This window comes from Rasamsonia emersonii, assembly GCF_000968595.1.
Source record: "Rasamsonia emersonii CBS 393.64 chromosome Unknown ctg1118621759993, whole genome shotgun sequence".
NCBI classification, from domain to species: Eukaryota; Fungi; Ascomycota; class Eurotiomycetes; order Eurotiales; family Trichocomaceae; genus Rasamsonia; species Rasamsonia emersonii.
In genome coordinates, this window is record NW_013563294.1 from 1 (window position 1) to 134,555 (window position 134,555).

The 134,555-nt window shown below is 50.7% G+C and overlaps 44 protein-coding genes across 44 annotated transcripts in view; 23 read left to right on the plus strand and 21 right to left on the minus strand.

The window, feature by feature from the left end:
* T310_1554 (uncharacterized protein) lies at positions 1-2,511 on the minus strand (the record flags this gene model as incomplete). Its single annotated transcript, XM_013475527.1, has 2 exons — positions 1-1,404; positions 1,485-2,511. Coding segments are annotated over 2 exons (2,431 nt in total), but the record flags the coding sequence as incomplete, so codon positions are not given.
* A 645-nt stretch (positions 2,512-3,156) lies between these two features.
* Positions 3,157-5,615, minus strand: T310_1555 (uncharacterized protein; the record flags this gene model as incomplete). The annotated part of the gene is made up of 5 exons (XM_013475528.1): positions 3,157-3,515; positions 3,629-3,787; positions 4,101-4,749; positions 5,341-5,388; positions 5,583-5,615. 5 exons carry the CDS (start codon positions 5,613-5,615, stop codon positions 3,157-3,159), a joined length of 1,248 nt encoding a protein of 415 aa, XP_013330982.1.
* Positions 5,616-5,870: 255 nt separating this feature from the next.
* T310_1556 (uncharacterized protein) lies at positions 5,871-6,627 on the plus strand (the record flags this gene model as incomplete). The annotated part of the gene is made up of 4 exons (XM_013475529.1): positions 5,871-6,053; positions 6,130-6,307; positions 6,421-6,456; positions 6,569-6,627. 4 exons carry the CDS (start codon positions 5,871-5,873, stop codon positions 6,625-6,627), a joined length of 456 nt encoding a protein of 151 aa, XP_013330983.1.
* Positions 6,628-8,913: 2,286 nt separating this feature from the next.
* On the minus strand, positions 8,914-10,710 carry T310_1557 (Hexose transporter; the record flags this gene model as incomplete). The annotated part of the gene is made up of 4 exons (XM_013475530.1): positions 8,914-9,662; positions 9,710-10,095; positions 10,157-10,357; positions 10,409-10,710. The coding sequence occupies 4 exons, from the start codon at positions 10,708-10,710 to the stop codon at positions 8,914-8,916; spliced, it is 1,638 nt and encodes a 545-aa protein (XP_013330984.1).
* A 2,096-nt stretch (positions 10,711-12,806) lies between these two features.
* On the minus strand, positions 12,807-13,651 carry T310_1558 (GAF domain nucleotide-binding protein; the record flags this gene model as incomplete). Its single annotated transcript, XM_013475531.1, has 5 exons — positions 12,807-12,917; positions 12,966-13,353; positions 13,423-13,427; positions 13,491-13,595; positions 13,649-13,651. The coding sequence occupies 5 exons, from the start codon at positions 13,649-13,651 to the stop codon at positions 12,807-12,809; spliced, it is 612 nt and encodes a 203-aa protein (XP_013330985.1).
* Positions 13,652-15,186: 1,535 nt separating this feature from the next.
* Positions 15,187-17,275, minus strand: T310_1559 (NAD(+) kinase; the record flags this gene model as incomplete). The annotated part of the gene is made up of 2 exons (XM_013475532.1): positions 15,187-15,686; positions 15,778-17,275. 2 exons carry the CDS (start codon positions 17,273-17,275, stop codon positions 15,187-15,189), a joined length of 1,998 nt encoding a protein of 665 aa, XP_013330986.1.
* Positions 17,276-18,762: 1,487 nt separating this feature from the next.
* On the minus strand, positions 18,763-20,478 carry T310_1560 (Uncharacterized protein; the record flags this gene model as incomplete). Its single annotated transcript, XM_013475533.1, has 4 exons — positions 18,763-19,176; positions 19,250-19,737; positions 19,906-20,080; positions 20,455-20,478. The coding sequence occupies 4 exons, from the start codon at positions 20,476-20,478 to the stop codon at positions 18,763-18,765; spliced, it is 1,101 nt and encodes a 366-aa protein (XP_013330987.1).
* Positions 20,479-22,069: 1,591 nt separating this feature from the next.
* T310_1561 (FAD-binding protein DIMINUTO) lies at positions 22,070-23,548 on the plus strand (the record flags this gene model as incomplete). The annotated part of the gene is made up of 2 exons (XM_013475534.1): positions 22,070-23,309; positions 23,424-23,548. The coding sequence occupies 2 exons, from the start codon at positions 22,070-22,072 to the stop codon at positions 23,546-23,548; spliced, it is 1,365 nt and encodes a 454-aa protein (XP_013330988.1).
* A 210-nt stretch (positions 23,549-23,758) lies between these two features.
* On the minus strand, positions 23,759-24,669 carry T310_1562 (Uncharacterized protein; the record flags this gene model as incomplete). The annotated part of the gene is made up of 2 exons (XM_013475535.1): positions 23,759-24,519; positions 24,609-24,669. The coding sequence occupies 2 exons, from the start codon at positions 24,667-24,669 to the stop codon at positions 23,759-23,761; spliced, it is 822 nt and encodes a 273-aa protein (XP_013330989.1).
* Positions 24,670-25,704: 1,035 nt separating this feature from the next.
* On the minus strand, positions 25,705-28,854 carry T310_1563 (HLH transcription factor; the record flags this gene model as incomplete). Its single annotated transcript, XM_013475536.1, has 1 exon — positions 25,705-28,854. One exon carries the CDS (start codon positions 28,852-28,854, stop codon positions 25,705-25,707), a length of 3,150 nt encoding a protein of 1,049 aa, XP_013330990.1.
* Positions 28,855-30,559: 1,705 nt separating this feature from the next.
* T310_1564 (uncharacterized protein) lies at positions 30,560-31,546 on the plus strand (the record flags this gene model as incomplete). Its single annotated transcript, XM_013475537.1, has 2 exons — positions 30,560-30,678; positions 30,727-31,546. The coding sequence occupies 2 exons, from the start codon at positions 30,560-30,562 to the stop codon at positions 31,544-31,546; spliced, it is 939 nt and encodes a 312-aa protein (XP_013330991.1).
* A 613-nt stretch (positions 31,547-32,159) lies between these two features.
* On the plus strand, positions 32,160-33,030 carry T310_1565 (Short chain dehydrogenase/oxidoreductase; the record flags this gene model as incomplete). Its single annotated transcript, XM_013475538.1, has 2 exons — positions 32,160-32,649; positions 32,711-33,030. The coding sequence occupies 2 exons, from the start codon at positions 32,160-32,162 to the stop codon at positions 33,028-33,030; spliced, it is 810 nt and encodes a 269-aa protein (XP_013330992.1).
* A 664-nt stretch (positions 33,031-33,694) lies between these two features.
* Positions 33,695-34,448, plus strand: T310_1566 (uncharacterized protein; the record flags this gene model as incomplete). Its single annotated transcript, XM_013475539.1, has 3 exons — positions 33,695-34,075; positions 34,161-34,263; positions 34,390-34,448. The coding sequence occupies 3 exons, from the start codon at positions 33,695-33,697 to the stop codon at positions 34,446-34,448; spliced, it is 543 nt and encodes a 180-aa protein (XP_013330993.1).
* Positions 34,449-35,166: 718 nt separating this feature from the next.
* On the plus strand, positions 35,167-38,564 carry T310_1567 (uncharacterized protein; the record flags this gene model as incomplete). The annotated part of the gene is made up of 10 exons (XM_013475540.1): positions 35,167-35,177; positions 35,237-35,270; positions 35,349-35,466; positions 35,532-35,806; positions 36,148-36,191; positions 36,357-36,708; positions 36,847-37,791; positions 38,273-38,276; positions 38,408-38,433; positions 38,541-38,564. 10 exons carry the CDS (start codon positions 35,167-35,169, stop codon positions 38,562-38,564), a joined length of 1,833 nt encoding a protein of 610 aa, XP_013330994.1.
* A 3,082-nt stretch (positions 38,565-41,646) lies between these two features.
* T310_1568 (uncharacterized protein) lies at positions 41,647-42,011 on the plus strand (the record flags this gene model as incomplete). Its single annotated transcript, XM_013475541.1, has 2 exons — positions 41,647-41,679; positions 41,748-42,011. The coding sequence occupies 2 exons, from the start codon at positions 41,647-41,649 to the stop codon at positions 42,009-42,011; spliced, it is 297 nt and encodes a 98-aa protein (XP_013330995.1).
* Positions 42,012-42,163: 152 nt separating this feature from the next.
* Positions 42,164-43,233, minus strand: T310_1569 (uncharacterized protein; the record flags this gene model as incomplete). Its single annotated transcript, XM_013475542.1, has 7 exons — positions 42,164-42,196; positions 42,239-42,284; positions 42,414-42,481; positions 42,523-42,581; positions 42,708-42,774; positions 43,066-43,152; positions 43,183-43,233. The coding sequence occupies 7 exons, from the start codon at positions 43,231-43,233 to the stop codon at positions 42,164-42,166; spliced, it is 411 nt and encodes a 136-aa protein (XP_013330996.1).
* Positions 43,234-44,250: 1,017 nt separating this feature from the next.
* T310_1570 (Exo-polygalacturonase) lies at positions 44,251-45,862 on the plus strand (the record flags this gene model as incomplete). The annotated part of the gene is made up of 4 exons (XM_013475543.1): positions 44,251-44,656; positions 44,718-44,993; positions 45,065-45,423; positions 45,479-45,862. 4 exons carry the CDS (start codon positions 44,251-44,253, stop codon positions 45,860-45,862), a joined length of 1,425 nt encoding a protein of 474 aa, XP_013330997.1.
* A 973-nt stretch (positions 45,863-46,835) lies between these two features.
* T310_1571 (uncharacterized protein) lies at positions 46,836-47,764 on the plus strand (the record flags this gene model as incomplete). The annotated part of the gene is made up of 3 exons (XM_013475544.1): positions 46,836-47,258; positions 47,325-47,410; positions 47,686-47,764. The coding sequence occupies 3 exons, from the start codon at positions 46,836-46,838 to the stop codon at positions 47,762-47,764; spliced, it is 588 nt and encodes a 195-aa protein (XP_013330998.1).
* Positions 47,765-49,401: 1,637 nt separating this feature from the next.
* Positions 49,402-50,839, plus strand: T310_1572 (Endo-1,4-beta-xylanase; the record flags this gene model as incomplete). The annotated part of the gene is made up of 5 exons (XM_013475545.1): positions 49,402-49,457; positions 49,504-49,660; positions 49,716-49,848; positions 49,909-50,022; positions 50,073-50,839. The coding sequence occupies 5 exons, from the start codon at positions 49,402-49,404 to the stop codon at positions 50,837-50,839; spliced, it is 1,227 nt and encodes a 408-aa protein (XP_013330999.1).
* A 746-nt stretch (positions 50,840-51,585) lies between these two features.
* T310_1573 (uncharacterized protein) lies at positions 51,586-54,447 on the minus strand (the record flags this gene model as incomplete). The annotated part of the gene is made up of 4 exons (XM_013475546.1): positions 51,586-52,049; positions 52,108-53,498; positions 53,549-53,929; positions 53,963-54,447. The coding sequence occupies 4 exons, from the start codon at positions 54,445-54,447 to the stop codon at positions 51,586-51,588; spliced, it is 2,721 nt and encodes a 906-aa protein (XP_013331000.1).
* Positions 54,448-54,825: 378 nt separating this feature from the next.
* On the plus strand, positions 54,826-57,071 carry T310_1574 (uncharacterized protein; the record flags this gene model as incomplete). The annotated part of the gene is made up of 7 exons (XM_013475547.1): positions 54,826-54,884; positions 54,986-55,092; positions 55,130-55,511; positions 55,560-55,650; positions 55,695-55,997; positions 56,061-56,102; positions 56,304-57,071. The coding sequence occupies 7 exons, from the start codon at positions 54,826-54,828 to the stop codon at positions 57,069-57,071; spliced, it is 1,752 nt and encodes a 583-aa protein (XP_013331001.1).
* Positions 57,072-57,860: 789 nt separating this feature from the next.
* Positions 57,861-59,413, plus strand: T310_1575 (Immune-responsive protein; the record flags this gene model as incomplete). Its single annotated transcript, XM_013475548.1, has 2 exons — positions 57,861-58,133; positions 58,199-59,413. The coding sequence occupies 2 exons, from the start codon at positions 57,861-57,863 to the stop codon at positions 59,411-59,413; spliced, it is 1,488 nt and encodes a 495-aa protein (XP_013331002.1).
* Positions 59,414-59,782: 369 nt separating this feature from the next.
* On the minus strand, positions 59,783-60,809 carry T310_1576 (Uncharacterized protein; the record flags this gene model as incomplete). Its single annotated transcript, XM_013475549.1, has 3 exons — positions 59,783-59,856; positions 60,070-60,533; positions 60,616-60,809. The coding sequence occupies 3 exons, from the start codon at positions 60,807-60,809 to the stop codon at positions 59,783-59,785; spliced, it is 732 nt and encodes a 243-aa protein (XP_013331003.1).
* A 1,350-nt stretch (positions 60,810-62,159) lies between these two features.
* T310_1577 (Peroxiredoxin) lies at positions 62,160-62,897 on the plus strand (the record flags this gene model as incomplete). Its single annotated transcript, XM_013475550.1, has 5 exons — positions 62,160-62,209; positions 62,277-62,389; positions 62,447-62,610; positions 62,668-62,814; positions 62,862-62,897. 5 exons carry the CDS (start codon positions 62,160-62,162, stop codon positions 62,895-62,897), a joined length of 510 nt encoding a protein of 169 aa, XP_013331004.1.
* Positions 62,898-63,546: 649 nt separating this feature from the next.
* T310_1578 (uncharacterized protein) lies at positions 63,547-65,833 on the plus strand (the record flags this gene model as incomplete). Its single annotated transcript, XM_013475551.1, has 3 exons — positions 63,547-63,837; positions 63,892-64,539; positions 64,592-65,833. The coding sequence occupies 3 exons, from the start codon at positions 63,547-63,549 to the stop codon at positions 65,831-65,833; spliced, it is 2,181 nt and encodes a 726-aa protein (XP_013331005.1).
* A 449-nt stretch (positions 65,834-66,282) lies between these two features.
* T310_1579 (uncharacterized protein) lies at positions 66,283-67,530 on the minus strand (the record flags this gene model as incomplete). Its single annotated transcript, XM_013475552.1, has 3 exons — positions 66,283-66,722; positions 66,789-67,379; positions 67,440-67,530. The coding sequence occupies 3 exons, from the start codon at positions 67,528-67,530 to the stop codon at positions 66,283-66,285; spliced, it is 1,122 nt and encodes a 373-aa protein (XP_013331006.1).
* Positions 67,531-68,404: 874 nt separating this feature from the next.
* Positions 68,405-73,164, minus strand: T310_1580 (Dual-specificity kinase; the record flags this gene model as incomplete). The annotated part of the gene is made up of 5 exons (XM_013475553.1): positions 68,405-68,494; positions 68,604-69,698; positions 69,745-72,766; positions 72,849-73,038; positions 73,110-73,164. The coding sequence occupies 5 exons, from the start codon at positions 73,162-73,164 to the stop codon at positions 68,405-68,407; spliced, it is 4,452 nt and encodes a 1,483-aa protein (XP_013331007.1).
* A 1,885-nt stretch (positions 73,165-75,049) lies between these two features.
* T310_1581 (Integral peroxisomal membrane peroxin) lies at positions 75,050-76,905 on the plus strand (the record flags this gene model as incomplete). The annotated part of the gene is made up of 4 exons (XM_013475554.1): positions 75,050-75,267; positions 75,317-75,457; positions 75,506-76,784; positions 76,870-76,905. 4 exons carry the CDS (start codon positions 75,050-75,052, stop codon positions 76,903-76,905), a joined length of 1,674 nt encoding a protein of 557 aa, XP_013331008.1.
* A 465-nt stretch (positions 76,906-77,370) lies between these two features.
* T310_1582 (uncharacterized protein) lies at positions 77,371-79,143 on the minus strand (the record flags this gene model as incomplete). The annotated part of the gene is made up of 7 exons (XM_013475555.1): positions 77,371-77,394; positions 77,565-77,581; positions 77,796-78,213; positions 78,360-78,670; positions 78,792-78,862; positions 78,905-79,065; positions 79,099-79,143. 7 exons carry the CDS (start codon positions 79,141-79,143, stop codon positions 77,371-77,373), a joined length of 1,047 nt encoding a protein of 348 aa, XP_013331009.1.
* A 460-nt stretch (positions 79,144-79,603) lies between these two features.
* T310_1583 (60S ribosomal subunit biogenesis protein Nop16) lies at positions 79,604-80,400 on the minus strand (the record flags this gene model as incomplete). The annotated part of the gene is made up of 2 exons (XM_013475556.1): positions 79,604-80,216; positions 80,273-80,400. 2 exons carry the CDS (start codon positions 80,398-80,400, stop codon positions 79,604-79,606), a joined length of 741 nt encoding a protein of 246 aa, XP_013331010.1.
* A 282-nt stretch (positions 80,401-80,682) lies between these two features.
* T310_1584 (ZIP Zinc transporter) lies at positions 80,683-82,127 on the plus strand (the record flags this gene model as incomplete). The annotated part of the gene is made up of 4 exons (XM_013475557.1): positions 80,683-80,847; positions 80,921-81,071; positions 81,118-82,054; positions 82,112-82,127. 4 exons carry the CDS (start codon positions 80,683-80,685, stop codon positions 82,125-82,127), a joined length of 1,269 nt encoding a protein of 422 aa, XP_013331011.1.
* A 5,457-nt stretch (positions 82,128-87,584) lies between these two features.
* Positions 87,585-89,344, plus strand: T310_1585 (uncharacterized protein; the record flags this gene model as incomplete). The annotated part of the gene is made up of 3 exons (XM_013475558.1): positions 87,585-87,656; positions 87,739-87,892; positions 88,266-89,344. The coding sequence occupies 3 exons, from the start codon at positions 87,585-87,587 to the stop codon at positions 89,342-89,344; spliced, it is 1,305 nt and encodes a 434-aa protein (XP_013331012.1).
* Positions 89,345-90,341: 997 nt separating this feature from the next.
* On the plus strand, positions 90,342-91,733 carry T310_1586 (Mitochondrial carrier protein; the record flags this gene model as incomplete). The annotated part of the gene is made up of 5 exons (XM_013475559.1): positions 90,342-90,489; positions 90,592-90,601; positions 90,746-90,901; positions 90,971-91,244; positions 91,314-91,733. 5 exons carry the CDS (start codon positions 90,342-90,344, stop codon positions 91,731-91,733), a joined length of 1,008 nt encoding a protein of 335 aa, XP_013331013.1.
* A 752-nt stretch (positions 91,734-92,485) lies between these two features.
* Positions 92,486-93,690, plus strand: T310_1587 (Alpha-1,6 mannosyltransferase subunit (Mnn9); the record flags this gene model as incomplete). The annotated part of the gene is made up of 2 exons (XM_013475560.1): positions 92,486-93,555; positions 93,591-93,690. The coding sequence occupies 2 exons, from the start codon at positions 92,486-92,488 to the stop codon at positions 93,688-93,690; spliced, it is 1,170 nt and encodes a 389-aa protein (XP_013331014.1).
* A 5,800-nt stretch (positions 93,691-99,490) lies between these two features.
* T310_1588 (uncharacterized protein) lies at positions 99,491-100,946 on the minus strand (the record flags this gene model as incomplete). The annotated part of the gene is made up of 6 exons (XM_013475561.1): positions 99,491-99,851; positions 99,924-99,954; positions 100,005-100,072; positions 100,140-100,257; positions 100,318-100,690; positions 100,773-100,946. The coding sequence occupies 6 exons, from the start codon at positions 100,944-100,946 to the stop codon at positions 99,491-99,493; spliced, it is 1,125 nt and encodes a 374-aa protein (XP_013331015.1).
* A 1,895-nt stretch (positions 100,947-102,841) lies between these two features.
* On the plus strand, positions 102,842-104,598 carry T310_1589 (O-methyltransferase; the record flags this gene model as incomplete). The annotated part of the gene is made up of 6 exons (XM_013475562.1): positions 102,842-103,087; positions 103,148-103,274; positions 103,330-103,453; positions 103,509-103,963; positions 104,032-104,331; positions 104,462-104,598. The coding sequence occupies 6 exons, from the start codon at positions 102,842-102,844 to the stop codon at positions 104,596-104,598; spliced, it is 1,389 nt and encodes a 462-aa protein (XP_013331016.1).
* A 5,124-nt stretch (positions 104,599-109,722) lies between these two features.
* Positions 109,723-111,539, minus strand: T310_1590 (Cytochrome P450; the record flags this gene model as incomplete). The annotated part of the gene is made up of 6 exons (XM_013475563.1): positions 109,723-110,159; positions 110,221-110,811; positions 110,863-110,931; positions 110,988-111,090; positions 111,136-111,252; positions 111,312-111,539. 6 exons carry the CDS (start codon positions 111,537-111,539, stop codon positions 109,723-109,725), a joined length of 1,545 nt encoding a protein of 514 aa, XP_013331017.1.
* Positions 111,540-113,137: 1,598 nt separating this feature from the next.
* On the minus strand, positions 113,138-114,507 carry T310_1591 (uncharacterized protein; the record flags this gene model as incomplete). Its single annotated transcript, XM_013475564.1, has 4 exons — positions 113,138-113,945; positions 114,001-114,028; positions 114,086-114,369; positions 114,425-114,507. 4 exons carry the CDS (start codon positions 114,505-114,507, stop codon positions 113,138-113,140), a joined length of 1,203 nt encoding a protein of 400 aa, XP_013331018.1.
* Positions 114,508-116,571: 2,064 nt separating this feature from the next.
* Positions 116,572-118,966, minus strand: T310_1592 (Cyclohexanone monooxygenase; the record flags this gene model as incomplete). The annotated part of the gene is made up of 10 exons (XM_013475565.1): positions 116,572-116,653; positions 116,773-116,996; positions 117,059-117,128; positions 117,185-117,430; positions 117,489-117,625; positions 117,690-117,940; positions 118,048-118,324; positions 118,387-118,624; positions 118,704-118,738; positions 118,802-118,966. The coding sequence occupies 10 exons, from the start codon at positions 118,964-118,966 to the stop codon at positions 116,572-116,574; spliced, it is 1,725 nt and encodes a 574-aa protein (XP_013331019.1).
* Positions 118,967-119,685: 719 nt separating this feature from the next.
* On the minus strand, positions 119,686-121,357 carry T310_1593 (Trichothecene efflux pump; the record flags this gene model as incomplete). Its single annotated transcript, XM_013475566.1, has 2 exons — positions 119,686-120,596; positions 120,748-121,357. The coding sequence occupies 2 exons, from the start codon at positions 121,355-121,357 to the stop codon at positions 119,686-119,688; spliced, it is 1,521 nt and encodes a 506-aa protein (XP_013331020.1).
* Positions 121,358-122,009: 652 nt separating this feature from the next.
* On the plus strand, positions 122,010-122,915 carry T310_1594 (uncharacterized protein; the record flags this gene model as incomplete). The annotated part of the gene is made up of 4 exons (XM_013475567.1): positions 122,010-122,097; positions 122,131-122,291; positions 122,358-122,544; positions 122,608-122,915. 4 exons carry the CDS (start codon positions 122,010-122,012, stop codon positions 122,913-122,915), a joined length of 744 nt encoding a protein of 247 aa, XP_013331021.1.
* Positions 122,916-123,822: 907 nt separating this feature from the next.
* T310_1595 (uncharacterized protein) lies at positions 123,823-125,237 on the minus strand (the record flags this gene model as incomplete). Its single annotated transcript, XM_013475568.1, has 3 exons — positions 123,823-124,444; positions 124,506-124,865; positions 125,080-125,237. 3 exons carry the CDS (start codon positions 125,235-125,237, stop codon positions 123,823-123,825), a joined length of 1,140 nt encoding a protein of 379 aa, XP_013331022.1.
* Positions 125,238-128,607: 3,370 nt separating this feature from the next.
* T310_1596 (uncharacterized protein) lies at positions 128,608-132,290 on the plus strand (the record flags this gene model as incomplete). Its single annotated transcript, XM_013475569.1, has 6 exons — positions 128,608-128,919; positions 128,959-129,244; positions 129,305-129,447; positions 129,499-131,985; positions 132,101-132,136; positions 132,267-132,290. 6 exons carry the CDS (start codon positions 128,608-128,610, stop codon positions 132,288-132,290), a joined length of 3,288 nt encoding a protein of 1,095 aa, XP_013331023.1.
* Positions 132,291-133,654: 1,364 nt separating this feature from the next.
* The window catches only part of T310_1597 (uncharacterized protein), a gene marked incomplete at both ends in the record, with an annotated part of 1,620 nt that continues 719 nt past the window's right edge, over positions 133,655-134,555 (plus strand). Inside the window, 5 exons of the mRNA XM_013475570.1 lie at positions 133,655-133,684; positions 133,746-133,850; positions 133,905-134,233; positions 134,293-134,369; positions 134,418-134,538. Coding sequence (XP_013331024.1) covers positions 133,655-133,684; positions 133,746-133,850; positions 133,905-134,233; positions 134,293-134,369; positions 134,418-134,538 — 662 coding nt within the window. The remainder of the gene's footprint in view (positions 133,685-133,745; positions 133,851-133,904; positions 134,234-134,292; positions 134,370-134,417; positions 134,539-134,555) is intronic.

Below are 134,555 nucleotides of genomic sequence, written 5' to 3' on the forward strand. Positions count from 1 at the left end.
GTTCTTCGGCCTCGTTCCATCGCCCTTGATTCCGGTATGTGGATGCCAGATTCCCCATGCTGGTCAATGTCTCCGGATGCTCCACTCCAAGCATTTGCTTGGTAGCTTCTGCTGCCTCAGTAAGGGGCAATTCTGCCTCAAAATACCTTCCATCACGTAATAGACACCCGCCATATCTAGTAAGAAGCCTATGATCAATTGCAATCTGCACCCGATTGAGTGAAAGTGTGAATTTGACATGCGGGAAGTAAGTTCTCCAGATATCTCGATTTTCATATTCTGGGGTTGGAAATATTTCTGCGAATCGGGAAATAACTTTCTTGTAGTATCTCTTGAAGTTCTGCGTTTTTTTCAACCAATTTCGCGTTGCTATGTGAACCAGTCGGTGCATATCAAAGCTATTGTCCTCTCGCCGGGAGAGAAAAGAGTAAGAAATCAGACACGCAATAGCTTCAAGCCGCTGTTTGGTCGACGGAGCAGGAGGGAGAAATGCTTGAGGAATAGCCTTTGGTTCAGTGCACGATATAAGAGAGAGATAATCTGCGGCCAAAGGGTTCTGCGTTAGGATCTGTTCAAATGACACTATCCAAGTTGTCACAACAGGATTCTTCTGATCTTGGTATCTCCAGTCGTCTTCAAAGTCTTCTGAAAGTGTCTCCACAAGGCTTTCCTCGGTATCGTTCAAAAGTGACAGATAGTCAACTATGGTAATGTAGTTCATGTTCATGTATGCGCCAGCTTGTACGATGGCAAGAGGGATAAAGCATAATTGCTCTAGAAGCTGCTCTGTGCTCTTGTTGTCACCAAGGATCTCTTCCTGACCAAGTGTTTTCCGCAACAAATGCATGGATGTGTCAATGTCCATCTTGACTACCTCAATAACTGAATGATGAGCGAACTTCCTTGCAATCTGTTGATTCCGTGTTGTTAAAAGCGCACAACCGCGGCTGCTACTTGGTACGTAGTCTGCCAGGCGATGAGAACAACCAGTCTCTGATTTCTTAAACCAGGCATCGATATTGTCGGCATTATCGAAAATCATAAACCATTGACCAGCATTTTGATCATTTAGGTGATCCATGACCAACTTCTTGACATCTGTGTTTTTGTCCTCCATACCTGGCAGTGCCAACCTTTGTCCAATCTTTTGGTATGATCGCTCAAAGCTCTCTGGACTAGTAGAAGTCACCCAAAAGATAGAGCATGTCGGATACTTGTCTCTGACCCGATATGCAAGCTCAAGTGCGATTGAAGTTTTGCCCATTCCACCAAGTGCAAAGAGAGCCATCTTTGAAAAGCGCCCATCGACAAATAGGCCCTCTTCTAGCTGAGCAAGTTGTGATTCGCGACCGACGAAGTGTTCATTGCGCTGAAATGGAACCAACCAGTACACTGGATTCTTAACTAGACCAATGTCAGTATGAAAATGATGCTGCATCTCAGCTATTTCATACAAAACATGATTTAATAAAAAGCTCACTTACGGTCCTGAGTGGTTGCTGGCCAAAACTCTAGAAATGCTTTGGCACAAGATGCAGCAGTTGCAGCTGCATAGTCCTGCCATATCTTATTCTTATGGCTGTCCGCATAGTCACACACGCCTTTGATGATGACGCAAGGCAAGTTGTCCCAAACCCCAGCCCCTTCCATCTCAAATCCAATAACCTTCTCCGTTTTAGCCAGTGCATCGCGGTGTTCGCCAGATTTCATCACCGTGTCAGCTGATGCAATGGAGCCAAAGTGGACAAGTGGGTTTGGGCTATCTGCACTCAACCGGCTTCGTTGTATCAGCCCTCCCATGCATCTAAGCTTGCTGCAATCATTTTCCAATGCCTCATCACAAACAGGGTCACGACTGGACTGGCAGTCAGCACAAATGCATGCAGCAACTGGAACTTGATGGTAGTGCTTATGGCGATAAGACGCTTCAAACAATCGATCCTGTGTGGCGCCTGGATATCGCCATTTGCCATCCAGATGCTTCTGAAGATCCTGGAGGCATTTCAAAAGCTCTTCTTGAAGTTGATTGTGCATCCTGCGAGTCTTCAGACCAGAGAGAAAAGTTCTGATATCTCGGTTTGGTCGGCCAAGAGTCTCCTTGATGCCACTCTTCCGCTGGAATCCATCTGGGTATTGCCTGCCGAAATCATATTCAATGACACTGTCACTGATAATAACATCCCCCAGAATTATCTCGATATTTTCCGATGGAAACGGTACCCCCCCGCAGATTCCGACCACCAGTGCAAGGTTGATTCCGATAAAGCTGACTCGTAGGCTTGAGGCAGCACTGGCAGCACTTCCTTTTCCCATTCCTGGCAAGCAAGCAAGGACTATACTGTGTCGACCGATTCTTCCCGTCCTGTACCAGTTCCCATCTCCTCGTTGTTTGCCATACGTATGGTCAAACTCATCATAGTGCTCGTCAAATAAAGCCTCAACAGCATCGAACTCCAGAGGCAAGGCACAAATGATCGCTATTTCGAATTCGTTGCGAGATTGGGGGCGCATTTTCGGGTGATCTTCCTCTGTGTTCTGCTCAGTAGAGGATCAAAATTAGCTGATGATTCAAAGCTGGGATAGCCTCAAGACTCTCCACTGTGAAATAGTCCTCACCGTATCAAATGACTGTCACCATGATGTTGATGCCGTGGATCGCTCGTTGTAGGAGGCTGAGATGAAGTTGAGGTCGGCATGATGGTGAGAGCTGAGCCTCAGCTGCAGCCTGATGCTTCACGTAGCCTTGCCTGTCAGGACAGTGCGGGGTTGATGGGCTGGATGATCTAACCATAGCAATTCTCGGATTCGAAGCAAGCACGTGACTAACCATGGGATCATGAATGTAAAATTGTACAGAATGGACAGTTAATAAAGGGCCATTGAATAGGGGGGATTAAATTAAGAGAGATGTTTAAACTTTATTTGATGCTCTAACTATCCAAAACAGATCAAATAGTTGCAGGAAATCAAACAAATTCTTCATGCCTAATGTTAAAATTGCTACAGACCCATATGTATAAGCAGCAAAGTCTAACTATTCCAACCCAAAAATGCGGGACGGCATTAAAATTGCAATACAGAACAGTAATCCTCTAAACCTAGAGATTTTATTTCAACCTCAGCGTCTTCCAGTTCAGTACGCTGTGGCCTTTTGGCTCAAGTAGCTGGAGATGACAGGATTTGTCGATTCGAGCGGTGTGGAATTTGATCAGCCACTTTGGCCTTTTTTTCCTCACGTTTCTTTTCTGCCTCAAGGATAGCCTCGTCGCTGAGAATCTTTGCATCACCAACCACGGTAGATCGAGCTAATTGTCGACGTTTCTTTTCGTTGTTCTGCTGATGCAACTGTTCATTCTGATCTAAGAGAAGGGCAGATGCAGCAAATGCCTTTTCAGCAGCATTAGCTAATTTCTCAAGATATATTTTGCCGGGACCTCCAGACGAGTCTCGGGCCTGGTCAATTTCTGCCGCAGAAGAGCTAGCTCTTGAGATGTGGTTGGTGTTCGTATCATTTCCTTGACTAATAGAGCGCTATTTCCTTCAATGTAAATAGCTGGAGGGCGATTTTCCGTTGGAGGCATCTGAATCTCTCTCAGGACGCGATCTGGATCGAATGGGAATAGCCCACTCCTCGACCAGGCAGCCTCGATAATTTGTTTCTTCATGACCTTCCCTCGCGCCTCTGCATAGAGCTGGGTGAAGTGGCATTTCCCAACTATGTTGGCACCACCACGGTACAACTTCTCGACTTGCTCGCGGTACGCAGCCTTTAACGGCCCAAATACTCCTACATCATGGTTGGAGCTTGTCGGATGTATGGGAGGGTAAGCGGCAGAGAATGATATTGTTCTCAAAACAGAATCTCATCAACTCCAGCGATTAATGGGTGCCAAACCCGTCGTTGATCAGAATCCGTGGCTTGCGATTTGCTCGATCTCTGGTCAGAGGATCAAAAACGTGTTGGATCCAGTATAGGCTGATTTTTGTATCGGTATATCCCGTTTTAGAACAGGCAAAGTGCCATCCCGGAGTGGGATAAGTGGTCCATGTGCTTCGATGCGTGGCAGCAGGCCGGATGATCAGTGGGGGAAGAGACCTACCATCGGCAGAGATACATTCGATCGCTGTAACTAGAGTGCGCTTTACCCCTGCTTTCCGGTGCGGCTGGGGCTTGTCGCTGCTTACGAGAACCTTCAGTGTGCTTAGAACACTCAAAAGGACGCCTGTCTCATCCATATTGTACACATTCTCAGGAAGAATGTCCGGGTTCCTCAGCTGCTCTCCGATCAGCTTAAACCAGTCCTCCACCTTATGATAGATATGATGGTCATGTCGATTTGAATCGAGCGCCTTGCTTCTTATTGCCTTGATCTCTGGGTGACGCTTATGGAAGGCCTGCGGCCAATTCTTGCCTGGAGGTCGAACATCTTCACCATTTGCAAGGGTCTGACCGATTGAGGAACGCTGGCATCGCTGACGCGCAATCACATGTGCGAGAGGGCGGACATATTTGATCGGTAATGGATATCCATTCTTACACGCCCGCAGTAGATAGTCCACAAGAGCCTTTTCCTCCTGTGGTGTGAGGTACTGCTGACTCGCTGCTTTGGCTTTCCGAGATCGCCGAGCGTGGGCACGGTGCCACAAGGTGGATTGCGGGACGCCACTAGAGGCTGATAGAGCTGCATACGATTTGTTGGTCGAAGCATCGCTTATTCCGGCCGGCGCAGCTGTAGCTGGGTTAGCGATCTGCAGAAGAGACATTACTCTTGTCACTTAGCATCTATCTTAACATAGAAGAACAGATCATGCTCTTGAGGATGAGAACAATTCCTTGGGCTTCCTGCAATCACGTGATAAAACTTCCATGATTCCACCGCGTTCTACTACTAGACCAAAGATCGTTAGAAAAGTTTCATGAAACAAAACATCACTTCTGATATAATCTGGGCTTGTATGAGACGGTATTGCCTAGCCCGCAGAAGTACTTTTCAGACCCTTTGGATTTACGAATTTTTCTTCTCTACAGGGCTGAACTTTGTGGAGTGGCTCAAAGACATTAGATAAGGATTAATAAGCCATTTAAATGGTGCCATATCAATTTCTGTGTATTTAACTGACGTTGAAAGCGACGCTAATGACATAGTGTTAAAAGTTGGACAATTGAGCTCTCGCATTGACCAGAGGTAAATATCAGGTAGAAACCCGTATATTTGGTAATAGATTTTGAGGTGAAATTTGAGATAAGAAACTCGCTGTACTCTGAGAATGGCAAGCTATAGTTAGAAGTACCTGGTCAGGTTTTCGTTACAGCGGGACTTTCGGCACACCGGGACGCACGTTAGATGCTGTTAATAGCTTATTAATATAGGTAATGGGGTTCAAGAACTTTAGATATATCAGTTTTTTTTTTGTGAAGGCAGAGGCTGGAGAGGTTGTTGATGAACATGTAAGCTAGCTAGCTACCTGCAAGGGAAAAAAATGGTAGCTACGCTGCTGAGTGATAAAGATCGCCTCCTTCCACTCGCTCTTCTACCCCCGTTCTCCGGAGTCCGGAGCTCTGGAAAGAGTACTGTACATACCTCTGTCCAACAGGACAGGAGCCTTGGAGGCATGGCTTCGAGGAAATAGAAAAGGTCCTGAAGCGGGTTACATATGATGAAGTGATTATCCCCTCTTCCTCCTTGTTCCTAAAGGGTTAATTGGACTAAGTCAATGACTTTACAGGGAAAACCCTACACAACCGCATCATGCTTGGCTCCTACGACAGAGCAATGAACTGGTACCGCGCGCTAATATTAATAGCGGGGAATCTGAACGAGCAGCAGCAGTAGCTCGAGCCAAGACTAAAACTCCACCAGCCCATCCTCATGCTAACAGAGAAGCAACAACAACAACAACAACAACAACAACAACAACAACAACAACAACAACAACAACAACAACAACAACAACAACAAAATGCGATAAGCATACCTGGCTTTGCGGAGCAGATCCGGCAGGTTGCTGCTGACCTGGTGATCGTGAAAGAAGTCAGCACAACAGGGCACTGGGTATGTACAGTACAGCTAGAAACGAGAAAGAGGAGGTCAATGCTATTCTGGAGGAGCTCATCCTGCATCCGTCAAGGTCAAGGACAGTGTTCCTAACCAAACATGGTTTAATTACAGAGTAGTTAGACGCACAACATTTCTTTTATTTAAAGTGAGATCTATTATTACCTATTCTGAGGCTGAGTACGGAGTACTACTAAGTATGAGCAATAATGACTCATCACGGAGAATTGTGATTGGTTGGTTGCTCGTTGGTAAGTCGGTTTGGTTAGCCTAAAACGGTGCCCGCTTTTTTCAGCTGAGATGTATTGTACTGGTACGTTGTAATACGCTTACTACGTACTGTACGGAGTACCTATGTACATAGGTAAGTTACCTAGGTTGGCAGTACTCCGTATTAGTTGTAGGTACTGTTTGGTAAGAGTGTGATTATGCTTACTGCTACTGCTACGACATTATTATTGTGTTATTATTATTGTCAAGACAAGAATAAATAAATAAATATGCGTTGCAAGCATACACAAAATCAAGGCTAATAGCTAATATCGTAATAATGTCTCAGTCAATGGTTTAAAAAAAAGGAAAGAGACAAATCAACGATATATATACATATATATAGATGAAAATAAGTATCACTCATCATTGCTCATTATTCGTCATTTTGTCATTTCGTCATTTTTCAGGAGATCAGGCGAAAATAAAAGAAGTGTGTGTTAATACCTAGTTCTAGTCTTGTAAGCGTTGCCTTTAATATATTATCTATATCTTAGTTGTTTATTTATTGTCATTTATTCTTATTATTATCTCGATTACGAATGACTGCGACCTTTCTCTCTTTTTTATTTATTGTCTTCATTTCGCTGAACAAAATAAATATAACTGTACTAACGCAAGCATATTAAAAACAACAACATAACATTATACTCCGATCATCCCTTCCTCCCCTCCAACATCTTCCTCAACGCCGTCACCTCACCCTCCCACTTGGCAATCTGCAGTCGCAGCTCGTCCCGCTCCTTGGTCACCGCCGCCAGCTGCGCCTCGAGAGCGGCGACGTGGTCCTGCTTCCGCTGGCGGAACCGTCGCGCTGCCAGCGTGTTGCGTCGTCGCTTTTCCAGGATCCGCTCTTCTTCTGAGTCTAGGGCGCTGCTGTTGCTGTGGCTGGAGTCGATGGCCGCAGGTCGCTTTTTGGTATTGCGCTTTGTTGAAGATGGAGCAGTGACCGAGTCAGAAGAAGAGGATGTGGATGCGGAAGATGGGGTCTGCTTGGCTGGGAGGATTGGGCGATCCCGAGAAGATTGCTGAACGTGGGTGTTTGTCGACATGTTGAGGACATTCGATGAAGATGAAACATGATCAATATTAATATCGACCAGAGACATCTCATCAAGTGGAGACGCTGACTGGCTGAATCCTGCTGCAGTCGGTGGCTGAAGCATGATGTTCTCAGCGAGGACATCAACGCTGTCCGCCATCGATGGCAAGACAGGATTCAAATCGGCAGAGGGATTCTCCGGGAACGAAGAAACGTTCTCCTGGTCGAACGACAGGTTCTCTTCAACAGGCGCAATGGTCGAAAGATTCGGCGAGAAAAAGTCGTTGGTCGACGCGGCGTTCCAGAACAGATCTGGGAAATCAAACGCGCCAGCAGACAGCAACTGCGAGGATGATTCCGATGGTGTAGGACAAGAACAGGGTGCATGGACATGTACTTGACGATCTGCACATGTTGACGACGGCGGATGCAGACCGTCAGCTAGTTGACAGTAGGACGATGACGACGACGAAGAAGAATCCTGCTCAAACTGAGCGAATTGAAGAAGATCGTTATAGTTAAACGGCTGTTCCAGAGAGGAGCTGCCTGCTGCTGCTGTCTCGGCAGAGTAGAGTGAAGGCCATGGCTGCGCAGACGAAGCTGGTGAAGCCGCTGACCAGGAAGATTGAATAGTGGAAGACGCTTAGAAAAGCCCCAGTGGCGGATGAGCAGGACAGAGTCCTGCGCTGCGAAGCGGTCGATATGCGCGGAGAAGAGAAGCTGACGTCGTTGGATGAGAGAGAGAAGTTGAGTTTGCGGCGTTGGGTTGGCTCAATAAATAGGGTGAGTTAGCTGAGTTTGATTACGAGGGGAGCAGTAGATACCGTATTACCGTGTTTTGGCGGTGCAGATCTCGTAATAAACATCTGCGTTACGGTATTGACTAGACAAACTGCACCCTATAACACAGCCATAGGAACTAAATCCCGCGATCCCAAAAAAATTCCCAATGGGTAAAAAAAATGCAATTATTCCAATCCGAAACCACGCTCTTAGTAAGTAGGTAGTGTCCTGGACTGGACTGGACTGGACTGACTGGACTGGACTCGATCGGTCTCCATCCAGAGCAGTCCATCCATGCACACAGGTCGGGGTACGGATTTGGAATAGTCTACTCCGTTCTAGGTACTGTCTACATTAGGTAACGAAAAAGCAATCCATTGGAGTGATTAACACACGGCTGCTCGCACGAGATTTGGTCTATATAGTAGTCTCTTGTTGGTAGGTTTAGTTCGATTGCTGCTTTCGTTATGGGTTGCTGGGATATGAATTTTTAAATGCCTGCCACCAAATAAGGGCATGTGGGTACAGGTCAAATACGGAGTAGAATCGACCATAACGACTAGATCTAGTTCATGTGGTGCATACGAGTACAGCTGAATTTTCTCGACTGTCAAGTCCATTGTCATAACTATATATCCATTCATATGTACTGTACTGTACAGACTTGACAAATTATTAAAACCGCTCATGCAACATCCACATACATAGCACATCTCACTCGTCACATAACCAACTTATGTGCATCCATGCGCAGCATGGATGTTACACATTCGTAGAGGCATCCTTGACCTCCTCCGTGTGCTCCACATGAGCGGAGAGCCCACGCTTGGGCTCGACGTTGCCGTGCTCCATCTGGACGGTCTTCTCCGTCGAGACGGTCGTCTTCCACGCCGGCGTGCCGATGTACTTGATGCCGTTGGGGTCCTCGAACATGGCCTCCGTCTCTTCCAGCGTCTTGCCCGCCGTCTCCGGGAAGAGGAAGAAGGTGTGGACGAACATGGCCGTGTTGAAGACGCCGAAGATCAGGTACGTCTTCCACCGGATGTTGGAGAAGGACACGGGCGTGAACAGGCCCAGCGCCGTGTTGAAGGCCCAGTTGCCTGACGTCGCCAGCGCGACACCCTTGCCGCGCAGCCGCAGAGGGAACAGCTCAGGCGGGTAGATCCATGACGCTGGACCCCAGGTTGGCGCATACGACGCCACGAACAGATACGTGCAGGCGATCAGGCCCTTGGCTGCGGCGCCGCTCACCGACATGGACTCTTCCTTGACGTGGTCGATTCCGCCCGGCACGACCACGCCGTGCGCCGCCATGATACCGGCGTTGGCGTACATGAAGGTCATCATCAACGCAGCACCAACCAGCATGGTGGGGCGACGACCCCAACGGTCAATCCAGATCAGCGCTGGCAGGGTCATGAACACGTTGATAATGTACTGGATCGAGGAGGCAAGGAGGTTGGCATTGCCCGAGTAGCCGGCCATACCGAACACGTACGTGATGTAGTACACTAGACGAGTCAGTAAGAACTGCAGCAAAAGGAAAGAAATCACATACTCATCACGTTCATGCCGGTCAGCTGGGACCAGATCTGCGTGAACAAACCAATGAGGGTGCGGTTGAGCATGTTGGGCTTGAACAGGTCCAGGTAGGTGACGTTCTTGTGACGGCGCTCAAACTCGCACATCTCCTTGATGTCCTCCAGTTCGACAGCGACGAAGGGGTGGTTGAAGTCACCCTTGGCGTGGACGATGGCCAGCACGCGGTGGCAGTCCTCCCAGCGGTCCTTGCGGGCCAGCCAACGCGGCGACTCGGGCAGGAACGTCATGGCGATGAACAGGAAGACGGCTGGGATCATCTGCAGACCCCACGGGATACGCCAGGCAGCGGTGCTGTAGTCGTTGGAGTACTGGCCTCCAATGAACGAGCATCCGTAGGAAATGCTGACCAGTGTCAGCCTGGCATCACTCTCAGAGTACTCTCAGTGTCAAGGGGGATACATACTAGTACATGATCAGAATACCCCAGGTAATCGCCCACTGCTGGATGCCGACGAAACGACCACGCTTCGACGGCGGGGAGATCTCCGAGATGTAGACGGGCACCTGGGCGGATTCGACACCGACAGCGAGACCGTTGATGATACGACCGACGATAAGCATGCCGATGTTCTGCGCGGCGCAGATCAGAGTCGACCCAACCATCCTGTTTCGATCAGTATAATGCGATTTCCAGGAAAACCAGTCTGAGACATACCAGACAATACAGCCGATCATGATGGAGGTCTTCCGACCCACGCGGTCAGACAAAGGACCGGAAATCAAGGCGCCCAGCCATGAACCAGCCGCCATGGACGCGGTAATACCACCCTGCACCAGATCACGGGGGCCACTGCAGTTGGGGTCGTCATCGAACGGGGGACCATGCGGTCCCTGGTTGAAGTAGCATTTGTAGGAATTCTCGCCCAGCTGGGCGGACACAGACGAGATATCAAAGCCAAAGAGCGCACCGCCGACGACGGCAGTGGCCGCGATCACGTAGATATTCCCGACGACCATGGTGACTTGAATCCCGCCTGAGAGGCAGAGAAAGGTGAGGACGGGGTGGGAATAAGAAAAGAAAAAACTGAAGAGAGGGGGAGAAAAAAAAAACTCCTCAGAGGTCAACCGGTCGGAGGGAAAGACAGAGCGGAGGGGAAGAACAGGAACAGGAGGGCGGTTAAATACATAAGGAAGAATCCGAATAAAGTCGCCGATCCTACCTCGTTCTGAGTTGGTGCTGGCGCATGCGACGTCGTATTAGTGCATAATGGCAAGCATTGGAGGCATCGGGCATTCGGGCCCCATGGGACAAAAAATCCCGTGGGACAACTCGCGTACCTTTTCCCCCCAGAATCCCCGCAAAAAGGAAGCGCGCTGGACACGGCAAATTGCAAACAGCGAACGCAGCGCCGGCGGCCCACACCCATGTGGTCCCGTGCATGGATGCGGCCAACAGCAAGCATCCAGGCCCATCCATGGGCGTTGAGTCGGACGCGTTAGCATAAAAGCGCGGTCGATGGAGCAGCAGAGGAGCTCCAGCTGCACATGGCAAACGGCCGTGATTGGAAAGGCGGGCTCCCACTGGCTGACGCAAGTGGCTCGCTGGCCGAAGCCGGCGAAGCTTCGACGGACTGTGATTGCTGGAGGAATTCCTCAGCCTGCCCGCTGCGGCTAGCGTCCTAGACAAAGAGGGTGTGGGGCGGCTGCAACGCTGCGGGCGGCCGGCTTATCAGCGCCGCCGCTGCGTGCGGTTGTTGGGCTGCCGCACTCGCGATTGGGTGGCGCAGCGGTGGATCTACAGGGAAGCGGCAGAGGCTCTCGCCTATCACGCCCGCCAGTCGGAATGCGAGCTCGCCGCGGTTGGCGGGCAGCCAGTCAAAGCTTGTTGCGCACGCTCTAGATCTCGCGGCATGCCGACTTTCCGGCCAGGATGGACCAGGATGACCCTGACGCTGCCTTGACCTTGTCTGGTCATGTGGGATCAATTGGCCGTCGACAACTGCGGGGTGCCTCCTACGAGTCAGAGTGTTGCCTCTGGGGTAGAATACGGGGAAGCTAGTGTTGCGGAGAGAGCAGAATGCGAATGCGAATGCAACCTCGCAGCCTGAAATGGTCTGTCTGTATCTCGGCCTGGAGATGAGGTCGTTAGTGTCAGCGACTACGTACTCTCTAAGCGTCGTATCATCTTCCCCTCGCCACTGGCCTTGCCGACTGAGACTACCAGCGAGGGATCCTTGCCAACCTGTGCAGACTGAGACCCATCGTCCACCTGATCCTGCCGTGCTGGCGAGTTCCAGATCCTTCTGTCACTACTGCCCGTCTCCGCAGTGACAGTCAGATTTCAGGCAAGATGCTCCGGTAGGTAATCGCCCGATCGAAACGGTTGATCTCGATCGAGTCACGTTCGGATGGACCACGTGGTATTCCGATCCGACCAGTGGACGTCTGGCCATGATCTATCTAGGGCTCGGAACGCAGCGCCCGGGGTCAGTCACATGAACCAGATCTAACATCACTAATAGCAGAAAGACAAACAAAATCAAATCGGGCACTTAATAGAACTTCTCAGCGGAATATTCACTCTCTGCGTTGGTGGGCTGGGTTTTACACATCTCCACCAGTGACCACCCTTCCAGTCAACCAGAGAGCAGTTTCTCGACCTAGCTTGGCTGTCACTAGGCCATGCCCCAAATTCTATGGATAGGAACAATCACAACGGGCATGATGTCACGTAAATAGTAGACGTGTTTGATAGTACTATACTATCATTTATGTCATGCCAATTCCAATATTAGAACTACTAGTGGAGCAACACTGAGAAAGAGTGCAGGAGAATCATAGAGAAAGGCAGTGCTATTGCAGCGACAATCTTCATATAAACAGATTCCGTCACGCTATATATATATCCCACTTATACACCAACCTCCACAAATGCACCCCAGCTCAATGGTATCCGTTCTATCCACACAATTTATCCATCAACACGCATGTACTGACAACATCAATCGTTAAATTTTAAAAGTCAGGTCATCAGATGCATCAAACCGGAACTCGTTACACATGCCCGGGCTGAGTGTGCAGCTGTAAAGATGTTGTGCGTCTTGTTCGTCCGCTCACCAATCGCAGCTCTCCGCTAGCAGAGCAGCCAGCTCCTCGAGATACTTTTTATCAACGTCGTCGAAACCAGATGGCTCGGTGCAGTCGATGTCGATGATGGCGACGGTCTGTACAGGTGTGAGAATCATTCAACCAATGAAAGCTGTTTCACACACCTCTCCCCCAAAAAGAATCGGCACCACAATCTCACTCCGACTGTCCGCGTCGCAGGCAATATGCCCCGGAAACTCTAACACGTCCGGCACGACAACCGTCTCCTTCTTCAGCGCCGCCGTGCCGCAGACTCCCCTTCCGAACCGGATCTCCTGGCAGGCTGGTTTCCCCTGGAACGGACCCAGCAGCAGCTTGTAGTCTTCCGGGGACGCGTAGGTCGTTGCGATGGTCGTCGTGGTGAGGCCCTGCGTGGAGGTCGAGCGGGCTGGGGATGCCAGGACGGGGAATCGGTCGTCGCGGACGTAGAAGCCGGCCCAGTTGACGGACGAGGAGGGCTGGGGGAGCGCGTGGAATGCGTACCAGAGGAGAGAGGCGACGTTGGCGAGGTTACTGCAGGCAGTCAGTTGCTGTTGTCGTCGCGAAGTAGAATATACTGTTGAGGACGACTGCACTTCTTACCTAACCTGTCAACACACCCCATCAGCATAAAATCATTTACAATGCCGTGTAGAAAACGAAATACCTACCCAATTGCGCTGTCCCTCCAGCAACCCCCGCGCCTGCTCAAGCAGGAGCTGATAAACCTGCTCTTTGGACGACCCCGCAGGGAAGAAGGAAGAATCGGCGTGGGGCTGCATGATCAGTTTTGAAACGATTCATAAAAACTTGACGCATTGCAACTCACCATGTTGGCACAAACAAATAACAGTCCTAGAGAGAAGAAAAGAAAAAAAAAGCACAATGACGAAGAGAGAAGCTGGTTCTCAAGAGTAAAGTAAACTCTATTAATTAATTGATTGATCGGTGTAGGTAGGTATCGAATAATACCTCATGCTCCGTAATTTTACGGAGGACTTGACTATGGGTAATACTCCCGCTAATAGCGCGATGACAGCACCACCATCATAGTTATCGTCATCACTATACACACCCACTTGACGAATAACTAAATGAATAAATAAATATTTCTGGTCGGAATTGCAACGAAGTTATACGAAAAGTCCCCTGCTAAGTCTAGCAAAATGCCAACAACACAGTGCTCCTGTGTACTTAGTAAGTAATTGATAGCGCCGGCTCGGCTCCGTGACCCGTCACCATTATTAATTGCCGATAAACTGCCGAAGAATAAATAATGATGGCGGGGATCAATCAATCAATCAAAAGAAACAAAAAATAATTAATAATTACGTGCCTGGGTAAAGTTTTTTTTTATCTCAGTTAAAAAAAAGGCAATAATCATGACCAGCAACTATGTTTGTATATACTGTACACTACAGAACAGAATGTTTGTGAAGTCTTTATTTTTTTTTGCCCTGAATGGTCTACCTAGGTACTCTGCAGAGTGTCTCAAATCCGGTGGTAACGGTACATGCGCAAAGACCATTGACAGCGACCTCGCTCACATCCGGGAATACGGTCCATCCGTGATCTGCAGGATGGTACCTATGTACTTACTGTATAGAAGCTCTGATCAAAAACTATTTTTGTCATGGACATCGATCGTATGCCTACGCAGTACTAGGTACTTTTGCAATGCAACGTACATAGATCTCCGCAATACACTACTAAAGTTTACTCCGTACAAAGACAAAAAAAATATCAGGAAGAAGAGATGCTAGAATGATAGATGGCACCATGCATGCTGGCTCTAAACAAGACAAGCCAGCTTCTCAGATCCAATCAATTCTGTTCAGTCCAGTCCAGGCCTTGGATACAGCCTCTGTCTGTATATAATCTCGTGTCTATCTGTATATCTAAAGTAAGTATAAGTATAAGCAGTGGTATCGTAGTAGGTGACTGTAGTAGGTCAGTAATGACGTGTCGTGTCCCCAATGACATGACATGACCTCCTCAAAAACAAAATCAAATAAATCAGCTTGCGCCAATATTCAACAATATGTTGGAACATAAATAAACAACGCCTTGTCCTGTCTTGGCTAGGACATGGAACGGAACGGTGCATCAAGATTCAAGACCGAAGGATAAATAAATAAATAGACCACCAAAGAAGGCCATGAAGGAATTAAAACCAGATCACAAGAATTGTAAAAGAAAAAGTCTCTGTGTGTAAACATCATGAAACCTGATGATGGTCTCCAGATCCAGTCGTATGCAAATATAGACCAGAAGTGTGCCAGACTGCCAGTGCATCCGTCAAGGTGCAGAAGGTGCAGACATAGGTGCAGACATGTGCAGACATATCATAGGTGCGATGGTGCGATGCTACATGTTCAGCAGGCTCATTTGGCGTCTCATCGGACTGCCTGCATCGCCGTCCTCACTCGGTCCAAAGCCGCTATCGGTGCCCGTGGCCGGAGTGTCAAAGTCAATGTCGAACTCGGTCTCCTCCTCTTCGTCGGGAGGAGCGCCCTCGACATTCCCACTCCAACTTTTTTGCGTCGCACCCCGCGTGTTCCACCGCAGGGCCCGGCGGACACTCTCGAACCACTCCCCTCCGCCAGAGACGACGGTTGGGAAAGGATACTGACTAGCCTCCACGGTGACGTAGTCGCCTTGGCGGAGCTCCACCCGCCCTTTGCCGTCAAACGAGCAATAGGCGCTCGAGCGAGATGAGAGGGGCACCGCAATACGAAGCAGCATCGTGTCGGAGAGGACCATGGGACGGAAGGAAAGGGTGTGAGGACAGATCGGAGTGAGAAGGATTCCGGGAATCGAAGGATGAATGAGAGAGCCACCAGCGGAGAGGGAATAAGCAGTTGAGCCTGAAGAAATGTTAGAACCTCATAAAAATAAGGGAAAAAAAGAAAAAAAAAGAAAAAAAGAAAAGAAAAGAAAGGTAGGAAAGGCAATTACCTGTAGGGGTGGAGAAGATGCACCCGTCCGCTTGGACGACAGTCAACAGTTCATTATCTCCGTACAGCTCGAGATTCGACACATACGGCGAAGGCCCGCGGTCAATGACCAGCTCGTTCAGCACCTCAAACTGCTCGCACTCTTCGACATCACCCGGCGCGGCGCCCTTGCTCCGATCAGCACGGTACACCGTGCAGGTGAATCGCATACGCAGGTTGACGCGCATCCCCACATCGCCCATCACGTTGTTCAAATGTTCCTTGTACTTTGCAAACTCGAAGTTGGTCAGGAAGCCGAGACTGCCGAGGGAAAAGGACAGAATCGGCGGCACGATGCGTTGGAAGAGCCAGGAGGTATAGAGGACCGTGCCGTCCCCACCCAAGGTGATCACCAGATCGAATATCTCGGGCGATGTCCAACAGAGGTCGGGCGTCCAGTACCTGAGCATGGTCTCGAATCGAGGCTCTTTGGCCAGCAGACCTGCCGCGTCGAATCGCTTCGAGTTGCGCAGCTTGGCGTCCACATACACGTTCACGCCGAGATCACTGCCATACCGGGGCGTACTGAGCAGCCATTCGGCCAGCTCGCGGGTCAGGTAGACCAGGTTGTTGTCCCGCGCCTTGGTGACGATCATGACATTCTTCACGGCGCGCTTGATGGGCCGGCGCTGGAGCTGCTTCGAAACCTCTCTCACCCCGGTCGCGGTCTGCACGAGACGGGAATGCGACAGCCATTCGTCGTCTGCAATCTCTTCGAGGACCTTTTGGATGTTGACCGCGTCGTCAAAGCGCTGGTGGAAAAAACAAGGGGACTTCAGAGCAAAGCGAGCTGTCGATGGTGTCTTGTCCGTGTATCCCGACAACTGCAGGTTGGACAAGGCCGCAGACAGTCGCTGGGAGGAAGAATTGCTGTATGTGCCGTCCTTCTCGATCTCATCACCAGAGTTATTATTATTAGACTGGTTGTTACTGTTGAGCAGCCCCGTCAAAGAAGCCGCCAGCGGCATGGACGGGGCATTGGACATGGGCGGTCGCGACGCAAGGGCCTTCATGATGGTTTGGCGCGGAACAGAATCGGTCGACAGCGTGTTCTGGCGGTGTTTGCGAAACGACTTGGGAGAGCGCAGTTGCAAGAAAGGCGACGTGGGAGCGGATTCCACCGCGTCGCTGGGACGTTCCTCGTCGGCCGGAGGATGCGTGTCGCCAGCCGGCTGCTCCTCTGCGGCCGGATCGCTCACATGAATCTCGTGTTCCGTCTGCGATGGATCGATGTTGCGGGCATAATCTCGAAGCAGCGAGCCACCGACGTCGGAAGCGGAGGACGGGGCCCGCGACGACAGCAACGACCCGATTCTGTCGCCTGCGTTCTGGCCCGAGAGCAGTCCCAGCGAAGGCCGACGAGCAGATCCAGGGCGACTGTCCTGAGGACCCGCGGTAGGCGATGGCGACAGGATGGGATGGGTAAAGGTCGATGGCATGTCGTCGTCGGCGGGGGGCATCGCGGTCCTTATACCAGCGTTGGAGGGCGGATCCGGAGTTAAGTCACGTCAGAGTCAGCAGTCGGCCAGCGTCAATGCCAACCCCCCCCTAAACTCCAGACCAGCTGACAAAAAGCTCGGCGATGATGATTAATGTGGGGGATCTTGCACGTCCCGCAGCGATAGCGTCGCTGCAGGGGCGTCGATTCCTTCGCACGGGGCGGACAAAATAATGATGACGAGCAGTCCAGAGCTCCGGGCCCGGAGATAATTGGAGCGCAGCGCGAGTCTAAGATGTCAGCGCAGACTTCCGGCTGGCGGGGCTTCGTCGGATCCGATAGCAGACGCAGCTGCAGAGCTTAATAATAACAGTCAGAAAGTTCCAGGCGATGACACCGTTGGGGAAAACGGATCTGGCGGGGATATTTCCGAAGAGAGATCCAGCCCAGGAACCAATGGTGCCGGACGAGGGAAGGCCTTCGAAATCCCCAGAAGGCGAAGTAACTCTGAAGAAGAATGACGAAAGGCAAACAGAACGAGTGGAGCTGGTGGCCTGCACCGACAGAAAGGATCAAAGAGAAGAATTAGGAAAGTTATTGTTATAATCATGATCCAAGATGGAAGAAAATCTGCGAAATACTGGTGTTCTGGAGAGAGCTGTTTCCCCATTTTATTTGTCAGACAAGATCAGATGTCAGACAGCTAGCAAATCTAGGAGCATTCTCTCTGCTCTCGCTGATACGGACCTCAGTTTCAGCCTTCTGACTGGAATGTCAGAGCCGGCATCTGAGGCAGGCTAGCAGCTCCCCCGTGCTTGGCGGCAGTCCGCTGCACTGATCTCGTCTCACCTTCCTTCGAGACTGCATAGCTATAGCTGCCATACTAATGGATGCAATAAGAAAGATTATGCAGATTACACCCCTCGTGACGATGGTTTAGTCGCACGGCTACCTATTGACGCAGCGACTAATAGTATCGACAACAACTAAGAACAAAAGGAAATCCGGAAACAATCAGCGCTTAATAGATTCATTCGATACAGATTAATCATGTGCTGTCTGCGGCCCGATCCGTGGTTTGAAACTCGGAGTGAGCTGGCGTACAACTCATCAGCCTAGATGTCTCGTCTGTGCGGTCCCGGCTATCTCTCCGAGAGCGCGCGGATGATACCGGTCAACACGCCCTACCCCTAGTTTGCCCTCATGTTGTCTTCTTTGCGTGCGTTCAATGCCTGGCCCCGTTGCGAGTGTCGAAGCCAAGCTTGTTTTGCCCCAGCAGCATATCTTCAATGGCACTTGAGCGGACAGACATTCAGCTCAGGGGCCAATAGTGATCGTGCCTATCTGAGCTCAGGGCTCAGAAACGCCGGAGTCGACAAAGTAAAGGCAGCCTGACTGGAACAGAATGCCGAGAAATGACCCGCCTCCATGCCATAAAGAACGTGAGGCGGCGATGGTAGAATATCGTAGCTCCGTTGAGACGCAAGAAATCCCCCAACTACCGCTAGATCAAGCGGCGTCAATCGTCCATGCATAATCCTTGTAGATCTTATCTTCGACGGTCTCCCTCAAGAAGCTCTCCACGCTCTGGCCGTCAGCACCCTCGGCCATCTGGACATCCCCGTCGCCCGTCACGGTCTTCATTCCGCGACAGATGGCATATGCGCGCTCATGCACCCTGTCCCACATGTCAAAATCGAAACTGCCTTCGCTCTCATTCAACAGCAGGTGCCCCTTGGACGAAAAGGCCAGGACGTGGACAGATTCCGCCGCCTTGGCGTCGCTGACGGACGGGTCTCGAATGATTTCGCCGGAGGGGGTGACGGCCAATGCGGTCGCCGCGAAGGTCATGGACATGGGAATTGCCGCAGAATGAAGCGTCAGGAGAGCTGTATGAAGCAGGGACGGTAAAATGGGTAGATACTGCCAAAAGACAAGCCAAGAATCAGCTGCTATGGTTCGAAGACATTGATCGCCAACGACAGCAAAGACTTACCGACTCCCCCCGGCGAATCTTCCCATCATTCCCACCTCCCAAAACCACCAGTGTCAACACGATGCCCCGTCTCGGGAACCCTTTCTCCCTCCCCAGGATCACCCGGCCTAACACCCCCTTCAAGATGCCCTCCACGTATCTCTCGCCGACCGCGCCAGGCGCCGTTCCCGGCTTGACCAGGACCTCGAGGGTAGCCTCCTCCGGTTTCTGCGCATCGCGACGACCAGGCAATTCGACGGGCCCATTGACAGAACCTAGGATCCGGAACCCCGTGGCAGGGCAACTGTAAGACGCGGAGCCGTCGGCGCGACGAAGAGGAGAGATGGTAGCCGTTGGTCCTGTCATTGACGTGACGCGACGGATTCTGGAATGACGGGATGGGCAGTCAAGAAATATCAAGACACGACTGGCCTTGATACTGATTCTGGTTTGGCGATCGAAGCAGCTGCAGGCGTCGAGCTCTGTGCTGAGAGCTGCTGGCAGTGTGTCTGTCACTCGTCAGTTTTTTCTCCGTTGGAGCAGCAAGGCCCTTTGGCGGGCCGCGCGTTGTGATTGGCGGACCAGGAGTTTGTACCAGCTGGGTAATGATGACAGGGCTTTGTTTCCCTTCTCTATTATTTTCCAGTTCTGGGTTGTAAACAATTATATCTACACACCTGTCAACGCCTCCAAATGCTGTAGAGAGATGTCGGTGGTGACGACTATGTTCGTCGATGTTGAGGGATTGCGCTCGTATCCACCGTTGCAGTTCTCTTCGAGATGGCACTGTCGATCTCGCGCATATTGGAGATTACACAAAAATTGTTCTTGGATGGGAGTCTCAGTAAGATACTGGGTTGTGTAAGTACTATAAAATCTTAAACATCCCTTTGGGATAAATTTTCAGGATTCAGATGGTAATCATGTAACGTGATCGTTCAGCACGGCACAGCATGCATGATATATAAATATATAAATTTCTGTGGAACACCACAAGAGTAGAATTTCTTAACTGTTTCTACCCCATCAATCGAGAAAAGTTTCCAATCTTGGGGTTGAATGATTGCCCAGTTCCGACAGATCAATAGTACTAATTGATGGGGTTTTTACTATCATTAATAACCTAGTGAAGTATGCTGTGCCTTACACGGGGAAAATTTGTGCTCGCCTTTGGTGGTAGCGGGGACAAAGAACTCAACCCACATAAAATTTTAATCTGATCTCACCTGGTAGCACATGGATGAGAACATTATTAGAGGATGAGAACATTAGTAGATTATTCTTGACCTCATTTAACAAAAAGGAAACCATCAAGAACCATCCCCAACCTGCGCTCTTGTTACTTTAAGCCAGAATTTAAAGAAAAATATGCTATTATTTAAGAAAACTAAGGTCATTTGACAGATGTTTCTTCGTGGAGCAAAAAGAAAAGAAATGAAAGAAATTCGGCCCGAACCGCGATTCGAACGCGGGACCTCTCGCATTCGAGACACTAAACCGTCCGTTACGAGGGAAGTTTGCATAGCCCAAAGCGAGAATCATACCACTAGACCATCCGGGCGGTCATGTTAAACGCCGGTATATCGCCAATTATTACCCAACAAAAGGAAACTATCCTCAACACATCGTTATATACTCTAACAAGGTACTTGATAAGTACTGATGGATCAACTGTACAGGGCTGCTATCTATAAGCAACTGCTTCCAATATGTGTGAGGTAACAGCCTCAAAAGATTTGAAACCCTCTTTCTTCTGGAAGTACACATCTAAAAGAAGGGGATTTCTCTATCTTAGACGAATGGAGGCCTTTCTTGCTATTGATTTATAAGAGCTGATTAGTCTTGTTTCTGGGCACAGCACGCCATGAGAGACTTCGTCTTGATAATTATAGTAGTACTATAACAATCAAAATTCCTACGTTTGAGAGAATCAAATCCTTTGAAAAAAGAGAGATGGTTAGTTAGTACACTGAAAATATGGTTCGCAGATCCTCGTCGTCGCAGCTTTACGCGAACTTCACAATCACAACATGTGCGTTCGGCAGTGACAGAAGCCTTGTTGGAATATAATCAAGAAGTGGTCCAGAGCAGTAATCTGAGAGTTGTAATTAGAGTTACCAGGAATCACCTGTTCGCACATGACTAGAATACTAGAATCGAAGCAGAACTTGTCAAGAAGCAGAGCGCTTGTCATCATGAGAGCAAATACCTTAATGCCACGCTAGGTGAGCTACCTCCTAGCTAATTATTGGCCTCCATAATCTCACTGTCTAGAGCATTATTATTTCCTATAGTTATTTCCTATAGAAGTGCAGCTGTCGGATCGCTACCCTAAACCCAATCCGGCCCGCGATCGGCGCGCCGGGAACGCGGTAATTGCTTACCCACAAAGCCGGCATGCCGCGGTCTGCCTAGGATCTGACCTCGTTAATTCCTTTTTTCGGGCCCAGGAATTGTTAAGAATGCCTAGGAGAGGTACCTGCCAAGGTTAGTACCTACTCCCTGCCTAGGTACCTACTGCTGGCGGCTTCCCTTTCGGGCTTAGATCTCATAGATCAATCCTCCGATACATCTTCCTCACCCTCCTGTACCGTCATTCTCTTTCTGCCAGCATTCTAGCCATTCTCAAGGATAATGGACCTCCATAAAAAGGCCGTCGCACGGATCGCGGCTACTGTCCGCCAGTTCTACGAGCGCAAAGAGCCCTACCGGATCTTCCATGGCTCGACCAACAGCACGCGACCTTTCCGCCGGGATCGCGTGGTCGATATCAGTAAGCTCGCAAATGTTCTGAGCGTCAACACCAAGACACGCACGGCCCTCGTCGAGCCCAATGTGCCGATGGATCGCCTGGTCGAATCGACTCTGAAGTATGGTCTGGTGCCCCCGGTGGTCATGGAATTCCCCGGCATCACGGCTGGCGGAGGCTACGCGGGGACCTCCGGGGAGAGCAGCTCGTTCAAGCATGGCTTCTTCGACAAAACGATCAATTCTGTCGAGATGGTGCTCGCCAATGGCGACACTGTCACGGCATCCTCGACAGAGAACTCCGATCTCTTTCACGGCGCTGCCGGTGCGGTGGGAAGTCTGGGGATCACCACCTTGATCGAGCTCCAACTGATCGAGGCCAAAAAATACGTGAAAGTGACATACCATCCACGAAGAAGCGTAGCGGAGACGATCGAGTCTCTTCGCGACGAGATATCCGACTTTTCGAATGATTATGTCGACGGCATTCTTTACTCCAAGGACCACGGCGTCGTCGTCACTGGTGAAATGACGGACGACAAGCCGGAGACGGCTGCCGTGCAGACGTTCAGCCATCCCTTCGATCCGTGGTTTTACCTGCACGTGAAGGATAAGACCCTTTCAAGATCCTCACCTGCCGTGACCGAGTACATCCCCCTGGCAGAGTATCTTTTTCGCTATGACCGCGGTGGCTTCTGGGTCGGCGCCTCCGCCTTCGAGTACTTCAAATTCCCCTTCAATCGGTATACGCGGTGGTTCCTTGACGACTTCCTGCACACGCGCATGCTGTACAAAGCGCTCCATGCGAGCGGTGAGTCCAGTCGCTACGTGGTCCAGGATCTGGCACTGCCCTTCTCGACAGCCGAAGCCTTCATTGACTACACCGCTGAAAAGTTCGGCATCTGGCCGCTGTGGCTCTGCCCGCTGCGACAATCGCCTCAGCCGACGTTGCATCCCCACACAGGGGAAGTGGAGGCCGACGGCCAGACGCCAAAGCCGATGCTCAACATCGGGGTCTGGGGCTTCGGTCCCGCGGACCCGGACGCTTTCGTGGCTGCGAACCGCGACCTGGAGCGTCGGCTGCGGGAGCTGGGCGGGATGAAATGGCTGTACGCGCACACCTACTACACGGAGCAGGAGTTCTGGGAGATGTACGACCGCGAGTGGTACGATAACCTGCGGCAAAAGTACTCCGCGTCGACGCTCCCCAGCGTGTATGAGAAAGTGAAGGTGGACGTCGAGAAGAATCGCCGCGAGAGGGAGTCTTGGGGCGGGTGGTTGAGGTCGCGGTGGCCTTTGGGCGGGCTGTGGGGGATCTGGAAGGCGATCGAGAGTAAGGAGTATATGATCCATCGGAACTCGACGTGGAAGTGGAAGGCGTAACAAAAGTGTGCGGCTGTGCCGTCTAAATTGTAGTACGTGAAAAGCATTACTCTGTACAGTACAGGTAGAAATATAGATATAGACATAGACCTTGAGTGTACTAATAGAGCGGCTATAATAGATAGACACAGATTTATTCTGAACAATGCGAAATTCTTTCTGTCTAGTGTAAGGGACCTAGGATTGTGAATTGAGTGGCATGTCATTTTTGATTCTTCTCAACATGTCATCATTAGTATAGTAGTAGTAGTCGTAGTAGACCCTATGGAACTCTAATCTCATCAGAACATTTCGAAACAGACATCAACCAAGTCAATCAACATGTGATACGTCTAGAACGAAAAAAAAGAAAGAAACAAGAAATACAATCTAGCCAATACACGTATTCGTGTCTCCTGCTCAAGAAGAACCATTCTGACTCGCAGCATCAGCGGCAGTCGTCGCCGCCCATCGAATCAAACTAGCAATAGTCGAGCTAACAGCCTCCTTCCGCGGAATCTCATGGCCACCGCCGTGGTCATACACTCTCCGAACCTGCGGATCGCACAGGTTGGCCAGCTGCAATCCCGCAAAATACCGCGGATCCTTGGACCCGTAGACGTGGACGGTCGGGATAGTGATCTGGTACGGCCCCGTCACGAGACGGGCGAGCTCGTCGGGCGAGAGTTTCGTCTGGTCTTTGACGTCTTTCCACCGCTGCGATCCCTCGGCCAGGATGGCGGACGCGGAGGCCCGCTCCTGCAGCGCTTTCCGCGAGGCAAGGTCTAGCTCCCACGCCTCGCGCGAGACGGTGAAGCCTAGCTCTTGCTCCAGGACCTTGAGCGAGGGACCGCCGCAGATGAAGATGGCGAATTTGAATGGTGGGGGCGTCTTCTGCTGTCGCTGATGATGCAGCAGCACGCTCGACCCCAGCACGCAGCCCTGCGAGAACATCATCACGCCGTCGTACGGCCCCCGGCTAGCAACCAGCTCGTCGAGCCAGGCCCGTGCCGCAGCGATGTTCTCGACAGTGTCCTCCTTCCAGAAGCAGTAGTAGGGAGGCCCGTAGAAGAGCTCGATGCCCGCGGCCGGAGTCGATGGGTGCGGCGCGTTGACGAAATCAAAGTCGATGTCGTCGTCGCCTGCGCTACTACTCGCCTTGAGGGCCATTCGGACGGAGACTATACAGATATTAATTAGCCGGGTTCTTTCGGAGAATGACATGCCTGTTCATATGCATTTGGATCGAGGATTGACTCTCTTTTCTTACCAGTCTGAGATTTGAAAATCTCGCCGCTTGTGCCGAATCCGTGCAGGCAGAGGATCCTCATTTTGACGATGGCATGTGCGTGCAATGCAGTGCGTTCAGTTGGATGTGACTTGGATGAAGTCTGACAACTACGAAGGAGAAGAGGAGTAAATATAAAACAAAGGTAGATGATTGGATGATTGCAAATCGCAATTAACAGATACCAAACAGACTACACACAGGAAGAGAAGCGTTCTCTAATAATAATAACAAGTTGTTGTCTGTTTAAAAAGAAAAGGATAACAAAAACAACCCAGTCTAGAAGTAAGCAGAATGAGAAGCAGAAGAAGAAGAGTTACGTTACACTCACTCCCCGACGGCCCCCAGACGGAACCGATTGGCTGGACTGGGCTGGGCTGGGCTGAGAATGCCCCTCGCATCTGTGTCAAATGAATACAATACTTATCTAGGCGGCGTGCATTAGAGCCAAGCGGTGGATTTAAACCAGTTCATCTTGACTAGTTAAGCAGGTCTGCAGAGCTGCAAGGAGGTGGGACATATCTTTGCTTTCCAAGGGAATTAATTACTATACCCACCATGGTATGTGATTGCTGCCTACCTATCTTATCCATGAGAGGAGGGGCCGAAAAAGGCGGGGTATTTATTTTTATTTCTAAAAAAAAAGCCTTTCGGGTTCCGAAGGAACGGACGGAAGGGAATAAACCACGGATAATGTTAATAATCGATTAAATTATCTGATCCAAGTATGTACAGTACGTTCCTAGTTACCAAAACAACCTTATCTAGGCCACTCTCGCAGTCGAATGAATTGACGCCCAGTCGATAAGTTATATTCAATTCAATCCAGCTCAATTCATTCGTCCTCGCAAGTTCATTCGCCCTAAAATTACTACCTATCTACCTGAAGCAAATAAAGAAAAAACAATTTCCCAAACCTGAGAAAAAAAAATACCTCTGAGCAGGAGAGAGACACACACTCCAACATAACGTAAAGAGAGGGAAGAGGATGAGTCCCTGGAGTAGTGTTACAATCCACATAACGTCATACAGGCATGAATTCAGTGAATTCAATGAAGCAGCAGGACTAGAAAGACTACTATGTCAACGGCGTCATGATGCTCTGTCGGTGATCGTCGCCATAGCTCCCGCTGCCGCTCCCGCTCCCATAGCCGGTATCGTTGCTTTCTAAGCTGTGCCGGCGATGGCCCTTCGAATCCTCACCCTCGACGGCCGTCTGCTCTCGCCCGGTGGTGTGCTGCTTGCGATGCTTCCGCTCCGCTTTCATGATCTTCCGGAGACTGGAGCGGACTGATTGCGTATGGTCGGCAACGTCGATCCCGACGTCCTTACACACCGCAATGCACTCCGCTTCCACAATGTCGACGAGGCTGTTCGTGAATCCGTAGAAGGCGGGATTGTACGCGTGACGGGCCCAGTACATCAGATCCTCCGCCACGCGGCCGTACTGCGGTGTTGGCTCCGTAATACTGTCGGAACGAGTGCGCTTGTGGGTTGCGCCAGGCTTGCGATCTCGCTCGTCGTCCGCCCAAGACCCCGTCGATGCAGGGGATGGACCGCCTGACGACGAGGGCGGCGACGATGACTCGGACGATGAAGACGCAGAGAGGAGATCGCCATAGGTCGTGACGACATGCAGCAGATGGTAGACAGCGGTAAACCCAACCAGAGTCAGCTCGACGGGGTCCAAAGGAAGCTGGTTGAACCAGGCAATGGCTTTGCGAACGGTCAAGTACGACGGCAGAGAAGTGTCGTTGGTCGCTCGCGCTTTGAGGATAGCGGCAATCATCGCGCAACGGACGGCGATCGCGATTTCCTCACGCACGGAAACCGGGATTGATGAGTCGAGAAAATTCGAGGCTTGGGTCTGCTTATCTTTCTTGGATGGCAACGCAGCAAGGACCGCCCCAATATTCTGGATCCTGTCCTCTTCGAAGAAGACTGCTTTCATGGCTAGCGCCCGTGTGTATGCAGCAGATGGCCGGGGCGCCACATTCAGCGCAAGCTCGAGCTTCTCCCGCAGTAGACCCCGAGACTTCTCGGTTGAAGGGCTGTCGTGCCCAGCCTCGAAGGACCGCAGCAGTGCACGCTGTAACACGTGACTGGACCACCATGCCGCGAGAGAATCCAAAGACGATCGAATCGCCGGATCCTCGACGACCACATCGAGAAGCGCTTCATCGTCGTCGGTTGCTTCTTGGGTGGGTCGATTCCAAGTCAGATTGGCGGCACGTTGGATGACCGAATCAATCATGACCTCGTCACATTCCCGCTCCACCAGAGCAGCAAGATGGCTGGGCAGAGAGTCTGGGTGGTCCTTCGGCAACGATCGATTCATCTTCCTTGCAAGGCCCCACTGGTATCTAGCCAACAACCGGGCGATATCGTTAGCAACCCTAAAGATGAACGAGCCCGGCTCGCCGAGTCTCCAGAGCAAGATGCGACAATGGAGAGCTTTAAGCATCATCCTCTCCGGGCTGCGTGGCAGAGTGCCCGCGGCGAAAATCGTAAGGACCAGCCGGGACTTGCTCACTTCAGCATCTCCTCCCGCCAGCTGAGCGTCGATGGCAATGTCCCAAGTCTTGACCCGACCTTTCTCGTCTTCTTCGGTGATCCCAGTTATCCAGGAGTACAGTTTCCATCCCAAGAGACACCCCAGGGTGTACTCAATCCACCGGCTGGTGACTGCGAACCATTCGAGGAAGAATCGGTGACGTGGGACACCCACTCGTTGAATACTCGTCAGCCACGCCTGTCTCCTGAATGCGGATGGCGTCATCGCAGTTGCAGAATCAGAAGCTGTTTTCGGCGGACTGCGTTGGAAGCCAGGTCGCGAGTTGAACAAGTAGAGGAAGACCACAAAGGCACAGCCAACGACAAGAACCGCAGTCAGAAGAAAGTTGGAGATAGCTCGAACGTGCCATGAATTCCATGGACCCATATTCATGTTCGCATGCCAGGCCCTGATGTAAGGCAAAACCTTGTCATTCAAAAAGCTGAACGGGACTGCCAGCAGCCCCTTGTCAGTCGATTCCGTCTTCTTTTGAGTGCTGATACTTTCGACGACCATCAATCCGGCAAGAGTACCGAGCATAAATTTGTTGGTCAATCCCATGCGCGGACGTCCACCTCCATCGCCTTCTGATACTCTCTTTGATTTACGATCATCTTGGATATAAGACTTTGCAAAAGGGCTGTCCGTCGCTGCGGAGGCCCGCATCTGCTTGATATAGTCGGGTACTTTGAGTAATCCCTCCGGAGGATGAAGCGAGCTGGCCGGTTTCTGAGTCGGTGACGGTTCTTCCGCATGAGAGAACACGCTTGGAGGAGAGCCTATACTGGAATCTATAGTCCCCGTGTAGCTGCCAGGGGAGGATGCCGAGCCGGAGGATGCCGTGGCGCTCTGGTCTATTAATTTGTCCAATTGCCGCAGCCTCTCCTTCAACGCCCTGTTCTCTTCTTCAAGACGCTTATTCCGCAATTCCAAGTGGTGGATGTACTTAGTGGCCTTGGAGAGAATGGACGCCTTGTTGAGCTTGTTAGCCGGAATTGCGCCATCGGGATCGTCATCACCAGGAGAGCTTCCATTCCCTTGCTTCGACATGGCTCGCAAGCTGGGAACACTGTCCCTGAGTTCGGCGATCTTCTCATTCAGGTTAGCTCGATATCGCTTCTCGATGACATTGTGGGATCGCTTCTTTGCCGGCAACTTCGATTCCGGCGGCGAGTCATCTTCCGCACCGGCAGAACCGTCATCGTCGCTGGTCGTCTTCCTTTTTCGGGTTGACGAACTGTTGGACTGAGGCGACAGGCTGGTCGATGGGTTCTTCAAATCCCATCCTTTCCAGTATGAGGATGACGACGAGGCGACGTGTCTCCCGCCCTGGACGGATGAGCCCCAGTCACGAGTTGGATCCGTGAGAGAACCAGGCGGCGAGACATCGGCTGAAAAATCCATGTTCTCGACGTTGACTGGAGACTGCGTGGTATTGACTGATACAGGGTCCAGGACCAGCCCGGAGTTTGAAGGATCGTTGGCATGATTTGACTTGGTCTGAGAAGTTATGTCATCCCAGTCCCACCGCATCCACTGAGACCAGTCATACTCGACCTCATTTCCAGAGCCGGTGGTCAATGAAGGTTCATCCGATCGGGACTCATGCGTCCCGGATCCTCCTACTGGGGAGGACGACGGTCCGAGACCGCCATCTACGGGAGCAGCACTCATCCGGTTGTGATCAGAGAATGTGAGCAGGGCGTTTGAAAGTCGGGAATATCTCTAAAACAGTAAAATCAGATAATTGATCCGATTCTGGACGTTAGACCAACGGAAAGGATGCCGATGGGATGGGTTCAGGTTGGCGGGGACCCAGATCGAAAGATGTCCTTATGCTGGACTATGACGACAATAGCGGAGATTCAGCAGAGTCCACAGAGTTCAAATGGGCTGAGGTGCAGTGAAATAAACAAGGAATCTCCAGATCAAAAGGCGAGATGCAGAACCATTAAAGGTCCAGGCACTTTGGTGTCTCTGAGCTGTTCTGATTGATTGATATTGATTGATAGTAGGGTTTGAAACGAGGGTGGAACGAAGAGACGCTTAATCCTAAGGGCCTTCAGAGGTCTTGGAGCATCTTCAGAGGGTTTCAGTAAGAATCTGCAGGTGTCGAATCATCAAATCAGTGGGTTAGATGGCCGTTGAGCCCATGCTGCAGGCATTGTATTTTTCCCCAGCGAAGGTTGATGTAAGCGGTCTAGGTCCCTAGGTCGCGAGACGGGCGCGCCTCGGAAACACGCGACGGGTTCCTAGATTGACCAATGAAATTGACAGCGTGCCTCAATGTTGATTCATAATCCTCCTACTGCAGAAGTCTGAAAACCGGGGGCGTGCAGGAACAGGGAAAAAAGGCCTTGAAAGAAGCTTGTTCTGTACAGTACTTTCGGTACGTCGATTGGGAAAATCGTATGATCGCGGGTGGTCTCCCTTCCGACTCCCCGGGACACCGCCTGCCTGCGCACCCCACCGTTTTCGTAATACGGCGGATTCCCCGCAGAGGATAGGCTTTTTGATAGGGCATCGCACCGCCACGTTCTGTCACAATACCGTACCATACACGCCGCCAGCAGACGGCACGTGCGGCAGCGAGCAGCAAGGGCGAGATCACGGGTTGACTCATGTGATCGGCCACTGATGCGGCCGAGTTATCCCCGCGCTGCATAAAAAGACGGCATCCATTATTGAATCTTTCCCATGCCTTTGCATCGCTGCGATGCCTGGTGTGGAGTTCATCCGTGCTGAGGCTCCTGTCACTTGCGAAGAAAAGATCTCGAGATTACCATGGATTAGTAGTGTTTCCCAAAATAAATACAGCTACTCCATACTGGCTCACCCAATTGGGTACCCGTACGGAGTAGAAGAGATCAGATGGATCAAGCGTGGAGACCCGACGTTGCTGCCAACTGCCAGAGAGCACATAAAACCAACAACCATTCTACAGCACCGTCCGACAAGGCGAACAGTAGTTCGTCATCGACCAGGGTAATCCTTCCAGAAATATCGCAAGTGCCTTCTCTGAATGATGATTGGTCAAACCCCGTCCAAGCTTACAAAGCACGAGCGGGGGATGCAGGGATGTGCAGCCAACGCGAGTCGTAGCCTCGAGCTTGGGGCACAAATCCATCGATTGGGACCCGAGCAGAGGGATGGGAATCATTAGTTCTCTGATCTGCGTGGCAGAGTAGAGATTCCCATCCGCACGAGATCGTCTCGATCGAGCAAGACGTCTAGACAGGTTGTGAGCTTCATGCCTTGATCCGGACTCCAGCAACACTAGTGTGCGACTGTCAAAAAAAAAAAGGTCCCAACAAGATCTATCAGCGCTTTGAGACCGCCGTCAGTGAAGATTAATATCCTATCCAACTGAATACTCACAATGGCAGAGGACCCAATCGCCGCCCCAGAACCCGCGATCGAAGTGGACGACGACGTTGACTCGGCGTATGGCGACGAAACGTCCACATACACTACATCGTTGGCCTCGAGCGTGCGGAGGTATGAGTGGAAGCATGGGCGTCGCTATCACAGCTATCAATCTGGCAGCTATCACTTCCCCAACGATGAGCCCGAACAGGACCGGCTCGACATGATCCACCACGTCTTCTGCCGACTGCTCAATGACCGACTGTTCCTGGCTCCCATCAACCCGGACGACGGGCTGCGGATCCTCGACATCGGGACGGGCACGGGCATCTGGCCTATCCAGATGGGCGATCAGTATCCGCGAGCAAGCTTGATCGTGGGCAACGATCTCAGCCCGATCCAACCGGAGTGGGTGCCCCCGAATGTCAAGTTCATCGTCGACGACGTGGAACAGGACTGGCTGGAACAGCAGCCCTATGACTATATCCACTGTCGGTACATGGCGGGCTCGATCCGCGACTGGCCCCGACTGGTGCGGCAGTGCTACGACCACCTGAAGCCGGGCGGGTGGATCGAGTTCCAGGAGTCGGCTAACACGCTCTACTCGGAGGACGGCTCGCTCACGCCAGACAACAAGATGGTCCAGATGATGAACGGTCTCATGGAGGCCTGCGACCGAATCGGCCGCACCATGGACCCGGCCCCGTCAATCAAAGGCTGGGTCGAGGACGCCGGGTTCACCAAAGTGGAACAGCGCAGGTTCAAGCTGCCCATCGGTCCCTGGCCCAAGGACCCGCGACTGAAGGAGATTGGAACCCTCATGGCCATCAATTTTATCGAGGGGGTGGAGGCCTTCACGCTGTCGCTGTTCACGGAGGTTCTGGGATGGTCGAAGGAGGAAGTTGACGTCCTGAACGCCGGGGTGCGGGCGGACGCGCAGCGGAGAGACGTCCATCCTATGTTTGATTTTCTGGTCATTACCGCGCAGAAGCCAGAATAGTTGCAAGGGCGACAGGCAAAGCTTTTGACAGGTGAATTGTATGCTGCAACATCGGTGTTGAATATTTAAATTATACTATATCTGTGCTAATACTACCTAATTACAAGTATTCCACCATAATGGACGTATAGTACAGTACAGTACGTGTCCTTTCCACACAATCAGTATCAGAAGGGGATCTGTGGACCCTATCCGGATTAGTATACCGTAGGACTGCGACATAAACCAGCTCAGCTAATGGTGGTCCGTTCATTGTTTGAGAGCTTGAGGCACCGAAGTACGTAGTACGAAAACTCCATGCATCTTCCCGGGATCGGGATCCTTGGGACCCGAGAACGCGATTAGCGCAGCCCAGCAACCGGATGTCAAGGCCCCAGGGATCCGAACCGACTTTGCCAGCGCTATACTAGAGAACTTATGAGTCGTGACACGCAGAGACTGTGGGGTAATAGGAGTCGTCCCCGCTAAATTAATTAGTCTACATGGCTAGTTGGTATCTCTTCGGGTGTATATATATACGGTGCCCGTCATAGGCAGTCCTCACTTCACTATGGTCCGTCATTTTTCATATCTCAAGATTCCATTATTTTCATTTCAGTGACTGATCTCCAAAATGACAGCATCTGAGAAGTCACTATCCGGTCAGACAGTTCTCGTCACCGGCGCAGGCGGCGGGCTCGGGAGAGTGATAGCGACCAAGTTCCTCGAAGCCGGAGCCAACGTGGTCATCTGCGACATCCACGAAGAGCGTCTGAAGGAGGCCTCTGCCGAGCTGTCCCGGTCCGCCAAGGGGGGCGGCACTCTCAGGGCGGTCGCTGCAGACATCACGTCCGAGGAATCGATCCGGCATCTCTTCGGCGAAATAATAGCCAGGGAGTTTAATAACCGGCTGGATGTCCTGGTCAACAATGCCGGTATCATGGATCGCTTCGATCCTGTCGGCGATTTGGATCGTGCGCTGTGGGATAAGGTGATTGCTGTCAATCTGACTGCTCCGTATCTCCTGAGCAAAGAAGCTGTGCGTATCATGCTCGCGCAGCCGGAGCCCAAAGGGTCAATCCTCAATATTTCCTCCTTGTCCGGTCACTCTGGCGCGATGGCTGGTATGTAGCTGTCTTTTTTTCCCTTAGAATAGACGGTTTATTCTGACCTTTTTGCGAATAGGAGCCGCATACACCGCCAGCAAGCATGGTCTAGTAGGTCTCACGAAAAACACAGCTGCCTTCTACGGCAGCAAGGGCATCCGCTGCAACGCCCTGATGCTGGGTGGCATGAATACCAATATCGCGGACTCGATGCGCGCTGGCGTCAACACGGAAGGCTTCCAGCTGAATGAGCGGTTGCGGGGGGGCGTCGGCATGCAGATGGTGGATTTGAGTGACGTGGCTGAGCTGGCTTTGTATGTCTGTACGGCGGAATCGGCCAAGATTATCAATGGGGCGATCATCCCGGGTGATCATGGCTGGACTGGAATAACGGGATGAAATCTGCCAAGAAAGAAAGCCTTGCAAATTGGCTATCTCATATAATTTATGGTACCATGTATGTGATCGGATCGTATATATCGAATGATTTGTCCAGGATAGACACTGTACAGACGAATATTTATTGAGATCCATCCTCATATCTGTACCTAGTGTATTATGTCTCGGCCGAACCGGACCAACAATTTCTGCCGAGGTAAATTCGACAATATCGCTGATAGCCAGACCTAGGCAGTAGTTGGTAAGAATACGTGATTCCTGCTTACCAATCTGCATTTCCCCTTTGGGAAATACGCGAAAGCGGGGGAGTGTCGGCCGAAACACTGATTTGTCATCTTCCTAGGAGAGACCATTTCATGGAAAGAAGATTATGTAGCTGTCTGGATTAATGATGATTATATGCTCTGATTGCAAAGAGACTTGTTAGCTGCGGCAATTTCAGTCTTTTCGAATTTGTCCTCCTTCTGTGTCACATGTCAAGAGTTTCTAGTGTAGAATCTATGTACAGTACAGTATTGTATAAGATGGGAAATATTTCCTCGACACGCTCAAGTCCGATTTTCTTCAACTCGCAAATCATAGATCACTACATTCTACCTGTCCTCTCGGAGCTATAATATAAGAGCTATCAGAAAATCTTCGTAATCTTCGTCAGACTGCGAACATGCCTCTCTACGACGTCGAACACGTTACCCCATTGACAGAGACCCAACAAGAGCAGCTGGCCATCGCACTGACAGATCTCCACGTCCAGCGATTCCACACCCCGCGCTTCTTCGTCAATGTCCGCTACACCGACGTCAGCCACCAGGTGGTGTTCCGCGGCGGGATTCGACGCAAATACAACCGCATCATCGTGCGGACTCGAGCGGGCAGCAATCGATCCGTCGAGACCTACAACGACCACTGCAGGGATATCGTCCGCGTGTGGGAGCGTATTATCGTCGGAGATGACGACGACAAAGACCCCGAACGGGGACTGAGGACGGTGTGGGTGATGGGGGCTCTGACGACGGGTTTGGAGGCAGGGATTGCGAGGCCAAAGGTTAGTCACGTTACTGAATAAGTGACTGTATCGCACATTGGTTTGTATAACGCTAACCATCCTCCTTTGTCTATGTATGTACTAGACCGGAGAAGAGCAAGAATGGTTGCAGCTTCACATTCCTGAATTTCGCAAATTGGCAGAAGCTGGAGACGAGGATTTTATTGAGCTGATAAAGGAAGTGGATGGTCGTTGAGGTCGTCTACTAGGTAGTCTTCCACATTCCTAGTTGGTTAGGGGAATGGCATCACACACCCGATATATATATATCCATGGAGTATATCATGGAAATACAGTATATAAATAATATATAGATACTATGCCGTCGAATCTCTACACAAAACTAAAAGCACAACGATCTCAGTATGGCTGAGTTTGTAACTGCCAAAAGGAACAAGAAAAAAAATTCGTAATAATAAAAAAAAACGTTCCACTGTGCGACGACAGCAGACTTTTCACAAGCAAAAAAGATGTCCTAGCATGTCTCGGTTTCGATCCGAGGACCTCCGGGTTATGAGCCCGGCGCTCCCCCACTGAGCTAACATGCTTTTTCGGACGGAAGGCAGTCTCTGTGAAGCGATATATAAAGTAAAGATGATGATATTTGGAATTTTTTTAATCCTTCCTGTGGGTTCGATATGAATCATATTTGCAGGCAATCCGCGTGGTTGATTGGCCTAGCGATCCGGAGCCTCAACGGGATCCCCGCTAGGCCGGGCTGGGCAAAGCCTAAGCTCGGTAGCGTATCCGGTCACGCTGCGCCTCCTGGCAGTCGACGAGGCCTTTGGGATGGCACCAGGGGAGCCAACGGCTGTTAAGGGGGCTGGAAATCACGGGAACAACAGTAGATTCTGCAGATATCAATCCTGTCATCCATTCTGGGCTTTGCGAGAATTGTCGGATTTTTTTCTGTCCCGGTTGCCCGGCGTGGGGCGCGAACCCCTCGTCCTAGTAGAACTAATATAATACTTGCGTACTGTAACCTGTCTAAATAATCCACCCGCGCCGCCCGCTCATTTTTTGACCTCCACTGGACATCTCCCACAAACACCACTTTTTCGCTAGCCGATTCTACGCTCCTGGAATACACGATGGCGATTCAGTGAGTGATGCACTGTCGAACTACCGCTCCCTGGCCTGGTCTGACAATGCTTCTCGCAGCTATCTGATCCTGTTGTCGAGGCAGGGCAAAGTGGTATGTCGCCTCGTGGCCCACCCCCCAACCTGACTGGCATTTGGGCTTCTTATGCTCACGCAAAAACCCCCTGCACAGCGCCTTGCCAAGTGGTTTACCACTCTGTCGCCCAAGGAGAAAGCCAAGATTGTCAAGGATGTCTCGCAACTCGTCCTCTCGCGACGCACACGCATGTGCAACTTTCTCGAATACAAAGGTTCGACGCCTGCTAAGAAAGATAAGCCATTACTCTGGGCTGACTGGCTTCGTTTCTTTCTGCAGATCAGAAGATCGTCTACCGTCGCTACGCCTCCCTCTTCTTCATTGCGGGCTGTTCTGCTACCGACAACGAGCTGATCACCCTAGAGATCGTGCACCGCTACGTCGAGCAGATGGACAAATACTACGGCAACGTGTGCGAGTTGGACATCATCTTCAACTTCCAGAAAGCCTACTTCATCCTGGACGAACTGCTGCTCGCGGGGGAGATGCAGGAGAGCAGCAAGAAGAATGTGTTGAGGTGCATCAGCCAGCAGGACAGCCTGGAAGACATCGAGGTGAGTGACCTGTTCTCGCGGCCTACGACCGACTTCGCACCCCCGAGACCTTCCCCTCCGTCCTCGTTGAAGACCCGGCTGTGTCCCGTCGGTCCTGTCCTCCACCCTTCATCATCGTCATGCCTGGAATCGCTCGATTCCCCCGTCTCGACATTGAGCTAATCGATGTCGTTGCTCAGGTGGAGGAAGACACTGTGACGAAGATCATGTAAAGACATAGGCAGCAGGTCTGCATCTGGGTCTTGTTCTTGCGGTTTCGAGCGCGATCTGCTGGCTTTCGGCGTACATAGGTGTCATGATACTAGGGCTTTCACTAATGGAGATCACTTTGGTTGCTTCAGGATTCGGATCAGTTCCTCACCAACTTGAAAGCTAGCGGACTGGAGTGAGTGCAGACGCAGCGTGCCCTCTGCCAACCCTCGCAGTCGTCCTGACTGCAGCCATCGCCTCGCCCTCGGCTTGCCTCCGCATTCGTCCATGTGAAGTAGGCGCGTGATATCACTGGCCGAGATAGGGGTATCACGTGACGGCACCGTCCCCTCGGCCCAAGGCGCAACCTCACCTCCACCCGGCGTCGTGTCACTGTGGCTGATGCCGCATCACCTCATCGCCTGCTGTCACTTCCATCCGTCTCTCCTTCCCTCTCCATCTCCCATTCACCCCCTTTCTCCCTCCTTCACTCGGATTCTGTGACATGGCCCCGTGCATCGCGATTGCTTCCTGCTAGACGTCCGTCGTCTGGCCCCGTCGATCGCATAAGCTTGTCCTTGCAGCCAGCCGGGAACACCTTATCGCCGGTCGTCGCGCTCAACGCAGGTTATCGGATCGCACCTGACAAACGACGATTACCGCATCATCCAGGTGCACAGTTGCTAGCGGGGCCTCCGAGTATCCGTGACGAGGTTGTTTGACTCACTTTACTCGGTTTCTCCTCGGTTTCTTGCTGGCGCGGCACCAGCGCATCACTGCAGGATGAAGGTATGACACGTTCACCCTAAGCCTGATTGAAACCGTGAAACTGACGTGACGTCAAATCGCAGTACCTTCCTCTTCCAGAAATCGAAGAGGTGTCGAGCGCCCTCAACTTCGACACTGCCGACTGTCATGTCGTGGGAGGATGTGACCTTTATATCACCAAGGCCGCGTCGGACGATCGGAAGCTCTACAACCGCATTGAGCAGTCGTTGGAATCGCAGTACGAGTCGCTCCTCCGTCTGTCGGCATCGCTCTCCCCTCCGAACGCGTCGGATGCCGCGATTTCGCTCAACCTGTCGCGATCCAGCCCTTTCGGCCCTCTCAGCGAGCATTCGAGTCGCCGGACGTTTGCCTACCTGATCGCGACACTGAACGCGAGCCATCCGGACTACGACTTTAGCCATGTGCTGCGACCTACGGATTTCCGCCGCGAGCGGAACTTGAAGAAAGTGATGAATACCATCGACATGACGCTTTACAATCTTCGCCCACATCTGCGCAGCGACGGCACGCCTCCGTCTCCGCACTCGTACGCTGGGTCCTACAGCCCTGGTTGTTCTACCGTATGGGGACCTCGGATGTGGAGGCTTATTGACGAGCAGATGTCTCTGAACGACTGCGCCATCTTCTCATACTCGCCGGAAGAGGGCGTGCATGACGATGATGACGGGGCGATCTGGAGTCTGAATTATTTCTTCTTCAACAAGACGCGGAAGCGCGTCTGCTATATATATCTGCGCGGCATTCCGATCCTGAGCCACGCGGATCCGGACGGATTCGATGGGCTGGCGACGCCGGTTGGGAAGAGGACTTTCGACGACGACTACCTCATCCCGGACGTGAGCGCCAAGAAGCGGGCTCGGTATTGGCTCGGAGATCGCCCGGGACTCGAGGACGAGGACGAGGGAGTCGCCGGGCCGTCCAAGTCGCGCGCTGCGGTTGATGAAGACAGCCGGACCCGGAAGGGCACGGTTCGCGCGATGAGCGAGGAGATTGCGGAGACGATGGAGGTATAACGAGGGTATAGCTTGCAACAAGCACTGACTTTTGTTCGATCTCTGTTTCGTTCTTTTTCACACCTGGTGAGAGCAGTGGTCTCTGGACTGGACTGGACTGGACTGGACATTATGATGATGGTTCTGCTATATTCGGGTTATGAGATTTTTTTTTCATATTCTTATTTGACATGCATTACTCCGTATTCAGAATGGATCGATCGGTGATGCGTTAACGGTAGTGGGAGGACGGTTGGGTGGCGTTGTTGACTGCTTTTTTCCTTTTCATTCTTGTGTATTTTATTTTATCCTGCTGACGTGGGTGATGTTTATATTTTTTATTTTTTTTTCTGTCGCCGTCTGTTTCTCTCTCTTTTCTTTTTCCTGCAGTGTAATTAGTTAGGGGGACCATTGGGGGTTTATTCGTAATGAGATGATCTGCTACATTACATTACATTACATTCTCTGCTGTACTAATTAATACTTACTTACCTAGGTAGGTAGGTAATAGGCAATGCACATTGGACCAAGTTTAGTTTAGGTAATTAATACCTTACCTACCTACTTTAGGTACCTTACCTACTGCAGACAGACAAAACACATCCCGTGATAAATAAATAATACTACCTAGGGGGGGAGGTGAGGGAGGGAGGTGAGGTGAGCCAAGCTGGGGCAGCATAGGTAACGTCACACAATTCCGTATATGTATGTACTGTATTGTACTGTATGCGTAGAAGGCAACTAACTAACTGATTGTGTGATAGATAGATAGATGGGATTATAGATAGATAGGATTAAGGAAATGTTTTATTTGTTTATCAAGTCCACATTTAGGTATATACCTTCAAGTTATCATTATTATCATTTAAAGCCCCAAAGTCCAAGCACTACTGTGTTTGGACTAATAATTAATTAGCTTAGCGATGGTATATGGTATGCTATATGGTATGGCCACTCGAACATGCATGTCTCATTTCTTTCTTTCTTTCTTTCTTTCAGTAATGCCGACTCGATCGAACCTTTACTTAAGTTTAATTGATGATCATTCTCAGCATATCGTATATTACTCTCCGATTCCAAAAAGAAATGACGAAACTGAAACTGTGTCTGGAGGGTGCAGTCTTTATGCAGTCACTTGTGTGTATATACAACATTCATCTAAAAACAGGGGGGTATCAAGCTGCTAATTTATGTACAGTACAGTACAGTATATGTATAGTCTCCGTCTAACCACTGAGCCAACACATGATAATAATCATATAATACCGATTTGTCCCTTGAATCGATCGTTTCATCTGCTGATGCACTTCGAAAGATTCTTATCAGATAGATTCCGCAGGAGAAATCATTGGTGGTTTTGCTCAACTCGGCAGTTCTTGTGGGGCTTCCGGTGTTGTCTATCATCCGTCTTGGCGTCTCCACTCTTGTGTCATTGCAGCGAACTTCATGTCTTCAGACATGATGATGACAGTCAATCGCGAGAATTGTTCGAACTTCCGCAAAGCCATTTTTTTTCTCGGTTTGCGGGCAGAGGAACGTTACTCCTATGGCTTCTGTAGTCAGCAAGAGTGAGTCTAATACCTCAGAGAATGGACTGACCGTCACCGAGCTTTTCAGTGACTAATTTCCTGAACCGCCAAACTTCGAACATTTTGTGGACATTCTGGTTGCAGTTGTTTTTGCCGATTGCTGTCACAGCTTTGCTTCTCGCTCGGAGGGGTGCTCGAGGTATTTCAGGTCGATGATAGCACCAGTGGGATTGGACTTTTGTCATGTTTGTCTGGAGCATCTGAAGCAGTGTCACCAGAACTTATCCATGCTAGACCAGTCACGGGGCGTTGAGGATTGTCAAACCGGCTCTGAGGATCCCATTGACTTTGCTCTCATATCCAACATTCCATGCCCTCTGCTGAGGTGTGAACCGAATGATTGCTTTTGAAGGAAGAGTCTTATATCTCAGGGGCATGAGAGATATTGAGGTCGAAAGAGGCAATCGGACTTGGTGTTTAGTGGCAGCAAGAAGCTTGAATCTGAGAGGATTCCAGAAAGATGTTCTCGTCCCTGGTTGTTCTAGTCTCCTGAAAGAATAATTCTGGAACTGTCAGAGGGCCCTAAGACCTGGAACTCCCCCGCGATGGACAGCAGACGCTTATCCTAGATAGCGAAGACGCGAACGAGAGGATGAGGTCACATCTTTTGAAGTCCCGACGCATTTGTTCGTCTCGGTGATCACGGACTTGGTACTGACTAGAGACATAGAGCGTCCGAGGCTTTGTGGTGAGTCATACACGGTGGATGCATACAGCGCTGATGCAGGTATCCTCGAGCGGTGCCATGGGACGCGGCGCGACTAACACCGATCAATCCTGGTAACGGAGCCTTGTGCCATCTTGTCAACATCATGGATGACCTGAGCATGACCGATAGAAAACAAACTCAACCGAAAAATCACCCATTTTCTCTCTTTTTAACCCTATCCTCCCACCCCCTGGCTCGCAGTTCTGAGCCAGGAATTTTTTTTTTGTTTTCTTTTTTTTTTCATTTTTTTAATTTTTTCTAATTTTTTTTGTTTTTTTTTTGTTTAATCTTTCGCCCATTTTTATGAGCCTGAGGGGAAAAAAGAAAAAAAAAGCAAAAAACAAAAGCAAAAACAAGGAAAAAAAAAGAGTGGAGTGGGTAAAGGAGGGAGAGGACTTACAAGGCGACGATCTCTTCGGCGAGACAGAAGACGACAAAAGCCAGAAACAGGCCGCTACGCCTCCTGAGACTGCCCTTTGTCTCTGACATGAGATCAGAACACAGCCGGAGCCAGACCGCTACGCCTTCTGGAACCGCCTGTGCGCTGGAGCCGAGAGAAGCAGCCGCATGCCCTCACCAACCAGAAGCCAAGGGAATTTCACCACCACTTCGGAAGCCAGGACTTTGCCCTGGACTCCCTCCTTGACTCCCTCTCATGCCCCCTACGCGGACATTTGTGGGAGGCGATCTCCAGCTTCAGGGCATCCTCCAGAGACTGCACCTCACGGTGCAGCTCTGAACGGATCCCATCCGCCTTTTGAGAAATTTGAGAAAGCTCCTCGCGAATGGAGCCAATCTGGGCCCGTCTGTCAATCTCCCCACGATTTTTTCACCAGCGCAAGGGCGACCGTTGCACCATTGGCTGCTCTGAGTGAGGAGCGAGATGCCAATGCCCGAGAAAGGAAAGCGTACATTTTTTCGATATTGATATAGTGATACAAGTATAAGATATGCAATGTGAAAATTGTACGCGGTGCGGAGAAGGAAAAGAGAGAAAAGGAAATTCGACGGGGACGCTCCGTTCTTTTGTCAAACATCTCTGGGAGGTCAGTCTCGCTGAAGTTGGAAGGCACGAGTTGCATGTCCTTGGAGAGGGAGCAGCTCCTTCCTGAAGAAGGTTGCCGTGCTCGCCTGGGAAACCTGCCACCGCAGGGTAATCGGCGTTTCTGCAGGGAAGCATTTGGAAAGCTTGCTAACGGAGGACTGATATTTGCTAATATACGAGGTTGCAAATCACCTCTCTGATGTATGTACTTCAGAAACACACCCTAATACGTACACCGGAGAGAGAGCGGGACAAGTAACGCTACACCTCCATGCGCTTGACCTCGAGAATTTGGAATTTTGACTGTAGAATAAATTTGCGGATCGATATGCAGGTACCTAAGTTTAGTACTTGTACTTTTATGAGAAATTGGCAGCAGCCTGTAGTGCCCCACGGATCTACACTATTACTCGCAGAATTTCTGTTTCCCGTTTTTGCCTGGAAATCTCGCTCTCTATATATTTCCACTCTTATTAGTTTTTTCTCTTCTTTCCCTCCATCTACACAATAATATACCCTTATATGATATGATTTACAAACGGCTTTCCGCTCAGTACAAGGTAAGTAACAACTAAACTTCTCATTCTAGTAGTGGGAAAACAATAATAACACCTTTATTATTCATTAGGGAATGGCAAACCGCTCCTGGAAATTAATCGCCATGTTCCTGCCCCATATTATTGGCGAGCTCAAAGGTCTCAGTTACAGTGTCAATTTACTCCAGTGGCTCTCTATCACCGGAGTTGTGGTCAATACGATCAGTTCATACCAAGATCGAGCAATCCTCGATCAAATTGAGCATGATCTCAAGGAAATCAAATCCAAGAGAAGACTACTAGATGCAGAACTGGAAGTCTGCCAAGGGCACAGCACAGGTAGCAAAAGAACTTGATTTGATGGGGTATATGAGTATCGTTTGTATGTAAATAGGACCTCGCTCAATCAACCTTTAGCTAGTAGATAAAGCTTAAAAACTTTTTAAGCGAATGCATGACATTCATTTTTTTTGGCCTTTTTCTGCAGAAACGCGAAGATACCCTCTCTTTATCCTCTGTGTTCAACGCTATGTAGTAGTTGCTAAATTGGTTAGTTAATGTAATCTACCAGAAAGTAATGTACCGAAATAAGAAAGGGACGGGAATAAGAAAGGAAAAGTAAAAGGCGCCTGACCAATAATATTATATTATAGTACCATAGTCATCTCATAAACTTAACCATAATGATAGAGGATTAGGGAGCAATGGCGATAGACCTTGATGGTGACTGACAGTAAGATGGGTAATTTGTGACTTACCACGCTGAGAAAAAGTGCGTACTAATTAAACTGGAAAGACGAGCTTCAAACATTGGATAGCTAGCTACCTAGGTAGGCAGGCAGCAGCGCCATTTAGGTATTTACATACATACCTAGGATAAGGCGGATGGATGGATACATGAGGTAGACGACACGACATCGATGACTCTGCACATACGTATGTATGGATGCCTATCACCCGACCAAGCAAAGGGTATTTATTGCCCTTCTTCTCACTCATCGTTTCTCTTCCTTTCTTTCAAACTGATTTATGAACAATTAAAAAAAACCTACCTATTATTTCAAACACAATGTCACATCCATCCCAGCATTTGCGTTTTATCTTGACAAATGACCAAAACTTCATAGATTAAGCGTCTAGTTACGGGTGGTATATATAATGCCTTTCCATCGTTTTTCGGACTGTCCTTATCAAAAAAGGAAAGAGAAAGAGAGAACTCCCACGCACATGATATATTATTCTTGGTACTGATAATATGTTATGGGGATGTTACTTTTTCTTTTCTTTCTTCTCTCAGTAGGGGATAGTTAGGGACATGTCTCACTCATGGTGGATACATTCCTTTTTAAGGGTTTTTTGTTTATACTTTGCAGTATTTAGATATTGAAAGTATACTTCGCTTATACATACGAGTGCCTCTCCGTGCCTAGACTTGGGCTCGAACAAAGACAGACAAGTACTAAAAGAGTTGTGCTGCAAATATTCGAGAGTGTAAACCTGCAATGACATATATGCTGACCTACCTACCCAAGACAATAGTAATACGCAAATATCCGGAATCAATAACAAACAGATCATCGTCATGAAGCTTCCAGAGAACTCCCAATATGACCTTAGCTAGATATAGGTGATAAAAGGCTTCCCATCGCCCAATCTAATTCTGATCCCTTCATCAACTCTACTGTGTCTAGATTACCAGAAATTCAATGGCTGTCTGCTTCTCAAATAGAATTTCTCACACGCTCACGAATTCTTTCTACAATTTGCGTATTACGACGCTTGTCCAAAACGGGTTGTCAAAGTCCTACTCACACTCCCCTATCTTCAGCAGACTTCCACCACCTTCATCATTTCGGGCAGAATCTCGGCCAGACTGACTAACACGGTAGTTATCGATAATGCCTGATGTCATTGGCATTCTCTCAACATCTAGGTTAAACCGGCATCAGAAAGTAGCTATTGCGGCCGTAGTGTTATTTGACCGCCTCTTGCCAAGCAATTAGGCAATGGAGTTTGCAGTATACTGTGTTGTCAACGGAGGAAGTCCGGGAGGAGTTCGTTCCCCGGATTCTAGCAAATCGCAGGGAAACTAGCTGTGGATCTCGGGGATCTCTCCACCATAGTGTTTTGTTTAGCCTAAATAATATTATGAATTGTTTCCCAGAAAGCTATAAGGTAGAATTTATCTCCGCTGAGGGGGATGATCACTGCGTTATCTGGTTGCCCAAGTAGGTACTATTATACTATTATGTAAGGGTTTATGGTTCTCAACCCCACAAATGGCATCGGTCTTTCCTCCGTAGCTTGTAGCTCCCCCGCTTCCAACTTCCTGCATTTGTCAATGGCATTCCGATTGACGCTGATAGAAACGGTGATGATCTCCACAGAACGGACGGCATGGCTCCGATTGATCCCAGGAATCTGGTTATCTGGGGGTGCATCGTGGAGGTTCCCCAGACTGATCGTCCGTGGGGGTACATCTGATGCTTGAAAAAAAGGACTATATATAAGAGGAAGGGAATGAAGAAGACGTCGGAAAGGATTCAGCTTCCTTGACGCCGTCATAAGTTGTACGGTATTGAGGTAGCAGCCACAATGCTACTGAAATCCAGCCTTCTCCTCCTCCTGGGGGCTGCCTCGACGGCCGTAGGCTATGTCGTCAACAACGGCACCTCATGCTATGTGTATCCTGAATCATTGACCCATTTCGGCCAGCCGGTCGACGACACGCCCTCGATCCTACGCGCCTTTGAGCTGTGCGGCACCAATGGCTCCGTCATCCTGACCGACAACACCTTCCACATCGACCAGGTCATGAACACGACCAATCTGCTGAATTGCGATGTGGAGCTGCACGGCGAGATGGTCTGGAGCACGAACGTGCCGTATTGGCTGAGCCACAGCTACTCGGTGGTTTATGCGAACCTGTCCACCGCGTGGTTGTTTGGTGGGACCAATGTCACCTTCCGGGGGTTTGGGAAGGGCAGGTTTAATGGAAACGGTATATACATTCCTTTCTCTATCGAAAGAGCTTCAAAGAGCTTTAAACTCATCGTGAACAGGCCAGGTGTGGTACGATGAAAACCGCAACAACAGCAATCAGCCCGGACGACCGATCTCCATCACCATCTTTAATGCGACCAATCTGTATATGGACGGTCTCACATGGACGCAAGCCCAGTTCTGGCATACCTTCGTTTCACATTCTCAAAACGTTACCATGTCAAATATCTTCATGAAGTCCGTCAGCAATGACCACTGGTTCACGGTCAACACCGATGGGTCGGACACCTGGAACTCGAGGGATGTCTTCTTTTACAACTGGACTGTCCAGGGAGGTAAGTAAACCCGTCTGTCAGATTCTTTCATTTTGCTGTATTGATCAGGAATAATTAACTGACTATACCAGGCGACGACTGCATCGCCATCAAAGGCAACAGCACCAACATCGTAGCAAAGAACATCACCTGCTACAACACGCATGGCATGCCAATTGGCTCTGTGGGCCAGCTGCCAGGGTTCCCAGACTATGTGAAAGACATTGTCTTCGAGGATGTCCATCTTATTAACTCGACTAATGGTGCATGGATCAAGACGTGGCAGGGAGAGAACCGGGCCGTGACGAACAACGGTGATGCCGGCGGCGGTGGCGGCGGATGGGTCAAGAATGTCACCTTCCGGAACTTCAGGATCGAGAACGTTGGGCAGCCGATCAGTATTACGCAGTGTGTTTATGGGAATGATCCCGAGATCTGTGATACCAGTCAGGTATGCATTGTACTGATGACTCTATCTTCCATCCATACTAAGCGAATTGCAACAGTTCCAAGTCTCCGACATAACCTGGCAAAACATCACCGGAACCTCTCACTTCGACATCACATCTTCCCTCCACTGCTCTGCGCTGGTGCCCTGCCCGGGGCTGAAATTCATCGACGTCGACATCCAGACCGTCAACGCGTCCAAGGGTCTCCCGAGTCTGCCGTCGCTGAACCTGTGCGCCAACGTGATCGGCTCGCCGAACGAGACGGGCATCCCCTGCGACGGATTCGCGCCCAATAACTTCCCCAATGTCATCTACCGGAACTGGCCGGAGCTGGCGAACAACACGATCGTAAGCGTAACGGTCCCGCCCGCGCAGAGGGATAACTGTCTCCATCCGGGGCCGGATCCGGCGGCGAGTGGTTGCGCTGTTTCGGGAGAGTAGGTAGGAGCAGGTAGAAGAGTTGGTTATGATGATGACTGTGATGAAGATGATGAATGTGGTCTCATTATGATATTGAATCTCTCCCGAATCATACCCTAGGATGTATGGATAGGTGATGATCAGAAATGATCTTAGATTTATAAACTTCAGTGAGAAGAGATTTCTTTTTACATTGAATCTATTTTCAATGTTGATTCCCCCCTCCTCCTCTATAGCTGAATGATTGGCTTTATCAACTGTTTTTAAACTGATTTTCAAAAGAAAGAAAGAAGGAGAAGAAGAAATCCTATGTAATTAATCAGCTGTTAGACATAATTATAAAAGTGACAAAGTCTGGTCATGAGGAGAAAAGGAACCCCTTCCTCTCCATCTAGGTATGCTAAGACTTCCAAATTAAGCAATAAGTACCTAAGTAGTTAACCCTACTTCTTTATCACTCAAATTCTTATTCACCTCCCCATATTCACTATTCTCAGCATTCGTGTTCTTTTTTTTGCAGCTTGCCTATATCTATGTCTATGATTCTAGTTAGTTAGGTAGCAGATATTAGATCATAGGGGGGTTATACTGGCTCAGTAGTATTTACCGGATTCTTGCTACTTAAGGAAAATCTCCCCAGCCTGCTCATATAAATATCTAACTAAACTAACTCGTCCTCCATCCTTAAGAAAGTAATGTACAGTACATATATGAGGACAGAACTGCAACCGTATTCTTGTTTGTACAGCAGGCTCCCAATTTTTAATTTTGCCTCCAAGCACTTGAAACGCTTCATGGCCTGATCGATGACTGCAAAAAAGAAGGTTGAGAAAAGGAGAGTCTTCGGTTCGATTCAATTTTCGTTGAAGAAACACGAGCTGGAGAGTTGCCTGACAAAGCTGGAAAGAGTGAAGAACCTGGTAGCACTGGCGTCTATGTATGTGGCTTGCTCCTGCCTTTCGATCTTCCTTTTCAAAGCACGCCCATCATTAACATGCTCACCAGTGTCGCTCAATCGCAAGAAATCTTCTCTCTGAAGACTCGACTCGATAAATTCAAAGACCAGCTTCAATCATCGGCACCGTCGTCATGCCAGCAGGTTGTTGTGTGTCCGTCGCCGGAAGATTCATCTGGCCATCCCACGGCGGTGAGCTTGAAGCATGGCTCTCGAAAAAAGCAAACTCGCAAAGTTCGACTTAAGCTGCCCCCTTTCCTGGGCGGGAAAGTGTGGGAAGTATACAGCGACAGGGTGCTGACTGAATGGACATTTCGATTGAGAAGTTACAATGTCATCCCCGAACTCTCCTTGATCTTTATATATGCCTGGAATGGTGACCTTGCAGGAATCAAGCGGCTTCTCCAAGAGAGGCGGGCTTCTGTCTTTGACTGCGCCCCTAATGGGTGGACGGCTTTTCATGTGAGTAAGATGGCGTCTTCGAGAGGTGTTGAGGAAGAAATAACGTCGTTATTGACATGACTCTAGTATGCTGCCGGGTTCGGTCGGAAAGAAATATGCCGCTTCTTACTTGATGCTGGTGCAGACCCGTATGCTAGAGATGAACGAGGCTTGTATGTACCCGTTTTCTTCCTAGGGCATGGATGACGACTAAGGCTATTCTAGAACGCCACTGGAGGTGTCATACACTGAGGATGTAGTTTGGCGAACATGTTTTCGAAGATCAACGGGAATAACTTATCGAAGACGAGGGGTGTTAATTCTTCAAAGACCAACGGAGTTTTACAAAAAATAAACTTGCCTTAATGGCTAAAGACTCTTAAAAAAATTACTTCTAATAACAAAGACCTGTCTAATTTTAATTTAGACATTTTAAATAATGAATCAGACAACCAGAAGAAAAGAAAAACTCTAAGCAGTCTCAGATAACAAGCCACATTACTCCTTTAAGCAGTAGGAGAGAATAAAACAGATAATGTTCAAAAAAAAATACAATTGACGCAACAGAAGTTCTTATTAACAGCAACTCCGCCGTGAAGCGGAAAATGCAACTCGCTTGACAAACTAGGAACTCAGGATGGGATTGGACAAGAGGTCTTTAACAAACTCGACTGTACCAAGACTTCAACTCAGAAGATCGATATCTAATAGAATTAAGAATTCCATTCCATTCTATTCTCTATATATAAAGGGACCTGGAAAAAAAAGAAAGAAAAAAAAAGAGAGAAAAGAAAACAAAGCCAATAACAGAATTCTCTAATCCAATCCTAACAAGAAAGTCATAAATAAGGGAAGGACTCTCTACCAAACTCAACTGTACCCAAGATCAAGACTCCTGTTTAAACAGAAGGAGATCGATCCTGAATACCAATAGAATGGAGATAGAATGGAGAAAGTAATTCCATTTTGTTCCATTCATTCTCTACAAATAAAAAATTTATCTTATATATAAGGGCGACGTTCCGCGAGCACGCACCTACTTATATATCCGCGGTCACCTAGTCCGTATTTTAGCCAACCTAGTTATTTTATTAATTTTAGATTGGTTACGTTGATCGATCGATTAGTCCATACTTGATTGATTGACTGTGCAGTGCAGTAGCTAAGCTTATTTTATTTTCTTCTTCCTGCTAATTCAACCGGATATTATCAATGAATAGACCTTATTTAGCCGGTATTTCTTAAGTTAAGTAGTACTCCGTACACTGTATCAGTACGGAGATCATGATCATAGCCGAAATGTCGGCATATGCAGTCTGGACTCTAATTATGCGGGGTAAAAAGTAAAGTACGGGGTATACGGGGTATACCCGTTAGTTCGTTAACCTAGCTAAAAATGCAACCATGGTGCAACCCTGGCTGATTTCCATAACCCAGTCCAGTCCAGTGCAGTCCAGTCCATCTCGTCCAGTCCAGTAATGCGGAGTTCTCCGTGTGGAGTTGTCAAACAAACTGGGGCACAAAAGAAAAACCTAGCTTATCCAGTGAACCCCTAGTAGTATGAATGATAGCTGCCAGGTTGACAGGAGTTAAGTACTTTCCTCTCCGAGTCTCTGACTAGTCACTAGTCAAGACTCTTTTTTAGGTAGTGCCTGTTCAAGTCTTCAAGATTAGATTAATTAATTTAATTAGTCACTAATTACTACGGAGTACTCCGTACTACTGTCAGACCATGGACGAAGCAGGATTGGTCCGCGACTCGAAACAAGCTCTTACAAGGCTTACAGCTTGTCGGAATGTCGGCTTTTTTTGTGAGCTAATACATACGAACTAATACATACGGAGTACCGTTCCTGATGTTTGTTTTATTGCTTTTGCTTTTTTTTTGTCTTTGTGATTGCTATTCATGTGCATGTGCTCTGTGCTCTGATAGATAGAAACCTCGTACAGCTTCTGTCTATCCATCAATTCAGCCTAAATGGATTAACGGATTGCATTGATTGAGTGAGTGCAGCGGACGAAAGGAAAGGAACAATTGCATCAATTGCATCGAGATAGCTGTTATATATGCCTGATCTCCATCTCCCGTCTATCTACAATCCTGAAACGAACGGGACGAGGATCTTTGCAAACACAAGAGTTGCCTGATTCAGATCGATTGAAGATGGTTCGCCTCAGTCCAGTCTTGCTCGCCTCCATCGCAGGCTCTGGCCTGCCTCTGTACGTACTCACGTCTACATCTGACGAGCCCTACTGATGAATGCAGAGCCCAAGCAGCAGGCCTCAACACAGCCGCCAAAGCCATCGGCCTGAAATACTTTGGCACAGCGACCGACAACCCCGAGCTGAGCGACACCGCGTACGAGACGCAGCTCAACAACACGCAGGATTTCGGGCAGTTGACGCCGGCGAATTCGATGAAGGTGTGTCTGAACTATTTACCTCCTGGGGGGGGTTTCCTGCTGATGGTTCTTGCAGTGGGATGCCACCGAGCCCGAGCAGAATGTCTTCACGTTTAGCGCCGGCGATCAGATTGCCAACTTGGCCAAGGCGAATGGCCAGATGTTGCGGTGTCATAATCTTGTTTGGTACAATCAGTTGCCGTCGTGGGGTATGATATTTGCATTCCTGTTGTGATGATTGTTCGTGCTGATCTGTGTTTTTATGACAGTCACCAGTGGCTCCTGGACCAACGAGACGCTGCTTGCTGCCATGAAGAATCACATCACCAACGTCGTTACCCATTACAAGGGCCAGTGCTACGCATGGGATGTCGTTAATGAGGGTACGTCTGCATTGTCAGTATTCACAGCGAATGTGAACTAATTGCGACAGCCCTCAACGACGACGGCACCTACCGCAGCAACGTCTTCTACCAGTACATCGGTGAGGCGTACATCCCCATCGCCTTCGCGACGGCCGCCGCCGCCGACCCCAACGCCAAGCTGTACTACAACGACTACAACATCGAGTACCCGGGGGCCAAGGCGACGGCGGCGCAGAACCTGGTCAAGCTGGTGCAGTCGTACGGCGCGCGCATCGACGGCGTCGGCCTGCAGTCGCACTTCATCGTGGGCGAGACGCCCAGCACCAGCTCCCAGCAGCAGAACATGGCCGCCTTCACGGCGCTGGGCGTCGAGGTCGCCATCACCGAGCTCGACATCCGCATGCAGCTGCCCGAGACGGAAGCCCTGCTGACGCAGCAGGCCACCGACTACCAGAGCACCGTGCAGGCCTGCGCCAACACCAAGGGCTGCGTCGGCATCACCGTCTGGGACTGGACCGACAAGTACTCGTGGGTGCCCAGCACCTTCTCGGGCTATGGCGACGCCTGTCCCTGGGACGCCAACTACCAGAAGAAGCCCGCGTACGAAGGCATCCTCACTGGGCTTGGACAGACGGTCACCAGCACCACCTACATCATCTCGCCGACGACGTCTGTCGGAACGGGCACGACGACCTCGAGCGGCGGAAGCGGCGGCACGACTGGCGTGGCCCAGCATTGGGAGCAGTGCGGTGGACTGGGCTGGACTGGTCCGACGGTTTGCGCAAGTGGCTACACTTGCACTGTCATCAATGAGTATTACTCGCAGTGTCTGTAATCCTGTCAGTGGAGGAAAAACAGGGGAGTGAAATTGCATCAAATGTACATACACATTCAAAAAAAAAAAGGGGCGTTGTATCCGCGAAAATGCTAAATCCAATTGCATGATTTTATCAATTCCTGCGACATGGGTATTGCTTCATGGATTCCAGATAAGCGACAAATACACAGCCGACAATAAAAACTGAAAACAATCGAAAGAACAAAAAGTGGGCTCTGTCGAATCGATAAAACACCAGCCATGCTCACGCTATGTGCATACAGTACAGTACAGCAAGCACCCAACAAGGAAAAAAAATGACATGCAAGAAGAGCGCCAGAACTCCACGAGGACCATGAAATCCATCCATGGACTCTAATCTAACGGTCCAACGGTCCTCGACAATACAGGTGGCAGCAGGCACATACATACTAATAATGATCACAGCGTCTGAGACCGTCAGTCTTGCCTGCTGATCCGGTTGTCTTCCGTCCTCGATCAGATTTGTTCTGCGGCCATGTTGTGTCGCATCTCCTGGATATCCGCAGCAGAAGTGCAGCGTGCTACCGTCTACGCATTGACTTGACCGTATAGGCAGGTAGCTATAAAGCGGAGGCTGCGAGCTCTCCCTTAACGGAGGCTAAAAAAGGGGAAACTATCGGGACGGAATCCACTAAACCAACGACCCGCCGGCGATCCGTGCGCCATGACTTTCAGGCGGTCGGGATATTCTCATTCAGGCAGTATACTCCGTACTCTGTAGCTCACGGTACGATGCTACTAGACGGCGTCGCTGTGAACATTCTCGCATCGGTCGAAGGACCGAACCCCCACGACCACATCTCCGAACCCAACGCGGTATACGACTCGAGCTGGGAGCCCAAAGCCATAGTGAGATCCTCCGTGTTGTCCCAGAAAGCGAAAAAGTCCCGTGACGCCTGTGCATCGTATCCCGTATCAGGGGGAACCGATTCGCCGGCCGACACAGATGAGCCGTGACTCTCTGCTTCGGCGGGCCCCGTTGTTTTCCGGCCATTTGCGGGCAACGTCTTGTCCACAAGATCCAGAAGCTGTCGCAGAAAGATATAAGCCCTCTGTGCGCAGGCGAGGTTGGCAGAATATTGCCGGATCATGAACATCGCCTGTTCTAGATGAGACAAAGCTTCCTTGTCGTCTCGATACTCGGGGTCGACAACGTGAGAAGCAATGATCAGGATTGCGTTAAACACTAGGTTATTGTAAGATTAGCATGGCTCGTCAGATCAAGGAGAGCTGGGGGGAATTACAATAGTAGAGATTGAACCAACTCGGGCCCACGGCTTTCTTGGTTCGATCGTGTCGGTGGCCCACCAGCCGGATGGTTTCCTCCGCAGTACGGACACAGATATGTCGACTGCTTTGTAGCATGTTTGTCCTCAGACCGTCCGATGATCTGGTAGTGCGTCTCCCTTGAGACAAAGAGCTCAGGGTCGACACGAGGGATTGTCGGTGGATGAGGATTCGGACCATGTTTGCTCGCAGTGCCAGGATCAAGGCCTTGTCGTCCTTGATCGTTTCCTGGTCGTAGATCCGGAAATCGGGCGGGACCTGGGCGTACCAAGCCTCGAAAGCCTCATCCAACTGCAGGATCCTCTCCAAAGGGGGATCCACGAGAGACGAAGCTTCCTCCATGAGCTTGTATAGTTTTGCTACTTGGAGCGAAAACGACACGACCGACGGCGTCCGGTCCGACGGATACAGAAGCCGGTTGGGTTGGATGCAGTCGTCATCCAGATCTTCGGGAAGCGGCGTCGTGAAGGTAACTGATGATGTAGCTGCCGGCCGTCCGAAGATGGTGCTGAGGAGCTGATCGGTGACATAACAGGCATACCAGACCCGTTTCCGCACCTCCTTTGTCACATAATCTAGGCCGTCCGGAGGCGGACGATGGAGCTCGAGACCATGGGCAATGCGGATGGCGAGTCCCAGAACGGTCCAACATTCGTCGGGATAGTTCGAGCTCAGGAGATAGCGCGCGCCCAGTAACAGGATCTGGACCTTCTCCAGGGTCCAATCGTAAAGGATGGTCGGACCCACGAGGGCCATGGCTCTGTCGTAGAGTTTCCTGGTCTGCGAAATGGGAGTCTCCGCCGGAAAACGTCGATGGGCAGAAGCGATGGCACAGATCATGTTGATGATGGCCAACGTGGAGGTGTGCTCTGGTCGCTTGGACGGCTCGCAGGTCAAGGCGGCTTCAAACTTGGCAAAGATGGACGGAACATGAAAGATGGGAGACAGGACATAGTGGAAATCAAAATACAGCTGGATCAGGTCGCGGACATCCGGAGGCAGCGTGTAGAGGTCGGGGTCGTTCGTCTGTCCGGGCTGTTCTCTGGGGGACGAAAACGACTGCGCCTGCAGGCGGTCGCAGCCACCGGGATTCATGGCATTGAGGATCAGCTGGGTGAAGGAGACGCCCGAATCGCCTCCGAGAAAGATCTGCGGGCTTGCGGCAATGATGGAGGGTTTCTTTCGCTGAGGCCGCGGAGGAGGCTGGCTGACGGAGGGAGCCTGTCTCGGGGTCGTCGACGACGCATCCGTGCTCTCAGAGGCAACAGAAGCCCGGTGGACAGCAGCATTCTGATCTCGAAACCTCTCCTCGTACTGCTTCAACTTGTACTCGAGTGAGCGGATATAACTAAGGCACGGTCAACCCTGAGAATCGCCAGAGGAAGTAGCCGCTCTTACTCCTGTGCACTCGCCGTCAGCCCGGCCAGCGACTTGTCCGTGACGTTCCTGGGCACGATATGGTCGCATTTCGTCTTGCGCAGGCGGCAATTGGCGCAAGCGATGGGCACTCGACGCCGCCGTTTGGGACGGTTTGGCGTGGCGTTGTCGGACGCCGGGGCACGTGGCTGGCTAGCCGAGTCGGGCGGCGACTGCTCTGGATTGCTGTTGTTCTCCATCAGCAGAGGCCGCGAGAAGAGACGACGGGAGCAGTGTGAGTGTCTGCATCGAGGAGTCTGCCAGGAGAGGAACTGCAGCGTCAGTCGTGCTCTGGGAGCCTCGACTCCCGCGAGGAGTTGGATCGCGGCAATTAGAGTTCGGGGGTTGTCTCCACGCCCCGCCCTGCCTTAGCACCGTCGCCGTCTGTCGCCTCACCCATCTCGATGCAGCATGATTTTGATTTGGGCGTGCTGGCGACGATGGCCTGGCTCATCGTCCAGACGCGACGTGCTGGGCCAGCTGGCGTCGTGCACGGGGGATTGCTGTCCTCTCCTGAGCAGGGCGTGGGCTGTCTCCACCAGAGCCCCCGATCGCCGCTGCTGGCTGCTGGCGGAACAGGATCGACTGGCGGCTGAGCACAGATCGCTGGTCTCGAACTCGAAGAACGGCAAAGTCGTTGAACTTTGAAGCAGGAAGAAAAGCACAGAAGAAGCAGAGAGGAAGATCGCGTTGTTTACCGCTCGTCGCGTTGGGCGGTGAGCCAGCCCCGTGACTTCCCGAACGGGCAACTGGTCCTCGACTGCAGCAGCATAGCAGAGAGCATCGCAACATCGCCTTCGAAGGATGGATTGAGAAGAGGACGAACGGAGAAAAGAACCAGATGACCACGAAAGAAACCCTTCCGTCTCCCCAGATTCCATCGCAGCGACTGTCACTCGTCCACTGCCCTCTCGGCCCACGTCTTAACCATTCACAGCGAGCCTCGTTGAGTGGTTTATCCGCAGACCTTGCGAGTGCTCGTCCTCCGTATGTCATCCTGCAGCATCCTTCCTGCCATGTCAGCGAGTCGGTGGGGCAGTCAGTCCGGGGAAGATGGACGACGTGTCTTGTCCGGCGCCGGCGCGTTGGAATCATCCTCCACATCCGATCCGGCGCTAACAGCAGCAAGATCTGGCCGATCTGCTCCGTCTGACACTGTTTGCGGGCATTGAGGAATCATTACAAAGACTGGGTCATAGAAAGCTCGCAAGACATTGCTGAGCTGCTCATGAGGCGACACGCGCAGGCACTGGACGGCCATGGCCTTGCTGGCCAGAAGCGGAGACGGACGGCCTGCAAACAATGCCGGCAAGCCAAGGTAATCGATCGCCATTCCTTCTCATACGCAAGCACATCAAAATTTGCTGAAGCATTCATTTAATGCATGGCCCATTAAGGTCTACTAATGAAGAATACTAGTTACGATGCGAAACATCCACCAATGGTGTTATCCCCTGTTCAAGATGCCGCCGCATGGGGGAAGAATGCCAGATCGACAGCGCGTACAAGAGGGTCAACAAGAGAGCGTAGGTTCTTGTCTACTAAGGCCATGAACTTCGTTAGTGACATCGGCTATCAGAAAAATCGAAGAGCTGGAGAAACAGGTGCAACAGCTCCGGTCTTCGGTCGAGTTGGCCAGGCCAACCCAACTCGTATCGCCGGGACCAACCCACGAGTCTGTGTCCGTGGCGGGATCGTTTTCAGTCCCGAATTCCCAGCCGTACTGTCCTAGCCCTCTCGCAAGTCAGGCTCCTGTGGTTTCCTCGTCAGAGACTCCTCGGATGGAAAATCGCGGGGTTGACGAGCTGGCTCTCCCACCGCATTTCTCAGAACTATCATTCAGCAATACACGAGCGTCATTGCCACAGGCCAGCTTTGCAGGTTCTTCCAAGTCACTGGATCATGTCACTCTCAGCCAGAACCAGATTGATACCATGTTCCAAATGTAGAATCCGCGGATCGAATAAGGAAGCCCGACGCTGACACGGCGCAGATTCTTTCGACACTACCATCCCTATGTCCCTCTTCTCGATCCAGATATCTCCCCAGATGAGTACTATGGTCGCTCACCGCTCTTATTCTGGGTCATTATCTATATATCGTCTCGTCGATATGACGACGAACCAAGCCTGCTCGTAAGCATCGCCTCCCCCGTGCGGAAGCTCTTGTGGAAAACGATCTCGAATCCTCCCCATTCCTGCTGCATCGTCCAAGCGATCCTTCTCTTGTGCATGTGGCCGTTTCCAGCCTCGTCGATGTGGGCGGATGCGACATCAATCTTGGTCACGGTTGTCCAGACCATGGCCATTCGACTGGGACTGCATCGACCCGAATTGATCCAGGACTTTTCCCGGACCAAGAGGCGATTGAGCCAGACGGAAATATTGGAAGCCGTCAAAACCTGGTCCGTGTGCTCTATTGCGGGACAGAGGTGAGCAAGGATCGCGGGCGGGTAGGATTTAGGTCTGATCTCGACCTAGTAGTTCCTTTACAGATGAGCACCGTTCGTCGTGTCCCTTCGACTGGACTATCGATCGTGTGTGTGATGCGCACAGTCCCTACGCGATGCCACACACATTGAAGCATCAGGTTCTCATACAACGATTTTCCGCTCGCGTCAGCAGTTTCATGGCTGAACATCGATATTCGCCAACCGGGCTGCCGCCTCCTGGGGAAAGCACGTCCTTGCTGGCATTGTTGGAACAGGAATTCATCGACCTAAGTAATGAGATAGCAGACAAACTTTCTGGTTTGGTCTTTCTTCCAGTCGCGTCGTATCCGTTCCACTAATCGTCGTTACACAGCGGAAACCAAGATCCTACTGGACGGGGCTGGCCTTCAACTGTACGTTTTCCACTTCCTTGAGACGGGGTCCGAGGTTCGCCGGAAGGGTCTGCTCCGAGCCTACAATACTGCCTTGGCATTGATCTCCAAAGTTCGGGAGGCGGACGCGACATCAAACCTGATGATCTATGCGCCTGCTTCGTATTATCGACTGACGACACTCGCGGCCACGGTCATTCTCAAAATTCTCCATTCCAGTTATTCCAGGTATGTCGATCCAGAGAGCGGGAAACGCATGTTCAATGCAGCCATTTCACTGGTCCGCCGCGCATCGGTGGAAGACAACGATCTCCCGGGGAGATCCTCGAAGATCCTGGCCCAGCTGTGGAGTGTGCAAAGCCAGAGCAATCAACGAAAGGAAGAGCCGAGCTTGAGATTGAAGACCAGACTGGGTGCCAGCCTGTTTCATGATTCTCTGTGGACTTGGAGAGAGAAATGCGGGGGTCAAGGCAGTGGCCCGCAAACCTCTACCGGTATGGTGGTCCAGTCAGCAGAACCGACGCAGTCCGAAGCTCCCCGGGAGGATGTTTTTGGAGGCCAAGTCGTTGGGGAAAGCAACGAGGCCGACGTTGACGGTCTGAATGTAGACGGGCTCTTCGACGTCGGGATGTTCTCGCTGTTTCCTTTCGACCTCGACAGCGATCCGGCAGGCTCTGTATAGGCCGCCTGCGTGAGTTTGGAATTACTTTGACAAGAACAGTATTAAGCATGCTCTCCACACGTCGGGCTCGTACTTTATCACCTTGTCTGGGCAAGGTTACTATGTACATACATCCGGCTGCTGTTTCGGGTCGATCAACAGTACAGACTTCTGTACAGCACAGTACTGTACTGTACCATGATGCTGGCAAAGCTCCATTTACGTCAGAAGTGACCACGATAATGTTGCACGGAACGCAGTCTCGTATTCAATCGGACATCTTCTTAAATGCTGTATAAGAAGCCGGCCGCGGCCCGAAATACGCCGTTGGCAGACACACAGCCGACGAAAAACAATACCATCAACCACTCCAAGCACATCAAGCATAATTTCTCCAGGCAATAGCTGAACAGACGTATCTCCACGGGAAGAATGGAGGGTGTGAAAAGAAAAGCGGCGTGCTCCGCCGGCGAGTGCTCAGCTCCCTCCGCTCCGTTTGTATCGGGCCGTTTGCGGCCTGTTTTGCCGAGAAGTCAGTCAGATCGGCCAAGTCGGGAATAAGGTCTACACGTAAGTGGAAGAGCTGGCGATACCAAATCCATCCCTAGTCAAAGATGGCAGAAGTAATATACCTACTCCGTATGAGCGTGACTGTGTCGGGCCGAAGAGATGCCGGCAATCCATCTATCCTGAGGACTACTGCGATGTATATATGCATATAAGAATGGGCGGAGAGGGATTCTTGCATTCACCAAAGTCTATCCTGCTGCGCACAAGCTAATCTGACCTACAGTGTACTGAACATACATTATGATGGCACCAAGATCTGCACAACCCAGTCATGCTGCTGCTGCTGCTGCTGATGCCGCATCTCAAGGCGTCACAAAAACCCTAAGCCACTGGATCCATTCCGTCACGCTGGACGACGTCCCCGAAGACGTACGCACTCGCGCAAAATACCTCATTCTCGACGGTCTGGGCTGTGCAATCGTTGGCGCCCATCTCCCCTGGACGGAGACGGCCGCGCGGGCGATCTTCGACTTGGAGCCGCAGGGGAACTGCTGGGTTTGGGGGTGGCAGAGGGTAGGATAGTCTACCTAAATGATAGCAGGATCACGGCTGATGAAGTTTTCTTTTATTCTATTTAGAAACTGGGTCCTTTGGCTGCGGCCCTGCTGAACAGTACCTCCGTCCAGGCGTTTGAGCTGGATGACTACCACTCCGAAGCGCCCGTACACTCTAATTCCATTCTTCTCCCTGCCCTGTTTGCGGCTGCGCGGCAGACGAATAAGACGACGACATGCGACGGCGCGTCTTTCCTGCTCGCTACGATCGTGGGCTATGAAACCGGACCGCGAGTCGGGCTGGCCCTGCACGGCGGACACATGCTCTCGCGGGGGTGGCATTCCGGCGTCGTCTTCGGCCACGCCGCTGCGGCTGCGGCGGTCAGCAAGCTGCTGAATCTGACCGAGGGCGCCATCGAGGACGCGCTGGGGATCGCCTGCACGCAGGCCTGCGGGCTCATGTCCGCGCAGTTCGGCAGCGACGTGAAGCGCATGCAGCACGGGTTCGCCGCGCGCAACGGGCTCTTCGCGGCGCTGATGGCGCGGGCGAACTACGGCGGGATCAAGCGGGTTTTTGAAGAACCGTACGGCGGGTTCCTGGCCGTCTTCGGACAGGGATCGGGCATGAATCCGCCGTATCGAACGGATGAGGTGGCCAAGCAGCTAGGCGAGAAGTGGCAGCTGCAGACGATCCGGGTCAAGCCGTATGCGTCGATGGCGGGCACGCACTGCACGATCGACTGCGTCCGCGAGCTGCAGAGGAAGCATCCCGAGCAGATGCGGCAGGTGGAACGCATCCGCGGCATCAAGATCGAGATGTCCGAGGCGGCCTTCAAGCATGGAGGCTGGAAGCCCCGGCGCCCGCTGACCGCAACCGGCGCGCAGATGAGCGCGGCGTACGTTGCGGCCGTCCAGCTGGTCGACGGCCAGGTGCTGCCGTCGGAATTCCGTCCCAGCTTGCTGGACAGGGATAGCCTGTGGTCGCTGATCGACAAGACGGAATGCGTCCACGCGGAGGAGATGGACCCGGGCTATGCGCAGCGGGTGACAATCACGTTTGAGCAGCAGCAGGAGCAGCAGCAGGGAACACTGACACAAACGCTGCAAGCACCAAAGGGCGTGAGTCCGGCGCTGACCAACGAGGAGATCCTCGACAAGTGGCGGCGGTTCACGGAAGGACTGATTGAGGACAGGAGGAGAGACGAGATTGAGGCTCTGGTGCTGAACCTGGAAAAGCTGGACGATGTCAGTGTGCTGGAGGACTTGCTGGCTGGGGAGACGTTGAATCCAATTGCCTAGTCTAGTAGTGACCTGAGATGTATGTATGTACATACATACTATGCAGGATGCACCAGCAGAGTTTCTTGCGTCTAATTATTAACCTGTCTTAACGCTGGCCTTTCATTCGACGAGAAGCAAAGATGAGAAAATCTACCCGTATGTGGTATTAATTGTTTTATTTATAGCTGTGATCTAGAGAAACCATATTATATACGGTTATAATAGCGTTATCTAGTCGCTCAACATTTAATTGTTTAATGTATTGAGCAGAGAAATAGTTAGCCATTCTATATGATATTGCTGAATACATATACAACTCAAGCACTCTCCGTCTGGTGCGTATCGTCTAGCTAAACAGAATGAATTATTCTATCCTACGGCAAAAATCTATACAAATAGATAAATGTATGGAATTTTCTTGGGAAATAGGATTGGATAGACAGCTGTGCAGGCTGTTTTAACTATTTCTCCAGTAAAGATAGGATCTAGCATAGGATTTTAGTTTTGTAAGTGCCAGACTGACACTGTGTAGATCAAGAGGTTAGTGTATATATTACTTCATTTCATCCTAAGGATAATCGTACAGTACCACGCTTTCACGTCTTACTATATACATACACTATGCAATCAACACCCAGACCCATCATCTCCCTCAGCCCTCGATTTACACCAACCCCGAAGAAACCGACAAAATTTCTCATTCTCCTCCAGCAACGCCATAACAGCAGGGTCTATCCCCATCTCGTCCGCGATCGCAGGATCGGCCCCATGATCCAGCAACCACTGCGCCTCCTCGATCTCGCCCAAAATGGCCGCCATATGCGGCGTCCCGCCGTGATGGAGCAGCGGGTGATAGCCGTACTTGTTGACGTCGGCTCCGCGCCGGACCAGATGGTCCATCATGGCGATCCGATCGCTGCTGCTCCGCATGAGCGCGCGGTGCAGCACCAGGCTGTTCTCCAGCTTGGCGCCCTGGGCGAGCAGCATGTCGACGATGGCGGTGCTGGCGCATTGCGCTGCGGCTTCGAGGGCTCCGCCTGAGTTGGGCACGGGGGGGTCAGGGCCTGCTAGGTTGGGGTCTGCGCCTTGGGAAAGAAACCATTGGAGAAGGGACTCGTCGTCTTTGGTCACGACGGATCTGACAGAATTAATTAACATCTATCTGGACGAGTAGATACTCCGGCAGTCAGTCAAGTATACGTATGTATGTACGTACATACATCAGCGGAACAAGCCCCCAGCTCAGCGGATCATTAACGCCAAACCCATAGTCCATCAAGACCTGAAAAGCTGCAGGCGATCGAGTCCGAAAGACGGTGGGCTCGTCAATGACAGCCCCATGCTCCAGAAGACAGCGCATCGTCTCGACATGGTCCGCTTCGGCAGCGGCCATCAGGCCGTGTGAGCGAGCCATCGCTGCGGTCGCGATGGGCGATCTGCGCCTGGACACAAGCGAGATCGCCCTGGCGACAGGCGTCCAGGAATGGCTGCAGGGTTGGATCGTGGCGGTTGGAGAGCGCGACGGCGGTTGCTACTGGCATGGAGAAGAGTTGCCAATTTCCGCTGAGGAAAAGAGAGGATGAAGAGGATAGGTCTGAGAAGCGTCAGAATACTCATAGATTGAGAATGCCCCACCTCTGGGAGTTATTCAGTGATGATCGTCATGATCGTCGTGTTTTACTCCGTAGGTATTGTATCGTATCCGAGATTGGGGGCCAGATTTGCAAGATGACAGGCAGCAGAAAGAAGTGACATTTCGAGATAATGCTATTTACTTAAGTAGACGACGCTTTTTCCACTAACATAATTTTCCTATCTGGGTTATGAGCAGGAGGTCAATACAATACGTACTCTAAAGGATCTCCCCACCGGCTAATTAGTTCGCTTTGGGAAAGGAAACCAATTACCTAGGTGGCCTTGAAAGCATTACGGAGTAGGTTACTAGTATTAATTGTAATTGTGCATTTTCCTGTTTGAATGGCTATATATAGTCAGTCAGATTTTGAGCAGAAGTCGCTGTAGAAAAATTAAAGTCCTATATGGAGATATGTCGCCGGAATAGATGCCACTTGAAAGACTGCAATTGAGCGTCATCAAGCCACTGAGGTTGGTGGTGCTGCTGTCCAGCAGGGCTAGCTGCCAACGCACATTTTTTATTTCTGTAGATCCTTGCTTCTCATACTCCCTTGTGTAAGGTTTATTATTAGGACTTGGTGGTATAAAAATTAATCCTTTATTTACCATCAATACGGAGTATATTTTTATTCTGGAAAAATTATGCTGGGATTACTAGGAGTTACTAGTTGAACTCAGGTAGAAAAAAAATATACACCTTTATTATCTTATCAAGATTTATGTATTTACTGGAAAGGAATGTATGAAGACTGTCTATATTTAAATATAAATGCCAAATACTGAAATGCCATTATTTTAGGGTAATTAATGCGGTATGTATCTATACACGAGGGTTCCTAGTCAACGTAGAATTCTAGAATTCTAAACTGAATCAATTACTGATAGGAAATAGCTTAATCGTATCTTACTCCGTATGCAATATTCGATTTTATTGTTTTATTAGATCATCCACTCTAAAATGACGAACCGTGGGACGCGAGCCACGGCGGGTGGTTCCGATCGGCGTCCCCCGCATCCCCGCCATCGTGCAACAATCAATCAATCAGTCAACAATTCCACTTCAATCCCTTTCTCATTCATTCATCTTCATTTTCAACCAGTTGAATTCGTACTGCTGACCGTCTGCAAAATGCCTGCCCTCAAGCCTGGCGACAGCTTTCCCAGCGATGTCGTGTTCCAGTGAGTATACATCCACACACATACGGAGTACTGTTGTACACAAATATGGTACTTGCTGACCTTACAGGTACATCCCCTACACGGAGGAAAAAGGCGACATCACCTCTTGCGGCATTCCGGTCAACTACAACGCCTCGCAGGAGTGGGCGGACAAGAAGGTGGTGCTGTTTTCCGTGCCGGGTGAGCAACCTAGCAGACCATATGTATAGTACTGTCCTGACTGATTTTTTTTTGCAGGCGCCTTCACACCCACCTGCTCCGTGAACCACCTGCCCGGTTACATCCGGAATCTCCCAAAACTGAAGGAAAAAGGCGTCGACATAGTCGCCGTGCTGGCCTTCAACGATGCCTATGTGATGAGCGCTTGGGGGAAGGCGAACAACGTGCGTGACGACTCGATTGTATGTCGACACCACAAATTATAGTATATTGTATATTGCATATGCTGATGGCTGCAGCTGTTCCTTTCCGACCCCGACGCCAAGTTCTCCAAGAGTATTGGCTGGGCGGACGAGAAGACGGGCCGGACGGGTCGTTATGCGCTTGTCATTGACCATGGCAAGGTCACCTATGCGCAGATTGAGACGGAGAGGGGTGTTGTTAAGGTGAGTTGACTTGCTTTTTTGCAGTGTCTGTGCTGAGACGTGTGCAGGGTTCTGGCGCTGAGGCGGTGCTTGCGTCGCTGTGAATGATATTCAGGTATGGAAGGAGAGGGACTATCCATCACCTACAGCTCTGGAGACATGCTAGAATAGAGTATGTACAGTACATACCTAGGTAATATCAACGGTATTATTTACATACAAGAACTCGAATCGAGCCAATCAGCTGATCAAAAGACACATCTTGTTAAATAAGACTACGCTCTGCTGAGTTTCTACAAAGGTATGTAAGACCTCAGGCCATGTCTTACCTAGTAAAGTAATCAGAAGTTATTCCATTAGTCAAATACAATTTCAATTGCTATTCGTCCTGCAGGCAGCTTGGTACATGTGGCAGTCGTGATTGGAGGACTGGTCGAGAATGAAAAGCATTCAACGCTTAGAACCATCCAATGGCTGCAAAAACGATATAGAAACGTGGAAGCAAATCCTAGCATCATTACTGTGTCTAGTTATTGTAATTGCCTCACTTCAGGCACCGCACAGCTAATAATAGCAGGCTCACCGCTGCATGTCATATCGCCAGCTTTCCCGGTTCGGATAGGAGCTGCTCCAGCACACAGCTGGCAATATGTAGCCCCCTCCAGCTCCGGCGAGAAGAGCGAAGATGGACTCCTCCCGTCAAGAGAAGAAGTCGATTGACCGCGATCGAGGGCATCGCCAACGACGTCCAGGATGGACTTTGTCGAGTATTGCAGCCAACTGACGGCCCTGCTGACGGGTGGTCCGTGCACATCGCGCAAGCTGGCCCTTCCGCTGCCTCCGCGCGACGTCCAGCAGCAGCAGCTCAACAGCAGCTTCAGGCCCATCGATGTCTGGAGGATCCATGCCTCGCGCTCTCCGATTCTGGCATCCCTGATCATTAATCAGCTGCCCTTCGCGTCTCCTGCTTCAGACAGCCTTTCTGCCATGGCCGACGAGGAGGAGCGGCTGAAGGCGGAGAAGCTCGCCGCCGCCAAAAAGAGGGTGAGCATGCTGTACACCTGCGTTTCGTGAGCGGAATTACTGACGGCCAGACAGGTTGCGCAGCTGCAGAAGCAGAAAGCGAAGAAAGCGGCCAAGAAAGCCGCTGCTGATGCGGAAGCCAGCAAGGATGACTCCAGCACCGCCGAACCAGCAACCCCAGCAACCCCCAAGGAGCCAGATGAGAAACCGGACAGCGAGCCCGTAGGCCAGCAAGAGGAGAAGCCAGCTGAGCCGGAAAAGCGAGAGGAGGAGACGGCCACCGAACCCATGCCGCAGGCGCCGACGTCCCCCGGCCCCGACGCGACACCCGGCGACGTGAAGGAGCTCCCCTCGCGGGGCGCGCATGCCCGCCAACCGTCCCTGTCCGCCCAATCCAAGATGCGATCGTCCTCGTTCCGGCAATCGTCCATCTCGCAGGGTGCGCCGGCAGCATCCTCGCTCGGAAGCTTGAAGTCTCCGCCGCTGCCTCCCTTGTCGCCTGACGGGGAGCACGTCCACGAGGTCTTCCGGAAACAGGCGGCACGGCTGGAAGAGCTCGAGAAGGAAAATAAGCGGCTGGAGAAGGAGCTCGAAGAGGCCAATGCCCGGAGGCTGAAATCCGAAGAACAGCTCGAGGACCTCCGAGAGGCCAGCGTGGAGGTGGTGGAACTCAAGGATCGGCTGGAGAAGGCGGAGAAGCAGGTCGCAGAGATTGAGAAACTGGTACGTACAATCTATAATGGCAACTGGACTACATGCTAATTGATTGATGCAGAAAGCCGAAATCACCTCCCTGCAACGACAAAACTCCCTGCTACAGTCCAAGAGCCATCGCAATACGGCCAGTGTCTCCGCTGGCAGCGCCGAATCACCGCCGTCCGACCTCGCGCAGCAGCTCGAGTCCAAGTCTGCCACCATCGAGGCGATGGAGATCGAGATCTCGAATCTACGAGCGCAGGTCCAGTCCCACGCGAATTCGAGCGCTGGGTATCAGAACCGGATAAGCGCTCTCGAGGAAAAGCTTGCGCAGAGCGAGAGCAATCTGGAAAAGACGCAACGCGAGCTCGCGGACGCGAAGCAGTCGCTGTCGCGCGCGGCGGAGAAGGCGATCAAAGAAGGGGTGGACAAGACGTCTACCGAGACGCTGATCAAAAACCTGCGGAGGGAAATCGAGGAACTGCAGGAGGCCAAATCCGCGGCCGAGAAGAAGATCGACACGCTGGACAAGAAGCTCCAGGCCCTGGGCAACCTGCACAAGGAGTCGGAGAGTCGACACCAGGCGCGGCTACGCGAACACGAGAAGCTGGAGAAGGAGGTCGTCGTTCTGAAGAAGAAGCTGACCAGCGTCGAGAACGAGAACCTCCGGCTCAAGGAGGAGCGGGATCGAGCCCGGAAACTCAACGAGGCCGTGGGCGGCGACGACGCGGAACTCGCGGAGCTGGAAGAGGAAGAGCGCGCGCGTCTGGAGCGGCGGATCCGCGAGCTGGAGGGGGAGATCTTCGACCTGCGTCGGGGCGTGTGGAAAGAGAAGAGGAAAGAACTGGAGGGCGAAGAGGTCGGCGAACCGCGCGAGTCGGCGACCAGCCCTGGCAACACCTTCGACGAGGTAGACTTGATCGGGGGCGCTCCAAGCCACTCGCGACGGCGCAGTGCGGCTGGCGGTCGAGCCCAGCAACAGCAGCAGCAGCAGCAACACTCATCCTTCGCGACAGTCCTCTCAAGCGGCCTGGCCGCCTTCACAGGGTCAGGTAACAGGGACCGTCGCCCATCGCAACACCCGCCCGCGACACGAGGCAGCCTCGAGCTACTCTCAGAGGAGAACGGCGACGACGACGACTTCGACGAGGAGGCGTTTGCGCGTGCACAGGCCGAGGAGGAGGCGCGCAAGCGGGTCGAATGGGTGCGCGAGGTGAAGCGGAAACTGCGCGAGTGGAAGGGCTGGCGGCTGGATCTGGTGGACAGCCGGGCTGGTGCGGAGGGGGCAGGTGTAGGGATGGGTGAGATTTTTGAGGTTTGACTTTGCTTGTTGTGTACTAATAGTACGGAGTATTTCGTATTGTCGTATTGTTTTGTTGGGATTGGGATGATGGTAATAGGTATAATGGATTGGTTTACTCGGCGTATTTGTTATGGCAGGCTAATTCTATCGACGATGATGCATGTTAACTCGATAAACACTAATTAATAAACCGAATGACATGCCCAAAAGACACCTCTGACTCCGTATACATGATGTGCATAGAGACATACAGAACTTGCACACCAGACCAGACCAGACCAGAAAGCAAAAATATAACACAATGCCAACAGGATGCTCGCATTTAACATTTCACTTCCCTCATTTATTTCATTTATTTTATTTATTGATCTACTCATCCTCCAACCCCTCCCTCCCATTCAACACCCCCTCAGACTTCCTCGCCCTCCTCCCTCGTCTTCGACTCAGCACTTCACCCGCCCACCCACTCAACTGAAACAGCCAGCCACCCGTGACAAGCACGCCGGAGACAACATTAACAAGACGCACCAGCAGGGCCAAAAAACTGCCCCTTTCCTCGCTGACGAGCAGCAGGATGGGCTCGATATTATACTTGAAGAAGATCCCGGGGACATTGTAGGGATTCTCAGGGATGGCGTGCGATTGGCTCGTGGCGGAGTACTGGTTTGTGAAGATTGTGTTTTTGGGTTTTTCGTTAGGCGGAGGGCGTTTGTTGTTGTGTATTTGTCGGACATGATGATTGCTGGGTTAGTGCCTTTGGAGTAGATGGTTGGCACGATGTTGAGGAAGTACTGGTATTTGTAGTAGTGCGTGTCTGTTGTCGCGATGGTTTTGTCCAGTGGGTTCATGAGGGATGGGTAGTGTGGTCCGAAGGAGAGTTCGGTGATCATGTGCGAGAAGTTGAATGCTAAATAAATCAAGTCAGTTGTCAGTAGACTAGTTCAAGATGGTGCTTTTTTTTTAGGTGACTGACTCTTATGATCCAGATGAGCCCCCATATCCTGGTATCCGTGTCCTCTTGCCGTGACGTGAAAGTCACCCTGCACCTTGTTCCCCTCCAGACTGCCATAGATACGACACGAGTCGACAACGTCGCCTCTTCGCAGGGCCGGCCCCTTGGGGAACTTCCTGCGCGGATTGCGGCGCACCTCGCCCAGGACGTGGCGCACATGCACGTCCTCCTCCTGGGCCAGCAGCCTCCGGGTATCCTCCTCGTTGAGCGTCTGGTACTCGTGGACTCCCGCGGCGATCTCGCGGTTGACCTTGTCCATCCACAGCTGCCAGCTGGTGGGCTCGCGGTGCAGCATCTCGCCGGCCAGGATGCGGTCGCCCGCGGCGTCCTGGACGTTGACGCGCACGTCGTCACAGGGCATGCGCACCACCATGTCCAGATTCATCTGCAACTCGTGCGACACGCCCTTCTCGACACTGAAGTGCTGCGTCTCGGTGCCGCGGAACCACGCCCGCAGTTCGGAGATGGTCAGCATCGTGCAGATGACGAGCAGGGCGACTGTCCATTGTCCGCCGCGCCGGCTGGGCGAGGTGTAGCTGGGTTTTGTCTTGGCTGGAAAATAACACCAGTGTTAGCGATGCTCAATCGCATGGATACGGAGAGTAATCGTACGAAACGCATCAAACGTCTTCAACCCCGCCGCAATACTCCTCTTCTCCCCAAAGGCATCCTCGTCGAGGCCGTGGGCTGCATACCCGTTCATTGCGACAGCTAGCTATCACGATCACTGCGCGCCGGTCGTCATGAAGGAGGCATAAATCAATTGCGAAGAAAAAAGTAAACTGGTGGAACGGACGAAAGCAGCAATTGAAAAGAGCGACTGAAAAGTGACACGAACGAGAGAGAGAATAAGAATAGCAGCAGCGATAAGTTCGAAGTTCGATGTGGAGACGCTGGTGGAGAGGCCAGGTATCCCGAACGGATCGCCCAGCCTCGGCAGGGGCAGTTAGCCTAAACTATGAACAAGGATATTTACAAGCCAGTAGATTGCAGGTATTCAAGGTTACAAAATACTAATCAGTCAAAAATACAAAAAAAAAAAGAAAAGAAAAAAACAAAATAAAGATAAAGAACGGTAGATAGCTGAATAATAAAGTCTACTCCTATCCTCCTACTCGACTAGAAAAACTTAGTATGAGCGAATTCGTCCTCTTGATGCTGTGCTATCTCATTAGATGATCTCACTATGTATATTTATTTATATGGTCACTAAATCCTGCGAATCCTCCACAGCTCCCAGCACAGGAAACGAGCGAGCCATCCTGTCCTTTCCAAAAACCACCTGCTCAAACGAAGCAATGCGCATCCCGCTGGGACCGTTATTACACTGTGTCAGCAACACGTACAGTACATACATACAAACAACACACGCGGGGGCCAAAATACATCACACACAAAGATACAGTACAAGACGCAGATCCAGACAACCCCCAAGTCAGTCATAACGTCAATGCAAAACACAAGCAGGAAAAGAAAAAATCATTCATCCTCAAGGCACACATGCAAGTGGTCAGCGAGGGGTATATGATGACGACTTCCCCTTCAACCATGTTCGGCTTGATTCAATGCATTTTCACTCAACATGCAAAGAAAAACACCAGCATTCCCACCCCGTCTATGCGGCGTAACGATTGTAGAGAAGAAGAAAAAGAAACGAAAAAGATCGACTATTAAAATAATATAACAATAAAGTAAGATTTATACACCAACATCCTATCTCGTCTTCTATCCTCGAGTCAGCACAAGATCGGACGACACCACGGCCATCTCACTTACCAAGCTCGTCGCTGCCGCGGCCGCCGCGAGGTCGGGCTTTCCGCTCACGCTCCTCCCGGCGACTCTCGGCAACCCGGAATTCGAATAAGAGCCGCTGTTGGATACCCGCTTACCAGCCGCGGGCTGCAAGCCGTTCACGGTCGAATGGCGCCGAGGCGCCGACGCTTTCACGGGAGAGCCACCTGAGGCATCTCGGTTCTTGACAGCGCCGTTCTTGTTGTTATTATTATTGTTATTACTCGTGCCGGGAGGGTCAGGGAGCGGCCGCGGCACTGAAGGACCGGTCCCCTGTTGCAACCGTTTCATCGGGGTACTAGGATTAGCGCTGGACCGTGGCCGATTCGGGGGCTTGACCCCGGTGATGAATTCATGGTTCAATGCATCGTTGGGGTTCATTCGACGCGCCGGGTCCCACCGAAGGCAGCGAGCGACGAAGTCGATGAATGCCTCATCATCGCATTTGAGGACCTGCCGGAGATCTTTCGAGCTAGGCCGGCGTCGGCGGCCCTTCGAAGACACGGTCACCCGCGGCTTGCCCGTGGAGTCGAAGAACAGCTTCCGTCGGGTACTCTTCTCGATCAGGTGCTTCTCCGGAGGACCAAAGACCTCCATGATACAGGCGAGTTGCTCCTGCTCGTTCTCGCCGGGGAAGATTGGATATCCCGTATACAGCTCGGCCAAGATACAGCCCAGACTCCACATGTCGATCGGCATCCCATACGACATGCCCAGGATCACCTCGGGAGATCGGTAGAATCGACTCTGAATGTATGTGTAGACCTTCTCATGCTCGAAGCAGCTCGATCCAAAGTCGATCACCCTGATCTCCGAGCGCATCGGGTGGACAAGAAGGATGTTTTCGGGCTTCAAATCGCAGTGGATGACCTTCTTACTATACAGAAGGACAAGGGTGTTCAGGAGCTGTTTGGTGAAATGACGGATGAGCTTCAACGAGAAGCCCTTGAAGTCATGCGCCTTGATAAATTCGTACAGGTTCATGCCAAGCAGTTCGGTCGCGATGCAGAGATGTCCTCGGAAATAGAAACTCTGGGTAAACTTGACTACGTTGTGCCGCCGTTGGGGATCCTGAGGGCTCTGTGTTAGTCTCGTACCTAATCCACAAAGACCATGGCCAACTTACCCATTCCTTCAGCTTCTGGAGGATGTTGACCTCGACCAAAGCCTGCTGGTGGAATCTCTTCTTGTTGCGGATGATTTTGACGGCCACCAGAGATCCCGTCTTGTGATCAACACATCGGACGACCTGACCAAAGCTTCCTTTGCCCAACACATCGACGACCTCATATCGGTAGGCCAGGTGATCGCCAATCACAATCTGGTAATCACCTCGCTCATCGTCGTATCCAAAGTTCAGGTTTTGAGCCTTGAGATCTCCAACAACCTTCTTGGCCTTCTGAGTACCGCAGAAGTAAATGTCTTTGAAGTCAATGATCTCGCCCCGCTCAAAGATGTTGAGATTGGCCATCTTCAATGCTTGTGCGGGGCTGACACGCTCCTTCGGACTGGCCCTGCGGCGCAACTCGTCCAATTCCCGTGCAGCAGCCTCGAAATCCTTTCGTTTGCTACCGAGCCTTCTCATCTCCTCATCGGCAGCCCACTCATCCGGATCCACGTCGGGATCCATCGGACGCGGTTTAGCGGCCACATTGGACTTGGCCGAGCTGATAATCTTATGAACAGGGGAGAAGATGGAGGAAGTGGGCCGAGTGTGGGTCGTGTCCGTATCGCCAGAGTCGGTGGACGAACTCTGAGTTGGTGCCAGACTCTGCTCGCTGCTCACACTGGGCTGTCGTGCGCCGTTGGTGAAGCTGGATATGGAAGACTTGCGCCGGGCTTGGAGATAGGCCGGTTTCAAGGTTGGACTGGTGCGTGGTGCTGCAGACGAAAGACCATTGTTCCACGTCGCAGACGCCGGAAGCCGAGGGGGTGGCATATTGTCGTACTTGGCGGAGCTGCTCTCGGTATCTGACGACAGCGATGGTTTGGAGCTGCTGTGTTTGAGCGTCGCTGCGTTGAGTTCATTCCTGAGGGAAGAGCCACTCTTCTCCAGATCAGGCGGGCTGGACATCCGACTGCCCACTTCGGTATTCGAAGACAACGCAGAAGACTGCGTCTGAGGCCGAGGGCCGGTCAACTTCCCAAGCTGTAGTGAGCCGCGGGAATACTCTCCGCTAGTCTTGTGCCGCATGAAACTATAATCGTCACTCGTCTTGGGCAGAGACAAGGATATATAAGGCGAAATGTTTCGATTGGTCGTTGGAATTTCCAACGGCACAATCGCACTCGAGCTGCTCGGGGCTCGATGGCTCGAGGAATTGTTGCTAACCAAGAAATGAGACGTGTTGCTGCGGGGAAAGGGAATCGGTTGCGTCTCATGATCGTCGCCGTTATTCGTGAAAAAGGAAGCCTTGGAGGCAGTCAGCGGCGTACTGGGCGTCTTCGGCGCCATCTGGCGAAGTGGTGGTGTAGAAGATCCGGTCTCATCGTTAGCATTCGCGTCCTTCAAGGCATCGATCTTCGCAGCCATGGGCGTGCTTAGAGGCAGCAGGTTCAATGGCGGCAGTTTCAACGGCTGAAGGTTTTTCTTGCCCAGACCGGCAGCCTGCCTGCCCTTGGCATCGGGAGTTTTCGATCCTCTGAGATGGGATGCTGCAGGCGCCGAGTCCTCTTGGGCAGAGTTGGCAGTCGCCGACGGCCCACTGGAGTCGGAATCGCGCCGCGAGTCCACACTCAGTCTTCCGACGTCCAACGGCAGGCTCGATTTACGAGCGGTCTGCTGCGGTGCTAACAAGTCACCGTCCGTCTTGGGAGATTCGAAGGCCTTGGGTATAGCAGGCACTGGAGGGACTTCTTCCTCCGTAACCCCGGTGATATTCTCCAGCCGTGGTTTCGGGGTTGGCAGTCGGGAAGAAGAGAATGTCTGGGAAAGTCTCGGTTGCAACGAACCACTGGAGTTCCGGGTCGAGTTATAGCTCGTGTTGGATGACACTGAAATGCCCGAGCTGTAGGATTTGCGATTGGGATCCGGCGTGGTCCTCGAGGAGGACGGCGTGACACTCTTCCGCGGAATCATGGAGGGCGACTGAGCCGACGACCGGGGCCGCGACGTCCCCGGATCGAGCTGTGCCTGGGTGGGAGGCGTATTCGGCATGGGCGGCGCCTGAGGCTTCATGGACATGCGTTTCATCCTTCGCGCATCCGTCGGGCTGATCGTTCGCGCGCCCAGACCGGTGGCATGAGGCACCATGGACATTCGCTTGGCCGAAGACGACGGCGTCGAGGTTGCATTTTTGGCGGGCGCTCGCAAGGCATTCGTCGACGACGATCTCGAATGCTCCGATCCACAAGAGGGTGCCAAAAGATTCTCCTGCGGCTCCCTGGACGGCGGTTGAAGCGACTTCGCTTTGAGAGAGCGGGAACTAACAGGCAGCTTCCCCCCATCGGCGTTGTTCGGTTCCAGATTTTGCGAACGGAGGCGAAGGGCGCCGTTCCCCTGATCTGTTCTGCCATTGTCCGTGCTCGTCTTTCTCACCGAGAGGCTCGGCCGTCTCCTTGCCGTGGTCTCGGTGGTAGTAGTAGTAGTAGTAGTAGTAGTAGTATTACTGTCCAAGGCCATCGTGCCCGGACCGATGGATTTCCTCGGAGGGCGAGATGCCGCAGACGCCGATGATGGCGCGGAAACTTGACTCTGGCGACGTGTTCGAGACGCAGGCGCAGCCGGCGGCGGCATCGAGGTAGAAGAAGTCGACGACGCCTGGCCGGCGACACGGCCTACGTCGCTTTGGCGGCGAATGGAACCCGACCTGGCTGCTCTGACAGTAGGATTTCCCTCATTCTTGGACCAGGAGGGATCCTTTGTCTCATTGCTGTCGTAACCCGCACCACCGTGACCCGGCATGGGGAAGCGGTTCAGACTCGGCTCCTCCATGATGCTGTTGTGGAAGTCGTCAAAGTTAATCGGTGCCAAAAAGTCAGGGCCGTCGGGAGGAGTCTGGTTGACATCGTACTTGGTCGAGTTACCGGCATTCGAGGTTCCTAGGCTGAGGCGAGAATTGCTGCTGCTGATGGAATGGTTCCGCGTCGAATCGTTGGTGGTGTCAATGGAAGAACTTCCGGAGTGCAAAGATCCCGACGATCGGTTACTGAGGAGAATTAAAAAAGTAGCACGTCAGCATCATTGACAGTACAGGCATCAGATCTGCGGATAGAAGACATGGCAGATACCGCTTTGCAGAGGCTTCAGAGATTCCAGGGCCCGGGGCCTTCTGGTCGCGAATGGACTGTCTTCGCCGTCCCGTCATACCGACACGCGGTTCTGTCACGCTTCGAGGGATCGACGGAGCCCTCGAGGCCTGGCTGTCAGCACTTCCGACACTGGACGGCGCTTTCTGTAACCTTCGACGGCCGGAAATCTCTGTTGGGAGATCGAGAACAGTTAGCGAGATCCCCACACGATACTTTCTCCAGAATCAAGTGAGAATTTACCTCCTGAGCTGGAATCGTCATTGCGAGAGGAATTGGATGTTCGTGAATGGGCCATTCTCGTCTGTGTAGGGCCAACCGTCGGCTGCGAGGTCACCCTGGCGGTCATAATCTCGAATGTCACGGGACCGGCCTCCCTTCTCCCGGGTGCGAGTACTCAAGCACCAATGGGCCAAATGGCATCAACGTGCGTAGCAAACAGGCTGTCTCTGGCAAGAGACTCGGTCAACAATGTCGCGACCTCCACCGTGGCTACCTGTCCATTGCGGGGAGGAGCAAAGGGCGTCCGTCGTCCAGGACTGTCGGTGATGAGAAAAAACGGGGGAGGGCGATCGTCACCCGGACAGGAAGCGGACAAGCGATACACGTCACGAGGGGACAGCTTCGACGAGGCCCGGGGATCGAAGGCAGTCGTGACGAGGAGGTCAATGTGTGCAGGATGGAGCCGCTTGCTGCTTGGGGTGGTCGTTCGGGAAACCCAGCGCCAGGCTAGCAGCAGCTAGGGGAGCAGCGCGACAGGAGGCGTCGCAAACCCAGCACGCAGGGCAGGACCAGTGTTTCGAAACGCCAGCAACAGGCGAGAGGCGGACAAGGAAGACCACTCTGGACGAGATTGGTGTCCCTGGAGGAGGGCTGGCAGCAACAGCAGCCGGAATAGAGATTGGGGAGTCGACAGATTTGTTGACGGGCTTCGTCCGGGCGGAGTACTTATCGCGGCGGCTCTCGTCTGCCAGCCAGGCAGCCCCTGGATCGCGCGCTGCAAACCCTGCAAACCGCGATGCCCGTGCCGCAGCTCTGCTTTACTACTACTCCGCTTCGACGCTGCTGCTGCTTCTACTGCTTCTACACATCCAGTTGCGGTGCCTGAAGGAGCCTCTGCTAGGCTCTCTGCGGGCGCAATCCAGTGGGCATCCCATTGGTTGCACAAAGACGAGTCTAGAATTGCCTGCTCCCACACAGGGCCCTATCATGTCGACTGCAGTCTGGTAGAGGTCATGCACGTCATGCCATCGACAAATCATTTCCTGCTACAGGCGTGCATATTCTCTCCTAGATCTACGTACCCGTTCAGCTACTACGTAATTTTATTTTTTACCAGTTTAATCTACTCCGTATGTACTCCGTAGTCAACACCCACGGCGGTAGACAGCTAGCTCTTGGCAAGTATAATATACCACAGCCTGGCTGTCATTGGATGCAATCGCAGTCCTTAAGATGGGAGCTTTTCGAGAAGTGGTACATGTCCAATCATGTCCTCCTGGAGCAAGCTTCATGTCATCCTTCCCGTGTCTTCAGGTCTCTCTTACGTCAACTTTTACCTGCAGGAGTTGACAGGAGCTATCCCCAAGCTCTGGAATTGCTCTCCATCAAACATTTATGCTACGGAGTTAGCGATCATCTAGTGATATGCACTGGTATATGCTTTCGCCAAGTACCGTGGGTTGAGACATCAGATTCAATCCATGCTGGACAGGTCAGAATCCTGTTTGTGCTGTTTGCGCTGTTTGTTTGTTTGTCTGTTTGCCTGTTTGGCTGACAGTGCCTAAGGCATCACGGCAGTGGCTGCCACTAGAGCGAATGCGGACTAGCCCCAGGCAGCCCTGGCAAGCTCAACCCGCAACGTGACTCCTCCCAGTATGAGTCGAGTCTGTCTTCGGTCCTCATTCTCGCGGCCAGTTCATCATTTCCTGGTGCACCGGTCTATTCGAGGGTTCTCCGGGAAAGACAAGTTCAGGCCGTAAATCGTCGCGGATTGCCGCTTGACGTAGTGCTGCGCCAACTCCACCATCCGCGGCTCTCCACATCCTCGGCGCCAGGCACATGATAGACGGACGCGTGGCTGGCTGCACTCCGTCAGCGACGTCGCTGTCGACATGACTAGCTCACAAAACGAAATGCCGGTTGATTCGCATTGATTGTGGGAATTGATCGGATGCGTCGCCATGGATGAGTACACGGTGGATGCCTTCGCCAACCGCGACGACTCCATCCCGCTGACCTCCATCCCCGCCGATAACAATGCCCAGGACGAGCCGTCTTCCCCATCAGATAGCACGAAAGAGAAGCTGCCTGCGAATGAACACACAGATGGCTCCTACGATGGCAGTGATGGCTCCAGAAGAAGATCCATCCTGTCTTTTCAAGACCGGCTCTTTGCAAAGTATGGTATTTTCCGCCTTGTTGGAACGCCTGGGCTAATTCGTCTGCAGACTGCTCCAGCAGGTCATTCCGAAAGATGAGGATGAAAACGATGAGCAAGAGGAGCCAGCTGACAGGCAATCGAAGCGTGCCAGCCGGCCGCCCTTCAGTCTTCCGGTGATGGCCAACAATTTCCGGCGGTTCAATGCACGGTAAGTTGGCTGAGAAGATCTTCGAAGAGCAAGCTGATCGATGTTTAGCATTGGCATCGCTTTCGTCTTTCAGAACCGGCTGATCCGCCTCTTTTCCTGGAGATACCCAACCCAGACTCTCTCATTCCTAGCTGTCTATTCTTTTGTCTGTCTGGATCCTTCCCTGCTGCCGGTCGTCCCACTGGCCACGATCCTGCTGTTCATCATGGTGCCAGCCTTCCTGGCACGCCATCCCCCGCCACCCTCGAATTCCACCTCCGGGACTACTCCTTACTATTCTTATAACGGGCCCGCGCTGGCCCCTGCGCCGACCATCAAACCAGCCAGCGAGACGTCCAAGGATTTCCTTCGCAATATGCGAGACCTTCAGAATTCCATGGCCGACTTTGCGAATCTGCACGATGCCCTGGTGGCCCTGCTGTCGCCGCCGACGAATTTCTCAGATGAGACTCTTTCCTCGACATTGTTTTTGTTTCTTTTCATCATCACGGCCGCCTTGTTTCTGACCTCACATCTTCTTCCCTGGCGGTTTATCTTCCTGATCGGTGGCAATGCCGCCGTTATTGCGGGCCACCCGGCCGTTCAGGAATTCCTGAGTCAAGTAATGGGACAGGAGCCCAAGAAAGCTGACCCGACAAGCCCAAAATCCCCCAGCAAAGCGAAGCCCGCAGTGCCTGCTTCTCTCTCATCGGTTGGTTCATTTCTGGGGTCTCTTGCGAATATATCTCTAGATGCGTACCCAGAAGAGCGCGAAGTGGAGATCTTTGAGCTACAGTATCGATCTCTTTCCCCCTACGCGACTTCTTCCGCGTGGGAGACTGTGCTGTTCTCGCCGACACCATACGATCCGCTATCGCCATCGCGCATTGCGGGCGATCGCCCCCGAGGATGCCGGTTCTTTGAAGACGTCCAGCCGCCGCCGGGCTGGGCGTGGAAAGGGAAGAAGTGGGAACTGGACCTGGAATGCCGGGAATGGGTGATGGAGCGCATGATCACGGGCGTCGGGTTCGAGGTGCCTCCCGGCAGCAGCGATGACGAAGGCGGTAGCGCCGCTATGAACGAGGAGGTTGGCGGATGGGTGTGGGATCTACCTCCGTCGTCTACTTCTCAGGCTGGGCTCGACGACGACGAGTTCCGTCAGATGGCCTACGGCGACCTGAACCTGAGAGAGTCGCGAAGCAAGGCGGCAGCAGACCAGAAGGGAAAAGGCAAGACTAAGGGGAATCGCAACAGCCAAGGGCGTGACTGGGAGGAGAGTACCGGAGGCGCGCAGACGCAGGGAATGGGCGAGTGGCGACGCCGACGATGGGTGCGGATGGTGCATCGCGTAAGTATGCCGCCAGAGAGGGAGGCCAGCACCGATAGCGAGAGGGATTGAGGCAGTGTATTTATATGACCTAATGAATGCGTAGCATTACCCTAACAACTATACTGTGTTCTTATTTTAGAAAATAAATATATTCACTCCTAAGCATAAGTACAAACTAAGCTATGTACTCCGTACGGAAATAAGTACTACTAACTAATAATAAAAATAGAAATAGCAATAGCAATAAGAATAGCAACAACCTGCAATCTACTATCCATAATCATAATCATACATAAGTAGTGTAAAGGAGTAGCAATGTAAAGTAAAGCAACGATAATAAGAAATATTAACAATAATAAGACTTAAAAAACACAGTAATCTTAACACAGTAAGAATGATAAAGAACACTTCCCACCTGTCTCGATAGTAAGATTTTTTTTTTGCTTTTGTTTTTGTGTGTATATGCTACCAGGTTTACAGGAAGATCAGAAAGAATAGGAATAAATAAGATTAGGGAGAAGAGGAATTGTACATACATACATGCATGAATGCATGAAAAGGGGGTTTTTCTCAAGAAAAGGAAGAAAAGAAGAGAAAAGGAAGTTTAAACATTCTCCTGTTCCTGCTTCTGCAACTTTTTTTTCACTTTTCACTCATTGAATACTCATTCACACGTTGATTCATCTCATTCAAGAAAATAAAGAGAAGTTTGTATAAAGAGAAGAGAAAAGAAGAAAAAAAGAAAAAGAAAAGAAAAACCAGACCTGAAAGTAATCTATCTACAGTACACCTACATACCTTCCTCATTTCCCAATCTGGTTCCAGTCAGTCAGTTACCCACCCAGTCAATAAGTCAGTCAAAGTCGATCGTCAATCTGAAGCGTTTGTTTGGACTTCCAAGAACAATCAATCAATCAATCAATCTACAAAAAAAAAAAAGAAAAAGAAAAGGAAAAGGAAAATCGGGTGAAAAAATAACTGGATCATGATGTTAAGCAAACCCTGCAGCGAAAAGGAAAACAGCCATACACCACCCAGCCCCAACGAGGAAAATATCTGCAGCTGCAGGATCCAGACCAAAAAGCCAATGAAGATGATGATGCATATGCATGGTGGTGGCTTTGTTGCTGCTAGCTTTAGCTTTAGCTGTACTCGTAGCTCCTGTGGTTATAGATGTAGGTGTATGAGGAAGCAGTTTTGTACTGGTAACAACAGTAGTAGTAGTGGTAGTAGTGATGATGGTAGCTCTACTACTCCATGATGGGAAAATGCTGCTGCTGCTGCTGGTTGTAGCCGTGGTTGTAAGCGTAGTTATGGGAGTGGTTGTTGGGTAGGTGAAAAAGTCAGTTCCCAGTGGAGCGCTTGGTAGAGGCTCAGGCTGCAAGGAAAGAGAGCAAGATAAAAATGGCGACGACAATGGTAATGGTGAAGGAGATTCAGTATCAGTCTTGATTTGTGCGTTAGTGAACTTGTCTTGTAGGGTATACATAGTGGTAGTAGTAAGAGGAGGAGAAGAGGAGGTCTCACAAGGGAGATGACAACAGTAGATGTGAGAGTGACAGAAACAGTACTTTTTTGCTCAGGGCTACTCACATTACTTTCAGTCGTTATAGTGGGATATACCTTGCCAGTAATAATTGCTGATTCAGTTAAAGGAGATGTCTCCGCCGGAAAGTCATCCGTATCAACTGCCGGCACTGGAATGGGAACAGGAACATAGATAGTCTCAACAGAGCTGCTGGATTTGCTAGATTTGGTAGGTTCTTGTGCATCGCCCCCTGCTGAGCTATCTTTGAGAGTAGACAGTAATGACTGAGGAAGAAAGAAGGCTGTCCCGTCTAGTTCGTATGCAGTTCCGTTGAAGGTGCATACTGCGTCGCCTGCCGAGGGAGAGGATTGGTAGCCTAGATATATAAAAAAAAAGTCAGCAGGTTAGGTAACTTTCCACATGTCGTGTCCTTGTCTAGCCATCCACACAGACTAAGGTTATATCACATCATGCAGTTTATGCGGGTCATGACTTACACAGCGCCGAGGTCTTGTATCCAGAAGGAAGAACATGGGACAGCCTGAAACAAACTCCTGTCAGTACAGTCCTATTACCAATAGACAGAAGACAACAGGTCAAGAAAACTCACTGGACATCACATGAGTAGATCTTTAGAACATCCACCGCAGCGCATGACATAAGAATGTTGGTCTGCAGAGAGTGTCCACTGCAGTAGTTTTGTCCAGGCTTGCAGATCAGGTTGTTAGAGAGAGGGTCACTAGAAAAAAAAAATCGTGAGATGAGATTAGGCTTGCCAGGGATGTTAGTTAGGAATTGACATACTAGGAAATCTGTCCAGAAACAAGCTGGAGCAGTGAGATGGTCCATAGGGCAAGGAGAATGAGGGGCTTCATCATTGTGATGATAATATTAGTGATGAGAAGATAGTGATAATGGTAGGTATATTATGCTATGGATCAGAGCCCAGAGTATGAGAAGCTGTGGAAGCAGGTAGCAAGACGGTAAAAGCATTTAATGAGGTGCAAGAAATATATACGCGACTGTGGACGCGACAGGCGCCAGTCTAGACGCGCTGTTTACACATGTAAGTTGACGTGAATTTCAGACCTAGGATGATAGTGTCTGTGAAATTGGCCTCGTGACTTGGTTCAGACTGGACAACCTGATGCCAGATATACCCTATATTCAAGTGAAAAGCGTAGAACATGACTAAAGGAAAATCCTCTGTAATATCTATGATATAGCAGAAAAAAACATGCAACTTTTATAAACCCAGCCCTGCAACGCCAGTTCGCCGCGACAGTCATGCAACAACAAAAATACAAACTCAAGCAGGATGCCTCTCCTTGTAGATCCGGATTCTTCTCCGCAAATCGCCCTCGCTCTGCTGATACGGGTTCAACTTCCTATCCCACACCATGGCCTGGATATTATCCCCATGCTTCTCGATCAGCCTCTGGATCCACTCTTCCTCGCGCTTGCTCTGCTGCCGCGGTCGTCGCTTCTTGACCGCCTCCTCTTCCTGCGCGACGCGCTGCTCCAGCTCCTTCACGAAATCCGACGGCTCGGAGGAGGTTGTCTTGGTCTGCCTGCTCGAAGCACCGCCTCCCTCCTCAATCTCGGTCAGAGGATCGCCCAGCGGGTTGGAGCGCTTGCGCTTGCGCCCCGCGATCTCGATCTCGTTTTCCTCTTCCTCCTCATCGTCGCGGATGACCCGCAAGATCTTGCCCGTCTCGGGGTCGCGCTCCACGCGGACTTCTTGCGGGTCGAGTTGCAGGTTTGCTTTCGCGCTGCTGTTGATGTGCAGAGGATCGGACGTTTGCTGCGCTGCGGTGGCTGGGTCGACACCCTTGGGCTTCTCGACACCTCCGGCCGGAGCGTTCAATCGGGCTGTGAGACCGAGACGACGGTAGTTTTGCAGCAACGTCAAATTCTTGTCCCTAGTCGCAAGAAATCAGCATGAAACTTAGAAAAAGAAAAGAATGCGGTAAATTACCAGTTCTGTGCAATCAGAGGATTGCCCAACACATTGATCTTCTTGTTCCCATAGCGCAGCAGCTTGCGCTTTTTCTTGATTTTGGGCACTTTTGTCCGATTCTTCTTCTTCTGCTGTGGGCGACCCATGGTGACTGATCGCCGGGGCAGTCTCTAAGAGGGGATAGTTATAAAATAATGCACAATAGTAAATACGAATCGCTCTGCGGCTACGAAAAAATTGATTATCTCTTATCGAGTCAGGCGGAGGGCTGTTTGCATCGCTCTTGGCGTGTTTGCTGCCCCTCGGCCGCTGTCATTGGCGAATCCGATCGCCATACGGCTGACAACTCCGACGCGTCATCCCCGCTGCTGTTGTTGTGGCCATTACGGAGTATTGTCCTCTGCGCCTGACAGGGAGGACTGCTTGCAATGGCTTCAGGAACGTTTGCTTCCCTGCGCAGGCTGTCCCTGGCGTTTGTCGCGGGGCTCTTGGCCTTGTCTCTGCTTGCCGCCGCAGATATCGTTTCTGGCGACACTCACAGCGACATCTCCGTCGCCGGTCTCTCCGCCCCGCAGATTGAGGAACAGTTGCAGGTAACAAGGCGTCAATTGATGTAATTGACCAATTCACTAAGTAGACTAATTCTGATGTTCTATATTTCTCTAGGAATGCCCTCTTGTCCAAGCGTTGAACGAGCACAAGCTCGTGACGAAGCCGCCGACCACAAGTCTCGCGTCGCGCATTTTCGCCGTTCTCTTCCCTGGTAGCCCGGCCGTCAATGCGATTCTGGCGACTATATACATATCCGGTCCTCCAAGTATGTTGTCTTAATTCTGCTGTTTGAGCAGTTTGCTGATCTGCAGATTTCCTTCTGGCACTGTGCCCGCCCAACATTGACCCGTCATCGCTGTCGGTGATGGTCGCGTTCGCCGTCGGAGGACTGCTCGGAGACACCCTGTTCCACTTACTACCGGAGATCTTCCTCGGAGAGGACTCGCCCGAACGTGCTCGTTTCGTGCTCGTCGACCCGAACAAGAACCTCCTCCTGGGTCTGGGTATCATGGCGGGCTTCCTCACCTTTGTCGCCATGGACAAGACGCTGCGGATTGCGACCGGAGGCGATGGAGGACATGACCATAGCCATGGCCATGCGCATGCTCACGAGAGCGAGGCTACCGCCGCCGCCGTCGCCGCCACGGGCGCCGACACCAAGGGTGATGGGGAACTGAAGCAGCGCAAGACCAAGTCCGGCGCAGATAAGCCCAAGGACAACGACGAGAAGGAAATCAACCCGAGCGTAAAGCTCGGCGGATACCTCAACCTCATCGCTGATTTCACTCACAACATTACGGACGGGTTGGCGCTGTCCTCTTCTTTCTACGCATCTCCGACGATCGGCGCCACGACGACCGTCGCAGTTTTCTTCCACGAGATCCCGCACGAAGTGGGCGACTTTGCGCTTCTGGTGCAGTCAGGATTTTCGAAGCGCAAGGCCATGGGGGCGCAATTCGTCACCGCGATCGGAGCGTTTCTGGGAACATTTATCGGGATCGCCGTGCAGGAATTCGGCGGCAGTGGAAGCGACTCCGGCGCTTCTGCGCAATATTCAGCGGGCTTGCTGGGTACAGGTCTGAGCTGGGGGGACATGCTTCTCCCCTTCACGGCGGGGACATTCCTTTACGTCGGCACCGTGGCGGTCATCCCCGAGTTGCTGGAAACCGGCAAAGATAAGACTGCTGAGGTCAAGAAGACGCTGGTGCAGTTTGTGGCCATGGCTGTTGGCGCGGGGATCATGCTGGGGTATGTCTGTACAAAGAAGATTGATATTAAACGAACGCTGCTAACGTTTCAACGCAGGATCTCCTGGTCATGAGCAATTGACATGCGAGGATTCATCCACGAGCGATTCAACATTATTGCTCGGAGTGTTTGATGATACTACCATACCAGCGCGGGGACAAAAACAAAAAAGGGTATAGAACGATATAGTCATAAGAACAAATAGATACAAACACAAACTCTTTCTCATGTCTTTACTTTACTTTTCTTGTCTCTACAACGTAAGAAAGTAGATATCACTTGATAGATAGATAATTAGAGAAGGAAGGGGGGGGGGGGGGAACCGAACGAATTGCAATATAATGTCAGATATCAAGGCCTATTAGATAATGACTATCTGTCTATCTTCACTGGTTGGTTGGTTGGAATGTAGTAGAATTCAATTATTATGGATTTTAATCTCGATTATAAGAGACATGACAACAAGACTAGGGTGATAGATAGAAAAGAGAGAGAGAGAGAGAAAGGCATTATATTATGCTGTTCCTGCCACGCCTTTTTCTGATTTAAGTACTCTACATAGGCGATAATAATGATCGTCAACAGATGTATCTAAATAATGTATGTTTGCTAGGGAAAATACACTGACTTGCATTTATTTGTGTGCTGATTGGTCTGTTTTGCTCACTACTTGCAGGAAGCTATAGTATTCTATAGTAACTACTTATATAAGTAGGAGCTCCAGGATTCTATAGTAGCTATTTATATAGTTTTGAGATTCTTAGTATTAGAGTCTTATGTTACGCGCTGGGTCCAACCGTAGTCGTCGATACTTAACAATGGTGGTTAGGGAAGGATCAAGGAGTCTTCCTGACTCTATGTCGTTCACGAGCACGCGACGATCTAACTGATCCGGGTCTCTTCCTCGAGACAGCGGCCTACCTGGCGAAGGGCTCTTTCTCGAACGACCTCTCACAAGCAAAGGGGTCTCGCAGGGACACAATAAGGGTTCTTCAGGTGGACAGATGACAACGACTAGGTCAGAGGCAACGCCTACTAGAGCTATACCGAAGTATACCACTAGCAGTAAGAAGTCTTACTGACCCCCAAAGTAAGTATCTTAGTAACAGCAGAATAACGGAGTGAATTGAGCGCGAGTAAGGAGAAACTAGATACATGAGATTGAGCTCCCTTTTATAACTTCTTTTTGGTCCTCCATTCCCTTCCTTTTATCGGTCCCTGTTGGACCTTCTTTTCATGGTCCATACTGGACTTCCCTTCCACGGTCCTTGTTGGACTCCTCTGCTTATCTTATCAATGGACCTTCCTAAGTCACGTGACCTTGTATGCCTAATCCTGCCAATCTTGCGGGGTAGTGTTTCATCCTGTGCTGCTGTGTTGGACAGCGCTCCGTTCTGTTGGTTCGTAACATCTTATTTTTTATCCTCTGAGGGTTAGCTTAGATTTATAATAATCTATATTACTCTATCTTACTTAGGCTCTGCCTTAGTATCTTTCCTATATCTCCTCTACCTACTTAACCTTAGTCTCTGCCTTCTGCTCTATCCCCTTTACTTATCCCTATCTATAATCCCTATTACTATATATGTGTTGCTATTTGGCTATATCTTATTTAAATCCTAATTAATTTTCTTAGGTACTATTATATTATTATAGGAACAAATTATATCTATGTCTTCTACCTAGTAGAGGTTTATATTAAGATTTACTTAACTACCCTCTTAACCATCCTCTCCTATTAGATTATAGTTTGTTTAAGTCAAAATCTATTATATTATTGTCCCTTTCTACTTACTTATCTACCCTCTTAACTATCCTCTCTCTTCTGCTAGATGTGGTTTATTTTAAGCCTTTAATCCTATAGTAACATATATATATTATTCTTCTCTTTCTAGTGTTCTTTACTGCTTTATAAGCTAATTACTATCTGTCTATTTATACTATATCTGTTCTCTACTATACTATCTACTACTAATATATAACTCGCGCCCCCAACACGCCCCCCCAATTTGGGGGTATTCGTGTGATTTACGGTGTTCCTTCTAGAAAGAAAGGAAGAGAAGAGAAAAACGTACTCCGTAGCTGCGTTATGCATGCCAGTTGCGGAGCACAACCTACATGTACTGTACTGTACTGTACTGTACTGTACGGTAGCTACCTACCTACCTAGCTAGCTAACTAGTTCGTGGGATTCCTCCACCCTGCAGGCTACAGCAGAGCGGAGCAAGATGACAGATCACATGGGCAGATGACAGATGATGCCCCGAGCGTTTTTGAAACAATGCGCCTTGTCGACTTCAGGGAATCACTATCCGACCGGTTAGAAACAGGCAGGCTTGCAGGCTGCGGCCTGCGGGCCTTGAAGTAATTCGCCGAACTACAGTACATGTATGTACTATTTCTGGAGCCGCATATACAGACGTCAACGCGGGTCGGAACAGCGGCAACGAAACGCAACGCAACGGCCGATGCAAGGGACTGACTGGGTGTCTCCCTCGAAGTTTCTAGCCTGCGTAGGGGAGAAACGGAAGCAGGCAAAAAAGAGTCGTCCGACGTCAACTCTCTGACATACCACATGGCTCAACCACACGTGGCTTGACGCAGGATTCTTCCTTCTCACGGATGGAGCTGGGCAACGGCTTCATTGCTTCACTTGCCATCTGCAAAGAGAATCATTGTGTCCCGCAAGCTAGGCGAGGACCTGCAAACTGCAAACTTCTCGGCTCGGGATTGTAGAGGACATCGCGCAAATCAAAGCTAAGTCGGATCGCGTTGAGCCGTGCACAAGATTACGCTGAGCCGCAAGGTAAACTTATCGCTCACCATTTCAACAGCAGGGTAGATTTCTAATAGGCAAGCGAAAAGATCAGCTCAGGACAGCAGGACTTGCCGACTTGGTGAGGTAGATCTCCTTCCCTATGCGTAGTCTTCATGTTTACCCCTTGCTTTAGGCAGGGCGGCCATACACCCTGTCACCCGCCATCCATTCCACAAGAATTCATCATCGACGCCTGTCGAATCCAGCAACACGAAGCGCACTGCCGACAAACCTGAGTCGGACAAGAATTGGAATGGGCGTGCTCGGACGCTTGGCAGGATATGGCATGTCGACGCGCCCTTCACACACAGCTTGTTCGCTTTGGGGTCCATGGTTGGTCCAACTAGGTCGCCTAAGGCTATTGGGCGGTTGCCGACAGCTGAACTCATGAACCGGAGGGCATGGTGGCTAAGCGGTAAAAAATCATGGCGATCAATTTACTCCGTAATTCGAGGAATAGACTACGTGTGGAATGGCAGCGCATGATCCTGGCCATGCCTGTCAGTTGCGATGCCATAAGCAGCTAGCACGATGGCAATCAGTAAATTGGAAATTCCCTGCGGTGGTGTCTAAGGTCCTCATTGGCGTAGACAAGCTCCAGGGAGCTGCACAAGGCTAGCAGGCAGTCGAATTTCGAGAAAAAAAAGGAGGGGGCGAGGGTTCTTGGATAACGGAAAAGGAGTTACTGGCACATGCTCCGTAGTTCCTGTCAGCATGGCCTCCGCTGCGCCGCTGGAAAGAGTCATCGCTGATGCTGCTGCATCCTGGAATGCTGCCACATGACTAGAGCTGCGTCGACCACGAGAGAGAGAGAGAGCTTCGCTTCGAGGCCCTGCAGATCAGTCTCGCCGCCATCCAATCCTTTCGTCGTACCTGACAGCTCTGCATGGCATCATGCAAGGAGAGGTAGAACATGTCTAGCTTCACCACGAACACATGGAGACAGAGGTTATGTCGGCCAAGAAGAGACTGGGTGCATGGTGATCACGTTGAAACCACGCGTTGGCGCAAGGGATGCGAAAAAAAAGTATTCCGTACTCCGCCAAAGTAGAAATTGAAATGAGGCAGATAGCATTCAGGCCCGGCCCGCCTGAGCGCTGCAGCCGCCCGCTATGCGGGTCCTGAACCAAGTCTCCGGACCGCGATGCGTTATTAACCTCATGATCCTCAAAACGGCTGCTTATCAGGGGCTCTCGTTTCAGATCGAGGATCCCGATGGAGACTGCCCAGTACATGCCTCACCGTTGTAGAATGACTGCGTGGTGCAGTTCTGCCGGTGCAGAGTGCCCGATGCAAGGACAGAAACGCCAGCGGTTGGCTTGCTGGCGTTTCAAAGATGCAGCAGGGCCATCGCATTCGTCAGAGGTCTCCACAGCCAGTCCTTCGGGACATATTTGGACCTGACGTGAGCAGGAAATTAATAATTTAAAGTGCACATGTCAGGCGGCTATATAGAACCGGCCACCATCCATGAGTGCTTTACCGTTCAAAGTTCGATTCGTCCAGTAGTCCTTTCATCATAAAAGGCATCATAAAAAAAAAGGCTGATCATCATCGCAATTATCACCCCTCTCCAACTCCCACACCATTGATGCTGGTGCACAGCAACCAAGCAACCCGAGCGATCCGAGCATACACCAACAGCTGGGATCAGCTAGTGAGGTGAGATTCGCCAGTGGAGGTGAGATTGGCTAGCGCAAGTCTATCCAGCTGCAAGATTCCCAGGAGGGCAGATCAGGCTGGGGAGGCTTGTCAGTGTCGCTGCGGCTAGACTGGGGTATGTTGAGAGCAGCAGTCTCCCAGTAGTGACTTAAATATCTACCAGAATCCGTGGTCTGGCTTCGTTCTAACACACGGGCTTTTGCAGCACCGAGTCCTCCGTATAGAGTTTCCACTCGATCTTCACCAGACAACCGTCCGTCCATCAGTGTTCCCTCGGGACTCGAACGAATCGATCGCTCGATTGTGGTTGGTGCACTCTTTTCCTTCTTGATCTCGCATCCGTACCAGCCCTTTCCCGTCTCTCTCAGTCGCCCAGCAGAGGCAGATCGGCTTCGATGGGCACTGGAAGAGACGTTTCCCACTGCAATCACTGCGTCACCCGATGGCCACATCAGTTTTGCAGTCACATCTTGGTCTCCTGCTCCCTCCTGTCGTGGCTAGCACGCACTAGTACCGTTTCTGCCGGACCGGGCGGGCACTAACTAGGTTCCGGGCAGCGCGGGGAGACCCAGCTTGGTGGGAGAGGCAGGATTCGTGGCTCGATGACTGCATTCGTGGCATGAGGGGTGACGCATGGTCGCGGCGGAGAAAACTGCCCGATCAATGAGAGCAGAAGCTCACCTGCAGGCTTTCCCATTATGGCTCCCTCCCCTTGACCACGCTGTCGCTTGCTTGGTTGAGAAAACGTGCTCATGCGGGTGCTGACTGGTTCGAGGATCCCAGATCAAGTATATCGCTCTCCTGTTCTCTGATCAGTAACGGCAACTTGCGTGCAGTAAGTAGGTGCTTGCGGTTATTTCTTCTTTTTCCCCTTCATTTGCCCTTATGTTGTGCATCCGTGGTATTGTGGTGTTGTGGGCTTGTCCCTTGGCCGGAGTCCGGCCGGGGGATCGCGTCCACTGCAGGCCTAGCGGTACGGGACTCGTACCGCCGTCACAACAATACCAGCGCTGGCCAATCCGGGCGGCCAGCGGGCCCAGCTATGACGACATGCCGCTGTTCTGGTCTGTTTTGTTACGGTTGTCGTACGGCTGCGTGGCTTTGCGGGTCGCTGACGGCGCGGTACAGGCCCACTCTGCAGCAGCACGCCCGCCCATTGGCTGTACTGCCGTTCTGATCCGTTTCCGCTGTTATTTTCGTACAGCAGCCATACCGCATTACCACCGGCAGCGGAGAGCAGCAGCACAATATCATCATCGCAGCCCTGATGACAACCTCGCCTGCATCCTACACTTCCTCGCATTCCTCTTCTTCTTACTATCCGTCGTCCTGCAGCTCCATCTCTGCTCCCCGCACCTGTAAGTGCCCTTTCGCTTCCTCGCTCCCTCCTTCCGTTTCTGAACGCGAAGGTTGGATGGTCACGTTCCATCCTTGCCTGGACCTGCCCCAATTGGCTGTTGTTGCTCGCGAGCCAAACATCCATGGATCAGTTCATCGAGAGTTAATCTTCCCGTCCGGCTGCTGTTTTGAGCTGCGGTTTGGCGGGCTTGGTTGGTCCTTTGTTCGGCTCGTTGCATGTGCTAATCCGACTCCTTTGGCTTCCTCTCATCGACTGGCGTACCGGGGATTTTTTTTTAGTTTTGTCTTGCATTTGCCCCTCTCTTTCTTCAACTCTTTATCTGTTAATTTATTCAATAAATTGCGCCAGCATTATATATTAATGATCAGCAGATCCCGTGTCTTCGGTGTCTCCACCTCCGCGCCGGTCCCGTCAACCCCAACCTGACCGTCCTGACGAGCTCCGCGCCAGAGACCATCTGGCAAGCCTGATCAGGAAACACGGTCCCCCCACACCCGTGCTGTCCACTTCGTCCTTGCGTAAATTAACGTCGACTTCTCCTATTCCTTCGCCTCGTCTGCCTCCTTCGTCGCTCGATACTCCTCCTGCTTCCCCGACCGCCTTCGAGTCCTCCTACGTGTCGGCCTCGGGCACCCAGCCCATTCCAATTCCTCGAGCCAATTCCAATCGCTGCCTCGACGCCTTTCCTCTGACTCCGTTGACGGGCCGTTTCGATCAGTGTCATTTCTTTCCACAGGAACAGCAATCCTCGCAGCCCCGTCCCGGAGCGAGAAACCGGCGAGAAAGAAAAGAGTCGGGCCGCGCAATCCTCCTCCTCCTCCTCCTCCTCCTCCTCCTCCTCTTCGTCCTCCCGTTCCACCTCCACGAAGACAATGCAGAGCTCGCATGGACCATCCCTGACCATGTCTTCTCAGTCGGGACGTCCCCTCTCGCCAAAGCACTCGCCCAAGCCGAGCCCTTTGTACCTGGGAAACCTGCCCCGTTTCCATCCGGCCGTCTACCAGTCGCCAAACAGTTCATCCAACAACTCGTCCTCACCGCAGAGATCCCATGGTTATCGGGTGTCGTCCGGGTCCTCGCGAGATGCACTACGGCAGTATCGCGAGCTGATAGCCTCCAGTGTGACTTCTCCGCGCAGTTCCTCCCCCACCAGCTTCTCCAAGCCTTCAGCGCCGCGACTCGATCCGCTCAGAAGTCCGGGTCCCGTCACCCCGTTGACTCTCGAGGAAGCAGAGGGCTACATGGCTGCTGGATCGGCCAACAAAGACGACAATTCCTCGCAGCATCACCAAGACGAGAGACCAGCGGAACGGGATCACGAGCAACTGGTATCGTCCCAGTCCATGGAATCCAAGGGCCGGTGATGTCGGTGCTGCTTTCGCTCTCTGGCATGGATAATCTGCGTGGCTGGAGGGAGATCTATTTCCACTTGAGATCCACAAATCTCTGAGGTCTTGCTGTGCAAACCTGAGGAGCTTGCCGGTGATGGCCATGTTGCGGTCTGGTTACAAGCAACATAAGTGATTGCGCTCTCGCTGTCTCGAGCAAGTTTGTCTTCGGATTCACACCGATGACAAAATTGCATACGTCGGCGAAAGCGGTCCGTATTCTATTAATGCATATTGACCACCTACCATCGGAAAGGTGATATCGGCTCCCTTTCCAGAATTTCCTTTTTCTCCGATGTTGGTTCTCTTCAGGTCCCTATGATGTTATTTATCTTATACCCCATTGTCATTGAGACATAGCATATCTGGTTAATTGTCTTTCGAATCTTGTTGGAGTAAAATTACGTGGCATTGAACTGCACGTGTCGGTTATGGAGCTGGTCATACATTGTCAGAATGGAACTTTGTGTTTCTGCAGGCTGGCCTGAACAGTACAACTGGGTTAAGAAATCGAGAATTAATCATTGAGCGGCATAGATGGCCTTGATCAGGATAAATAGGATTTACCGTAGGCCTGTTGAGAATTGTCAGTAAAACGAAAACAAATGATATAGTTAAAGCGGCATCCGGTCAGCACGGAGTAAGCGCGGGGGACTGTCGGGGCCTTAGCTCCGCCCAGACGGTGGATCGGATTTGTCGTCGTCACGGAGCTGGACCCTCCCTCCCCGGCCCGCCGCGGCCGCAGTCGGAGATCAATAATCTGACCTGGTGGTGCAACACTTCGCTATCACTCTGTGCAATTCTTCTTGTTGTCTTTGACCTATTCTATCTGCTGTTTCCCCTTCTCTTTCTTTCTCTTTCTCAGGGGATTTTGTTCTCTTCCCGACGTCAATTGACAGATCATTGCAGCAGATCGATATCGGAGATAGCACATAAAAAGCAGATCAGAATACTAAACGTCACAAAAAGATCGATTATTTTTTTTCTCCCTCTCCCATCCTCTTGTATTATTTCATCGATGGAGAAATCGCAATAATATCTCCCTCCCTCGCAATAATAATGGCCGCCTCGACGAGCATAGAACAACCTCCGACGACTCGCACTCTCCGCGAAGGGAGCAGCAGCAGTGGTGCCGATGCCAGCAGCCATTCAACGCCATCATCAACAAAGTCCAAACAGAAACGAGATTACAAGGGGTTTGTGGCGGGTGTGTTTTCGGGGATTGCGAAATTGAGTGGTGGGTTTTTTTTTCTCTTCTTCAATCTACACTGGATGGGAAAGATGATTAACTTCTGTGCGATCATTATAGTGGGCCATCCGTACGTTTTTTGTCCCCTCCCCATTGGATTCTTCTCTTGTCGCTTCCGCCTCGTGGTCATCCATCGCGAAGTTATAATGGACGATCAGACGACCCGGCATGATATCCGTTGACCGATGGCTGATTGTATGGAGCGGGGTTGCAGGTTCGACACGGTCAAAGTTCGTCTCCAAACAACCAAGGATTCCCACTTCAAGGGACCGCTAGATTGCGTGCTACAGACGGTGCGCAAAGAGGGTGTGTCGGGGTTATACAAGGGAGCTACGCCCCCGCTGGTCGGGTGGATGGTGATGGATTCTGTGTAAGATTTACACTTGTCCAAGTATATTGCGTCTAGTCTAGTCGGCTGACCGGTCCGCTTCTTTTGCAGCATGCTGGGTTCCCTCACCCTCTATCGGCGACTGCTCCTTGAACATGTCTTTTCGAAGCCCCGCATCCGCGATGCGATTTCCTTTTCTCGAGGGCCGAAGGACCTCAACACTCTTCCGAGTTTGGGACACGGTATCGCTGGCATCATGGCCGGATCGACCGTAAGCTTCATCGCCGCTCCGGTGGAGCATATCAAGGCGCGGCTACAGATTCAGTACGCCGCGGACAAGAAACAACGACTGTACAGCGGGCCAATTGACTGCACGAGGAAGATTGTAAGCGCGATGCGATTGCTGTTGATAACCACAGTTTCGCGAGATGCGGGCTAACCAGTGACACGACAGCTGCGCACCCACGGCATCCCCGGGCTTTTCCACGGACTGTGCGCCACGCTCGTCTTCCGGTCCTTCTTCTTCTTCTGGTGGGGCTCGTACGATATCTTGTCCCGCCTGATGAGAGAGCGGACCAACATGTCGACTCCTGCCATCAACTTCTGGGCCGGAGGCATCTCGGCGCAGATCTTCTGGCTGACCTCATACCCGTCGGACGTGGTCAAGCAGCGGATCATGACCGATCCGCTGGGAGGCGCTCTGGGCGATGGCGAGAGGCGATTCCGGCGGTGGAAGGATGCTGCGATTGCTGTTGGACGCGAGGGAGGGTGGCGAGCGTACTGGCGAGGATTCCTGCCCTGTTTCTTGAGGGCATTCCCGGCAAATGCGATGGCGCTGGTTGCGTTTGAGGGCGTGATGCGATGGTTGCCATAGATTGGCTGTCACAGAAGACACGAGAGCAGTCACGTATTTCATCTTCATACCCATGTTTATAGATGTATGTAAATGAACTACGACCGTTTCCGGTGTTTTGCATTATATCATTAATGAATTATATTTCCATACTCATAGAGAATTACATTCTCACTGCCTCTATATCCTTATCCTACTGCGTGCGTCCATTTATCCTCTTTCGACGATCCGCATCCGGCAACGCTCAGCCACACCGAATCGGATCAGCCACATTTCCTGAACAGTCCACCACAGCAGCAATCCAGCGAAGGTATTCGTGATAATAATAATAATGATTATAGATATATCAGATATCTCTTTTATTTTCAGGCATATCTATGAAATAGAGCTGTGTGGATATACAGCAGGTTGGGCGTGTTGTCAGTGCTGGCCGCCGGTTATCTGGATTGGCCGGAATGCGATCCTGAGAACGGCTACGCAGATCTTGACCTCCACGTTCATAACTCTGTCCTGCGATCTCGACCGTTCCCCTCGCTGCGACCTGCTCAATCCTCTTGTTCCCTTTCCCTTCCCCTTCCCTTTTCCATTTCCCTTTCCTTTTCTCTTGCGACGGTCTTCTGCATTCCTGTTTATCGCCCCTCCGCTATGTAATTGTACGGCGGCCAATTCCTGTTGTTGCCAGCTAACCCAAGAACCGCCGCTCACCACGAGTATCCTCCACCCTCGAACTTTTTGTCTCTTCGTGCACCCTCACCTCCGGATTTTCGGCCACGATGGCCGTTGCACGCTCCCTGCGACGGACCAGTCCCATCACCCTCCTCCTGGCCGCTCTCCTCGCCTTCGGCTTCCTCTTCTTCCTGCTTACGCCCTCGGCTTCGACGTCGGTCTCGGCCCAGCAAAGACAGGAGGATGCTGCCGACCATCCTCTCTCCCCTCCGACGAAACCGTTCTTGAAAAAGCAGCCATCCAGGGCGAATGGGCAGCAGGCGCCACCACCTGTCGTGCACTACAACCTGAACGAGCTCAAGGCGACGGACAACCCGGCCGCGAATGGCGAGCGCGTGCTCATCCTGACGCCCATGGCGCGTTTCTACCAGGAATACTGGGACAATCTGGTCAAGCTGGACTATCCGCATGAGCTCATCTCGCTGGGCTTCATCCTGCCCAAGAACAAGGAAGGGAATGCCGCCACGGCGGCGCTGCAGGCCGCTGTCGCCAAGACGCAGTCGGGCCCGATCGATGACCGGTTTGCGAGCGTGACGATTCTGCGGCAGGACTTTGACCCGCCGCTCGTGTCGCAGGACGAGAAGGAGCGGCACAAGATGGAGAACCAGAAGGTCCGGCGCGAGTCGATGAGCCGGGCGCGCAACAGTCTGCTGTTCACGACTCTGGGGCCGGCCACCTCGTGGGTGCTGTGGCTGGACGCGGACATCGTGGAGACGCCCCGCACGCTGATCCAGGATCTGGCCAAACATGACAAGGCGGTGATTGTGCCGAATTGCTACCAGCGATACTACAACACGGAGAAGAAGCAGATGGACGTGCGTCCGTACGACTACAATTCGTGGCGGGACAGCGAGACGGCGCTGCAGATGGCATCCCAGATGGGGCCGGACGAGATTCTGCTAGAGGGCTATGCTGAAATGGCCACGTACCGGTCGCTGATGGCGTACATGGCGGTCGAGGGCGGCGATCCGCACCGCGAGGTGCAGCTGGACGGGGTGGGAGGCACGGCTCTGATGGTGAAAGCGGAGGTGCACCGGGACGGCGCCATGTTCCCGGCTTTCCCGTTTTATCATCTGGTTGAGACGGAGGGTTTTGCGAAGATGGCGCGGCGTTTGGGGTATACATGTTGGGGGTTGCCGAATTATTTTGTAGGTCGCCTCTTCAGACGATATATTTCAAATCATCTCCCGCAGACGATGTACCTCCTACTAACGTCGAATTTCTATCACAGGTGTACCATTATAACGAGTGATCCAACCAAAAAAGCCATTCCGTCCAAACGCTGAATACGATTTGATTGAATTTTATGGAGTTTTGTGTTGGGGGCGTTTTTCTTTTCATTTCTTTTAATTTTTTTTTACCTTCCTGCATTGTGCGCTGTGCGCGATGATCTAAGACCTAGATCAGGGCATAACTTGTCAGTTTTTTTTTCATATTATCTTATTTATAACATTGTCAGCTGTTATCATCAGTAGCAGCTAGCTTTTTATAATTTTGGTTTCGTTCACGCGTTCTTAGAGTTTTGTCTATATTATTTCATATGATTTATCTTGATCGACAGTTTATTTAGATATCTATCTACGTATCTATTTATCAGACATTTATGAGGTTCCTATTAGTTTTAAACAAGTGACAGTAACAGCATGGGTATAGAATTCTGCAATATAAATTGGCACCTAAATAGACTATGTATGTATGCGCTTTGTTTCGGACTTGTGATTGTTTAGTACAGTTCATTCTAACTGCAGTCTGCAATTTGCACTCTGCAATTTGTAGCTATCTGTCAGTACTGACGATTCCTAGGTAGTGACAATTCACCAGACTAGACTAGACTAGACTAGATAGATAGGGAATTGAATGGGATTGACCTTCTCGAGAAATAAATTGATTGATTGATTGATATGTTCGTTCGTTCGTTCGGATCGATTTCATGAATTTCAGCAATTTATCAATTTATCGAGTTCGCGGTTTATCGATCAACCGGTTGATAGGGTATATACCTTAGGTACATAGATACGAGTTCGTAAACCTTGACTACCTAACCTAGGTAGGTAGCTAAGGTATGTAAGTAGGTAGGTAAAGCAAGTTATGAAAATACCTCCACATGGACTTGTTGTGTATTTTATATCGATATTGATATTGATACCGACTGGACTGGACTGGACTGGATGGGACTTTACTCTCAGTATGGGCATGGAATGGGCATGAGCTGAGCTGAGCTGACACTCACTAAGGAGGAAAGAAAGGAGGTTAGGTCGAATTGATTCTACACCCATACTAATTACTGCATTGCTCACTTAGGTATGTATGTACATTACAGCACAGTACATGTATACCATACTATACTGTACAAGCGAGCATTAATTATGTTAATGTTAATGGTAATGTTATATATTAATAGATTGAGTATATATATCTCGCTTGTTGGGTCAGTTGGGGTCAGTTGATATTGAAGACCTGTTTCTTTTACTCAGACCTGAGGGCTAAGAGCTCAGCTATATGATTAGCATTAGCATTGGTATATGCATTACTTTAGGTAGATATGTACTGTACAGTACATACAAGGTATTTTGGAGCCTAACAGCAGATCCATTCATTCACTATGAGAAATGCTTGACGACGAGGATCGAAGGGAAAAAGGATCCTCTATCTATGTACATACATGATGGACAATCCGTACACGTGATAAACCATGGACTTCCCCATGGGACCTGCGAAAGGGATTGTTCATCTACCCAGAGCCCAGAGATACAGCGTCAGTACCACGACAAGGTAGGTAGTATGAGCACTCAGCCGGCCTGGACAGTGAGAGTGGAGGGGGATTGATTGATTGGAAATGGTTAGTTAATTGAGTATTTTTTTTACCATGATGAATACTTAATGTATAGTAATAGTATATAGTATTTATATAGGAATACAATAGAAATACGACAAAAAGAAATGGTAGAGATATGATGGTTATTTATCTAACAGCCAGTCAGTAATAAATACCCTTTTTATTTTTTTTCCTTCTTTCCATTCTAAGAAGCGTTATTCTCTGATTATTGGAAATATGTAGAAACATTAATTCTGACTCTATCGAGAAGAAATAACAAAAAAAAAAGCCAGCATTTGGTGCGCACAACCTGGGATAACCTCAATTATATTATATTATGGATTTGTTTACATTGATGGACTACTAAAGACTAGAGATATATATTTATGTAGTATAGTACTAGTACAGGTGGAATTTGACTAGATCGAGTTGTGTTGTTTCTACGTACGTATGTATGTAGGTACAGTACAGTATATACCCGGGGAAAAAAATGATAAATTCGAAATTTTAATTTAGATCGTCGTCATTATCTATCTTTACTTTTTTTTTCCCTTCAGAATGTATCGTTGTTGGTTGTGATATGTAGTTGAGGTTATGAAATACTTTTTTTTTTGCTCAGAGAGAGAGAAATATAAACTTCTAGAGGGGATATAGAGAATATACAGTACCACTGCGTCGCCGCCATGGCAGTTTTTTTTTCCCCTTTGTCAACTGTCGCGGTAAAAGGTTGTACCTTGACAGATGGGGAGTATGGATTGTCCATCCTCGGATCGCATGGTTGATCCATGGTCATCACGTGTAAGGATCATCCATATCATGTACTATACAGTACATATTTGGAGCATCCGTCGTGGATCCTCCATCAAGCTGCCTCGATAGTCAATGGTATCTCCTTTTAGTCGCTATACATCAACTTTGTCAATTGACAGTTCCTTTTGTCAGTTCCTTGAGGCTTAGCGTTTAGTAATTAGATAGAGATAAAAAAAAGTCTTATATTTCCAGAAATGTCAATCTAATGATTTTTATCGTGGACAATATAGATAGGTAGATCATGGTTGTACAGTGCAATGAATTTGGCATTTGTCGAGGAAACAAAAAAAACGTTGGGAAGAACAACTTAAGTCGATATATATTTTTTTCCCATTTAAAGGTCATTTCTCTAGAAACGGTCAGTAAAGTAGAAATTTGATGATGATAATAATGTTAAGCTTTTGAGAAGTTGTCTAGTCTACCTAGGTAGGAAGCGTGCAGTTTGATAAAAGCATCATCTGGGCTAACCCCAATCTGCAAGACAGGCATGCGCTTTGCCAGCATGTACAGGCTTTAGTTTGAAAAAAAATATTATAAAGACTTTCTCTTTTCAAAACTAAAGTTTTATAGGTTCCAACTGTGAAGTAACTTTTTGTGATAAATATCCCATATCTGCCATACTATATGGTCCTCAAACATGACATAGCAGTCGGATGACGGTTGCACCTACCAGCAGGTGAAGTCAGCTGGGAAACTTTGCATTAGCTCCGACTTTATGAGAGCATGTAGACCGCTGGGGGATGCATTGTGTAAGTTCCCATGAATCAATGTTTCCCTTGGTGGCTTCTGGAGAGGAATGCAACAGATCGCGATGAAATCTGGAGAAGTTTCACGGTTGCTTACGAGGATGTATTTTCTTTTCCGCTTGATGAATATATCAAAGGTCACTGGTTTTAATGGAGTTCTGGAAAAACTCTCCAGGCACTGCCTCAGGTGGGGTGTGGTAAACGATGAGCCAGACTGTCACAATCTGATCTGGGATCCAAAGCCCCTCATTTCTACAACTGTGGAGTTTCTCACATTTCTTTCTCTTTTACCTGTCAAGTTAACGAAATTGAATAGTTACATTTTAACCATAAACTCTCTGGGTTATCAAGCAATAGAGACAGGTGGGACAATGATATCCAGAGACCATGAAAAGCGGCTGAGTCGATTGAAGAGTAACCTAGTAAAGCATTTCCCAATATCTATCAGGGGAATACAATGCTTGCAGGATTAATAGGACCAAGGAGGATGAAGAAGTCAAGAAGAATAAAGATAGAGAGCAACAGATATCTAGACTTAAAACTCAGGAATATTTTCTCAATACCTTTTCTTGGGAGATACTGTCCTGAACACAAAAATAGCCAGGGTTATCTTCGCCTGACCTGGCAATCTGAAGTAATGATGAATAAATGAAGAAATTTTCTACAAAGGCCTTGGAATTGGAATTGAATTACATTATTCGCCCTAACCAACTCATTTCAGCCTCATCGATCAACTACTACTAGTGTACTTTGTTACTCTAGTGCCCATTTCTGTCTGCTGCCATTCTAATATTGCTGCTGCCTGACTCACCCAATGAATTGCTCCAATTGATAATAAAGCATCTAGATTAAGAAGATATCAATGCCTTCTCTTAAACTAATCGCTTGTTTTATATCTGGTCAGTCCTCCTCTCCACAAAGGTAATTTCTGAAAATGAAAGTTTAGCCTCAATGTGGTCTGCGCATCATGGACAAGAAGCAATGGTTTGCCTCTTTTTATGAAAAGGTACAGACACGACCACAAAGTTCTAACATCATATTGCACTGTACCTGTGGATTGCATATTGCGCATTTATATTGTAGGAAACAGCTCCGAATTTGACAAGAAATTGATTTTGATCCCGTTGTCATATACGGCCCTGAAAGGACATGACGCGTTGTATCATGATCTGCTATTTAGGCAGTTCTCGGGGTAGAATAGGTTGAGAACGCTGTAGTGTCCTGCCTCAGTGTAGACCTGGGTATTTCTTCAATGACACTGTCAAAATTGCTGGAACGATCTCTCCAGCACTGCCTTGAATGTCCGCTTTCTTACGCTTTGTCAGAAAAAAGTACGTCGGTTTGTATGACCCGATGGCTGTATGAGATGAATATATTAGGTGGATAAAATCCTATTTTATCATCATGACAGACCTTTTCTAGGATGAATAACTACACTTCGATCCATGCTCACCAGCAAGCTTATAATAAAGACTCTGTATTCCTGGTTGAGCAGCGTTGCGGAACTGCCATTCCACCTGCCATTTCGTCCTGCCTCTTTGGGAATGGCTGTCGCTGGCCGTTCCAGCAGTGTTGCCCTCTGCCAATCTTCCTCGCAGCGCTCATCTGCTCATTCTGCTTCTCGTGACCAGCTTGGAGAATCGAACTCGGCATGGACCCTCTCTCCTAGTCCAGTTTGCCTGCAACAATGGCGGAAGTCCCGTCTGGTGCCTACCGGGCTGCTCTTCTACCGAGTTATGGAACTTGACCAGCCTCATCAGTCGCGCTCAGACGATAGCCAACGTGTCTGAAAAGCGAGATCTGTCGCTATGAGGCAGCGCACTGAGGATGGGAGCAGCGTATATCATTCGGCCATTGCCAAGTTCGTTGAGCTCGTCCTGGGCCTGACTGCGTTCTGAACGCGTTAAGAGGGGCTTTGCTACGGTTTTTGCAACTGGAGTACGTTTATATAACACAATTTCTCTCAATACTTGAAGCAAATAAACAACACTGCTAACATTGTGGCTGTCAAGGTCGCCTGCATCGCAATATTCGACGCTAGCGATAGCCATCCACGACAATCTCGAAATTATCTCCATCATGAGCCGGAACTGCTTATCGCGACCCCGAATGCTGCCCCTTGTCCCTCATCGCCACAATCAGCGGCTCCTGACCGTATGCTACGCCAACCGCGGTACCAATGGAATCATCGGAGATAACATCCAGACGTTCAGAGAATACAAATATGAGGGAGTAGCTAATGTGGACACTTCTGCTGCTTCTGCCCTGCTACTCGTGCAGCACCAGACGTGGCGGCGTTCAAAGGAGTTGGCTGTCCTTGGAATTATCAAGGGTTGATAAACAATTATAACGGGTCATTGAGCGAGGCTATATCAGCATTTGAATTGTGATACGGTATGCATAATCACGATCTATGTGTTAGAGCAAGGGCTCGCTCTGGCAATGGATTGATCCAACAATAGAGTGCTAAAGAATGAGAAGTCATATAATTCTCTATATCGCGAAGTAATTATACAAAAAAGATTTCAGTGGATCCAGTAATATCCACAAGTCTTAAACAGAAGAAAAACCACGATTGCAGCCTTCTGAAGCTGCGTATTTGCTTTATCACAAGTGAAGGAACGACAAATACAAGATATTTCGATGGTAATCGGCCTGCTGACGATCTACCTGCTGCTCGCTCACCAACCACCCGCCGCGCCATTGGCAGAAACCTCGTCGCGCGACTCGTACTGGACATGCATCTCGTCCGTCCGGCGGATCTCGCCCAGATTGTTGTGCACCTGCGCATGCTCGTCCCCCGGCAGGATGCTCTCCTCGCTCTCGACGTTGGTGATGGACACGCTGTTGTGCTTGTTGGCGCTGGACTTCTTGCTGCGCATCTCGATCGAGTGCGAGCCCATCGGCTGGCTGCCCTTGTCGAGGCGGTTGAAGTAGCGGCTGTTGGCGCTCGACCCGATCTTCCTCTTTCCCAGCAGGAACTCGAGCAGCGGCTGCAGGGTGGGAATGCACGAGGCGATGACGACGACGTCTGCTTCGATACTGCAGGATGACACAGTCAGTGAGTGACACAGCCATGATGTGAGCAATCACAAAACGAAGAGGGATGCTTACTTCGTCCAAATGACCAACGCCCAAGTCCCATCTAAGACGCAGTTAGCTTCTGACCGATCTGGTGAATCGGAAGATACTGACAGGTATAATCATCCTTGTCGGCAAGACCCGGCAGCTGGGTGCACTTGATGATGGCCATGGCAGTGGCACTGTGAGAGAATCATGCCATTGTCAGTATCTCCCCATCTCCCAACCAACTCAGGCGGACGGACTTACCATGCACCAAGACCCAGAGCAGCGCTCAAGGCAAGCTTCTTCCTCGTCGACATGTTAAGCTTCCACAACACAGTCACCGGGTAGATGGCCAGGTAGAGATCGACAAAGGCAGACAGAGCTGCATGATGCTCGTTGGTTAATATTAGACACGCGATTTCCAGGATGACTCGACACTCACCTCCCGTGAAGATGGCATAGTCGATGAGAATCTTCACGTCCTTGCACTTGCCGGGAATTGTCACGTACCACATCGACTCGGGAGGGTCACACATGGTGAAGAGAATGATGATACAGATGACGGCAACCAGGGTGACGAAGCCGACGAGGAAAAACACGAAGATCTTGTGCAGGCGGCTGGGATTCAGGATCCGGACCAACAGGCAGGCTACGGCGATCTTGGGAATCGAGAAGGAGAGAATGCCAAAAAGAAATCCCACGGTGTTGAGCAGGATAGCCGTCTCCAGGTTATGGAGACTCAGGGTGAACGCGTGCCTGCCATAGCCCACAATCACGTTGGCTGTGGTAATGCCGAGATAGATCAAACCCAGAACCTGAATCCATCACGATCTCGCATCAGCTGAGTTGAACAACATTGAAGCGTCTGTTTCAGAGAGAAGATTCATTCGATCTCACCATCGCCACCATAATCAGCCAGTCATCTGGACCTAGGGCCTTCACTATATAGGTTCGAATGAAGATTCTGGCGATGACTATGAGGGTCGTGATCATAGTCAACGTCCACATGGTCGCCAGGATGGTTGGCCCCTGGTTGTCATGTGGGTTTTTGCCAGCAGCTGCGTCCGCCATGGTGTTGAACCTTTGACGGTGATGGTTGAAAGAGAGGGAAAAAGATGAAGGACAGCGTGCTCAGCACTTGGATGAGAAATATAGCTTAAGAGGACGTTCTCGTCTGTCGATGACCATGGGACGTATGCACTTGTACGTCCAACATTATACTGGATGCCATATACTGCGTACGGAGTAAACCATCCGACCATCTACATCTATCTAGTTAAGCGAGCTGTCAAGCATGATTGACACGGACAGGGCTGCGCTCCAGCGGGCTGTTCTCAAACCAGGGCCATCGTTGCGCCCCGACGCCTTGGTAGCAGCGCGAACGGGCGAAGATTAACGGCTGACAGGCCCGTTGTGCCAATCGGGCCCTACCAGGGCAGACATCAGAAACGACGAACTGCCAGGTCGACCAGGGGTTACCACCCGCTGAGGCATATTCACTAGCATTTCTTCAGGGCTGCGGAATACGGAGCACTCTGCAGCTGGTACGGAGAAGACTATCAGCGTCTCGATGGAGGCCGTTATACAACAAGCTCCGCCAGGCCCGACGCCAAGGAACGCCGTCTCCGCTGCCGAATTCTTCGGCCAATCGGAACCGCAGATTGGCAGCCCGCAGTGGGGGCCGCGCGGGCTTCCGCTGTCAAGATATAAGCTTCGCCCGCTCTTGTCTCGATTCGGCCGTATGCTCCAGCACCAACGCTCTGACATGATTACGGAGTGCCTGGAGTGATTGAGCCTATACAGGGGCCAAGACGGCCTATACGGTATTACTGCCTCGCCGTCGGTTCGGAGGAAGTCGCTTCAGTAGGCCTTGCGCACGAGGCACAGTACGCCGTACACGGTGAACGACGATTAAAGGCCCAGAAGCTGACTTGAATAGCACCGTTGGAGCTCTGTACACAGTACTCTGTGCAATGCAGTCTGCACATTTCTGTGCCCGACGGGCTAACAAGCCAGTCACCCACTATGCATCCTAGCGGAGCCACCTGCAAGCTAATATCCTTGATGGGATTAAAGTTCTTGTCGATGCTGGTTTGGGCATCCGGCAGATAAAGTCCAGGCAGTGACAGGACAGTGCGCCAATCGCCTTGTCTGAACTACCTCAATGTCCCCACTCGGTGGAAGTCTGTGTGAAACACATTACTCTTCAGTAATACGCGTCCACTATTATTCTTCATGCATCTCCAACGCAGCTATGCCACCCCGGCCGACCATTCGATCGACAGACAAGAGTTCATGGCGCCAACCGTTCGCTCGTCACTGCAGGGATTCCCCAAATCAACATCCGCCGTCGTTCGTCTTGCTCCATCAGGGATTCATCTAACGTAGACCGCTGTCTCATAGCACGGAATAGACTCGGTGGGAGGTTTGAGAGCCGAGGTCTGACTCACTAATATAGGACAAGGATGATGGACGAGAAGAGAGTGTGTACGGAGTACTTAAAGGACGAAGAGAACCGTGGTCCTTGTCGAACAGATAATCTGACCCCGTACGGAGTAGCAGTGTTTGAAGCCTGACTCGTGCTAAGAGGACCCAAAAATACGAACCGAGTCGGGGTCTGCAGATGGGTCCTATCAGACCATATCTGCATAACATCTGTTGAACTGTCCATGGACATCCCTAGTAATGGAAAAAAGAAAACCCTCTAAACGCACATCAGCTCTCGTTCCAACGAGAGTTCCACACCGCCGCCCCCTGAATCTGGTTATCAAGTCCCCCTGAGGGCGGTTCTGTCGTCCGAAGAGGAAATAATTTATTTATGCAGCAGGAATCCTTCCTTCTCTCTCAAAATCCACTTCTCTTCAGAACTGTTCCTGGCCACCACCCCCCCGGCCTCCCTGACCAACTACCACCACCTAATTTAATCCTTCTGCATCTCATATTCCCTTAGACAGCTAAGCTAGACCATGGCCCAGACTAACGGAGCGGCGACAAACGGGACGCCCGCTGCTCCCGTCCTGGACGAAAGCATTGCGGTGACGGCGAACGCGGCGCACGAGGTGCCTCGTCTGCTCGAGGAGGTTGCCCAGCATGGCAAGGCTTTTGCCCAGAACGACCCGCAGGCGCGGTTGAAGCTGCTGGAGTCGGCTCGTAACTTGGTCTATGCCCTCGAGACCCCCCGTGAAGCGATGATTCGGTACTGCTGGTCTCAGGTGAGTCTGCATCGATCAGTTGATGATGACTGAGTGTTGTTGCTCAGTTCTTTCTTTCAGAGCACCATCACTGCTGCAATTGAGATCGCCATCGATCTGGGTGTCTTCAAGGTGTTGGCCAAAGATGAGAAGCCCAAGTCGGCGGCTGAGCTGGCTGAGGCGACTGGCGCGGAGCCAGTCTTCCTGAGTGAGTTTCCAACGATATGCTGTTGATTTGAGAGACAGTGCTGATGCCATACCAGGCCGGATCCTGAAGCATCTGGCAGCCATGGGCGTCATCTACGAAAGAGGACCAGACGTCTACGCCGCCACCAACTTTGCAAAGACGTTGACGATCCAGAAATACGGGGACGGGTTCCCTTGCATGTAAAGTGTCACTGTCTTTGGGTAGATGCAGGTGATTGTTTCTGACACGACCCAGGACCGACTGTATCACGAACGCCATCACCCTCTTCCCCGAATGGTTGCGGAAGAATGGGTACCACGCACCGACTGAAAACACCAACACAGCCCTGCAGCTGGGTTTCAACACCGACCTCCCCTTCTTCGACTACCTGAAGACGAACCCGATCTACCCGATGCGGTTCATGAACCACATGTCTGCCTACCGCCAGGGCCGGCCCAGCTGGACGGACAAGGGCTTCTATCCGGTTGAGGAGCGGCTCGTGAACGGGCACGAGGAGGGCACGGCTCTGCTGGTCGATGTCGGCGGCAGCACAGGACACGACCTGGAGGAGTTCCGCCGTAAGCATCCCGAGGCGAAGGGCCAGCTGGTGCTGCAGGACCTGCCGGAGGTGATTGAGAACGCGAAGAAGAACCTCCACCCGTCCATCAATCCGATGGTGCACAACTTTTTCACGGAGCAGCCTGTCAAGGGTGAGCAAACACTTTTCCCTCGTGACTAGACTAGACTAGACTAGACTAGAGACTAACCTTTGCTACAGGAGCCCGCGCATACTACATGCACTCAGTCCTCCACGACTGGCCCGACGAGACATGCCAGGTGATCCTCACCAACTTAGCCAAGGCCATGACGCCCGGCTACAGCAAGATCCTGATCTTCGAGAACGTGATCCCAGACACGGACGCCGACTGGCAGACGACATCGCTAGACATCATCATGATGAGCATCTTCGCGTCGCAGGAGCGCACGGAGCGGCAGTGGCGCAAGCTGGTTGAGTCTGCTGGGCTGAAGGTGGTCAACATCTACACGGCCGGGAAGGGCGTTGAGAGTTTGATTGAGTGTGAGTTGGCCTGAGCAGCAGCTTGTGTGCGGAGGGTTATTGTATGATTCGCGCCACCAGCAAGAACTCAACTTTCTTGCAGAGAACAGAGGGCGTGGAGTATGTATGTAAAGCTAAAACCTGCAGGCAGATAGACATGATCCGATGCACAAATACGAGTACATAGTAATGAGAATAAAAGCATATTTTACTAGATCCATTCAAAGAGAAGCAGAGAACCAGTCCGTACGACCGTTGGGAGATTCGCCTAGAAATACTCCGAAGTAACCTACCGGAGAATATGCATAATGCCGGCGTTGTCACAAGCATGCCAGCAAGAAAAAAAAAGAAAAAGAAAAAAGAAACCTTGCATGTGATACATCATCCTTAAACTTCTACCCTCGTGTCTACATGTGACGCATGGTCTATGATCAGAAATTATACTGTCTATACTCCATAAATGGATATTCAATCAGAAAAGACGCAATATTAGCTGGTTGAAAGTGGTTGTCATGGCACTTCATATCTCTGTTTGAGTGGAAATATATATATCTAGCTTAACTGGATTATTATACAGGGTGCAGTATACACTTAAGCTAGGTGCTATCTGATTCGTCAAGCCTATATGTAAATCCATAATAGGTATAATATAATATATTAATGACTTTCAGGTCGAGCTCATGCATGACATGATGTCGCTGCACACGACATCAATGGTCATAATTTATATACTGCACAGTACATACATGTACGACATACGTGGCCAATCCTCCACCCATCACGTATGGAAAGTCAATCATTGAAGCATGTAATTAGACTGTCCTTTTATTACAACAAGGATTGTCCGTACTTAGCTAGTTTAAAAGGATTCTCGCTCCTCTAATATTATTATGGTAATTAATATCGTAATTAATGACATTACTGAGTATGACGTCTGGATAACTGCCGGATTTAATTGGCAAGGGAAAAAAAAAGTAAATTAATTGACAGGGGTCATTATTATTAACTTGGTTCATATTAATGTTAATACTGCGTGTACCGAGTATGGATCTGCTACCTAAGTTGAAAACTGACACAAAGTCTTTTTTTTTGGCAGTTCAAGCTTGGAATTTGATATCTTCTTCTTGTTGTTGTTTTATTTAGTATTCCCATGTAGGTATGAATGTATCAACGTCAATACAGTACCTACCTGGCGGTGAGCACCAAACAGCATCTTCGTCTGGTACCCTGTCAAGCACTGTAGTCATTAACGTATTTCCCGGCTGTTTCGATCACCCGGTTGCTCCGATCACTAGAATACCCATACAAAATGCGTTCTTTTGTACGCTCATACCACAATGTCTATATTATATCCTGGCCTTTAATTTTAAAATCAGATTATATATAGGTATAACTACTTGTAAGAGAAATATAAGGTTAATATTATATATATTGCTTTTTAGATACCTTATTTTTTTAATTTTACATAAAAATTACACTGTATTTTATGTTATTCCAGTAAATAATAGAGTAGACTACTTCTGATTAATGCTGTATGCTGTAAATACTTTATAAGTATAGTATATAAATTATCTCTTTAATATCTTTAAAGCTTGTTGAGATATGAGCGTACAAAAAAACGCATTTTGTATGGGTATTCTAGTGATCGGAGCAACCGGGTGATCGAAACAGCCGGGAAATACGTTATAAGATTAGGTATAGCGTAAGCTATTATCATACTCCGTAGACTCAGCTGGCGTACACACTAATCTAGCTAGGTAGCTACACCAATACCGAGGGAACCAAGCGTTACGGCACCAAGCAGAAAAACTCCGTACTCTGCAGAGTCTGCACAGACGATGTACCCACTAGTCTGGCCCGTCCGTCTGGAGGAGCACGGAGACGGGAATTCCGTGTGGAGCATGCCTATGGAGGATGTGTACGGAGTAGACGAGGTGCAAACGTATGTGTAGTTGTAGTTATTGTCTACCTGTTATCCTTGCCCAAATCTTTTTCGAATAATTCAGATAATATTATCCCATGATCAAAGCTGGTTAAATATATGGAGTAAGTGCACTCGCTTCCAGCAAGCTCTCCACCTCCGACGTTGCATGACAGCTGGCCTTAAGTTTAGCGAAGGCTAGAACTAGAACTATATAATTAGCTGCAGCCCCATCCCATCTGGAGTTTACGTACCAGAAACCCTGCACCTGTCACAGAGAGAAACCAGACCCCAGAGTACCTCGACTAGAATGCCTTTGGTAAAGCGCACCGTGCTAAACACACTAACGGGGTGACGTCGAGCCGGTCGAGGTCTGAGCGTGCCGGAATGCCACCTCCGTAAACCCTAATTGAGCACGATGGATTTGGATTGTGCCGTGATAATACTTAGTACTAATACTCCGTACGGAATACTAGTGTATCCCGTTCCTTGGGTTAATAATCTACCAAGGATCTAGTTACACGTCAGACGATTACTGATCAGCAACGGAAGGGCAATCCTCCGGACTCCGAGGCAGGTTTGTCAGATCCACTACGACGACACTGTTCAACTTCCAATCTGGCATATTCTTATTAGTAGTCGAATCCGGGGTGGAAACATAACTCCGGTAACCCTATGGAGCAGTCTAGTACGGAGTATTATAGAGCAGATACCTAATGGAGAATGCCGTACGGAGTACATAAAGGGAAAGTGGACAATTTAGTCTGGCCTATCCAGGAATGTGATAAACATAGTATACACACTTTGTACGTATGGAGTAATGTACAGAGTATACGAAGGACGGAGTACCGATAAGAAATTTGTAGCCGACAGTTGTGCTCTGTAGCTCTCCTCGATATTTAAGTGCCAACAGCACCTGCTGTTTGCTGAATCTTCTACTCATATACCTGCCTACATACCTATATGCCAGCACAGACGATGCAGACATGAATTTCGACTATCAAAGAACCCCTCGTCTAGAGGAACAGAGGATGGAGATGGAGATGGCCATATACAGGAGGAGGTTCGTTATAGAGAAAGCAGTGTCAATCACATTCCATCTGTCGGGTATTCACCAGTGAGCTTCCACCTTGTCTCGTATTCCGTGAGCACTAACACTACTCTGGGTGCTGGAAATCAAAGACTAGGCTTATATCCCAGAATTGCTGCCGTACTGCATGGAAATGAATTAGTATTATTAGCTGCGCACTTTTTGTAAAACATGCAATTCTCTGTACCAAGTCTACCATGGAGTCTGGACAGGTTACTATGGTCTTCAATTTCCTGTATACCATTACTTGCAGCTCTTATCGAGGGTATATGCGGAGTAATACTTTACCAGGGAACCCTGCATCTACAAACCTAGTCCTGAACAAGACCCCCGTCTAGACCTGGCCATGATGCCTGTCCACTAATTTAGGGCCTGTGTCGGTTAGCATCCCTGTACGTCGTGCAGAGTAGACAGACTACTACTGTATGTCAGGATAAGGATTTATCCGCATTAAGATTAGTATTTATTACTAAGGGATCCGTGGCGCAGGCATTGGACAAAGATGTTACAGGGAATACTCTGTAATATGCCTCCAAGTTCACTAGAGCTTATTCTGTAGTATTCTTAGTTGGCTCTGTCACGCAAACAATTAGGCAATACTTTTTGACTGATTGACTGACTAGACTGACAGACCAGAAGAGGATTGTTAGAGAAGATCAAAATCATGATACAATACCTAAGCAGACTACAAATTCAATCCCCCAAAACAAAATCCGTATCATTCCACACACTCTCTGTCTCACATAACTGGTCGCTTCATTTCATTCCCGGATCTCCCGGAACCTAGCTAGATCAGTCCTTTCTTTCGTTCAGCATGGTAATTAGTTGCCTCGGTACGCTGCTCCTGCTTGCTGCCTGCCGGTCTGCTTGCTTGCTTGATTAGACAGCCCGGCAATTCCTCATCGCAGCTAGTCAATCTATTCTAGACTAATAACTAGCGTCGCTGTAAGAAGACTCAATAGGGAAGAAAGAAGAGAATTGGAATTATTAGGGGGAGATCATGCGCGGATGATACTTAAGCCTAGACAGGGCTCATAAACCAAGAGAGCCAATCACGATATATGCATTGCTTTGTATGGAAAAAAAGGCTTGTTAGCTTCGTACTATATCCATCTCTCAACTGCAAGAGATGCTTCGCTAACGGCAAGGAAGGCTCGAGGATAAAAGCTGAAAGCTAGAGTTCAGCCTATCAATACCACAGATAATTCGCCCATCAAATTACCAACAATCTACGAGGATTCATATATTGCCAGTAAAATCCATATTAAACAAAAAAAATAAATTCAAATATGAGTCCTCAAAAATGAATGTAATGTAGGAAGTTGGTATAAGTTCCACCGATCCGAAAGTGGCGCTCAGTTTGTATACACAGTACTAAAAACATTAATTAGTTTGGCTACATACAGCATTTTTCTATATCCTTTTTTTGTGTTCTCTCTTTTTTCCATTTTTCATTTTCATTTTCTTTTTTTGGCTTAGGTGACTCTTACTTCGAAGCCTGAGCCCCCCTCCCCTCTCCCTCTCCCTTCCTTTTTTTTCTTCGGTTATGATCTTTTGTATAAAAAAAATAGTGGTATAGTTGTCTTAGTACCAAACACGAGGGATTTGTAATAGATTTAGAGTACTTTTTGTAGTAAGATGGTTCTCGATGAAAACAAAAAAAAAGGCAGTAATGCCTCAAATAAAAAAGAGGATGTTCAGATCAGTCCTCAACCGCGACGTCCTAATTAATTGTCAAGGAGTCTTAGGTAGTGGATATGATCTCACCGGTCGAGACGAAGGAGATGGATAGAAATTTATCATTCCTAGGATTTTCTTTTTGTTTAAAATAAGCCTGCTTTCTTATCTTCCTGTTCCTTCCTAATCATTTTAATTCTTCATGTCCTACTAGGACTTCCTGTCTAGTCAACATTCAGACATCCTTTCCTCTTTGCACCGAAACGGACAAGCACTGCATTCAGGACTAATAGATATTTCAGCAATCTACCCAAGGCTCCGAACAGAGGCTAGTTGAAAAAGGATATACGCTATCTGAAATAAGTATCCAATTTGTCTGCTGAGGTGTGGTGTAGTCTGATGCAATATAGATACCTTGCAACATATGTGATAATGAGACATTGTTCAAACAACAATTCAAATAATTTTTCATCCAAGTAACACCATGTAGAAAGCGAAACCAGAGTGATCACGTCCGACGTCAAATCGTGTATACTATATCTCGGTGAAGAAATAAATCAAATGCCGTCGTATGTTGTTCGATATATAGTAGGAATGTGCAGTACATCCCTGCACACGTAACCCGAACCACAACCACTATATCAGCAATATAAAGTCCCCGCTTAACGCTTCAATATGCTGAAATGACGAGTCTCGTTTTATATTCAAAACTCGACCCATGCTACTACTCAAACAAGTCAATCTCCGGCTTCCGGGACTTGAAGAGCAACACAACCGTCGGATCGACGATGTTCTCCGTCCCGATTGTCAACGTCTTGGGCCGTCCGCGATCCTTGTCGGCAAACGTCCAGTCGTACTTCATGAGCAGGTGCGCAAGCACGATCTTGATCTCGTTGGCGGCAAAGAACCGCCCGGGGCACGCGTGCTGTCCGTGGCCAAAGCCGAGATGCTCCGGACTGGTCGTCACGAATTGGTACCGATGCTCGTTCCCGGGTTCCTGGCGTTTGCGCCAGAACCGACGCCCGTCATACCTCTCCGGGTCTTCGTAGATCGAGGCGTCCGTCATGACGGGATGTGAGGAGATGGCCACCGAGGCGCCTTTGGGCAAGACCGTCCCGTCGGAGAGGGTGATGTCCTTCATTACGAGACGGTTGAGGGGGGCTGTATGCATTACTCTGTTAGACTGAACGATTTCATTTTTGGGAGATTGAATGATTCTTACTTATACCCGCCGGGTTCAATCGTTGCGTCTCTTTCATCACACTGTCGAGCAGTTTCATCTTGGTCAGCGCGCTGGCCTTCCAGCCGTTCTCTTGCTGCAGCACGGTTTTGATCTCCTCCCTCAACGGGGCGACATATTCCGGATACGCAGCGAGGTCATAGATTATGTTTGTGAGCAGCTGCGACGTGGTATGGATGGCTGCCACCGACAGACCGATCTGGCCGAGCGTTTCATCGAAAGGACGCCCGGCGGCAACCTCGCGGGCCCAGTCGAGCGCGTCTGAAGAGGAGCGTTTGTGTCCGAGAGCCTCCTCTCGCCTTCTCTGCTCGATCTCTCGCTGGATAATCCTGCGGGCGACGGTCAGATGCTTCTGCGCCCTGCGGGTTTCCGGGAGAAACCATTGCACAAAGGGACGCAGGATCGACGGCCAGAGCCGGAGGGCGCGAACAGCGCTGAAGGCGTCGAGGGCATAGTTGACCGACACGTCCAGCCATTCCTTATCGCGGCAGATCTTGTCGCCCAGGAAGACCAAGGACGAGAGACGGGCAACCATATACGGAGCGGTCTGGGCAAAGACGTACGGTTTCCATTCTGAACACAAATAAGCACAGAACTATATTAACCTCAGGCCGGGGAGCATACCTTCGGAATAAGGAAACGTTTCCCGGAGAAGCGCTGCCGTCTCCTTGGACAGTGGGAGAGTGACTTGACCTGGCAGGGATCAGAAATGCGTCCCTCTTTCAGTCGTTGGGTATCTATCTACATACCAAGCGACTGAGTGAGCTTGCCCTGGACCAGTGTCTGGAAGATGTCTTGCTGGTCGCCTTGTCCAAAGCTCGCCAGACCACGATACTTGCCATACAAGAACAACTGAAAGAGTTAGAAAACGGAATTCCCGAAAGCCATGACGGGTACCTTTTGCATCGCCTTTGTGAAGCTGACATGAGTATGGCTCTTCAGTTCGTTGACGTACTGAGGATGGAGCACCAAGAGGGGGCCAAGGGGAGTTCTGAGCTGGAACACGCGAACACCCTGCAAGAAACATATTAGTTTTTTTTTCCTTTCTACCACTAAGCTATGATCTATCATACCTGACTAAAGCCCTGGGAGATGAGCTCCCTGGCGGAGGTGAGAAAGCGATTTTTAGCCTTTCGATTCGTTATTTCCCATCGACCCTTTCCCACCAAGGGGAACCGCCGGTAGGGGAGCTCGTCTGAGATGTCATTGTACAGGGTTGCAACCAGCACGATGGCCAGCGTCGCCAGGACGCATGGCAGAAGATACGGGGACGTCGAGAAGTCTGTAAGTAGAGCTATCATATTGCTGGTGTCGGGGTAGGCAGTCTTGACGCCTCAAGATGAACGAGAGGAAACAAATTCCCCAGGTTCTAGAAGGCGAGGACACATCTTTTTACATGGAGATAATCTACACGTCCATTCTTTTGGTCGTGCGTGTAACCCAACATTTAACGCTAATTCCAGTGCAACAAAGAAATGTCAGTGACGTGTCGGCCCCCAAGGTCCGGGGTGGGCATTAGACAAAGAAGGTAAAGACACGTAAGTGATCGACAGGCTAAAATCAGCCTCATAATTCGTTCATACCTTTGGGGTATGTGTTCTTTGACTTGAAGATTTGTCCACTAGGAGTTCGAGTTTCGAGTGGAATTAATCGTTTTTATTTTTGGCGTTGGCAGATGATTTTGGGATATCAAATGTTTTGCAGAATAAATAAACAAATAAACAAATGCATAACTAAATACATAACCAAGTACGGAGTACATAACTGAATGCATAACATGCGTAACTAACTGCATAGTTAAATGCATAACTTATACATACTCCGACAGCATTACCATATTAATCTAGGTAGACGACCGATCCAATCTTATCGTGGGCATTCAGCGCATCCTATCCTTGAGACTCCAGGTTTAAAAGGGCCAACAAGAGCTGAATGAGCTGACTTGGGTCTGAATCAACTAAATGACCACGCCAGACAACAGAAAAGAAAACGCCCTCTGCCACAAAACCACACATATGGATATGCTCCGTACACATCCAAGCATTCGTTATCCATTGCACAGATAGGGCATTGGTGTAACCTCGGCATTTGGGTCCTCTGAACTTGAAACTCTCACAGGTGATACGGAGTACATGGCCGAAGCGTCCGGTCCAGAGAAGGAACCAGTGATACGAAGAATGCAGCGATATGGCTACACGAACAAATGCATCTGACAGACTCCGGGACCATATTACTGGAGTTAATGAGATGTCTCTTTCAACACCTACTTCTTCTGACTTTCAACACTTACTCCTTCTGAACATGCACAGTGGACTATCCTTAAAGTGACACCGCTTCCACAGCTCCAGCCAAGGGAAATAAGATAAGTGGCGTATAGAGAAACTTCCCGGGAGGACAACATTCCAATGATTAATTAGTGCCAGCCACTAGAACTTCTACTCTGGGAAGGCGAAGACCGTCTCATGTGGAGAATGCGTCCTGAGGCAAAGAAGACGGCATCTTCCAAGGTTCGTAGGTTGATTATAACCAGCCTATTCTCTCTATCGTGATTGTACTGTACGACTGTCTCTGATCATAGCCTTTTTTTTAAGCATGTCCACAGAGGTCTAGCTTTCCTGTAGTCAAAATTGTTGCCTACATCATCTGTTCTTACGAGTCATGGACCACGAATGTCACATCCGATAGCAACGTAGCTATGTTGGTAACCCTAACGGGAGGATATTAGGGTTTGGCTTCTACGGGCCGGCCCGAGAAAATGTCACCAATATATTCCAGAAACGGTAATCGAAGGAATACTGGTAGGATTTATGATGTTCCCATGCCATTTGCTTCACTTCGATGGTCATAAAATTCTTGCAATCGTCTCGATAACCCACTTCAAGGCTACACCCACAGATAGTCATAATTCATCTTTTTCTCGCGTACTTGCGGGCTGTGAGGATGCCCCAACTTGCTTATCCCCAGTTATTTGTGAATATTCGCGAAAACCGGCCGTCAGCGCTTTCAAATGAGCCCAGTCAGGAGCATCCTCGCCCAGTCCCCATGCAAACACACCGCCCAGATTCTTTGTCTCCATGATAGCCGGAAACTTCTTTAGAATGGCCTCCGGTGTATCCCAAGTCCAAAAAATATTCTCCTCCGAGTCCCAGAAGTAGTGCCCGCCTCCTTCGCTATCGTATTCTCCCCCAGATAAGGCCCTCTCAAAAGAGGTGGAAAGCTCCGAGGGAACTGGATCGTGCCAGGAAAAAGAACCTGATTGTCCCAGGTCAGCGCCTGTCGATGGATCTTCCATCAAGACCGTTTTGCATCCAATTGGGTTCTGATCGCATCCCCCTTCGGGGTCGGTTTTGAACCATTTCACGTAGAATGCAAACCCCAGATTGGCATTTTCTGGCGGAACTCCGTTCTCCAAGTACGCGTTTACCGCGTCCAATGATAGCTGGATGCCTGTGTGATGTTTCGTGACATTCTCCCTCCGATTCATCAAATCGTATGTCATGATATTGAAGAAATCCACCGAGGAACTGATTTCTGGGATCGTCTCTTTGGTGAAGGCGAGCATATCCCGCCGAAGACCTGGCACAGCAGCCGATATCAACTTGTCAGGGCCGAGTGCGGACCGAATTTCTGCGAGTAACTTGGTATAGGCTTCGATTTCCCAGGCTTTCTCAGAATTGGGGACTTGTTTATAATCCTCTCCATTTCCACTAGTACATGGTCAGCAAGTTTGCTGCCTGATGACATGGAAAGAAATTTACCTACCCGGGGTATTCCCAGTCTATGTCAACGCCTGAAGTGAACGGCTAATCAGCAATTGACTCAGAAGTGTCAGAGTTGTCGGCCTTACCATCTGCCCCAGTATGGTCCACCATCGCTTTGACGTTTCGCGCAAACAGCTTTCGGCTGCTCTCCGTCGCTGCTGCCTCGGAGAAGCCCTGCGTATCACCCCATCCCCCAATTGCGACCAGGATGGCAGTGCCGTTCGCAAACTTGGGGCGGACAGACTCGACTGTGGTGAAAAGCGGCCATTCAGAGACATTGGGTGCAGTGAATGTCGAAGGACGCATGAAGGCGAGAGAGACATGTTTTACGTCCGACACGAGCGAAGGCTCAGGAACGACATTATGTTGACTGGATTGTTGTTCAATGCAAGAACGGTAAAGCTCAGGTTTTCATCATTGCTCACCCTGTTAGATACATAATACACCTTTGGGCATTTGCCATGTAGGACAGCGCCAAGAGAGAGAGGGCAGGTGTGTGGAGCAACATTGGGTCTGTACAGTCATCTACCTTGCGTGAGTCAGGTGTCAATTGACTGTCCAGTGGCACTGGCCGACTACCGTTGTTGGTCCTGTAGCTGCAGCAGCACGAGTGGTGATGATGACAGAAGGTGCATTTTGGTCAATTCTATTTAAGAGGTGAGAGTAAGCAAAACAACTTTCGATCACGTGAGAATCCATATCAAGGGAGACCTCTTGTTACGAGAATTCCATTTTGAATTTTTTTTAAAGCATTATATGAAATCGACCTATCCGTATCTCCAATATCGAAATCAGAAATATTAACTAATATTCAAATATCATTTACTCTGCGTGAGCCCATGCAACAGAGGATCTTCTAGAACATGTACTTTAATTCAGACTGACTATGTTCTAAATTCAATTGCCATCATTCTCCCTCACCTCTGGCTTCAAGTAGAATGTCCTCGCCGTTTATGGACCTCGATGGCAACTCTATTCCTGGAGAGCAAATTCTTGGCTATAGCTGGTCAGGGGGGAACCCTGAGGGCTATTACTTTGTCGAAAAGCCTACCAGTTTGACTGTTTGAGTTTTTTCCTGAGATGGCCAAGGCTGAGATTGAGGCCTTTGAGAGGTAGGATTGAGTGGCTAACCGAATTACCGTATTGAGAACAGCTACCCCTGGCAAGGTGCTAGTGAAATATTTAAAAAAAGACGAGTCTAGCGAAACTATTAATTTTTCTTGTTAGCAATAATCTAGGTCACAATTGTCAGTGAGGCCTAAGGCTTTCATTTTATTTATCATACACTATCCTTGAGACCAGTTAGGCTGGTATGAATTAGGATTGAATTCGCGCTCCTCTATACAAAGGAAAAGAAATACAAGTCGATCGCCAAGGGCCGCTAATAACTGTACCAGTGCCTCTCAGCTGCAGCTCTCCGTCTAGCTATACCAGTGCCTGTCCTCCTAACTATAGCTGTGGCTGTACTGCGAGCCATGCCCGTGCCTATACCCGTACTCGCACCAAGAGCTCGCCCTGTCGTTGGTGCAGTCTGTATGGAAGACGATACATTTCTAGGGGCCGTATTTATACGAAGCAACCACCTCTTGTCACACCGACAATTCGAATCTCTAGAGATATTGACAGGGCACGCATAGAGCGTATTCTACATAGGCATGTAGACGCTATAAGAATATACAGACGTGGAGCCATTATTATTCAGCTTTACCCCAGCCTTGAACGGGTCGTTAGTGAGGGTGCTGAAGACGTCGAACATGCTCCCTTCCGGTTGTCCCACGAGGAGGAGTGCTGCCCCAATAGGCAGGTCGTTAAAAGTGTCAGGCTCGAAGGACATGACTCCGGTAGAGACGTGGACGACGTTCAGGACACGGATGAGGGTTTCAGGAGTTGTATTGTTAACAGAACGGATGCCCAGGTTGAAGGATCGGCGAGAAGGAGGAGGGGGTATCTGTAGGGAGTTGCTGCAGAAACTCTGAAGGAATAGATTAGTTAGTTTGGTGGAGGTCTCTTGCGATTGATATCAGCACCAACATGAAGGCAAAAGCTATGCTGATGAGCAGGGTGTACAAATTCAGAAGCTCCATCGTCAGAGTTTCCGGGATGGAAAACAAATCAAGTATATCGAAGATGGAGTGGTGAAAGAAGTCGACCAAGAAAATAGAGTGCAACTAGGTAAGAAGCAACCAGAGCGGAACCAGCCGTAGCTTCTTGTGTGTATATGACTGTTCTGGTAATTCGAGCTGACTAGTTTTTTTGTGATGATTTCATTCTTTGTGACTGACAGCACGATTGTCCTGAGCACCGATCCGCCAAGATATTGACTGCGTGTTATGCTTATTATCGTCATGCATTGCTCGTTGAAGCGGTTATGACTGAAATACAGGAAATCCGGGTATGACTGACCTATCTGTCGTTGACTCGGTCAGACAGTGTGTTTCCCAAAAGAAAGTAATTTAATCGTGACGAGAACTCTATCGAGCATGACCATCTCAGACGGCATTTGTGAGAGTGCCTCTTAAAAATGTAATGATATGCAGTTTCTAGACCCTGAGGCTTGCTTGAAATTATGGACCTATTCCATGGTGACTGAAGGTGATACATAGCGTGGGTCAGGAACACTAATCCTTGCAAGAGCAGACAGATAGTTCGGCAAACTATAAAAGACTATCACAATCAAAATTACTACACTGCACAAGAAACGATTTACTGCCCATTAACCTCCTTTCGCTTCTCCTTCCCCTTCTCATCAAGCGGATTCTCAACCGGCACATACGCCTCATCCAAATACCCCGTCGTAAGCGCCCCCATCAGCTGCTCCTTGACAAAACCATTGCCGAACCACGCAAGCGGATTCCCTTTCAGCTCGTCCCGCAGCTCGTACTCGTAGTCTTCCCAGCGGGGGTTGGCCATGACGCTGGAGCCGTGGAGCTGGCTGCCGGGCCAGACGGCAAGTATACGGCCGTCGGGGGCGCGTTTGTGCTTCCACCATGCGTTGCACTATATAAAGTCAATACATACTGTTCAAAGGCTTTTCTTCTAGTTGGATAGTGTGTTCTCACCGTCGCGCCAAAAACTGTCGGGGCGAAATATTGGTCTATGTACTGCCGGAAGGCGGTTACCAGGTGCGGCCTGCACGCTCCTGTCAGTGGACAGAACAGAATCACACGCTGCAAAGGGAATCTTACTTCGGAACCATACTCTTGATAAACTCCCGCTGAATCTTCTCAATAGCTTTGATCACATAGCGAACTGCGCTCTCCAGGAACGGGACATTCGAGCCCTGCGCGGCCCCGCCATTCGGTCCCAGGAAGCAGAAGTAATTCGGCATGTGAGCTGGCGCTAACGACAGGTATGCCTGAGGAAAGTCGTCCCAGAGGTCTTGGAGATTGATACCGTTCTTGCCGATGACGGGGAAATGCTGCTTGTGGACGCTGGAGTCGTTAGTATCTGGAGCTGTATATAGAGAGAGATATTGAGAGAGATGGCTACTCGTCATATCCTGTAGCGCAGATGATCATGTCCACCTCGCGCTTCTTTCCGTCTTCAGTCACGATGCCATCGTGGACGACTTCCCTGATCCGAGTCGGGATGAACGCGACGTTTTTCTCGACTAGTGCTTCCAGATACTAAGCCAGAGACGAATCAGTCAAGTACAGCAGAATATATGACAGATAACAGCCATGAGCATACCCCCGGCCCAGGTGTGAGCCTTCTGCATCCAACCGCAAAATCCGGCACGAGGGCTTCAAAAATCTCCGGCTTCTTGGCCAGTTTGGCGCGCATGTGTTCTCGACAGGCTTCAAATGCCATCTTTTCCGCGTCGGTGTTCCGGTAGAGCGCCTCCATGGGCTTGTTCAGCACGTCTTCGATGCGGCGTCGGAACTCGAGGTATGCTTTCGGGTCATTCTTGAATTTGTCGAGGTATTCAGGTGGCGTCGTTACTGGTCAATATCAGTAAACAGTTGCGACCTGACGGACTTTCAAAGACAGGGGTTAACTCCAGAAGAAAAACGACGGGTTATACCAGAACCCCCCTGCTCAGCCATACCCTCCGCACCAAAACCCACCGGCGGAATCCAATTGCGGCCCTTCATGTAGTGGTCAACCCTTTTTGCGAGCGGTTGTATCCGGGGCAGGATCTGGATCCCACTCGACCCCCCACCGATCAGGGCCACGCGTTTGCCAGACAGGTCATACGTGGGATTGTATGCGGCCGAGTGGACGAGCTTGCCTTGGAAACTGTGCAGGTTGGGAATGTTGGGCCAGCGCCAGTGGTTCAAGATGCCGGTTGCGGAGCAGACGATGTCTGCAGTGTCGATGAATTGCTGATATAGCCATTGTCAGTCACAATTATATCTATTTACATGCGTTTATTGAAAGGACATACCCCTCCAGTATCTTCATTCAGCACATCAACACACCACTTCCCCTCATCATCCTGCCACTCCGCCTTGAGAACCCGATGTCGGAACTTCATGCACCGGTAGGCATCGTATTTCGCGGCTACCTGTTTTAAGTAGGCCTGGATCTCGGCGCCGCTGGCATAGTAGCTGCTCCATTGGGTGTTGTTCTCGAAGGAGAATTGGTAGGTGTGTGAGGGGATGTCGCATGCGATTCCGGGGTAGCTGCAGAATATCAATAAGCCCAAAAAAAGCTTCCTTTTGTTGCTTTTTTTTCTCTAGGAGTTATGAGAGTTATACATACATATTCTCAAACCACGTCCCGCCAAGGTCGGCATTCTAATTTCATTTAACATTGTTCGTCAGTAACCATATTATTAAATCCCTCTAGAGCATTCCTACCTTCTCGTAAATCACCAGCTCGAGATTCCGAATCGATCGCGGAAACAGAATCCCCGCGAGAATGCCGGACATGCCTGCGCCAAAGACTATCACTTTGATGGGTCGAGGCTCGTTGATTGGTCTTGTTGAGAGATCGGTTGGGTCGGTATTGTCGAAGACGCCCATGTTTGTTGACAAAGGGAACATTTCTTCTCATACACTAGGAGTGTTGTTTACTTGGACCATAGGAAGGAAAACGGTTCAGGCTCTTAGGAAATATAAAGAAACAGAGAAAGAAGAAACCGGATTCCCATCGCTGCCAATGCCGTTCTTAAAGCATCAAGTCAAGACATCGACCCATCCATCCACCATCGCATGTGCTGGGTTAGTCGACATTAGAATTATTATGATTTGCCTACATATCGTGCCCATCAACCGACGCGGATGTCTCGTCTCGACGTCCAATCCTTAAACACGCTCATATACTAAATACTGCATGTATGTGACTACACGGAGAGGAGAGACAATGGTGTAGGCTTGACAATACGGAGTAGGACATAGTGATAGTGACAGGTAAGATGCAGATGTCTCTGCAGTCTGGACAGGGGTTAAATCTAGGGCATGCAGCTAGGGTGGGACGGCACGTCCCGATACATGGATCATGGATCATGATCATGGATGGGGTAAAGAGGTGTCCGTCTCGCTGTCTTTACGTACAAGGGGTTCCTGCTAACTATCGCAGGAGAGAAACGATCAACAATTGTATTCAAATTATGTACTGTACTTTATGTATTTCATAAGTATATGTAATAAATTATAGTCGATTCATGGACGCATGCAACTAACTTTGTATTCGATCTTGCAAGATATTTCCTCAGAGGGTACGTGATTGAGAGTTGAGAAATTTAAGCCTTCACCTCCGCACCATTCTCATCGCCACTCTTCTCAGGCTCTTGAGCAGACGTAGTCTGGCTATCAACCATCCCCTCCAGCGGATCAACCTCCGTGTCCGTCTTACGATAGATCTGATACGGCACATGGTCGGTGAGATAGCGATCAAAATCGCGCGAACAGGCAGCCGCGATGATCGACACGCAGCCCAGCGCGACGGCGAAGTAGTACACGTACGAGTACGCCGCCGCGTAGCTGTTGGCCACGGCGTCCGTCACGACAGGGAGCATGTCGTGTGTCATCCCCGGCACGGCCTCGATTGCCTGCGGACTGCCTGTCGCGACGGCCTGGAGAAGGGCTGAGATAGATGACTGCGGAAGTCCGGCTGACAGTGCCGCAGGGACGAGCTTCGACTGCAGTTCTCCGGGGACTTTGTTCGTGTAGACGGCGACGAAGGCGGCAGTGAAGATCGACCCGAAGATTGTCCGCGCTGATGCAACGACCGCTGTTGCCGCACGATTTGAAACACGCTGCCCAGCAGCAGAATGCCCGTCCAGATGCCGAATGCGGCCGTCGACGACATCCACGACGTCTGCTCCCAGCCGCTGATCGTCGACCCGAAGATATACGTGATCTGCTGCGGGTACATGATGAAGAGCGCGATGTTCATCACGCCCATGACGGACTCGATGACGGTCAGACACGCGAAGCCGCGCAGGTCGCGGAACAGGCGCATGTGGATGATTGGCCGCGAGACATCGCCGAAGCACTCGTACAGCACGAAAAGGACACAGGTTGCCGCGAGGGAAATCAGCAGCCCCAGGATCTTGGGCGAGTTCCACGGGGCAGGCGAGCCGCCCCAGGACACGCCTAGCAGGAAGAGCGCCAGCCCGGCGGTGAGCAGAAACAGGCCGATGAAGTCGATCTGCTTGATCTCATCGCGCTTGCGGGTCTTTTTGCCATGAAGCTGGATGAATGAGGGAGGGTGGTAGAAGATGAACAGGATGATCGTCGAGACGACTGGCTGACTCAGAACTGCATTATTTTTCTTTTTGGTCTTATGGCGACTCACGTACCGACGGTGATTATATAGATGTAGAAGATCCAGCGCCAATTGGCATACACATTTAGTCTCTGGCCAATGTACGCCCCGAAGCCGGTGGACACGATGTTGGGCATGACCACGCACAACGTGCCGAGGAACTTGGTCTTGTTGCTCATGAGCTCGCCGGTCAGCAGGGCATAGGCCGTCGGCGGACCGGACGCCAGACCGAGCAGGACCTGTCCCCCGATCAGGGTGTTCATCGTCTGCGCCGTGCAGGCGACAATGGCGCCGACGATACCCAGCAGGTTGGCTCTGAGCAGGAAGTTTCGCCGGCCAAAGCAATCCGACAGGCGCCCGAACACCAGCATGCTGATCGCCTGGCCGACGTTCCAGACGGTCGAGAACAGACTCGAGTTCTCGCTGGGGCCGATGTCCGCGTTGATGCCCGTCACCGCGGCCGCCGACGCCTCGAAGGCCAGGTACGTGCCGACCAGCGTCACGCCGATGCCGACGAAGCTGCCGACGACGCGGGCGCTGCGATAGTAGCCGGTCGGTAGTTCGTCGAACTTGGAGGCGAGGGCCTCCGCGCGCAGCTTGTCGGCATCTTCCTGGGTGAGGGTGTGAGCGTCGGGCGGTGCCATGTTGGTTGACTCGAGCGTTGTGGATGAAGAGAATTCAGCGTGCAGGTATTTATGGCCGGCCTGGCAGCACGATTCTTGTGCAAGCAAGCAGCTAGCTATCTAGCTATCTAGCTACCTAGCTAACTGCGGTTCGCCATGAAGCTGCCACTAAAAGCGCTAATGGAAGCTAAGAGCAGCTTGGGGGATTCTGGGTTCGCAGGATAAGCCGACCAACTGGACTGGAACGCGGATTTGCATGACTGCCAATGGACGTTTCTCATCCTGTATTTCTGTGCGAACCATTAGATAGCGCTTTTCATGACAGGGAGTCAGACTTATCAGAGCACAGTTTGTGCGACATGACTCGATAACTGACTGCTGGTTAGGGCTACTGCCCAATGCGGCTAGGGTTATGCAGCTGCTGTGCCGCAAGCAGACCAGCAGAGATCGCCATGTCGCTAGTCACATCGCGTCCTGCAGTGTGCTCTACGGAGCAGGAACTGCATGTTAGGTCGCGTCCATCGTCAAGATCCCTGCAATGGATAGACAGCAGCGGGGGTAACTGACTCGGACGTGGGCATCATCCCTCTTGTCACTGCAGAGTAAGTCGCAGTTGTAGTGGTATATGTATGGCAGCTATCTTCTGGTATATTACAGAAACATCTTCATCAGCATGTCAGCACCTGCCACTCCCTCGCAACGACTGTCCGGCCGCGTCGCCATTGTCACCGGATCCTCGCGAGGCATCGGCCGCGGCATCTGTCTGTAATTCCACCAAGAAGGCGCTTTTCTAGTCTGTGCCGATCTGAAGGCCGCCGGACTCGCGCCAGACAAGACGCCAACCCACGAGCTGATCAACCAGCAGAACGGAAAGGCTATCTTCGTGCAGGTCGACGTGGGCGACGCGAGGCAGGTCGAGGCGCTGGTCCAGCGAGCAGTGGAGGAGTATGGCCGGGTGGATTTGTAATGAACGATGGTTCTACACTTCTCATCCCAATTCCTATAGAAACTGACCTTGCAGCTGGGTCAACGACGCTGGGATCTGCGTCGAGTCCGGCGACGCGCACCCGATCGACGAGGCATCCGAGGACGTGCTCGCTCGTTAGCGATTTACACAGCTACGAAAGGGGCCGTCGCTTCGTTGACAAGGACCGTCGCCCTAGACGCTGCTCCCTATCGTGTTCACTGCAACGTCATCTGTCCGGGGTGTATGTGCCTGTTTTTCCCAGAAATGTATGATAATGCTTTCTTGTATCTGACGACATGCATAGTCACGCAAACGTCCATGCTCGACAGAGCCTTCGAAGGTGTCTTCGAATCCAACAAAGCCACGCTGGCCCACACGATCCCATTAAGCAGGTTTGGAGAACCGCGGGATATCGCCCGCGCGGCGGTGTTTTTGGCTTGTGAGGACTCCAGCTGGGTTACTGGGGTCGTGATGCCGGTGGATGGGGGCTTACTGCTCAGTAGGATGGGAGAAAGGAAAGATAATCAGTGTAGTGACGAGATAAGGCATGATTATGCTTATGCAGTTTATCATATCTACTCCGTACTCTGTAAATACTGTGGACTACTGTAGTTAGCTTGCTAATTCCATCTCAACGGCAAAGTCAGAATACTCAATACAGTATCCAAGCATGATTGTATTAGATCCGCTCACATATAATTAGGTGTCTGGTAGAGTATTATCCGGTAGGGACTGGATACGCACATACGATGCAAAAATCGGGCAGTCCTACTCCTGCATTATTAACTGTGTTGATTGCATTGATCAAAAAAATGATAATATTATCGAGGAAATGATAATGGTTGTTCTTTTGGCAGAAGACAAGAGACTAATCAAATTGTGACGTATGTAGTTAAGAGTTGGAAAGAGTTTTCTAATATTCACATTATTTTCCTTTTCTTTTTTCTCCCCCACTTTCTTCCTTTCTTCGTTTTTTGTTTTTTTTTTCTTTCTGCTTTTTTTCTCTTTGAAACTAGACAGGGGTGTAGTGTCTACCTCCTGAACTTCACCCTAGCAGGATGTCATACAAATATTCATCCATCACCGAAGATCTATCTACGTATAAATTCCTGCGTAAACCGGTATCGAGAGTAAGACTGCAGATAGAAAGGCTTTAAGGCCTTACCCAAGGCAATCGTCTACTGGAAAAGAGAGACGATATCTCCCTCTAAAAGTGATAAGAAAGGATCTAAAGAATGACATAGCATAGTATTGTATGTACATTTGCATATGTATTACTAGCTTTCATAGAATCACTCACAATAGCACTGTTCTGATCTGTTTGTATAATAAATCCTACTTCCATAATATCAGCGGACAGTAAACTGAGTATATGACAATAAATACTAGTCTAGATACTTGATTAAATCCCACATCTACTCCCGAAACGGACCATGACACGCCTCGTAAATGCTTAGTCCTCAACGCCAGCATGCTCATAACACCATACCATACCACACGCCATGCTATCGTATCGAATCTACTCCAGCTCTACCGGCGACCTCTGCTGACCGTCAGCCAATTCCGGCGGATCCCATTGCCCGGGGAGTTCCAGGGGCGGTGCAGGATGATATTGCACTTCCGAGTAGGGAGGAAGAAGGCCTTTGAAGGTGTCCATGGTCCCTTGATTATTGTTATTGTTATTGTTAGTGGTGGTTGGTTCTGCCCGTTTTCGTCGAAGCAAAAGGACGGTCCATAGTAATGCGATCAGCTCGATGATCCCTAGGGAAACGCCCACGCCGATTCCTGCCTTGTCGCCTGTCGAGAGATTGTCTGAGGGACGGACAGAAGAAGAAGAAGATGTTTGTACGGCAGCGGAGTGGATAGCAGACGATGTGGTAAAGACAGTTGAGCTGGTAGCAGAGCCGGTTGATGCTAGTGAAGTTGCACTCGATGTCGTTGTCGTTGGACTCGCGACATTCCACCCCACGACCGCAATTGCTCCCACGGTCGAAGACGACGTCAACGTCGTCGTCACGATCGTCCATGCTGTGGACTCCGTTGCCGGAGCAGAAGCATACGTCAATGTCATCCCGGGTAGCACCGTGGACAAGCAGTCCCCTTCAACTTGGCCAGTCTGTCCATTGGCGAGGTAATAGCCTCTATTTCATCGGTAGGTCAGCACTGGCAATGGATGGCATTTCAGAGTCGTACTGTACTTACGACGGACAGCACATCGCCAGCGTGCTGGAATGGTCCCTGGTAGACGTAACCACGGTCGAAAACCCCTCAGGACAGGTCAGAGGCAGGATGTTGACGGCCGTATGGCCTGATTGATCGCCGCCTCCCAGCAGCCCCTGCTCCCACCATGTCGTCACGGCCGGAGGCTGGCAGATGACTCTGTGGTCGATGTCGAGGCCATAGCCAGGATCGAAGGCTACCAGGCTGGGCCCGTCGAGACGAAAGGAGTCGGAGCAGCCGGCCGATGCAGTCCAGACGGTTGTCAGCGGTATCCAGGACGTGACCACGCCGGAGGTGGTCTCTGCTGGGTAGACGGACATCGAGGGAGGAATGCGTCGCAGCCTGCCAGCTAGGTCCAGGCAAGAAGAAACAATGATAACAATATGAGGAGATATTGTCTGGCGGCTATTGTTTATCAATCGCACCAGGGGCCTTTCCAGCCAAGTCAAGCCTATATGTTCCTCGACTAACCTCTTGAGTTATGCTGTCCTTCGATCCAGTGTGACCGCCCAACTAGCGCGGTGTGCTGCGCCGCAAGCCCAACTTGGCGTGTTACCCTTCAATTGAAGGACCTTTCTTGCTGTCTTCAGTGAGTTGCTGGAAGATATTTCTAGAATAATTAGCAGAAAATGTCTTCTGACCGGGCAGCGAGGGCAGGCTCCCAGCGCAAGAGGCCTCGCACAGCACGACGGGCGTCTCGCTTCTCGTCGCCATCCTTCACGATCAAAGCATTTGTGGCCGGTGCTGCTGCTGTAGTGCTGGGATTGATTCTCTGGATCAGGGATTCTCCGGGCCATTACACGAGAACCATCGATTGGGACGACCGCAGGTGAAGGAATCCTTTATCACCAGTTGGGATTCCTACGCCAAATACGCATGGGGTTCGTGAATTGATTCTCACAAAAACATGCTCAGGCTCAGTAATGGTTGCAGGGCAAGATCGCTTCCATCTATTGACCAAGACAGGCTCGCAGATGAGCCCGTCCGGCCTCGGATGGATGATCGTCGACAGCCTCGACACGCTGATGATCATGAACCTGACGACGCGGCTGGCCGAGGCACGCAAATGGATCCATCGCCGGCTGACCTACGACCAGGACCAGGACGTCAACACGTTCGAGATGACCATCCGCATGCTGGGCGGGTTTCTGTCGGCGCACTACCTCTCGTCCCAGGTGCTGCCCGACGTCTCGTCGCGCCGGGACCACGTCTATCTGGCCAAGGCCGTCGACCTCGCCGACCGACTGCTGGGCGCGTACGAGTCGGCCTCGGGAATCCCCTACGCGAGCGTCAATCTGCGGACGAGGCAGGGTATCCCGTCGCATGCCGACGGCGGCGCGTCGTCGACTGCCGAAGCCAGCACCGTGCAGATGGAGATGAAGTACCTCGACCATCTGACGGGTAAGGAGGAGTACTGGCGCAAAGCAGAAAAGGTCATGCAGATCCTCGACGACAACGGCATGGAGGGCGGCCTTCTGCCGATCTTCGTCGACTCGCAGGCAGGCCGATTCACGACGCGAGAGATCCGTCTGGGGAGTCGTGGCGATTCATATTACGGTGCGTCCATGCAAAATGTTTTCTATACGTCAGTTAATAGTCAGTTATATGCTGACCTCTGTAGAGTACCTGATCAAGCAGTATCTGCAGACGTCCGGCCAAGAGCCCGTCTACCGAGAGATGTGGGCTGAAGCACTCGCCGGAATCCAGAAGCATCTGATCACAACGACGAAACACTCGCAACTGACGTTCGTGGCGGAACTGCCCGACGGCATTGGCGGCAGGTTATCTCCCAAGATGGACCATCTCGTTTGCTTTCTTCCAGGCTCGATCGCCTTCGGAGCGACAGACGGGCTGACCGAAGCTGAGGCACGATAGACACCCGGCTGGGGCGCTGAACAGGAGCAGCAGATGCAGCTCGCGAGAGAGCTGATGAAGACGTGCTGGGGCATGTCCAAGTGACTGCAAGCGGCTGGCACCGGAAATCGCCTGGTTCGAGGCGGACGACGCCGCGCTGCAGCCTGCGCCAGGAGCGTCTGCGTCGGGTCTTCCCGCTAGCAGAAACTCCCCAGCGAGCTGGAAGAAAGACTACATCGTCAAGCCGCTGGACGCACATAACCTGCTGCGCCCAGAGACGGTGGAAAGCCAGTTCCTGATGTGGCGGGTGACCAACGACCCCATCTATCGACAATGGGGGTGGGAGATCTTCCAGGCGTTTCAGAAACATACTATCCTGGACGACGGCGAGGGATATACGTCTCTCGACGACGTTAACGGGGTGCCTCCGACGAGGCGCGATAACATGGAGAGTTTTGGCTGGTAGGCCCGGCCCCTACCCCTGGAAAATAAAACACATGTCATAAACTGACTGATAAAACAGGCGGAGACGTTAAAGTATTTGTATCTGCTGTTCTCGCCGACGGATTTCCTCCCCATCAATCAGGTTGTCTTTAGCACTGAAGCGCATGTTTTCCCTCGCATCCAGCCGAAGAAGTTTCGGACGGGGTGGGAACGGAGGCGCAGGTAGAGTTGGCACGGAGATCTCCGCTGATTGAATGTCTGATACATCTTACAGCTTAACTGAAAGAGTAATAGATCTGGATTTGAGTGAAGTCCTGATTTGGGGCCTGTCTTACATGATTCTAGCTGGAACGTATGATCACTTGCCTGGAGTTCTGCAGATACACTAGGACAGAACGAAGTCTTCTAGATCCAGCTATTTTTACTGATGAGTGTTTTAAACTAAAAAAAAAAAGTTGCCTTTCTGAATTATGTGCTGTCATGAGACATATATCAATAAGAACTAGGGGAATCGTATGAGAGCAGCAGGCTAGCAGCCTAAGGGAATAGTTAAGATAGACGTTTTGTACAGAATAGATAGATGGCGATAATTTATTTTATTTTTTTTGTTTTTAGATTGGATATAGTCTGCAAGATTTGTATTCTGTCTTTAGTTGAATTATTGCTCATTCCTGTAATGATTCCTTGCTTTTGTATCTGCATGGATTCTACTACAAGATAGACTGGGCATAATACTGGTTTTGTTGATACTATACTAAAAAGATAATCTTTTTTTATTTACGACGGTGCAATTATATTTAGTCTAACTATATAGTCAAGCAGTGATTTTCCCTTCGTTCCTTCGTTCTTTTCTTTCTCCTTTTGAAACCTATAAGATATTAATCACTTATACCTAGCTTTAAACAAAATATTATCTTTGTCAAGCTGTAAATAGTAAATACAAGCAATGCTGTCCTGAACTCGGAATAAAAAATACCTCCCTTTTTATATTCCTGTCTAGTCAAATCACATGATCAACTCAGTGAAGAAAAAGATGAAGCTATTGACAGACACTGAATGAAGACTGGCATATTCCAGCGTTTTGGCTCAGCGTAGCAACTCGCTTAATGCACGGGCCGCCGGGAGCTGTGCGGCAATCCAAGCTTTTTATTTCGGCCCCTCCACCGACTTTTTTTTCTTTTAGTTTCCCTTTTCGATCGATACACCACTCTGCTGGAATACATCTCTGTCGGCAGAGTATCGATTTCTCTATATAAACACTCAATTGCCTTATGTATGCAGTATATACTGGATTGCATCACTTGTATGTGGGGTAATAGTAGGAGTTATTTTTTTTTCCCTTTTGGCCCCTCACAGGTATCTATGTGCATTGATAACTTTCTTATTTAATAATAATAGCTTCAGACAGCCTGCCAAGTTCTGTGGCAGCAGATGCCAACTTTATCATGCATGATCGTCTTCCTGACGGCGGTTACGACCGGCTATCCTGGGTCTTTCTTCTCTTCCTTTCGCCCTGATTCTTTGCCTGATTTTCGGTCTCGCGCCAGCCAGCAACGAGATGATGATAAGAGGGGCACTACGACTCTGCATGCCGCAGCCGGCGAATTTTATTTGCAACGCAGCCCACGCTTAGACCGCTGGTGGCTCGCAGTGGGGCATTCGTCCGGACCAGATATATACTCATCAATCTACCCTGGTCTGGTGCTGCAATGCAGGTATTTCCTGCAGGAAAAAAAACAGACCATACATGCATTCTCTGTGATCATCTCTCACTGTCGTCTTTCTAATGACTCAGACGCCCCCCTATGGCCGTCGTCTGCTGCCCCAGGTCGTCGACGAGATCGCCGCTTCCGATCCCCGTCGTGTCTGGGCTGCCATCCCCCGCGACCCGGACGATCTGACAGCCGGATATGTCGACCTGACGTACGCGCAATACGCCAATGCCATCAATCGCGCCGCCTGGTGGTTGGAGGACCGCCTGGGCGGGAAGAGCTCGTCCTTTGAGCCGCTGGCGTATGCGGGCCCGTCGGATATCAGATACACCGTCTTTGCCCTGGCGGCCATGAAGGCGGGATATCAGGTTGTCGAAAATACACCTGTTCGATTACTGTCATGCTGACTGACGCGACTGCTGCAGATGATCTTCCCCTCACCCCGCAACAGCAACGAAGCCCACTACGCCGTCCTCAAGGCCGCCGGCTGTTCCAAGTTCCTCCACGCCACGACGACAGCGGCCCTCGCTCAGAGCCTCAAAGACGGATGGCCGCACGCAGAGGGCACCTCAGGCGAATTGCTCACGCTTCAGGTCCCCGAGTACCAGGAATTTCTCGACGAGACGCCCGCGCCGCATTATCCGTATGAAAAGACGTTTGACGAAGCGAAGAACGACCCTTTTCTGATTCTACATACGTCTGGGACTACTGGTGTGTTCTTTTTACGACCTCCTTTTTTTTTTCGTCTGCGGCTTACGACTGACTTTCCAGGCCTACCAAAACCAATCTTTTTAACAAACGGCTACTGTGCCCATGAGGACCTGCTACGCTTCTTCCCCAAGATCGACGGCAGAGGCATCATCACCAACCTGCCCGCCGAGTCGCGATGCTTCCTGGCAATGAATCTCTTCCATGTGCGTTGTCAGCCTTGAACGGGTCCGGACGTCCCACTAACGACATGTCAGGCCGGTGGTGTGCAAGTCTCGCTTCTCAAAGGCATTTTCCTCGGCGTGATTATTGTCTTCCCTCCGCCGGAGAAAGTACTGAATGCCGACGACGTCAACGCCGGTATCATCCACGGGAACTGCGACGGCTGCGTGCTGCCGCCGTCCCTGGTCGAGGACATGTGCGATGTGCCCGAGTTCCTCGACACGCTGGCCCGCATGAAATACATCGTCTTTGGCTCCGCGCCGCTGTCCAAGGCCAGCGGCGATCTGCTGCACCGCCGCAACCCCAACGGCTTCCACTGGATGGGCCAGACCGAGACGGAGCTGCTGCCCCTGGTGCAGCTCGAGAACCCGGAGGAGGACTGGCAGTATTTCCACTTCCACCCGTGGACCGGCGCCGAGCTGCGGCCCATCGGCGACAGCGAGGACCTGCACGAGCTGTTCATCGTGCGCATGAAGGACCCGCCGCTGCCGCACCTGCAGCCCGTGTTCGAGAACTTCCCAGACCTCCAGGAGCACTCCCTCAAGGACCTGTTCTCGCGGCATCCGACGAAGCCGTACCTGTGGCGGCACCGCGGCCGCATCGATGACGTCCTGGTGCTGTCCAACGGCGAGAAACTGAACCCGGTCTCGATCGAGGGCCTCATCACCAAGAACGACCCGCGCGTCACCGGGGCGCTGGTCGTCGGCGAAGGACGATTCCAGCCGGGCCTGCTGCTCGAGCTCCGGGGCGCTGATGTGCCCACGACCGAGGAGGGCCGCAGAAAGCTCATCGACGAGATCTGGCCGGTCGTCGAGCAGGCGAACAAGACCAGTCCGGCATACGGGCAGATCTCCAAATCGCACATCATCTTCGCGTCCCCGGAGAAGCCGTTCCAGAGAACGCCCAAGAACACCATCAAGCGCAAAGTCGTCGTCAAGGAGTACGCCGACGAGATCGCCGCCATGTACGCCGCGGCCGCACAGGGCGTGGCCGCCGATATCCCCCCGGCGGACGTGCACTCGCTGGACTCGCTGCAGGAATACGCACGGCGGCTGGTGGCCAAGGTCGCAGGCAAGCCAGCGCCGGATGACGACGCTGACATCTTTGCGCTGGGCGTCGACTCGCTGCAGGTGGTGCAGATGGTGCAGGCCATCAAGGCGCTGCTGCGCAACCAGGGCGTTGCCTGCGACGACAGGGCCGTCAGCCCGCGACTCATCTATCGCAATCCCACCGTGCGGCTGCTGGGAGCTGCAATTTTTGCCATCGCCTCGCCCGACGCCTCTATTGTCTCTCAGGATACTCGCGCGGCGACGCTGCAGCGCATCCTCGACCGCTGGACCAAGGACCTCCCAACGCCGGACACCCTGCCGGCCGTCGGGCCAGAACCAGAGACCTGGACGGTGGTCCTGACCGGGTCCACCGGTTCGCTGGGCTCGTACCTGCTGGACGCGCTGCTGGGCAACCCGCGCGTGGGCAAAGTCATCTGTCTGAACCGATCCTCCGGCGGCGCAGACCGGCAGCTGGCCGTCTGCGAGGCCCGGGGCCTGCGGACGTCCCAGCTGGAGGAAGGCATCGCCTCGCGCGTCGAGTTCCTGCAGAGTGACGACCTGTCTGCGCCGCAGCTGGGCCTGGCGTCGGCGACGGACTACGAGCGCTTGCTCACGACGGTCACGCACGTCATTCACAACGCCTGGCCGGTCAACTTCAATCTGTCAGTCGAGTCGTTCGACCGGCACATCGGCGGCGTGCGCCGGCTGGTCGAGCTGAGCGCGGCGTCTGCCCACCGCGCGTCCATCTTTTACGTGTCCAGCATCTCGTCCGTCGCCGGCTGGAGAGGCAGCACGACCGCGCCGGAGGAGATCCTGCACGACCACTCCGCGCCGGAGGCCATGGGCTACGGCGAGTCCAAGTACCTGTCAGAGCGGCTGCTGGACGCTGCTGCAGCTGCGTCCGAGGGCCAGATCCCCGCCAGCATCCTCCGCGTCGGGCAGATCGCAGGGCCGATTGGGCTGCGCAACAACTCTCTGTCGTCGTCCTGGCCCGACGCGGACGGCGATCTGCCGGCGGCAGGCAAGTGGAACGAGCAGGAGTGGCTGCCCAGCCTGGTGCGGAGCTCGGCGACGCTGCGCATGCTGCCGACGACGCTGGGCACGATGGACGCGGTGGAATGGGTGCCAGTCGACGTGATGGCGCGGGTGATCGCGGTCGATCTGCTGTTGTCGCCACGCGAGAAGCGGGCCTCGGCGGCGGTGTACAACCTCACCAACCCGGCCGAGACCAGCTGGTCGACCGCCCTGCTGCCGGTGGTGTGGGAGGGTCTGTCGGGGACGATCGCCTCGGAGATCACCCTGCGCGACCTGCCCTCGTGGATCGCCGCGGTGCGGGCTGGCCCAGCAGCCGACGCCGGCAACCCGGCGCTCAAGATTATCGAGTTCTACGAGAACCTCACGCGCGGCGACCGGCAGCAGTATGCGACGGCGCAGGCGACGGCGGCGAGCCCGACGCTGCGGGCCTTGGGGCCGGTGAGGACGGGCTGGATGAGGGGGTGGATGAAGCAGTGGGGTTTTGCCAGGTAATACAGAATTAGCATATACGGAATAACATCGCTATCTGGTTGAGTATGAAACTACTATACAGGGAGTGATGATCGACTGGCTAGAATCCGCTAAGAAGGTTCTACAGAGGCGTATATAAATAACTCTTACGTGTGCAGTGCATAACTATGCTCTCGATAGATACATAGAGTTTTTGTTCGATCATATGAATACAATCAGACTTGGTTGATTATTATAAATCATTATAGTTATCTCCACGTCTGAATAACTAAACTTTTCCTTCCCACGGCACGCGATGGAGAGAGGAATTCCTATTCCGGAGGAAGCACGGAGGACATAACACATCCAAAACAGAACTGGAGTACTTTATTGCCCTATTTTTAGGCGAATTAGAAATAGACGCACGCCATGGAACGCGGGGCAGCCCTAGCCCAGTAGCCCTGCCTAGGTGCGCAGTCTGCTTTGCCGAAAAGAAATATAGCTTGCTAAAAGCTAGCAGCTGCAGAAACCAAGAACCGTGGATCAGACTGGATCATCATCAGCGAGGATCACACTAATATAGCCCGGCCCTGTGCAGCTAGCTATTCTACCTATTTGGAACGAAATGATCGACAGACGCCATCAAACTGCCTAAACTTTAACATTTCGCATTAATGTTGGCTTGGCGCAGATCCCCCGACGATGATTCACTGAGCAGAGAGGGCGAAGTCGTGGTTGGTAGATTTTCTTTTCTTGATTTTCACTTTTCTCTTGCCCCCGGCGATCACATCTCGTGGAAAGCGCTATTTTTGAGGGCTGTATGTACTGTACGGAGTACGACGAGGAAATTATGTAGCCTATGACAGAAAATATGAATTAATCGATCTATGTTAATTGATTAATATTGCTTCATTTCATTATATCAACTACCTACGAGATTGTATTGTCAAAAATAAAATTGTACTCATCCTTTACCACATCTACAGTCACGTATTATTTATCGTCAACTGCTGGTGGACTGATGGCCCCCACGCTTTCTTGGCTGTTTAATGCCTCAATAGTTAGGAACTTAGGACTGTTAGGTACATACAGTACCGTACCTCGGTTGAAAACCTGTGCACACAAATACATTAGAACATTATTAGATTAGATTGGTATCATGGCACGAGATACAGACAAGCAAGCCCCTTGCAGCTAAAACTTTATCCGATGATAGCGAGCTGGATCCCGCTGCCCGATGTAACAATTGATTCAGTGCCCTGTCCTCGGAAGCCAATCCTGTACGATCGACAAATGACAAATAAAACAGACTTTTCCTGAGAGGGTGTTTGTACTGCTCGGTACCACTTTTCCGAATGCGGCTGTTTTTAATTTTGGGCGATGATGCTCGATGATGGCCGATCGATCGATCTTAGTTCTGGGCACTGCGACATAATCCTCTCAGTTTGTTGTGTATGACTGGTCTGTCTCAACTAGCTTTGTGGATTCATCCTGACATGCTGATACTAGTATATCTGTTCTCTGGCCTAGCAGAGTTTCTTCTGCTGTGAACTTCATCTGAAGATTCTTCAGATTGACGCTTCAATGCCGCTTCGACTCTGACATTGTGAATCGCCCTGCTATGTGAGGTAGCGGAAAGGAATACTCCCACGTCACCATGGTCCCAGCCTCGGTCGTTCTGGCCTTTGTATGTTGCCACACCTAGTTCTGCTATTCTGCTGTTCTGCTGTATCTTGCTGACTGCTCAGCTCTTCGTGGGCCTCTCGACGGTGATATGCCTGCTGCGACTGTTCCTGCGCCTGCTATGGCTGCGGGACTATTCCCCGGCTGAATTCGTCAACATCTTCGTGATTGTAAGCACATTTCGAATGCGGGTGGGATTTTGATTTTGCATACTGACGCATTAGATCCTCCTCGGTTTCCAAATGTGCGGCATGGCCATCACCGACATGTACGGCAACAACTACATGCCTCCCAGCGTCCGCGAAAGCCTGACTTCCGAGGAGAAGGAGCAGCACATCCTCGGCACAAAATGGTTCCTCGTCGGCGGTCTGACCTACTACGCCATCGTCTGGTGTTTCCGCGCGTCGCTGCTGCTGCTCTACCGCCCTCTGACCTCCAACGTCGCCGGATATCGCTATCTGCTTCCGGGCGGATTGGCGGTGCTGGGATTGACCTATCTGGGTGTCGTGTTGGCGAGGCTGCTGTCCTGTCGGCCGATTGGGAGGATGTGGCAGTACGTTTCTCCCTGAAAGGGGCTCATAACGGAGAAGATGTGTCGTGCTGATTCTGTAGGATGTACCCGGATCCCGGCAAAGAGTGCGCGGAAGCGTTGGTTCACGTCTATGTTGCCAGTGCGTTTGGAATTATCAGTACGTCGGTCATTCTCCACCTATATAGATGACTGCTAACAATTCTAGTCGATATCTCTCTCATCATCATCCCCATGTCCGTCATCTGGATGGCCAAAATGCGTCGACGCGACAAGATCGGGCTCTACGTGCTTTTCGGGCTTGGCTTCTTCACTGTTGCCGTCATCATGTGCGTTCCTTTACCCC